This window comes from Vombatus ursinus, unplaced genomic scaffold (assembly GCF_900497805.2).
Source record: "Vombatus ursinus unplaced genomic scaffold, bare-nosed wombat genome assembly UNPS02003292.1, whole genome shotgun sequence".
Lineage (NCBI taxonomy): Eukaryota > Metazoa > Chordata > Mammalia > Diprotodontia > Vombatidae > Vombatus > Vombatus ursinus.
Genome location: NW_020943070.1, coordinates 14,992,817 through 15,131,640, shown reverse-complemented (window position 1 = coordinate 15,131,640; position 138,824 = coordinate 14,992,817). Strand labels below are relative to the sequence as shown.

General features: G+C 38.3%; 2 protein-coding genes across 4 annotated transcripts in view; both read right to left on the bottom strand.

The window, feature by feature from the left end:
* Positions 1-17,682: 17,682 nt before the first annotated feature.
* RAB21 (RAB21, member RAS oncogene family) lies at positions 17,683-94,156 on the bottom strand. The gene is made up of 10 exons (XM_027872060.1): positions 94,004-94,156; positions 92,678-92,821; positions 55,001-55,152; positions 54,507-54,939; positions 42,175-42,234; positions 41,395-41,502; positions 38,431-38,494; positions 31,753-31,807; positions 24,236-24,324; positions 17,683-22,651 (listed from the first exon to the last, which is right to left on the bottom strand). The coding sequence occupies exons 1-10, from the start codon at positions 94,154-94,156 to the stop codon at positions 22,512-22,514; spliced, it is 1,398 nt and encodes a 465-aa protein (XP_027727861.1). The 3' UTR covers positions 17,683-22,511.
* A 19,309-nt stretch (positions 94,157-113,465) lies between these two features.
* The window catches only part of TMEM19 (transmembrane protein 19), a 26,550-nt gene continuing 1,191 nt past the window's right edge, over positions 113,466-138,824 (bottom strand). For all 3 annotated transcript variants that reach the window (XM_027870809.1, XM_027870814.1, XM_027870803.1), the window contains 5 exons: positions 134,167-134,280; positions 120,032-120,169; positions 119,352-119,606; positions 116,421-116,630; positions 113,466-115,020 (listed from right to left, as the gene is read on the bottom strand). In XM_027870809.1, coding sequence (XP_027726610.1) covers positions 114,857-115,020; positions 116,421-116,630; positions 119,352-119,606; positions 120,032-120,169; positions 134,167-134,280 — 881 coding nt within the window. In that variant the 3' untranslated portion in view covers positions 113,466-114,856. The remainder of the gene's footprint in view (positions 115,021-116,420; positions 116,631-119,351; positions 119,607-120,031; positions 120,170-134,166; positions 134,281-138,824) is intronic.

Sequence of the window (138,824 nt, the reverse complement as noted above, 5' to 3'; positions counted from 1 at the left end):
CTTTCTTTCTTTCTTTCTTTCTTTCTTTCTTTCTTTCTTTCTTTCTTTCTTCATTTGTTTCTTTCTCTTTCTGCTGCCCACATAGGGTATCATACCCTTACCTGCTGAAAGGAATGTAAATTTTGATTGCTGAAACCTCTCAAGATATCTTGGGGTTTACAAGCTAGATTTTTTTTCTTAAGGACCTTGTGTTAAACCCAAATCACTCTGGCACTCATTGATTGGTCAGCAATAGGTCCCAGGCCAAGCCCTACTTGGTTATTGTTTGGGCCCTGATTGGCTCAGAGTGAATGTAAATAGCAATTGTGTCTGTTTTGGCCAAACAAATGTCCTCAAATATTATTTCATTGCATCTAATACAATCAAATATGAATTTCTTAGTCTAGCCCTTAGCCTGCCAAACCACCAGCCACTCCCCATCTCAACCTCATTTCCTGTTACCCACTGCTTCATTCAAGTCATCCTGCCTGCTGTCCACTACAAACATTTTTTCCTAATTCCATGCCTTTGCAAATACCTCCTGCATTTTGATTGCCTTCCATTCTCTCTCAATCCAGACCCTACTTCAGAACTCATGATACTGCTCTCTCCTGGTTCTCCTTTTGCGTGACTGATGATTCCTTCTCAGTCTCCTTTGCTGAATAGTCATACTTTGGATGTAGTACAAGATTTTTCCTGAGTCTTTTCTGTCTCCACTCTTTACCATAGTATCCTCAGCACCACTCATGAATTCAGTTATAATCTCCAAGCAGATAACTCCCAGATTTTATATGCAACCCTCATCTCTCTCCTAAGCTCCAGACCTGCTTCAATAACTGTCTCCTGCATATTTTGAACTAGATATCCTGAGTAGGCAATTCGAATTCAATATGTCCAAAATAGAATTCATTTTCCTTCTCCCCTACCAATCATCCTTCTTCTGAAATTCCCTATTATTGTCGAGGCACTGTGATTCTTCTAGTCACTTCAGTTTGCAACCTCAGTGTCATTCTTAACTTGTCACTCTCTCTTAGCCCCCAGATCCAGTCCATTGCCAAATGTTGCCATTTCCATCTTCATAACATCTCTCATATGTGATTCCTTTTTTTCTATTCATTAAAAAATCCTCCTAATTGGTCTCTCTCGATTATCTTTCCTCACTATAACAGCAACCACAGGGGTAGCTAGGTGGCGCAGTGGGTAGAGCACCGGCCCTGGATTCAGGAGGACCTGAATTCAAATATGACCTCAGACACATAACACTTACTAACTGTGTGACTCTGGGCAAGTCACTTAACCCCATCGCCTAGCCAAAAACAACCCAAAAACAACAACAATAAACAATAGCTAGCATTTAAATAGGTCTTTTTGTTTTGAAAAATGATTTACATATTATTTCATTTGATTGTTTAACTTCAAGCCATCCTCTGCACAGCTGTCAAATAATTTTCCCAAAGACATGCCACACTCCCCTTCCCCAACTCAATTCATTTTAGTAGTCCACTATAATACTTTATATATAATATATAATACTATATATAATACATGGAATATATAATACTATATATAATACTTTTGGTATTATATATAAACTGCTGTGTTGGGCATTTAAAGCTCTTTACCACCCAGCCTCTTCCTATCTTTCCAGTCTTCACACTGCTTTTCTCTGTCCACTCTGTTTCAGCCAGACTATCCTACTTCACACACAGGGTCTAACCCATCTCATTGCCTTTACACTGATTTTCCCCCATGGCTGGAATGTTTCCCCTCTGTTCCACCTCTTTTATGTTTTTGTTTTTGTTTTTTTGGCTAGGCAATGGGGTTAAATGACTTGCCCAGGGTCACACAGCTAGTAAGTCTGAGGTCAGATTTTAACTCAGGTCCTCCTGAATCCAGGGCTGGTGCTCTATCCACTGTGCTGCCTAGCTGTCCCTCCACCTCTTTTAATACCTGGTTTAGGGTTCAGCTCAAACTCCCCCTTCCACATGAAGCTTTTTCTGGTGTCCTTCACACAGTGAGCTGGTAGAGCTCTTCCTCCCCAAACTACCTTGCATTCATTTTCCATATAATGTGCAAATATCGAAACATACATATACATACATGTACATATACACACATGTATACAAACCATATATAACATATATGTATGCATATACATATACACATACATATACACACATACATATACACACTTATACATACATATACATATACACATACACATGCACACATATATATATACATATGCATTTGCATATACATATACATATACATATACATAAAATCTCTCCCACTGAAATGTTCCCCCAGGAACAATTTCCTCTTGTCTCTACATCTTCTGCAATTAACAAAGTGCCCGACTCATAGTAGTTGTTTAATAAAGGTTTGTTGGTAGGTTGATTGTTCTCCTCTAAGAAGTTTTTCCTGATTAACCTTACCCAACTTTATTTATTATTCTATTCTGCAACTCCTCAATACTGAATTCATACATTTATATGACACGTGTAATTTATCAAAACATTATTTCCTTCTTTCAGTATATATCCTAAATCTCCACCTGTATTATAAGGTCCTTACATTATAGAGAAGATCCATCCTTTTTTAGGTATGAGTTGGCCTAGTTGACCACTGAAGTCTCTTCCAACTTTGAAACTCTGTAATTTATAAAGATAGGGCAGCTGGGTGGTACAGGGGATACAGAGCCAGGCCTGAAATCAGGAAGACTCATCTCCCTGAATTGAAATCTGGTCTCAGATACGTACTGGCTGTGTGACCCTGAGCAAGTCCCTTAACTCTCTTTGTCTCAATTCTTCATCTGTAAAATGAGCTGGAGAAGGAAATGACAAACCACTCCAGTATCTTTGCCAAGAAAACCTCAAATGGGGTCACAAAGAGTCAGACAAGACTGAAATGAGTGAACAACAACAATAAATTTATAAAGACAGGGATTGTGCCACTTAAGAATTCCCACAACATGTATTACAGTACTCTGCACACAACATTTATTACCTGAGTAATTTCCAGAGATTGTGTGCTAGATACAATTTCTGATTCAATATTTTAGAAATCAAAATGAAGTGGACACATCTTCCCCAAAGTGGAAGGGGCTACCTTGAGAGGTTAACTAGCTATCTGCTAGGAGAATGCCTACCAGACTTCCTCCCTTTATGATTTACAGACAGACTGGTGTCAGATTCTGATGCTATGCAATCTGGGAAAAACTGCAGAAAGAAAAAATCAGTGGGATTTGGTGATTAACTGGATGTAGGAGGAGAAGGGAGAGAAAGAGGTAAAAGGGAAAGAGATATTGAAAATGACTCCGAGTTTATCTGGAAGATGTTGGTACTGTGGATGGTAATAGGGAAATTGGGAAAGGATAGCTACTTGGCATAAAAAAGGAATAAATTCCATTTTCAAAACGTTTTAGATATTGATAGAACATCCAATTAGATAAAGGAAGATACAAGACTAGAAAGAATATGGGTGATCAAAACTGGAGATATGGATTTGGAAGTCTTTATAAATAGCTGGTAGTTGAAACTATGTGATGCCTGGATTTGGACAATAGCTTTCCAAGTGGTCTTTCTCCTTGCCTCTCACTCCCAAAAGCAATTCTTATGTTCCTAAAAAAGAGTTAGCGAAGTAATGATTTCCCTCCATGATAGCTAGCAAATATCTCTTTGGTGCCCCTCAAATCCTCTATACTTTGTAATGAAATGTGCTTAAATTTTGCAGACTTCTTGATTTTTACTATGTACAAATCTATGTCCAAAGCTAAACATTTTAGAGTTCGATTAAAAATTCTTACAGTGGTATCCAGGAAGTTTCTGTACTCATTTTCCTGTAGCTACTTAAAATTTTATTTAAAAGCTTCTTTTATTAGACATATGTATTTCCTGGTAGCCTTGGGGTTCATTTTTACAATTATAATAAAATAAGAAAACTTCTATTACAGTTTGAATCTAAAACAAAACACTGTTTATGGCATATAAGCAATCACTTTGCCCTTGTACATATATAAGGCATGACAACAGACTGAGCCTGGCTTAGATGGGTCTGAGATGCATCATCTTATCACTTTATTGTCACACTATACACATACACATGCACATACATATAATATGTATGTGTAGCATGAGTAGCTCTGATCCCACTATCTGACAGACTAGTTCTATTACCTTTCACTCTTTCTCTAGCATTCTCTAATACTCTGAGGAGGTTGGAGGGGTCTCTGTTCTTTGCCACTGGTCCGAGTTCCACAACTTATTCCCCTGATTTTAGGAGTCCCAAGCACCCCAGTTCCCATTCAAGCACTTCAGATTAGCTTTTACAAAGAAATATTTATTTCAAAGCTATAGTAAGAGCAAATACACAAACATTTCCCCCAACACCTTGTAGGCATAATTCCTCCATACCACCTTGGTCCCTGGGACGGAAAGGAAATTAGGCCAGCAACTTAATTCAGTTCTTATATAACATTAGTCCCTTCAAGTTCGAATCCAAAGCCTTGCTGGGCTAGTGTCTCAGACCAATGCTCCTCAAGTCTTCTCTGTTAGGCCGGTTGCAACTTTCAACCAAGAATCCTCGGCTTCACGATCCCCATGACTTGAGCTCCTAGGTCAAGGATCCCACTCCCTGCACCTAGAACTGAAAAAAACAAAGAAATAAGATCAAAATCCCAAACCCACTTCTCCTACAGCTGCATGACCAAAGTGGAGAGAAGACGGCCCTTAGGCCCTCCCCCTTGTGCTGGAAAGATCCACTTAGTAAGGTGGATCTTAAGACTCAGACATTTCAGGCTATGGAGCCAATGGAGAAAGAAGCTGCTGCCAAACTCTTGGTAGGCCAATGCAGAATGCTCATACATGCACCAGTTCTGTGTCACAGACGCAAGTCCCCAGTGCCTCGTCTGTGGGCAACTCCATCACAGGTGATATGGACCTGTGCCAAACTCCCATTCCATATGTATAAGCACAGCCCAGCTGTCATTGCTCATGTGGATACCAAATATATGTTATGTTTTATCTCTACTCATTTTATTTTTAAAATACAACCTATCCAATCTGCATTTTTAAAACTCCATTTCAAACTACAGACATTTCGTCTCGCTTATAAACTTTTTGGAAAGCCAATTCCTGATTCCCTTCCCCACTCCTCCGAAATATTGTTTCTTAAGTGCAAAATATAATATTGGCCTCAAATAAACTCACAGAATCTAGAGCCGGGGTTAACAGCAGCAGCAGCATAGCGACACACAGTGGTATAAGAAGGATGTGTCAGAGTCCATTATAGGTATATCTCAAAGCAACCAGCTAGAGATAAACATTCTTACACCTGTTTCCTAGGCTTACAAGGCATAACTACACTGGAATCTCAGCTCCCTGCTATCTGTAACACAGCATCACCTTATGAGGTCCTTTTACTATAGCAAACTCCCTTATATGATGCCATCTTATTTACGTCTACTCCACAGTGAATAGTGCTATAGTTACCCATAGGTGTATGTGTGTAAGAGATAGAGACAGAGAAACAGAGAGGAGGGAGAGGGAGGGAGAGAGAGAGAAGGAAGAAGAGACAGAGAGGGAGGCAGAGACAGACAGAGATAGAGAGGGAGGAAGGGGAGGATGAAAAGAAGGAGGAGGAGGAGGAGAGAAAGAGAGGCAGAGACAGAGAAACAGAGAGGAGGGAGAAAGAGAGAAGGAAGGAGAGACAGAGACAGACAGGGAGGCGGAGACAGACAGACAGAGACAGAGAGGGAGGAAGGGGAGGATGAAAAGGAGGAGGAAAGAAAGAGAGACAGAGAGACAGAGACAGAGAAACAGAGAGGAGGGAGAGGGAGGAGAGAGAGAAGGAAGGAGAGACAGAGAGGGAGGAGGGGAAGGATGAGGAGGAGGAGGAGGAGGAGAGAGAGACAGAGACAGAGAGAGAGAGAGAGAGAGAGAGAAAACTGGTCTCAGAATTACAAAGTCCCACTTCAACTCATCAGGTCAATAAGCATTTATTAAACATTGTAGAACATATTAAATAATTTTAAATAAAAATAATATCAAACATATTAAAATGTGGGACATTGTGTTAAGCAACAGACATACAAAGAAAGACAAAAAGAAAAAAGTTTCCTGCTCTCAAGAAGCTCATAATCTAGTGGGGGAGACAATATGCCAACAAGTATGTACAAACAAGATACATACGGGATAAATTGGAGGTAATCAAGTAAGAGGAGCTCCTAGCATTAATGAGGACCAGTAAAGTCTTCTTGCAGAAGGCAAGATTTTAGCTGAGACTTGAAGGAAGCCAGTGAGACAAGAGGCACAGATGAGGAGTGAGAGAATTCTAAGCATGGGGGACAACCAGGGAAAACGCCTGGAGTCAGGAGCTGGAGTGTCTTATGAGAGGAATCACAAGGAGGCCAATGTCACTGGTTCATAAAGTATGCGGGGTGGGGGAGTAAAATGTAAGAAGGCTGGAAAGATAGGAAGGGGTTATGAAGGGCTTTAAGAGCCAAATGGAAAATTTTATATTTAACACTAAAGGGGAATAGGAAGTCACTGGAGTTAATGGAGTAGGGGAGTGAAATGGTCAGACCTGCACTTTAGGAAGGTCACTGTGGAAGCTGAGAAAAGAATGGACTGGAGTGGGAGTTGAGGCAAAGAGGTGGATCAGTAGTCTATTGCAATGGTCCTTATCAGGGAATCAAACAGGCCTTGCCGATAGAACGAGTATGGAGGGTGAGAGAGAGTGAGGCGTAGAGGGTGACACCTAGATTGTGGGCCTGGGTTTCTGGGAGGATGGTAGTACTCTCAGCTGTAATGAGGAAGTTAAGAAGAGGGCAGGGTTTGGGGTAGAAGAAAATGGGTTAAGTTTTGGAAATATCGAGTTGAAGATGTCTACAGGACATTCAGTTTGAGATGTCTAATAGGCAGTTGGAGATGTGAGACTGGAGAAGGAAAACGGGTAGGGCTGCATAAATAGATTCTGAGAATCACCAAGCATAGAGATGATAATTGAATCCGTAGGAGCTAATCACATCACTGAGCACAATAGTATAGAGGGAGAAGAGGCTAGAACGGAGCCTCGGGGGACACCCATGGCTGGTATGTGTAGCCTGGATGAATATCTAGCAAAGAAGATGGAGTAGTCATATTGGTAGGAGAACCTGGAGAAAACAGCGCTATGAAAATATAGAGTGAAGAGACTATAAAGAGAAAAACATGTTCAACAGTGTTAAAGGCTACAGAGAGATCAAGAAAAATGAAGGTTGAGGACAATGTTAGATTTAGCAATTAAGAAATCATTGGTAATTTCGGGGGAGGAATCCAGACTTCAGAGGTAAGAAGGGATGTGACCACTCTGACTAACCCACTTAACGTTTCAGTGTCCCATGCAGTTTTCTAAAGCTATAATTTAGTCAGCCTTATCTACCATAAAGTGTTTTCTCACTGGAATTTCCCCAAACCCCGTGAGAACATAGGTCCTGACCAAGACGGACAAACAGAGAGTGTAAGCAGCATAATGGAGTGGACAAAGAGACAGTTTGGGGTGTCAAGAACATTTGGGCTTAAAGAGGCACACATATAGGCTGTGTGACCTGGGGCAAGTCATTAGACCCTCAGCGTAGTAGGCAATTCTGTAAGACTATAAATTGCAGAACAGTTTGGGATCTGCATTGGTAGGAGTTTTAACAGTGTCCTATACTAGTGAATCACAGAAGTGATCAAAAATTAAATGCACATATAAACACATACATAAGTACAATTATGAACAGAAATTCTATATTTTAAAGCTAGGTGTACACAAATATAGTTAGTCCCAAAAGCTTGGTTCAAAATGATCTAATATACATTGAATTTTGATGGATGGTAGATATTGGGTCTTTTAACAAGTAAGAATAATACTTGGGTAGGTGGTGACTTCAGAATATGACTTGTAGGCATCGGTGTATTCAGACAGCAAAGCAAACAAAATCTCTCTCTCTCTCTCTCTCTCTCTCTCTCTCTCTCTCTCTCTCTTTCTCTGTCTCTCTCTGTCTCTGTCTCTAATTTGGGATGAATGAGTAAATTACTATATGCAAGATGGGTCAGTCAGTATATTGCCAAGGAAGACTGTTACTTCTCACTAATCACCTACCTAAATGATTAATCAACAAACATTTGTTAAGCACCTACTACTGTGTGCTAGGCATTATAAAGGATTACAGATACAAATACCAAAGTAAAACAGCCCTTGCTCTCAAGGAGTTTATGTTCTCCTAGAAAGAGAACTGATAATGTTCAAATAGGATTTTCTGGATATTATGTGTAATAACAAAGATGATAAATAATTAAAAGGCATATTAATTTACTGTCTCTCTCCTGAACTCTAATCCCCTATGGCCAGCTACCATTAAATATTTCAAGCAGGATGTCCTATAAGCATCTCAAACTCAAGATGTCCAAAATGGAATTCATCTTTTTTCCCCAAAACTCACCCCTCTTCTGAACTTTGCTGTTATTGTCAAGAGTAGTACCACTCTTCAGATCACCCAACTTCTCACCCTTGGTATCATTCTCAACTCCTCACTCTCCCTCATCCCAAATATGCAATCAGTTGCCAATGTTGTCATTCCTCTAGCCATAGTCCCATTAGAATGTCCCATTCTCCCTCTTCATATCGTCGCTATCCTCATTCCGCTTATCACCTCTTGCCTGGACTTTTCCAATAGCTTCCTCATCGTTCATCGTGCCGTTAGTCTCCCCCAGTTACAATTCATCCTCAATACAATTGTTTTCCTAAATTACAGATCTGGCCATCTCACCCTGCTACTCAATAAAAGCCAGTGCCTCCTCATGACTGTTAGGATCAAATATGACCTCATTTGTTTGGCATTTGAAGCTCTTCGCAACTTGTCCCCTTCTTATCTCTCTAGTCTTCTTTCACATGTCTCTCCTTTATGCACCGTATGGTTGGTCCATACAGGCTTACGTTCTGTTCCTCGCTGTGCCTTCGTACTAGCTGTTTCCCATGCCTGGAAGGCTCTCCCTCCTCACCTCCACACCTTAAAATCCATTGCTTCCTACAGGAGGCCTTTCTCAGCCCCCTCAATTGTTAGTGCTTTCTCCTCTATGAGTATTGTGCATGCATATATACATATATATACACACACACACACATATATACATATTTACACATACGCATATACATATATGTATATGCGTATGTGTGTATACAAATACATATACGTATTAAATGTCTCCCCTCATTAACATATAAATTCCTTGAAGGCAGAAACCACTCTTGTTCTTTCTTTGTATCTCTGTCGTTGTTGTTGTTGGTCCTTTGTTCTGGAAAAGGACCATGACATCAGGAAGAGGATGCCATGACATGCAAGTGAATTGGATTTAAGTGAGGCAGGGCTGTGCAAAGTCACCAGCCTCACTTTCTGCTTTGGAGCCATCTGGGTCCAGTGGCACAATATATAGATCAGGTCAACTGGAGATGGCCCCCTTTGTATCCTTAGGACTTCGCACCGTGTCCAGCACATAGTAGGTGCTTTACAAATAAATGTTTGTTGATTAAACAATTACACCGATGGTAATTATAATACAACATACACTTAATTGGGTTTTAAACATTTTTTGTGTATAAATTTTCTTTTAATATAAACCCTTAATTTCCCTCCAAGTATAACCCCCAAGAACACTCAAGAAAACAACATAAAAGAATAATAATAACCGACAGAGCACTTTAGTGGTTTCCTTTTCATTAGAAGAAAAGAAGTGTGTATACTTTATGAAAATTCAGTACCAATGTTTTTCAATACTTTTTATCTGATTTTTGTTGCTCTATAAAGTTGTCTTCATTTATATAGTTGTAGTCACTATATTTATTGTTCTTTGAGCATTACTTTGTTCATTCTGCCAATATTCTCTTTGTAAGTCCTTTCTAAGCATTGAAAATTATTCAAACCTCAATCCCATTTAATGATGGAAATTATGCCATTAAATTGATGTCATTTCCTATAGCAAGTAAACATAATTTAAGACCTTAAACAACTTTTGGATTTGATAGAAGGAAGCTAGAAAACGCAATTCTATTTTTTGCCCTCTTCCTTTTAAAAATCCATATCAAAGGAACACACATTCCTTTGGATATAACCACTGCTTATGAAGTTGTATATATAGTAAGATAAAAACGGAAGTGGCAAAATACTTATCCCCTTGTTCTGGGGTGACCCATGGCCAGTTTTGTGAAGGAGAATCAGAAGGCACTGTGGTACATGTTGTTAAGTCATTTCAGTCATGTATGACTCTTTGTGACCCCATTTGGGATTTTCTTGGCAAAGATACTGGAGTGGTGTATCTTTTCCCTCTCCAGGTCATTTTACAGATGAGGAAACTGAGGCAAAGAGGGTTAAGAGACTTACCCAAGGTCACACAGCTAGTAAGTGCCTTAGGCTGGATTTGAATCACAAAGAGGAGCCTACCTGATCCCAAGCACAGTGCACCACCTCGCTGCCCACCAAAGCCCATACAGAGGACTATTCTAAGTACTGAAAGATAAAAAATAAGAAATTTTAAAATCTAGCAAGATTCTCCCATTGATAGAGGAATGGTTAAACAAATTCTGGTAAATGAATGTAATGAAATATTACTGCACTGTGACAAATGATGAATTTTATGAATATAGAACATGGGAAGATTTGACGGACATGAAAACTATCCAGAGAATCGGTGGATTGCAAGTTGAATGTGAATCGGCAGTGTGATGTGGCAGCCAAAAAAGCTAATGTGAACTTTGGCTTCATTCGATAGCTTCCAAGAACAAGAGGAGGATGATACTACAAATAGGTAAATATTTTGACAATTCCATTTTTGTCTCACTATCTACCCAACTTCATAAGAAGTGGTTATATCCGAAAGAATTTATGTTCCTTTGCTAGGTCCCTGTTAGACCTCATCTAGAGCATTACAGTTAGTTGACGTTATAGAATTCCGCCTCACTGCCTCCAGCTAATAACTTATGTTTTTATAAACGAACACCAGAATTTCTCCTGAGCATCCTATTGTTCAGTACAAAATGCGAGCATCCCAAGCAACAAAGTACCTGCATCTTCGAGTTTATATAACCTTCCTCAGTGTTATCATTTATAAAATCAGGGGTCTGCACTAATCTCTAAGGTCCAGTAGAGCTTTAATTTTATTATCTATGGCTCATATTGAATCAGAATTGTCATTAAAGCATAACCATATATTTGTTTGCCAAAATTTACTTTTAGTAAATAATCTACTTCCCTCATCAGTTACAAAATTAACTTTCAGAAATTTGTGTCTACAACAATGTGGTGGGCAACTTTTGATAATTTATTTATTTCCAGAAATGGAAATAAATGTATTAAAAGCAATACCACAACTTAAATTTCTCATAACTGTTTCTTGGATTTCTCTACAGTGTAAGGCACCAGTCAAAGCACTTACCTGCTATACTCCTTATGTCTGCTATATACTGGTAAACCTTATTTTTTTTTTTAATGAAGAGACCACATCCTGTCTCATATTGTCATCTACACTCTGGGCACACATCTGACATGACTGTTATTTAATAACATTTGCTACTACTTGGGATTACTTTGGTCACCATGTATCTTGATTTATGCTTTCTACCCTAGGGTGTTCTGATTCAGATGGAACAAAACCCCATTTTCACTCAGCATCTTTGCCTCTACTTTTTAACAGTGTGGATTGGTACCTTAATAGTATTTTATTTTTTCAAATTATATGTAAAGACAATTTTTAGCACTCATTTTTATAAGATTTTGAGTTCCAAATTTTTCTCCGTCCCTCCCCTCCCCTCTTCCTAAAATGGTAAGCAATTTGATATAAGTTATATATGTGCAATCATGTGAAACATAATTCCATGTTAGTCACAGTTGTGAAAGAAGAAACAGACCACAACGAAAAAAACACCAAAAAAAGTGAAAAAAGTATGCTTTGATCTGCATTTGGAGTCCATCAGTTCTTTATCTAGATGTGGATAGCATTTTCCATCATGAGTCCTTTATAATTGCCTTGCACATTGTGTTGCTGCAGAGCGGTAAGTCATTTATTATTGATCATCACACAATGTTGTTGTTACTAGATGCAATGTTTTCCTGGTTGTGCTCATTTCATTTTGCATCAGTTCATAAAAGTCTTTCCAGGTTTTTCTGAAATCTGTCTGGCATTGGTATTGTTACTTTGGACTTATTCATTGTAAATGTCTCCTATAATTACATATATCTTTAAAATATAGTTGATGGTGTTTTGTGCTTGATATTTGGATTGGAGTCACCCACTAAAGGAAGATAAAACTACTAGGGTTAACATTTGAATAGTTAATTTTATAGAATTATTAAAGAACTGAAAAGTATCTTAGAGATCTAATCCAGCCCCTTCATTTTCATCATAGAAGTTTTGAGAAGCATGATTTTGTTTTTAGAGGTTCTGGGCACCATAGTTTAAGGATATTGAGAAGCTGAAGAATGTTCAAAGGTAGGCAACCATATTGGTAAAGAACCCTGACTCGTTGCCTTATAATGATCTGTTGAAGGAAAAGGTAATGTTTAATTTGGAGAAGAGAAGGCTGAAGGTGGGTGTGGTGAAGAGAAATGATAGCTGTCTTCAAGAATTTGAAGAATTATCATGGAACAGGGATTAGGCTTCTGTTTAACCTGAAAAGGTAACATCAGGAGCAATAGGAAGAAATTACAGAAGCCAGCTTAAGCTTGATGTTCAGAAACAAAAACTTCCCCAACAACTAAAGCTGTCTGAAGAGTGGGATGGGCTGCCTTGGAAAATGGTGGTTCCCTCTTCTTTGGAGGTCTTCGAACAAAAGTTGAAAGACCATTTGTCAGGTATATTATTGTGGGGATTCCTTTTACGTTGGACTAATCTTTTCCAATTCAAATTCTGTTGTTCTGTGACTTACATGAACTAAATGAACTATAGTGGACTAAGTGAATTAAAATAACTAGGAAACCAATATGCACAATGATCAAAACTACAACAATGCAAATTGTTGAACAAAATAATGAAAACTGAATGCTGAGAGGGCATAATGACCAAGCTTGGCCCAAAGTAGAGGCATTAAAAGGTACCAAGGTACCCTACTTCTTTGCAGGTATTGGGGGGCTATCAATGTGGAACACTGCATATATCAGACTAAAAAGAAAAAAAAATGACATTATGCCTGACTTAAGTCTCTAATTCTTCTGATTCTACTTCACATTGGCTTGAATATGGTGAAAATCTCCAACAGTTTTTTGAGTCCCTATATGGGTATTTTTAAATGTTCGGAAACTACCTGAGCAATTTCTGATATAAATGAAAATTTTCAGGGAAGAAAAAGAGTACACCTTGTGGGACAGATGATAGGCACAAAAGCTAGAAATATAAGACCTTAAAAAGGCACTTTTATAGATTGAATTTTTTCTTAACCTTTAAAAAAAACCTCATGACTCAAACAATTTCATAAGCTTATTTATCCAGTTCATATTAAAAATGAAAATTGCATTTTTCAATTTGCATTCATAAATTACCTTTCATGCCCTTGAGGCAAATGAAATTATTTCTTGATAACTATCCCTAGCATTTAAAGTTAAAAGATGGAAAGTTTCATTTTATTTTCTCTTCAATAAATGTTTCTAGATCATCCTCTTTGGACTTAATAATTATCTACCTGTAACACAGAATCAAGATGTAGAATCAGCAAGAGCTAGTAAAGAAAGTGGTGAGGAATAAAGTTGGGTATTTTTTTCTGCTAATTTTCTAAAAAGAAGCTTCAGTTGCTATTAGAGAGGGGAGATTTAAGGCTGACCACTCTTGCATCTTACATCCCAAAATTATATACTGGGTTAGGAAATAAATGGATTGCTCATAATTTTATTATACTTTTCTAAGGGCCTATAATGATTCAGAAATGGATGATGTCTGCTGGGGAGGCACTTGGTGACAAGGCAACATCTGTGAAAGACAAAGAAAACATTTTTATGGCTTTTTAAACGCATTTTTTCTAAGCAAAAAAAAAATGAACAGCTGTGTCTAAATAGGCAGAAGGCATCTGTTTCTATCTTGACATCACTGAGGAAAAGCAAACTAGGCTTGAGGATTACTTAATTGCTTCATTTAAGGCAGAATGAGTCATTGCGATTCAGCCTGGCTTGAAAAATATATTAAAAATTAATTGTAAACCTCTAAAAATACTATCCTGTCTTCTTATCTCAACATCATTGTCCAATCCCTCCAGTTGTTTTCCCATTCAGGATTTCTTTAAATCTTTTCAAACGAAAAGTTGCCTTTTCAAAAGTCCACAGACTTTGTACTTTATACCCATCAGATTGACAAAGTTGACAAAAGAAAATGATTGGAAAAGCTGTGGGAAAACAGGGACATTGATGCACTGTTGATGGAGCTATAAATTGATCAAGCCATTCTGGAGAGCAATTTGGAGCTATGCCCCGCAAATTACTAAATTGTGCATAATGTTTGACTGAGCTATACCACCACTATGCCCATACCCCAAAAAGATTAAAGAAAGATGAAGGAAAATATGAATAATACATATACATCCATATATATGTATACACACACACACACACACACACACATATATATAGGTGAAGAATTGAAAAATCATGGGCAGCCCATCAGTTAGGGGAAATAGCTAAACAAATGATGGCCTATGGATGTAATGGAATACTATTGGATGACTCCACGCGTTCTCACTGACAAACCCCTATGCCCTCCTCTTCTCCACCACCCGCTTCCTGGCTTCCTTCAAATCTCAGCTAAAATCGAACCTTCTGTATACCCTTTAATTTTAGTGTCTTTCCTCTGTTAACTATTCTCAATTTATATTATATATTGCTTGTACAGTTTACATGTTGTCTTCCCATCAGACTGAGCTCCTTGTGAACAGACTTTTTTCCATCTCTCGCACTTTGAACATAATAGGCTCTTAAATGTTTATTGACTATTGTGCCATCAAGAAATCGTGAGATGATTTCAGAGAAACCTGGGAAGACTTAGATAACTGATAAGTAAATATAACATTGTAAAAATGAGCGATTTTGAAGGGCTTAAGAACTCTGACCAGCTGTTTTTGGCTTTGTAGCAGCGTAGGTGCTATATAGCACATAGCAGGAGATTAATGTTTGTGGACCTGACTTGACAAATGCAATGATAAAGCCTACTAACCACTTCGTGACAAGAGGGCTAATGGAAGATACAGAATGTGTAGATCGTTTTTGGCCAATATGGGATTGTTTTGTTTGACTATACACATCTATTACAAGGTTTGTTTGTTTTCCCCGGGGTAGGGGGAGAGGTGGGTAGCGGTGGGTAGGGAGAAAAAATAAATGCTTAATCATAGGGGCAGTTATGTTACATGGTAGATAGGGCACTGCGCCTGGACTCAGAAGATGAGTTCTGGGAACCTGGGCAAGTCATTTACTGTTTGTCTCAGTTTCCTCATCTGTAAAATGGGGATAATAATAGCACTTACCTCCCAGGTTTGTTCTGAGTGTTGTAAAGTGCTTAGCAAAATGCCTGGCACACAGTAGCAGCTATATAAATGTTATTCTTATTATTGAAGAATGTAAAATTACAATTTTTAAAAGCCCATAGATACCATCTGCAAATATATGTATACAGCTTTATTACTTTATTCTTCATTTGGTTGTCTATTAACATCCTGATCCATTATCCCCAGCTTTAGATTTCACATAGCATTGTTTGAACTTCTTAGCACAGGATCACAAAACTAAGAAATTGTAAAGGATCTCAGGAAGTATTTAATCTAACCCATACCCAAAAGGAGTCCATGCTATAACAAACTTAAGCAGTCATCCATCATCTGCTTCAAGACTTCTAGGAAAAGAGAACCTATTACCCGCTAAAGCAGCTCATTGGCTTTTGGGAAGCTCTAATTGTTAGAAAGCAGTTAAGTGGCAAAGTAGATAAGAATGCAGGGCCTAGAATCAGGAAGTCTCATTTTCTGAGTTCAAATCCAGTCTCAGACACTTACTAGTTGTGTGACCCTGGGCAGGTTACTTAACCCTGCTTGCCTCATTTTTCTCATCTGTCAAATGAGCTAGAGAAGGAAATGGCAAACCATTTTAGTATCTTCACCAAGAAAACCCCAAAAGGGGTTCATGAAAAATTGGACAGGACTGAGAAACAACTCAACAACATTTATTGGGGCAGCGAGTTGGATGGGCCTTGAGTCCAGAAGACTCATTTTCCCCGAGTTTAAGTCTAGATTAACACTAGCTGTGTACCCTGGACAAGTTGCTTAACCCAGTTTGCTTCAGTTTCCTCATCTTTAAATGAGATGCATTAGGAAATAGCAAATCACTCCAGTATCTTTGCCAAGAAAACCCCAATGGGGTCATGAAGAGTCAGACACAACTGAGAAACAACAAAAATTATTAGAAACTTTGTCCTGACAAGAAATTTCAACTTGCCTCTTTCCATCTATGTAAGGTGGTTTTTTTTTTTAAATAGTTCTTTGTGTCACATACCTCTACAAGCTCATAAAGCTCATCCTTGGATAGCCCCTCTTACCTGGCAATTATTTGCATACACCAAACATCTTCCAAAATGCTTAAGAAAAAAAATAGGATTTAAATTTTTCAAGTTTTTTAGAAGGCACTATTATATAGAAATGAGACAATCAAATAACCACGTAGCCTACTATAGAAGTCCATGCTAAGTATGCTGAACCACTCTCACTAAAAGACAGTGAAGAGCCATGCTTCTCCTGTAGCATATTTGTCAATTTATTCCAACTTGATGGTATGCCCATTAATTATCTCCTATCCCTACTTTAGCCATACCCATAAAAGGGTGTGCTGAACAACGTGGACAAATGCTTAGGCAATAAGGTTTCCCAGATACCTGCCTCAAGGGACTCTACTGCCACTAAAATTTCTCCAGGTCAATTGTTCAGGTTGTTTACCTTCCCTACCCATAATACAGCCTGACTGAACTTCAACTCACCCTACCCACCAAAGTTGGAACAATGATTAATAGTGACCTTCCTTTGCTAAGACCGTATAACCCAGTGATCTGAGCCAATTTCCACTAGTAACTGTAGTACAAAGAACGCTAGACTTGACTGTTCAGGAAACCTGGATTCAAATTTCAATTCTTTACATTACTACCTGTGTGACTAAGTCACTTAAAACCTCTGACCTTCGGTTTCCTTATCTGTAAAAAGAGAATAATTCCTGCCCTAACTACCTCTACTGGGCTACTGTGAGGAATATGCTTTGTAAACCTTCAAGTGCTATAGAAAGGTAAAGTAGTTACTACAACATCAGTTAATTGAGGATAATCTATAGTCTAAGCTTTAAACTAGGGATTAAGAATTTAAATTTCATGGATAGCAAATACAAATTAAAATCTCTATCTAAACAGAAATATGGAAGCAAATAGTCATAACTGATTTCACCCTAGGCAGAATTAAGAAGTGGATGAAGTTTTCTCTTTAGGACCCACTCGTAAGCCTCCCTCTTTGCTTCATGCTTCTTTCTTTATCCTTTAATTCCTTCCCTAACCGCAGAGTAGGTGTAAGGCTCCTATACCCTCTCTCTACACTCCTCTTAAATCTCCCCACAAAAAAAGTCATGGGGACAAACGATCTATAAATAGAAGGGTGGTGTCATATAAATTCAACTGGGCAATAACCTCTAGAGGGAATGTTTATTTTTGTACCTTCTACAGTACCCTATACATACCAGACACTCAAAATGGTTAAAATAATAAATTCAAAATAAACATTTTTCATCCAATAACATTAAATGACTTAAAAGTGAGTTATTTTCCATTCAATACCCTGAATTCCTTATGTGAAGTTCAATGAAGTGCTAACACTTTTTTTTTTAATAGGCTAACAACATGCAAACTTGAATATGTATGTGCACAGAAGCGCTGTGAGAAAGTTCCAGAAGCAAAAATCACTTGCAACCTGAGAGGTCTAAGGGGTCAGGTTACCAGGGTCAAAGGCTTAATGGAAATAGCACCTGAACTTGGCCTTTAACGATAGGATTGCAGTAGAAGGGAATATGATTGAAGAGTTACAGCAAAGCACAAAGGAAAGCAAGTAGCGTTAGGTTTAGAACATATTTTCACACCATTAACAAAAAGTTACAAATGGATATGATCTAAATGTAAATGAAAGAGGAGATGCTTTTTACAACTATCGATGAGGGAAGAGTTCTTAACTAAAGAAAAAATGATCACGGAAGATAAAATGGACAAGTTTGAGAAGGGCAGGTTGATTTGTTTTGAGTCTTTTAGTTACAAAGTAGGGCGCTTTTTTGGCAGGCGGCATAAGTAATGAAGAGACAAAGTATCAATGAAACATTTTTAAAATACACTCGAGAACAGAAGTTCAGAAGGGGACACAATCAGAGCAGTTGCTACTATTGTGTTATATTTAATATATATTTAAAAATTACATAACAGAAGTTCACTTTCATATACAATCACCTCTTCTGTTCTTTGTACACCAAAATGTTCATGTTTAAGTTCGTATTTTAAAGTTACTTTTTAAAAAAGGAAGTAGCTCAGCTTATGTGAGAAAACACTGGAAAAAGGTAGGAACCAAGATTGCAGAGGGCTTTCAAATTTATTTAGAAGGCAAGTCATTAAAGGTTTTCCAACAGGATGTCATGATTCTATGTCAAGAATGAAGACATTTTCATTAAATAAAATGCTACCCAATTTTGGAAATTTTAACCAAAATCTATTTGGTGATAGCCAATGGACAACCCACAAGGTCTATTTTTCTCCTTGAATCAAGGAACCCAAGTCTGAAAGTTAATCATAAAAGTAGCATAGTTTTGAGTTCAAAATATACATTCTTGGTCACTGATTTTCAAATTAACAGCAAAAAACAAAGCTGTCCTGTCTTACTAAATTGGGCAAATACATATCCTCAAAGGACCACAGTTTATACTTTTTAACAAAATTAGCAAAATCAAGTAAACAAAATGCTAGGATAGAATCAGGAAACAGTCTGTTGAGTATCTAGTTAATGCTTCCTCCAGGTATTAAATAGGCACATACCAGGACATTGCCATTCACATCCTCTTGAGAAAAGATGCTTTATGATTTCGAGTGGTTAAAAATTACTTTCTTTTACTTTATATCTTAAAAATCTATCTTAAATTTATTTCTTTACTGTTATTTTTTCCTCCAAAGAGCTCAAGATATTGTTCAATTTTTTTTATTCTAAGATTTTCATATACAAAAAGTAAAAAAATAGAAGTGAGAAAGAAGCATTTAAGAGGTTGATGCTGTTAATTTTATGCATGCAGGAACCATCAAACAAGTTTTAAGAAAATAAAAATGGTATAACAATTTCTTTTTTTTAAGACTCTAAGAACTTGACATGATTCATTCTTCATATGTTTTATGCTATGATAAATTAGTGATAAAGAAAAAATCCTATGACAAAATTATATTCAATTTCTAGTCTCCTTTTCTTCTTCCCTTCTCTAATTTTATCTATACTTGCCTCAAATTCCCCTTAAATATTTTAAGTTTTTTTTAACTCTTTGCCAGATAAAAACAAGGTACGGTTATCTATGCTAATCTTGGATTACAATGCTACTTAAATTCCCACAATGGCTTTCTTAAGACCACAGGGAATAAGAAATTTTAATACACAAACTTCACACAACAAAAGTAGTAGTACTTAAAAAAAATCATTCAATATAATATTGCAGCATATGGTTAAGTTGAAGGCAGAGTTTTTCCATTTGTTTTCAAAGAAAAGGGAGACTCTTTCCCCCACACACGATTAGAATATCATGACTCTTTCTCTTAACATATTTGAGAAAAACTTGTATAGAATTTATAGCCACTTAAATGATTGAAAAAGTGTAAGTCCTGCCTGCCTATACACCATTTATAAATGCGCTCTTTTCTAGTTTCTTCTAGGCTACAAATATTATATGGACAAAATGGTCTACATTAGTCAATTAGAGAGATGGATGGAAATATATATAAATATATCTCCAAACATGTATAAGCATAAATTAATTACTCCCCCTGTAATTTTACATTAGTACATTAATTTATTGTCCCTTCTTCTCTTTCCATACCATCTTTTCCGTAGGACAGAAAACAGGACCTTTTTGCTTTTTATTCTTTGAGTACCAACAGGGGTATTACATAGCATTTGTGCACATCCTTGGCAGTTTTAAAGCACAGGCAGGGAAGAATGAAATGCATCAGTCCGTCAACTAGCTTTGATTAAGTGCCTTGTAATGTACCAGGCACTGTGCTAAGCACTGGGGATACAAAGTAAGGCAAAAGAGAAAAGGGAGAAAGACCGGGAGACAGAAAAATGAACTCTATTTGTGGGGAAAAGAAGAATATTGTCAATCACCTCAGATATTAGTGACAATAGTGCACTGTTACCTGTATAACACAAAAATTCAATGACAGCACTAGGAACCACTCATCACAAAGTGAATTATAGGCCTCGATTAAAAAAAAGAGAAATGTTATTACTAAAATTCTTTTCCTTTACAGTATTTCATTTGGAATAACGGTCAAACCGGTCTTCTCTCAAATTCACTAACTTTTAAATTATGGGTTCTGGGGGGAAGGGAGGGACATCTCACCCCCACGAAAGTGCTTATTATATGTCTATTCTAAGTAAGTTTCGAACACCAAAGGTTTTTTAAATTTGTCTGGAACAGGCAGGCAATAAAAAAAAGAATTCCCTACAGAAGTCCCTGGCACAGAAAAGATAAAGAAATAAAGAGGCAAAGTGCTCTTCTGCCCACATAAGAAGGCAGGTTCACGCATTCAAGCACTTTCATTTACCTCCCCTCCCAAATGGATTGGGGAAGAAGACAGTGGACCTTGAAATGAACAAATCCACTCTTTTCAGGTGGCCCCTGGCAAGATTGTGACTTAACAATACCAAACACATTCAGCCTCGTCTTACCTACTTGAGAAGTTAACTATGCTTTTTATAGAAATCTCAAACCTCAATGTCTATCCTCTGCTCATCTCTAATTGCATTACTGACTATTATGAGAAGTAAATCCAGGGACCATTCCACTTTCTTAGACATCACATTTACTCATTTTTCCAAACATAACAGAAATGGAAAAAATATCAGAACACAACAACAATCAGTTAATTTCCACAATTTGTGTTCCTTCTGTGTGCAGTATTTTTTGAATCTATTAAAATAAACATGTCTTAATAATTTTATTCCCCCCTCAAAAGAAAATCTACTCAAGTGGGATTCATTTACAAAGTGTGCAAGAATATAAATTTTATAATAAATTCTTTCCAGTGTTAATTATGCCACATTATATGAAGTTACCTTCACAAACTCAGGAGACTAGAACAGGAATAAACATTCCTCATAGAACAACTTGCTCATTAAAAAAAAAAAAACCAACCTCAAAGTGCTGCCTCAGGAGATGATGAACTATTTATGATTGTGTGTCTTGGTAGGTTAGTGGCTGTTACTGGGAGGAGAAGGGGGGTTACATTCTTGTCCCATGCCCACAAACAAGTTTTATATAAAGCTTAAGGGGAAGCCAAAGCAAAAGTGACAAGCTCAACATGCTCCACTCAAACACTTCTAGGTAATCATTCTACAGCAGAATCAGCAGAGGCCATCATCCTTTCTTTTCAGCAACAGAGCAAAATGCTGCTGTTTATTAGAAAGGGTTGAAAGAGGCAAAATATGTGGCAACAAACAGCAGCAGCAATTCAAGTAAAGTAAAATGTGAGTATTTTCAAAAACGCTCTTCTATGTGAAGACTTAAGGGCAAAGGGGGAAAATGACCTATATAGAGACTATAGAGTCAAAAGCTTATGCATGTTCACCAAATGTTAATTCACTTTACAGTCATTGACAAGACTACTGTACATATGTTTCTGCACCTGCACTTGTAAAAGCAGATAAAATATTTAATATGTAATTTACAATGGATTTTACCAGCTCAGCATACAGGATGAATATAGAATATATCAAAGTAGTTGACAGTTATGGGCTTTTGCTAACCCTGCAAAAATAGTACTTCAGGTATCTGCTAATAAAAAAAAATCAATTTGCTGTTTAGAAGTGATACAATTCACAACCTACCACAAAATACAAAGGGCTGCAAAAATGTATACCATTCCAACAACAACATATATAAGTTATTAAATAATGATTTGATTTAAAAGAATATAAATGAAGCCTTTAAGTAGGTCTTTTCTACATGCATATTATTCCTCATTAAAGGAAAAAAATATGTAAAAAGGCCATTGGTAAATTGCTTTGTTAACCGCTGTAGAAAACGCCAATTCTCTTGTCACACACTCCACTAGTTTAGCACTTAAGGTCTCTGCAGTGTTATAAATGTAAGTTTAAAATACTGTTAATTCTATAACTCCATTGGTAAAAGAATGTGACTTGGAATATGGCAGTCTTCATATTGGGGGCAATGATCCACAGTTCTGCTTTCTTGTTTTTCAGAATCTTCTTGAAGAGAACAGTTATCCAGAAGAACAGCATCCTCCGCTGCTCTGTCCTTGCGGCTCATCGTCAATGATCTGGACGCCCCGCCTGGCCGCTCCCTGCTGACTGGAACCGTTGCCTTTTGCTCTCTCGTCCACTTGAGCTGTTTCAATCATTCCTGAGGGGGGGAAAAATACTTTTAAGAAGCTGGCTCCCTACCTTCTCTAAGAAGCCTCAAAAGACATTTCTATGATGTTAATACCCTACTACGTTAGATAATTTTTAAAATGACTTGTCCAATTTAATTCAACCATTTGTTAACTGACTATGCTGAAGTAGTCCCAACCCAGAAAAACTTACATTTGGGAGGAATTTACAAATGTGACACAAGATGTAATAAAAAGTAAATGTCCAATGTTTAGTTATAATGAGTTTTGTGGGTCTTTAGACTATCAACCAAGATCTATGTATGAGTATCATAGTCACATGACATTAAATGCTGGGGGGAAAAAATTTTGCTTTGGGGAAATGAAAATGTATAATGTTGGTCTTTTTAAAATGCTATTCAGAAAAGAATTAAGACTACAGTTAATGATGAAGATGAACTTGCCATGACAGACTTTACAGGTGGTGGGGGAGAAATGGAGAAATAAGGCCATTTCATTGATACAGGGAATTCCTGGTGAGGGAAATTCCATCTACTAATTCAAATTTCCAACTTTTACACCTTTAGAGATGTTTGGAGCACTAAGAATTTTTTAAAATTTTATTAACTAAATGATATTTTATTTTTATTTTAAAGATCTGCCTTCTTTCCCTCTTACCTACCCCCCACTGAGAAAGCAAAACAAACAAACAAACAAACCCGTTATAAACACATACAGTCAAACAAAACAAATTTCTGCATTGGTGGGGCATTAAGAATTTAAATGACTTGCCCAGGGTCACACAAGACACAGTGTGTGTTTCGCAGGAAAGTCTTCAACCCAAGAATACTGGGCTGTGAAGATGACTATCCAATTACTCCATGTTTCTTCAACTGCTTTATAGAAGTATTTTGTCATAAATCAAAACTATCAGACATGATACAAAATAAAGGAAAAGATCTGGGGAGCCCAACAACTGTTCCTCCCACTTTATAAGAGGCAATCACACACAAAAGATTATCGCTTAATAAGCTCATGGAAAATAAAAATTAGGGAAAGGGTTCCTTAATGAACATTGTTTAATATTATAAACTTCAGACACTAAAAAAAATTCATCCTGCTTTATAACTAACAACTTTTTGATACTAAATCAAATCCAGGATATAAAATATCCATAATTTGGTATCTAACTACCTCCACTTTCCTCATCAACTTTATTTGTCCCTTTGTGCCTGCAGACTTCTTTTATAAGGTTTTAATTAGTATATACTTTCTTCTTATTCTACTTTTATGGTTCCTATTATTTCACAAAGGTCTTTCATGACTTTTCAGAACAATACTGGGAAAAATATTTGTGGCAAACATAAACAGAAAATCTAAAATGTATAAAGGAATCAACAAACATTCAAATATCATACTCCCTTTTCCTTTCAAACCTCAGTGAAGCCAAACCTCAGTAATTTTTTTTTTAAAATAAAGAGCATAGAAATTAAACTTCTTCATAACAGAAGCACTACAATATAAACTGAGACTGCCTTTCATTTCCCCAATCATAGAGGAATATTGTTAATAATAAGAGTAACATTTCTAAACATACTGAATCTGAATGCACTTACTTTTACAAAGGTCAAGAAAAAGTTCTTCAATCCCTTTGTTTTGTTTTGCTGAAGTATGATAGTGCTTTGCTCCCACTGATTCTGCATACCTAGAAAAAGAGGAACTAAATTATGAGATGCCAAAAATTTAAAAAGCCAGAAAAGTCCATGTCTTACGTGGTATTCAACTTAGTCCATATTTATTCTGAGCTATCTTCATATGTTCCAAAATAATAAATGTGAATCAAAGCTGATACTTGGATTCAATTTCACATTAATGCTCCATTAACTTGTTACCTGTGTGGAAGTTAGTCAGATACAGGCTGAACTGGACGACCTTTTAGGAGCCTTCAACTATGAAAGGGTAGGATTCCATGAAGAGATTTTTTCCCCCCCAAATACTTTCAATCTCACTTTTCACGTAACAACTCATTCATAACCATATACACAAATTCTCATCACCGAAAGGTGTGATACCTAACAGGTGGTAGGTGGTTGTCACTGTTGCAACAACGCAGACCAATGCATAAACGATGTGGTAATCTGCAGTACTAAGGTTAGTACCTAGACCAATTAAATCACAAGTCCTTGAAGTATTCAGATATAAAAATGTCATTTTCACCAATAGGAAATTCAAAAACATATGAAGTGATGGTAAAAAGATAAATACAAACACAGGAGCGGGAAAACAAGAAGGCTTAGGTCTAAGACTCAATTGTTGACAAATATGAACACACTTTAGTCAACTATTTGGACCCTTCTTATAATCTCTTCCCTCCCACCCCCACCCCCTTGCAAATAATAGATTAATAATAGTTAAGATGTGACTGCCTGAGCCTGTTTCTTTCTACTTTAGTGGGTGTAAAGCTGTCTTGGGCTGGACTGGACAAAGGGATCACAATACTTGGTCACACCCTTCATATCTCAGTGTCTCTGAACTCCAGAAGATGATCAACCAAACCAATATTCCCTATTCACCCACCACCTGATTCCTCATTTCTATCCCCTTCAACTCTCTCACCTCAAAGGTTCAATCTAACTCCACCCAAACCTTCCACTGTGTCCTCTAAAATACCTGTTTCATAGGCAACAAACTCTCCTTCACAGTAAATATTTTCCTCCCTTATTCTTTCCATCTATTAGATCTTACTAAAACCTAGGGACAGCTAGGTGTCACAGTAGATAGAGTGCAAGGCCTGGAGACAGGAAGACTCATCTTCCTGAGTTCACCTCAGATACTAGCTATGTGACCTTGGGCAAATCTCTTAATCCTCTTTGCCTCAGTTTCCTCATCTGTAAAATAACCTGGAGAAAGAAATGGCAAACCACTCTAGTTCTTTGCAAACAATACCTCAAATGGGGTAACAAAGAGTCAGACAAGACTGAACAACAACTAAAACCTGGCTTCCTCCAAATGACACAACTTCTCTGGCCACCCTTCCCAGTACTGGCTGCACCTTCATTCATTTTCCTCAGCTCAAGGTGTGGAAGTTGGAATATCCCTTGCTCCTCATTTGCCACTTCCAGGTTCTTCCTCCTCCTCCATCACTCAGTAGTAAACTCTCTTCTGTTAATGTTCATGCTACTCATACCTACCATAAAATCAAAATCCTAGTTAATAATTTACAGACTCCCAGGTCACTGTCCTTTCTTCCTTAACGAGTTCAGTACCTGACTCACAATTTTTCCCTCCTTCTCAATTCCTGCCTTTATACCAGGGGAATTCAATATACATACTGATTCTGCCTCAAATATCCTAACACTCAATTCACTTCTATGAGCTACCCACCCCACCTTAGCCCCACACAAAAATCCTTGATCTTGCCATCACCCGCAAATGTACCACCTCAAGAATTCCGAAATCCCCTTATCTAACCACAATCTCCTGTCCTTTCACCTCTCCCTATGTTCCTACTCTTTTATCTTCACTATAACCCCCAATCCCATGACCCTTCAAATATCTCCCAGGCCCTCTGCTCTGTCCTAGCCATGCTCTCTCCTCCCCATCCTGATTCCTTGGTGAACTAATTCAACTCTACGCTGTCCTCTGATCTTGAATCCTGAGCTCTTTTACCATATCGCCAATTACACCCAGCCAAGCCTCAGCCTTAGATCACTCCCACCATTCATCAACTTCACTTCTACAAATGTGCTGCTGAATGAAGGTGGATGAAAAAAAAAAAATCACACAGTTCTGACTGATCCACTACAAACTTACATTACATAACCTCAACTGGGCCATCCCCCCATTCTCTTAGCTGACAACCTTGCCTCATATCTTTACAGAAAACCATTGAGACTATTCACAGTGAACTCCCTCTTCTTTCTTCTTCCTCATCTCCTATCACTCAGATGCCTTCTTTTACTCTCTCCTCCTTCACCTTTGACTCACATGAAGTAGCTTAACTCCTTACCTAAGGCTAACCCCTCTACTCTGTTCAAATTCTATCTCTTCTCCTCCAACAGACTGACCCCTCTGTAATCCCCATTCCTTCCCTTATTTTCAATCTCTCCCTGTCTACTGGTTCATTTCCTACTGACCACAAACATGCCCATGTTTGCCCCATCCTGAGAGAAAAACCTCACTTGATCTTTCTAACCCCACTAACAATATCTTATCTCTTCTACCCTTAAAAAAAGCAGTATCTGCTTCCACTTTTTCTACTCTCATTCTCTTGTTAACTCTTTACAATCTGACTTGTGACCGTGTCATTTCACTGAAATTGCTCTCTCCAAAGTTACTAAGGATCTCTTAGTGGCCAAATTCAATGGCCTTTTCTCCATTTTCCTCCTACCTCTCTGTCTCCTTTGCTGGATCCTCCTCCAGATCACACCCTTTAACAGGGGTCCCTCAGAGTTCTGTCCTGAGCTCTCTTCTCTTCTCCTATACTACTTCACTTGGTGATCTCAGTAGCACCCATAGATTTAATTAACATCTCTCTGCTGATGACAGGGGCAGTTAGCTAGCACAGTGGATGTGCCAGACCTGGAGTTAGGAAGATTCATCTTGAATCTGGCTAGCTGTGTGACCCTGGGCAAGTCACTTAACCCTGTTTGCCTCAGTTTCCTCATCTGTAAAATGAACTGGAGAAGGAAATGGCAAAGCACTCCAGTATCTTTGCCAAGGAAACCCCGAATAGTGTCATGAAGTCAAAAAGGACTAAAACTGACTGAACAACAATGCTAATGATTCTCAAATCAAATGGGTACATCCTGCCTCAGACTCTGTTGACCTCCAATACTGCATCACTAACTGCCTTCCAGACATCTCAAACTGGATGTCTAACAGACAACTTTAAACTCATTATGTCCAAAACAGAACTCATTATCTTTCCCCTTAACACGCCCCCCCCCCCACCTTCCCTATCACTGTAAATGGAACTGCCATCCTTCCAATCACTCAGGTTCACAATCTAAGAACCATCCTCAACTCCTCACTATCTCTTGTCCCCCACATCCAAGCTGTTTCCAAAGCCTGTTGATTTCACTTATGCAACATCTCTCCAAGATGCCCCCTTCTCTCCTTTGACACTGCCACCACTCTAGTGCAGGCCCTCATTTTCATACCAGGATTACTGCAATAGCCTGCTGGTGGGTCTACCTGCCTCAAGTTTCTCCTCAGTCTGATCCGTCCTCCACTAAGCCACTAAAGTGACTTTCCTAAAACTCAGGTCTAACCATGTCATCCCCACTACTCAATCTTATTGCATTCAGGATCAAATACAGAATGTTCTGTTTGGCATTTAAAGCCTTTCACAACCTAACCCCATCCTACCTTTCCAGTCTTCTCACACCTATACATGCTGACATGTATTCTCCAATCCATGACACTGGTCTCCTGGCTGTCCCTCCCCTCCTACTGGCTTCTCTATCTTCCTTCAAGGCTCAACTAAAATCCCAACTTCTACAAGAAGTCTTTTCCAACTCCTCTTAATTCTAGTGCTTTCCTTCTGTTAACTATTTCTTATTTATCTTGTATATATCTTCTTTGTATATATTTATTTGCATATTGACTCCCTTGTTAGAATGTAAGTTCCTTGAAGGCAGGAACTGTCTTTTACCTCTTTATGTATCCTCAGCGGGTAGCACAGTGTCTGGAACATAGAAGGCACTTAATGTTTACTGATTGACTGATACTTTAGTCACTATCTTGGATTCTAACCAAATTAGATTTAACATTTACAAGCTTTAGTGGTCTTGGAATAAATCACTGGAATATAAATTTACAATCCCAAAAGGAATTTACTTCTCCAAACAGGCAAATATCCAGCTACCTAATTTGCTCATATAAGGACCTAAAAACCCAGAAGCTTTGCCATTCACCCTCCTTCTGTACCCTGAGGTCTTCTGGGCCTTTCCACCCACCTCACAGCTAAATTTTTTTACATGTTATTTCTTCAAAATAAACTGAGCTCCTTGAGAGCAAGGACTATCTCATTTTTTCTAGTCGTATCCCCAGAGCTTAACACATAATACACTTAACGCTTTTTCATTCACTGCCAATCATTATCAGTTTATATCATCTTTATTCTCTTTTTGAAGTAGAGGTAAATTAGATACTCATTTAAATGTTTCTAGAAACTATTTTAAAAAAGATTTATTTTAAAATGGTTCACTGGGCCAGGTTGTCTTTATTAAAACACTTCCAGAAAGCACATTGGCTTAGAATTTCTATCAAAGTTTTACAGAAAGACTATGTCAATAATCACATAATATGAGAAGGTACATAATCTATTCCATTACAGTGAATATCCATAGAGATGAAATCAAAGAATTATGTAAATAATAGGCCAGGATATAGTAAGTATTTGTTCGCTAAGTGGATAAAGGGACAAGTGTTGCCCAATTTTATGGAGTTATTTAAGTTACCCAAATACTTCACTTCAATATTTAAAGAATGTGGATTGCCAGTGTGAACATTTCCTCCACTTGATGCAGAATACAACTCCTCTAGTCAGAAAATTCAGTATGCTAAAGCCACCTGGGTGTGATAAACCTCTCTGAAATTAACAAGCACTAAGCCCATTCTTGTGGGCTTTCTGGCTTGTGAGAACCTGAAAAAGCCGGAGTGTGGTTCCACTGGCATAGCCTTTTTAAGACCCAAGGTCAATTCCAATCAATCATTTAGTTTTTTAAACTTTCTTTTAAAAACTATTTTGAGTTCCAAATCTCCCCACCCCCTCCATCCCAAATCCATTAAGAAGACAAAGACAACAGAGGCTAATATAAATATGTAGTCATGGAAAACAGATTCCCACATTAGCGATGTCCAAGAAAGAAAGAGAATGAGGAAAAGAGGAGGAAGGAAGGGAAAAAGTAAAGGAAGGAGAGAGAAAGGGAGGGAGGAAGGAAGGGAGAGAAGGGAAGTAGGAAAGGGAGCTAGGGGGAAAAGAAGGAAGGCAAAAAGGAGGGAAGGGGGCTGGGAGGAAAAAGGAAAGGAAAAAAGAGGGAAGGGGGAAGAGAAAAGAGAGAAGGGGAAAAAGAAAGGGAAGAAAAGAACATATGCTTTTATTTGTACTCTGAGTCACTTCTCTATCCCAAGGCAGATAGCATAATTTATCATAAGTCGTTTGGAACTGTGGTTAGTTATTGTGTTGATCAGATTCCCGAATCTCAGAGTTGACTGTCCTTACAATACTGTTGTCATTGTATAAATTGTTCTCCTAGTTCTGCTCACTTCACTCTGCATGATACAAGCTTTCCCAGGTTTTTCTGAAATCATTCATTATTTCTTATAGCATTGTAGTATTCCACCATATTCATATATTATAACTCGTCTAGCCATTCCCAACTGATGAGCATCCCCTTACTTTCCAATTCTTTGCCACTACAAAAAGAGCTGTTATAAATATTTTTTCTACACATGGGTCCTTTCCTCTTTCTTTGATCTCTCTGGGATACAGAACCAGTAGCAGTATCATTGGGTCAAAATGTATGCACACCTTAAAAGCTTTGGGGAATAGTTTCAAACTAATTTCCAGACTGGCTGGACCAGGTCACAGCACCACCAACAGTAAATTAATGTATCTGTTTTCCTACAGCCCCTCCAGTATGTCATTTCCTTTTTTTGTCAACTTAGCCAACACCTCATACCTGCCTTAATTTGTACTTCTCTGATTATTAGTGATTTAGAACACTTTCATAAGGCTATTGACAGCTTGGATTTCTTCCTCTGAAAAATGTCTATATCATTTGACCATTTATCAATCAGGGAATGGCTCCAATCAAGCACTTAATAAGAGCCTATTAAGTGGCAGGCACTGTGCTGAATACTGAAGATACAAAGGTAAAAGGGATAAACTCTCTCTCCACAAGAAGTCAACATTTAACGGGAAATAACATTCATGTACAAACGTATATACAAACACAGACAACACAAATATAAGGAAACTAGGGGGGAGGTGAGGAAAGAGGAGGAAGAGGAGGCAAGAAAGGCTCCTGATACTTGAATTAAGTCTTAAATGAAAATAGATTTCCAAGAGAGCACCCTACTCATGAGGGACAAGGTAGTACAAAGGATGGTTGTGACAAGAGATAAGAAGTCTAATTTGGCTGGGCTGTAGAGCGTGTGGAAGAGAATACTGTGTAATCAGGCCAGAATGGTAGGTTGCAGACTAGTTTTGGAGAGCTCTAAAATGCTAAACAGAAAAGTTTCTATTTGATTCTAGAGGTAATTTGAATAAGATGGTAACCTGGTCAGACCTGAGCTTCAGAAAAACCATTTTGGTGGTATGGAGAACATGAATTTCAGTAGAGACTAGAGTCAAGGAGATCAATTAGGAGGTCACGGTTTGTTTATTTGTTTGTTTGGTTTTTTTGGGGGTGGGGTTAGGCAATGGGGTTAAGTGACTTGCCCAGGATCACACAGCTAGTAAGTGTTATGTGCCTGAGGCCGGATTTGAACTCAGGTCCCCCTGAACCCAGGGCCGGTGCTCCATCCACTGCGCCACCTAATATGAGACCAAACAAGGGGTGATAGCTAGGTGAGTGGGAAGGAAAGGGGACATATGTGAGAGATGCTGACGAGATAGCAATGAGAAAATATGACAAATGACTGGATTTGGGGTGAGGGTGAGGAGCTAAGGATGACAATCAGGCTGTGAACCTCGGTGACCTAAAGAAAGGTGGTGTCCTTGATATACACTGAGAAATTTAGAAGGGGAGGGAGGGATATGAGTTCTGTTTTGGACATACCAAGCTTGAGACAGCTTCAGGATATCTACTTTTAAATGTCCAATAGGCAACTGGTTATGGGGCTAGAAAGCTCAGAAAAGAAACAAGGGCTTCAAATATATAGATTCTAGAATCATATGCATAAAAATGAAAACAGAACCTACAGGAGCTGATGAGGTCCACCAATTCAGAATGTACAGAGAAAAGAGAAGGAAACCAGAATACAGCCTTGGAGTACACCATAGCCATAGACACTCTACACTACAATGAGGCAGAATAGGGCTTTATTAAAAGAAACTATTTAAATACTTGGGGGGAGGGGAAAGGAATCATAGTTTTATTTTAAAGAAGTAATCACAACTTACGTTTCTGCTTCTTGAACTGAAACATGCCTTTCTTTTTCCAAGTCAATCTTATTACCTAGTTGGGAAAAAAATTAAATACAAACTTTTAGTAATGGCTTATTTTCACCAACAAACCACAACAACCACTTCACAATTTTTTAATACTCCAGATTACAAACTTTCTGGTTCTTAGTTGACATTATAAGTGAAAAATTCAGACAAAAGAAGAAAATACCAGACTATGCACTGACTAAAGTTAATAGCAAAACTACTTCTACAGACCCATAACCAACAAAAAAGCTAGTCCATTTATAAGGGCAGTTTCTACAAGATGTTATTTCATGACATGAGGTTACAAATACAGGTAGTTACAACCAAAACAACTATGATCATAAAACTTTCAATTGATTGAAGTTATAGTAAAATAATTTTCTACTATCAAATACAAAGAACTTCAAAACCTCATTATTAATTCTCTTTAAGCTAACAGGACTTCTTCTAGGCCTTTCTATCTTTCTATCCATCCTGTGGCTGAACTATTTGGATCATAAATGCCTGGGTCCCTCGGAGGCATCTCTGCTGCCTCTCCCAGCAGCCTCTCCCTCATGAAGGCACTTCACTTTGTTAAATTCAGCCCAGAATCCATCTGGCTAGCACAAGCCACCAGGTTCTTACCACCACTACTTATCCTCATTTTCCTTGGTTCCTTAAACCCTAGGAGCCTGAAGCTAAAAGAACCTGAGTTCTTCTATTTCTGTACTTCTGTACTACCAACCCCCTCCCCCCCGCCCCAATCATAATATCGTCTTTGTTGTTTACAAAGCATTGCACAGGCAGCCATACAACTGGGACAGAAGATAGACAGAAACCAACAAAAAGAGTAAACGGTTTACCAAGCTTCCAGGTTCACATGGTTTAAGCCTTTTATTAAACATTAGCCTCAAGGCACTAGGTCAATACTTTTTAGTCCTCCTTTGGCCCAGCCTTATCTGCTAAGTTTGACTTTGATATCGATCAGTTCATTTCTAGATCATGCTATCATTTTGACTGGCTTATCTGCTGTCTTAACCCTTGGGAATCACTCCCCCAGTACTTGATTATGGGTTCTGGGGCCTCAACAAATATTCCCATTTTATACGTCATCCCTTCTCCCCACTTTTGGAGTTTATTTTATACTTGATCCACTGGCTATAGCCTTGAAAAATCCCCAAACTATCTTTCTTTGGGTTTCAGAACTTGTATCACTTCATCCTTTCTTGGTCAGTGCAAGGTGGTAAAGAGGTAAGAGTCTAAATTTGGGGTTTTTGAAAGCCAGTCTTTCTCCCACCTCAATTCATCATGTCTGTGCTAATGTACCTGATGTAAATTCTGAACCTCTGATCCCCCATATGCTCTTAGTATAGACACTCTTCTTGTAACTAAACTATCCTTCTGAAAATGAGTTCCCTTACTTTCACTGCTAATCTCAATTCACTAGCTAATCTCAAATGATAGATATATCCTAAGACCAATGGATACTGAATAATTTTCCTTCTTCTGAGCTACTGACTCTAATTACTTATCTCATGATGAGTCTTGAATCTAATAAACTACGTATACTTTTAATAAATGTAGAAATATAGCAATGCCAACATATTCAACCCTACTCCCTTCTCCCCCTTTAAAAATTAGGTAAGGTCCAGGAAACCTGTGATAGGCTGGGTCTTAGGGACAGGACCCATTCTGCCCTGTCTCCCACCATTTATAAACTACAGTCATAGTTATAATGTAGTACAGTAAGCAGTGGTCATAATGACTACCCAAAGTTATCAAGTGAAGATTAAGCATATTCAGTTTAATAAGGCAGGCAAATAATAAACTTTTAAAGGTTTTCATCAAAAGTATCCAAAATTAAAGAAAGTTAAGTGCTTAAGGAGCTAAAATTGCTACCTGGAATGTCATCTCACCAATCAGACATTCCAAACAACTAAAGCAGTGACTGAAGCATTGATGTACTTTCATAATATTTTATAATGACCGAGTTACTGCATTTTCAGTACTTTTTGATGGAGTAGGGGGCAATTTAATCTCATCAGAAACATATCTTCAAATACTATATTAAGGTCATTTTTTCTTCAGAAAGTTTCATGTAGACAGCAAAATCCTCTACATCATGCCTATTTGACATACAGAATTTTATTCTCATCTCTTCCCTAACTTATTTTAATTAAAAATTTTAAACTAAGAAGCATGTATTTCCTCTTCCTTCCACCCTTCTCCTCTATGAGAAAAGAAAAAGAAAACTCTTGTAACAAATATACATAGTCAAGCATGTCCATGTCTAAAAAATCTGTGTCTCATTCTGCATATTTAATCTTACTGCTTGTCAAGAGGTAGACAGCATTCTTTATCAGTCATTTGGAAATATTTTTGGCCATTATACTGATCAGAGTTCTTAAGTATTTCAATATTGTCTATTTTATAATGTTGGTTATAGTATGAATTGTTGTCCTGGTTACACTTACTGTTATCCCTTCCACACTGAGATGGAAAAATGATCTGGATCTGGAAAATTTTTGGCCCTCTCTTCATACCAGAGAAGAAGTCTAAATTTTTTATTTTTCTTTTATGGGATGTTTACAGTACTTTACTGTAAAATCTGGGTTAAATATTTGTTCATATTTTAACTTTAAAAAAGAAATTGTGTTTATGGTATTAAAAGATAAAATATGTTGATATTATACAATAATATCAACATGTTTTATGCATTTCTGAGCTTAAAAAAATTTAGGTAGGGTTATATCACAATAAAGAGAAGAACTAAATATGTGACTTAATTGGTGTAAAGAATTCCTGAATTAAGAAATTCCCTCTATCCACTACACGGTGGCACCTTTTCTGCAACTTACAATGTTAAAGAGTTGCCTAGAGAGAAGTTAACTGAGATGCCCAGGAGCACATAGCTAATTTATATCAGAAAAAACAGGACTTGAACTCGTGTCTTCAGGCTCCAATGCTAGCTTTCTATTCACATTCCCTAGGTTGCTTCTCCATCACAACACCTTAAAAATACCTAATTCCCTGAGGCAGTGTAGCACAGTAAGGATAAAATGCTACAACACTTGCAAGCTTCATATACTGCTTCTGACACTTAGTAGCTACACAAGGAATGAATTACTCGGCGTCTGTGAGTCTTGGTTTGCTCACCTACAAAAGAGGATTATACCTGTTATCATCTACCTCACAAGGGCTCTAACAGGATATCTGCAAAGCATTCTGCAAACTTTAATGCACTACATCAGTTTTATTAGGTTTACTATGGTCTTTAACCAGCATTCCAAAATAACTTTTAATTTTTTCATGTAAATAAATCTAAACACTAGCTTCTATTTATTTCATATCCAGAACCCCCCAGAAAAAGAAAGAAAAAGAAAACCCACAGAAGTAAAGGGTCTTTTACATTTTTTCTATTATTTCAACTCATACCAAAAGTAACTTAAAGATATAGAAAGTATACACAGAAATATCTCCAGATAACCAAAGGCTATAAGTTATTTAAGATGGATGACAAAATAAAAATTCAAATCAATTAATAGGACTGGTATTAGCTGAAATTAACAAGATGAAATGTAACTGGGAAAAATGAAAAGTCCTGATAGCATTTTTAAAGTCAATTCTTCAAGCCCACAGGTGGCCAATACCTGGCTTGGCATGTTAAGACCCAGAGTTTTTAGATGGGATTAACAAGCTTGATTTGAGGCAATGATATGTATATAAAAGTTAATGTAAAGCTTTGATTAATAAAAATAATATCCACAAATATAGAAGTGGATAGATAATGAAGAGGGATCTAGACTAACATTTTGTATGATGACATTCATTATTTTAAAAATGTTAATGTAGGTTGTGTTCAGAAATTAAGTGCATGATGAGTTGAAGAAATAAAGATGCACACTGACCCACCTGAATCAGTCTACAGAGTTCTATTTGGTCACAGCCAGAATATCATATGCAGTACTGTGTGCCACATTTTAACAGGGATAACTAAATGGGATCTATCAAGAGAAAGATGACTAAGACAGTGAAGGGTCTGGAAATCATATCCAGAACAATATTCCCTGGAAAAGAGAAAACTGCAAGTGGGAAAAGAGGGAAATGATAGTGATCTTAAAATGTCTGAAGACATACTAAAAATATTTTTAATTCCATTTGTTTTTTGGCATTTTGTATTATAGATTAGAAGTGTCAAACTCCTCAAAACTCTCCAGTACAAGGACAGATAGGTGGCTCCGGCCTTAGAGTCAGGAGGACCTGAGTTCAAATGCCGCCTCGGACACTTGACACTTACTAGCTGTGTGACTCTGGGTATGTCATTTAACTCCAACTGCCTCACCAAAAAAAGCAAAAACAAAAACAAAACTCTCCAGTACGAGCCAAACCAGATTAAAATTTAACTGCGAAATATTTAACAAAATAAATAAAAATACAACACAACAATTTTAATGTGTGATTTTCTAAGTCAATATGTAACTTTCAGGATTCCGTTTGTATTTGAATTTAACACCATTATTGCAGATGGAAAGGTTAATCTTTTCTGAATGACCATGGACAGGATATCACTGAGAAGGGCATGAGATACATACGTTATTATAATATTTGGTTAAACAAACAGCTAATCCACCTTTCTCCTTGGGCACAAATGGACAATTAACTGAGCCCAGAATGGAGGAGAATACCATTTAAGAGACTGTGCAGTTCTTTTAATGATCCCAAACTGTTTTTTACTACAAAAGCCCATTTTCAAAACATCATTATTCTCTGAGCATAGCAATATGGTTGAAAATACAGAATACCATCTTGAAAGAATCAAAATTGTAGGCATGCCAAAAAAGAGAAAGATAGATGGTTAAGTGTAAGCAGACTACAGCCTATCACCAATAATGCCTCAAGCATGAGAAATACATTACTCAAGGCATGTATAAACATGCAATTAATATAGACTAGTCATGCAGAAAACATAAATAGCCACAGACAGACAGCCCATGGGCTATACTGGAATAGGCACAAAACAGTAAAAGAATCAGAGGAAGATCTCTAGGATGCTAGGATCACTTACAAAGATTTACAGAAAGATATGTACAAAAATGATATAGAAAGATATGGAGAGGTTGTGATCTGTATCACAGAACACAGAACCTATGTTGATAGGATCATGAATGTAATATATCAAAGTCTATCTGGACAAAATATTAGATTCATTCCACTTGGCTTAAGTTAGCAAAACAGGTAGAAGTTGGAGGGTTAGATTTCAGCTCAATATAAAGGAAATTGCTAACAATTAGAGGTCTGCTTTGCACAAGAGTGGACTGCTTGTTACTGAGAATGTTCAAATCACTAGATATCCACTTACTACTACTACTACTACTACTACTAGCTAATATTTATATAGTACCTAATATGTGCCAGACACTATAGTAATCCCTTTAGCTATTCTCTCATTTGATGTCCATAACAACTCTGTGAACTATGTGCTATTATTACTTCTATTTAACAGAAGAGAAAACTGAGGCAAAGAGAGATTAAGTGACTTGCCCAGAGTCACACAGCTACTAAGTGTATGAGGCTGGATTTAAGCTCAGGTCTTCCTGGTTCCAGGCCCAGCAATTCTCTTCACTGTGCCACCTAGCTATCCCCCAAAACAGTATTAGATACTGTTCAAAAGTTTGGACTAGAAGATTGCCAAGTTCCCTTATAGCCAAGATTCTGACATGCTCATGAAGAATACTGCTAAGAAATAACTTTTTTTGGACTGCATCTATGCTTTTATTGGTTTAGATAACTCCCAATGAGAAAATTACTCTACTAATCAGCACCTCTTATGTAACTTACAATCTTAGAGAGCTGCTATGAGGCACTGAGAGGTTAAGTAACTTATCCAGAGTCATACAGCCAGTGTATGTCAGAGGCAAGATTTAAACCCAAGGCTGGCTTTTTATCCACTATATCACAATGCTTCACCAATAAAATAATAGCAATTTATATTGATTTAGTGGTTTACATTTACAAAATGCTACACATTTCCTCTTTCAATCTTCACAAAAACCCTGTAAGTTAGGCAGGGCAAATAACTTCACTATTTTTACAAGTGAGATGACTCGAAAAGGTTAAGTGATTTGCTCATGTCACAAGAATAGTAAACTGGCCACGCCAGAAATGAAACCCAAGTCTATGGGTTCAGTGCTCATTGTATGTCATCGTTCTGCTGCCTCTTTAGACCTGTAAAAAAGTAATAACTTTTTCCATTTAAAAAAATGATTTATATTAATGCAAATTTAATTAAATGAGGTTGATTTTCCTAATTAAGATAGTAAGTTATCTGAGTCATCTTTTCAAAAACGAAGAGCATTTGAAATAATTACATTTGAAATGAATCATTTGCTAGCTCACTCAAATCAATTTTCAAAAACAGGTAATGCTAAAAGTGACCTAGGCCAAGCCACCTAATCCCTCTGTACTTCGTCTCATCTTTAAAACAAAGTTTATACTAGATAATGTTAAAACTTTCAACACTGAAATTCTGATTCTAGGTTAAGCTGTTTTAAAAGACTACTTTCTTACCTTTCTGACTTAACTTTAGAAACATTAAAAAATAAATGTTTCTTCCATGAAATCTGAAGGACATAGACTATATCAAAATAACGTAAAGTAAACAATACTTACCAACTATACATAAACAGATTTCATTTCCCAACATTTTCCGTAATTCCTTGACCCAGTTTTTTACCTGTGTATACAAAAAGTATGTATTTAAATACAGGCCAAGCCTTGTACCACAGTATTTTGCTATTAACACAATATGCTCCTATAAATAATTTACTATAAGGAAATAACTTTAGTCTTCACTCTTTTAAGTCACACCTTATAACAGAAAAAATTTTAACTTCTGAAACCATGCATAAAGTCTCTTTGGTTATGAGTAAACCTCATCCCCAAGGCTTAGAAAAAAATTTATTTTTAAGGCAACAAGATAAACAGAAAGTGAAAACAATTCTGATAGAGAACAAGATGCAGCAAAAGGAAGCTAAATAATCCCTCTAAATCATTCCTATATCCTGTAACTCTACAAGCAAAACTTACCATAATTTATATGAATCAAAAAGAATGATTCATTTGAATTGGGTATCCCGAAATCTTTTACAATACAAGTAGTATAAATGCTCCTTTGTTAAAATGGAGTCTAATCTAATCAAATCACTTTCAGCTCAGCCAAAATCTACAAAACACATTAAAATTTTAAAAAAATAAAACAAAAAACAGTTTCAGCTATGTGCCTAGTACTCAGTACTTCCCAAAAAGCAGTTCAGATTTCCAACAGTTCTTGCTGTAGGACCATAGAACACACTCAGAGGAAGCTCTGTAAGGATTTCTGATCTACTAAAGAAAAAGGGATAGTATCTCCCCTACTTGCTCAACAGTACTGTGCCCTACATTTCTGAGTCTAGCATCGTCCAAGTCTCTTTGTTCCAATAACACATAGGTTGTTATCCTGTAGGCCCTTTAACCTTCATCCTTTGTTCTGTTTCCCACAGGGAGAATTTGATAGTATTATCACAATCGTCATACCCTCCTCGTTCTCTGAAGTGAAATGACAGAACTCACATGGGGCTTACTCTAACAAACGTAGCTTTGCATTTACATTTTACAACTTGATAAGATTCTTTTTACTTTAGTTTATTTATATAATTATGTAATCCCTCATTAGCTCCCTGCTTCTTCCTAATCACTTTCCATATATTGCTTAACCTCCAAAAGACTCTCCCGCCCTTTAACTCACCTTTACTCAGACAAAATATTCGATTTCTTTTATTCTTTGTCCCTTCACATGTTCTCTCATATTTTACAAATAAACCACCTTAAATTAGTCCCACCTAATAGGCCAAGGAGAAATGATATTAACACTAAACCACGACTACACTAAGACATCAGGAATTCTAACAGCTACTGGCTGCTTATCACTTAATTTTTCCACTTCCTGGGCAACGTTTTTCCACTAGCTATTAACACTCAGGGGCTAATTTGCATGTCTTTATACTGCTTTCAAGCAAGCAAGAATATCCAAAATTAGAAGTAGGTTTAGCCACCAGATAAAAGAGTCAGCTAAATATTTCAGCACCAAAGAAAGCTTATAATTCAAGATGAAAAGTGCTTTCAACTACAAAATTACCCACTTTGGTTACATATTCCTCATTAAGAAAGTAGTGATTTAAGAAAAAGCATAGTGGTATTTCATTTGTCCATAATTCCTTAAGTATGAAGGAAAACCAGCAGAAAATTTTGAGCCAACTCATTTATAATCTTTCTGGCCTCAAAACATCTGTAAAGAGACCTATCATTTGCAATCTGGATTAGCAGGGGAAGGGGAGTAGGAAAGGTTTTTTTAAAATAGTTGGCCTGAACTAAATTCTTACACAAAGTCATCACATACTTCAGGGAAGGACAAAGGACCCAAACATGCTGTTCTTTCTTCCCACTCCAACTTTACCTCTACTGATTCCCTGAACACCAGTTCCAATTTTTAAGCTTCCTTTCTTTACCTCTCAGCATTTTATCCTCAAATCAATAAACATTTATTAAGCAACTACTACAACCAGGAACTGTGCTAAGCAATAGGAATACAAAAAAAACAGTCCTTGCCCTCAAGCAACCTAATGGGAGAAGACAACACACAAAAGGAAGGTGATAAGGATGGAGGGAAGGGGAGGCAGGGAGAGGAAGGAAAGGTACCACAGGGGTATGATGAAGGTGGAGTCAAATCCAAGGAGTACATTTAGGGGAAAAGAGTTAAGCTATGAGTCCTCTTTAAATGGTGCTTTTGGAAAGAGTTTTTGCTCTGCCCTCCAATCAGAGGTGTTGAGGCTACTCAACATGCTGATGAGGTCTGAGTACCAAAGCTGAAGCAATGCAATCTCCTGGATGATGAGTTTCTTGGGAACATGTTGAATCCAAGGTGTGTAGCTGGTGGGAAATGGTATCTGGCCCAGGCTAGATTTCTGATAGTAATTCTTTTATGTATATAGCATGGTGCAACAGTCAAACCAAGGTATGGCCAAACTACTAAATTATTGTATACTTTGAGCAAGTATCAAACAGGAGGTGTTGCAGGAACCAGAAATGTTGAATAAAATAAATAAAAATACAACACAACAAAGTTAATGTTAATTTGTGGTTTTCTAAATCACTGGCCCACAAGAATCTAATTCTATGTGAGTCTGACATTACTGCTTTAAGAAATGGGTTAATGGAAGCTCATACGGTTACAAACTGGTTATCCTTTTCCTAATATATGAAAAACTAATAGATACCTTAACAGACTCCTTTAAATATATGTACATATGTCTCTATGTGTGTATACATATACATACACATATATATATCTTACCCCATTTCAAAACACTTGAGTCACCAGTTATTTGACTATACCTTTAACCTATAAATGAACAGTAATTCAATTTAAGAAACACTAAGCACATGCTATGCATAAAACATTATACCAGGTCATAGAAATAAGAAAAACAAAAAACAATCCAAGTCCTCACAAAGTTTAACTCAACTGTCTCACAAAACAGATTTCATTATGACTACAAAATAATAAATTCAAGCTATCAGCAAAAAGATAAACAATACCTTCTGAAAGGAATCTTCATCTGTTATATCATAAACTAAAATAGCTCCATTTGAATCTCTGTAGTAAATTGGACCCAATGCATGGAACCTCTCTTGGCCTGCTGTGTCCTAGATTAGACAAAAGACTTGTTATCATGAAAATTCTTCTAGTTACACAGGCTCAAAGGTTCAACTGCTAAAATACAACTGCTTTAACATGAAATATTCCATAGGAGGAGAATGGAAATACTAGAATAAGGAGAATCTAAAATGTTTAAATTTTTAAATGTAGCCTTTATTTCTAGAGTAGGTAAATCTGCCTGTACAGACTCAGCCTGATTTCCTCTAACTTCCACATCTAGGGAAAGACCTTGCTCTTGACACTCCACAAAACCTTCAAAAATTCTATTATGTTCAGGATATTTTACTCAAAAGAGAAAAGCAGACTGACATTTTAAAAAGTCTAGATGGTTGAAAAAAATGCTTTCTGAAAAAACAGAAGAAAAAAGTTGGAAGGGGAAACTATATGCATAGCACACTTCAAAAACAAAACTATGAATAAAGAAATTTAAATATATAAAATCTTCTTGGATCCTGTTTGGTTATTTAAACGCCTGTGTTTGTGATTGCTAAAATTTCTTTTTAGAAACATTTTAAACAGAAAGAATTAACAAATTAACAATTGACAACAACAACAACAACAACAAAAACTTGGATAGCTCAAGTCCCAATTTCCTGTTTACTGAGATTAAACAACTCCAGAAACATCCAAACTTGCCACAAAAAAAATGGTTAACTTACCCATATTGCAAGATTTACTCTTTTCCCACCAATATTTAACTTCTTTGTTAGGAAAGATGCCTAGAAGAGAGAGAAATACATACACATTATTACAAGGTTCTGTATAGAAGAATAATATTGTCTCATGCCTATAGCTTTACACTAAGGAACAATCTTAATATAAAGCATCAAAAATTGATGGGGGAAAAATAAGTAGCTGAGTTTCAATTCAAGTTAGCATAAAACTACAGTTATCCCTTCTACACTACAGGGGTTACGGGTGTGGTGTCTCTTTGATGTGAAAAATCTGGGTAATATTTTTTGGCCTTCCTTTCATACCAGAGCAGAAGTCTGAATATTTTTTCTTTTATGGGGTGCTTACAGTATCTTACTGTAAAATTTGGGTTGATCACTAAACATATATTTTATATATTTCTGGGTTTCTAAACTTTTTTTGTCATCTGCTGGCCTCTGTGTGTTGTCCGCAGTTTCCACAAAAATTCCCATTCAATTTCTTATGCTGACCTGTGATACACTGAAACCATGACGGGGACAGTCACAATGGGGTAGAGATAACTGTACAGTAGATGTATAGGACTATGGTCAGGCTATAAAATTTCCAGAATTCAACATTTCAGAGAATACTTACACAATGTTCCCTCTGCTTAATGAGTATAAAACAATCTGGGCCCATCCTCAAGGAGTTTTTAATCTCACTGGCACCACAGGCCACACAAAATATGGCTATAAAATAATGGGACTTCACGTCAGACTTTGTTCTACCTATATGTTTTTTTTTGTAACATGGAAATGATCCTGGCTCTTTGAAGGCTATGCCAGCAAAACACAAACTCCTGGAGGTCCTACACCAAGACAGAAAGAATATGGATCTAAGGATGGATGTGATCTTTTGTCCAAGACCCATCAATAGACTGGCTTCGTGAGGACAATTAATTTTGCAGCCACAGTATCTCGTGAAGATCATCTATGAAGTCATAGTAGGAATTGCATATGTGAAGAGAATAACCTACCTACACCAGAGAAAAATCGTGGATACTTTAAGTATTGAATATGTATCAGAACATATCTCCAAATGAGCATCAACCTCCCAAAGTGTTCAGAATGAACACTTTGTGTATTTGAACGATGTAGCCCTGGTAAAGTGTTGCAGCAACTGCCTATAGAGCCAACTTGTGGGTCACAAAAGAAGACACCTCATTACTTTATAGTCACTGTTTGCCTTCGACTAAAAACAGCCATTACCCAGCCTGATCCTGAACTTCATTTATCAAACTTGGCTCCAGTCGCAAACATATGTATCTACAATCTCACTGATGTAGATACTCCTTCCAAAAATCAAAGTCATAGTCCCCACCCATATCTTTTTATTCTGTGTAACTTTTGCCACCCTTATTCCCCTGAACCCTCCATAGAAGCTCCACTCAATGTGCTGGTAGTCTTTCTGTTGATGTCTTGACATTGTGCGCATACCAATGTAAAATGAGAGTCTGTGTATCAGTTATCCTTTACTCTCACTACAAGAACATCTACTTTCCTGATCATACATCTCTCCAATGACTTCCGTTATACTACTCTTATCTTGCACAATACTTGGTCAGTAACATACTGCATCCTAATCACGTCCCCAATGTACTTCTCCACTGTCCTTCGATAGCCCTTAATTTTCATTCTTCAGGAATGGTGGATCATTCATACAGTAATATAGTAATACAGTCATATAGTAATACACAGTCAAATAGTAATACAAGAAAAACATGGTTGTTAAAAGTTGGGCCTTTGATTCAGGAAGAGATTTGGGGTCATTAAAGCACTGCACTGTATCTCAAAGACAATCCAGCCCTTTCTCCCACTGTTCAATTCTGGGACCAGGTCACTGTCTATTTGCAGTGCCTGTCCAAAATATTTATACTGAACAACTAATTCTATGGATTATCCGTTCAAGCAAACACGGTAATCCAGACAACAGATATTCTTTGTCCACTTGGTTTTTCCAGTGCGGACAGTTAGGCTGAACCCTTACATGACCATAGGTCCAATGCTGGAGAGCTTGATCCAATCACCACAACGTCATAAACAGGGGCCTACAAGCTAGAAAAAATTCTCTCCCATTTAGACTCTATGCTGTACATTCTCTATGATACTTGCAAGTATCTTCGGTGAGCCTACATCTCACCATTACCATTTTAACTGGGACTAATCAGGGCAGAGAGTAAAGTATTTTGTTTTAAAAATTTTCTATTTTAAAAATATTCAAGGGGCAGCTAGGTGGTACAGTGGATAGAGCACCAGCCCTGGAGTCAGAAGGACTTGAGTTCAAATTCGGCTTCAGACACTTGACACTTAGTAGCTGTGTGAACCTGGGCAAGTCACTTAACCCCACTGCCATTTTTTTGGGGGGGGTAAGGCAATTGGGGTTAAGTGACATGCCCAGAGTCACACAGCTAGTGTTATGTGTCTGAGGCCGAATTTGAACTCAGGTCCTCCTGACTCCAAGGCCAGTGCTCTATCCACAAAAAATTTTTTTTCAAGGAATCTTTTATATACACAGAAGACATTTTATAAGACAGCCTTAAAAGTGACTAATATTTTGCTTTGCTGAATATTTTTTAATAATCAACAACATTAAGATAATGTACTCCCTACATCTTTCAGTCAACTGTATAAGCCTGACAATTCCCTTCTCATACTTTCATCATCAAGGATGCTTTTGGAAAGTGAGTAGAATATTGTTGTAAACATTTGTAGAAATGGTTAAGTAGGCATACAGGTCAGTAGTTATTAATATTCTCTTGATTACATTTTGATAAAGATGAAGTCCAAGGTCCATTTTTTCTGACCCTTACGGCTTCCCCTTTCAGATACCTTGAGAATAAATCCCTTAATGCCCTTAAAAATGTGTCACCTCCAGTTAAAATATATCACCTCAGCACACAGCTCCTCTGGGAATATTTTATCCAGTCAAGCTGCTTTTCCTATCTCTTTTTTCTTAATGCCGTTTCATCCTTTTAATGCAGCACACCTGAGATTATGATATCATGGTGGTTTCTAAAAACTCTACTGAAATTGTCAATGGCCACCAATAACAACCATCACCAAATTCAATGGCCTTTTTTTCATCCTCTTTCACATAATTTCAAAGAGGCTTCAGAAGGCATCTTGTCCAACCTGTACATAAATCTCCTCTACAACATACCTAGTAAGTGGTTACAAAGTCTATATTTGAAGAACTCTAGGGAAAGGGAGCCCACTATCTCCCAAAATGACCAACTTTTACATAGCTCTGATAAACTGCTTTAGTTCTGACCTCCTCTGAGTCGAAAGTATATATCAATGAATTTTAGAGAAGATTTTTATAGGTGAAGAAGTACGAAGAGTTTAAATGACTTGTCCCGGGTAACGCAACGATGGGACTTTGACAAACTTTCTTGCTTTGTTATTTCTACCCCACCATTCTATCTCTCAATGATCTATTACAGACTTCTTAATTGATCCCATTTCAGCAAGACCCCAGAAACACAGAAAACATAGCATACTATACTATGAATTAAGGGTTTATTATGTGCAGAGCACACTGCTGAGGAGAATGAAAGTTTAATTATTTTCCTTATTTTCATGGTTGAAGTCTTGTAGGGGGTAAGACATCAACATAAATCTATAAATACTTTGTGTAATAGGGCAGCCAGGTGCCAAGCCTGGAGTCAAGAAGGCCTGAATTAAAATTTGACCTCAGGTACTTCATAGCTATGTGACCTTGGGCAAGTCACTTAACTCTGTTTGCCTCAGTTTTCTCATCTGTAAAATGAGCTGGAGAAGGAAACTGTAAACCATTCCATTATCGTTGCCTAGAAAACCCCAAATAGAGTCATGAAGAGTCGGACATGACTGAAACAAGTGAACAACAGTAAAATATAATGTGTGAAGACACTACTTTGATCTCCAAATTGAGAGCAGACAGATGTAGGGTGCAGAATGGAACATATTTTTATATACAGCCAATGATAGATTTATTTCTTTTGCTTGCCTATAGTATTTGTTACAAGGAATTTGTTTTTTTCTCTCTTTTCTTTCAATGGGATGGTGGGTGGATTGAGAGAAAATAAACTTCTGTTAATTAAAAAAAATAAAAAGAGAGGTTGGGGAGTACTAGAGATATGAATGCTGCATGCACTTTTAGATGAGGTCACTGTATTGTTAATTTAGCTTGTTTTACTTTGTTACAAGAGATCTCTGAAGGAGTGGGGTGGGGAAAAAGAACGTGTAAATGTTTGTATTGTGAAAACAAAGCACATCAATAAAACCTTGAAAAATAAAATAAACCAAATAATTCTCCCTTTTATCTGCTTTCTAAATTGTGGTTTTTGTAGGTGAAATTTCTCATACTGCAAAACCTGATTTGCATAAAATATCTCTTCCTTCTCTTCTCCTGTTCCATAGTTCTGGAACACCTAACCTGGGCCCCTGGGAATCCTGCAAAAGTGAGGTGTGGGAACAAGTAGAGAATCACAGCTATCTTCAAGTATTCAAAGGGCTATTATATAGAAGAAGGAACAGACCTGTTCTGCTTGGCCCTAGTTCATGCCTTCTCACCTCGTGTGATATTTGGCCGTTATCTTTACACATATCCACCACATAAATTTATCCAAAGTGCTAGAAGTCTTCTGGTTCCTTTAATTTCTCCCTAAGTGTTTTTAGATTGTGCTGCCACCGACGATTTCTTCCATGTGCATACAATCAGAACCACTTTTCTTTCAGTGACACTTTCAGCGTCAGCTACACTTCCAAACAAAGCACACTGGTAATGAGGTAGTGAAGTCCAGGTCTCTTAGTTCTACCTCTCCATACAAAGCCAATGCTTTCCTGACACAGCTTTGGAAAGCCCAGAATCATCGCCTTGGCACACTGAGATAACAAACAGCAGCATGATATGATCTTAGGAGAGTGGTTTCAAGGTAGGTCGAAGAGATACAGTTCCTGCCATCAAGGAACTTATAATCTAGTTGGGAAGATGTCACACAAATAAATTACATACAAAACCAAATATAAAATAGCAAGTACAAGGGGCTATATAAAGATTCCAGGATGGGGAGATTACTTTCTATGAAGGACAGGTCTCTCTCCAAAAGAGATAGAAAGGAATTCATGCTAGCCATTAGGGACAATACAGTGGTAGGAAAAGGCAAAATGGGTTTTGCAAACAGTAAATAGTACAGTTTGGAAGATATGTAAACAACAAGAATCAATGTAAGGGATAAATATAAGAAGTTGTGCATTTTTTCTTAACGTTAAATACACATGACTGTCAAGAGTAAACTGTAATAGTATAAATGTAGAAGAGAGACCAGTTCATCAGGAGGCAATTCAATTGCAATATTCCATAAGAAATGGAAGGAAAGCCAGGGCTAGGTAACAGCAGGAGGAATGGAAAAGGCAGATTAGACACCCTGTGGAGAAAAAAATCAAGAGAATTTAGCAGCTGAATGTATTTTTATTTTTCCTTCACCCACGATAACCAAAGATAACTTCAAGATACCTAGTCTGGTTGACCAGAAGGATGGGGAATACAATTTAAAAAAATGAAATTAGGTAGCAGCTCAGTTTTGGAAATTATGAGTTTGAGGCTTTGGAGGTGGCACCCAGGTAAAGACAGTTCATCATTTGGGAAAGATAAGAAGTGTAGTGGAAAGGGTCCTGATCTGGAGTGGTGATATAGATTAGAATCCTCCCCCTGACTGACTAGCTGTGTGACCCTGGACAAGTCATTTTACTTCTCTGAGCTTCACGTTCCTCATCTATAAAAGATAATACTTATACTATTTATCTGGCTATGTTAATGTAAAGAAAACAATTTTTATACTTTAAGTAGCTAAACACGCTATTATTAAAGTAGCTAGATAAACATGTTATTAAAGGACAGAGATAGAGATATGGAAGTGGATAAAATTAAAACGAAGATAAAATGCAGAGAGAAGAAAACCAAAGAAAGAACAATGGAGAGAAAGAGGCAGGAAGAACCAGTGAAGACAAGCCAGAAAAGGATTAGCAACAAAAGTAAAATAACTAGAAGGTTCATGAAAGCCAAAGGAAAAGAAAGGATTAAAAAGGAAGGAGGGTAGTCAGTGTCAAACAAGGCAGAAAGGTCAAAGAGAGTGAGGACTGGGAAAAGGCTTTCATATTTCGTTAACTAGCCTAGAGAAAGGTCAATTTGTTTTGGCAACTAGGAGCCAACTGGTGACTTTTTAGAAATGGGTGCTTCTTAAAGGTGGGAGGTCAAATTTTCAATAGGATAAGAAAAATTGAGATTAGTCTTTCAAGAATTTGACAAGGAAGAACAACATGAAACAATAGCAAGGGGGCTAGCAGGTTGGAGGAAAAGTTTTGTTTTGGAGGAAGGATATTTGGTTTTGCTTTTTTTTTTTTTTTTTTTGAGCACAGGGGAGCCTTGAATAGACTGCAGGCAAAGGCAAAGGAACTGGTAGAGAGGGAAAATTTAAAAGATAAGAGAGGAGATCATTAATGAAGCAAGATATCAGAGAAGGTGGGAAGGGAGAAGTTCAGATCAACTAACAGCACAGGTAAATAGGTTAGTCTTGGCAAGGAAAAAGACTAGGAAGGAAACTGTCTCCAGAGACAGAGGAAGAATTGGTAGGTAAAGAAGTTTTGAATATGGACAGAAGGGAATCAATCAATCAACATTTACTAAGCATCTACTATGTCCAAGTCACTGTACTAAGCGCTGGAAATACAAAAAGAGGCAAAAAACAGTACGTACTGGCCCTCAAGGACTCAGTTGACTAATCTCAGATATAGATGAATGATGAAATAATGCTACACTTCTCTTCCTCACAGGGTCATATTTTCTTATTAGACCCCCACAAGAACTCTGTGAAGAAAAACAGGCATTACCCCCTATATTTCATAAATGAGAATATTAGAGCTCCGAGGCTGTGACTTCTAGTCAGGTCACAAGATTGGTAGTGAACAGAGAACTGGAACTCAGGTTTTTTGACTTCTTATCTGGTAAATCCTTGAGGGAAGCAGTACAATTCTCTTAATTTCAATTTTCTCTACCAAGCTGCAAGAAAAACAACAACAACAACAACAAAAAATCCCACTGACTAGTAAGTGTCTGAGGTGGGATTTGAGCTAAGGTTTTCCTGACTCCAGGCCTAGCACTCTATCCACTGTGCCACCTAGCTGCCCCCATCTACCTATTCAACATCTATTTGATATAATAATGGATAACTTGGAAACTCAATAGCAAGAGGAATAAATGACAATAGGGGAGGGGAAGCCTTTTTATATAAGTGTTTATTATATTTTACGAATTCTTGATTTGTTCACAGACTTATATTGGTTTAAAAGTGCTGGGGCAAAATACTCAAAAGTTAAAATCAGACTGATGAAACAGGATGTTTTAAAATCTATACGTAAGGATCTATATGAGGGTATGCAATTAACTAGTTAAAGTCTATTAAACTAACAATGAGCTGACTCATCGATAAGGGTTCTTCACTTCTGCCTAATTTTTTCAATTGTGACAAATTTTTATCTTCCTAGCCAATATATTACTGGTTAGACAGATTTTTTTATGTAGATTTACTCATAGCTAAAATGCTTACCAACATTTTCCTAGTATAGTTTATCTCATGCCTCAAAGAATTCAGACTGATAATTTATAAAAATGAAATGACTATAGCAAACCAAGTGAGATCAATGGTTAAATCAAGCCAACTCTTATCTTTTACGACCTGTGCTTAATTCTAGTCAGGTTCTAAACAGTTTAGAACAAAATCTTTCAAATCCTTTTTTAAAAAAGAAGACCATGCACATGTATAACCTATATTGAGTTGCTTGCCTTTTCAATGAGGGTAGGTGGGGAGGGAAGAAGGGAGAAAATTTGGAACCCAAAGTTTTAAAAACACATGTTTAAAAAAAATGTTTTCACATGCAACTGGGAAATAAGAAATACAGGAAATGGGGTACAGAAATCTATCCTGCCCTACAGGAAAACAGAAGGGGAAGGGGATAAGAAAAGGGGGGGAGAGATAGCAGGGAAAGCAGACGAGGGGAAGGGTTATTCAGAATGCATGCCATCTTGGGGAGGCACGAGGTGGAGTGAAAATTTGGAACTCAAAATCTTGTGGAAGTAAATGTTGAAAACTAAAAATATATAAATTTATTTAAAAAAAAAAAAGACCAAAGTCATTTCTGAAGTGCTACAGCACTTTTCAAAGTACTAAACAAATACTTCACCATCACAGAAGAAATATACCTATACCATGAATCTAATTATATGACTGCTGGGTCTTGTTTTGAGCAAGATCAAAAATTCTCCTAAAATTATCCAAACTTTCTATATCTCCAATTTTCTACTTGATCAAGCACAATCATAAAGATGTCATCTGTTTCTTCAGTGTCAGTGAGATTTTTTTATTTCAGGGGATGTGGATTCTCTTTACTAAAGTAAAGGCTGTAACCCATTTTCTCAACCTAGGCTATTCCATCCATGTCATCCTATTAATTCCTCCCAAGGACTGGCCCAGTCTGAGAGAGGCCCTCATACAAGTCCTTCAATATTCTGTGAGTATAAATTCTCCTCTTTTGAAGAGAGGGGTGAGGTGTTATGCAAAAAACTGAAGATCAGAAGCCACAAGATATGGACTAGATTGCCCAGGAGCTGCACTGGTACCCAAAGAATGCTATAGCCCATCTCAACTCATTATATCTCTCTCCTATCCTAGGCCACAAAGAACAGCTAACTTAGTAAGAGGGTAGAGAGAGCCAAACAAAGTAACCTCTGTGAATACCTCTAACAAGGAACCTTGCGCACCCTCAAACATGTATTGTCATACTTGTTTGTGACCCACCACTCGCCCTAGTCTGGAAAGGTAGTAAAAGAGTATTTAGACTTCTAGAAACTGATCAATTTCAAGTTGGTTGTCCCACCTCAAAAATATCAATCTTAAAATAAAGTCAGGTTATATTGGCCTGAATCTAGCTGGCAAACTGCAGAATCAATTTCTAGATCTTAACTTGCAGACTTGTTCTGAAGATGTAGGCCAACTCACTTAAAAAGTGAGCATTTAAAAAAATTTTCCTTAGGGCAGCAAGAAGGAGAGAAGGAGAAGGAGGAAAAAGGGGGTTTGGACCTCTGATTCTGTTAGTTTAGGAACTCCTGGTGTGAAATCCGTTCTGTAGATCAACATCAACCAAATTTTATTAACTCAGAGTTGCCTAGAGCTCTGATTAAGTGAATCCTGATTTCACAAATGAAAAAGCTAGTACTCAAAAGTTTTATCTTATGTGTCTATGTCTTATGTGTCTAAGAGTCAGGGAGGCCCAAGTTCAAATCCAGCCTCAGACTCCAGCTGTGTGACCTTGGTCAACCTCTCTCAGTTTCAGTTTCCTCAGATGTAAAAATAACACTTACCTCCCAAGTTGTTGTGAGAATCATACAAGATAACATTTGTAAAAGTTTGTGCTCTTTTCCACTGTATCAAACTCATTCTCCATTTGCAAATTAAAAGTACATAAATTTCTGTCATTCTGAAGTCAAACTTATTATACAACCTCATTTAAAAGATCCAGGAATTTTAGAGCATTCCTGTATTTTACACTAGGACTTCCTTATATTGTGCTCCACTATATCATGGAATTTAACCTAACACTCAAATTCTATCATTAAAAACAGTAACATCTTTAGACTTTTCTGCTCTCTGAAAAGAGGGTGAGGGAGAGGGAGAGGTACATAGAAATGTTAAGTCTAAGCCAAAAAAACCCAACATTAAAGTGTCCCAATATACTATTAAATCTTACACACACACACATCTATAAATATATAAAATATTTTAAATAATAAAAGTATGAATTAAATACATATATGCGTGTAAGATTTAATATATACATATATGTATTTAATTTATATTTTTATTTTTTAAAAACATTTTATATATTTATAGATACATATATGTGTGTGTGTGTGTGTGTGTGTGTGTATAGATACAGATACATGTCTCTCCACTGATCTAAGCCCCAAAGTTCTCATGCAACAGGTAGTTTGCAAAATTCTGAAACAAAATACTCTCTAACTGGAATTTCACCAAGATTAAAACACATACCCATAGGTTTATATTAGTTAAAGCTAGAAGTGTCTAATTTCTCTCTCAATCCTTGTATAGCCTAACGGTGTCACTTGGTACACTGAAGCACATGATCACTATCTCTTGTCTGGTTTAAGTGTTTAGTGGATGGTGGAGGCAGCTAAAATCAAAGTGCCATTATTTTATGTACAAGGATGGAAGCCAAATATTCAAAATACATTAGAAACTTCAAAATTGTTATCTTCTATTTTCACATTAGAACAGCAAGAAGGTATGTTTAAGTGTCATTCAAAACATAAGTTTACTTTATAGGCCTGCTTAACTGGTTGAGTTTCTATAGTCCTTGGTTCTTATTTATCTTACAGAGTTTAGCGACCTGTGCACAAGATTCCTATTTGTTACACTGTTTAATATTAGAATGTCTTTAATACATATTGACACTTGCAAAAGTAAATGTGTTAGAATATACATTATATTGTACCAAAAATTCACTTTTAGCCCACTTCTCTTTTGGCCCAAGAAGTGTCATTAAAGAGCCCTCACCTAACAGAATTCAGAATATTTCAAGTACTATTGTACACAGGAGATTTCTGAATTTTTGAAATAAGCACCAATAAGAAATCGAGCACCAATGGAAAAATAATTGGGTCTTTGCATCCAAAACACACTGTGTGTAATACGAATATATATATATATACACAAACACCAGGTACACAATTACCAGAGACCTAGTATAACAGCAATAATATCTAGCATTTTATATAATACTTTGAGATTTAAAAATCATTTTACATGGTTTCTCATTTTATTCTGAAATTGGATCCCAATTTGAGCAGGAAAATTTGATAGAGTTGATAAAAATCTGACTGAAAAAACTTCTCTTCTAGTTTAAAATTTTATTTGCTTTTGTATTATTCTCTTACTTGACTATTTTTCACAGGATCAAAAGTTCTACAGATATCTTAAAACATCTATTCCAAGTCCTTCATTTTACAGATGAGGAAACTGAGGCCCAGGAAGTTTAAATAAGTTGCCCAAGTTGCTTGGCAAGATCTACACTAACCCTTCCCAGGGAAGGGAGAGAAAGAGAATAACTATACACTCTTACCTCCACTTCCATACCAATGTTTACACTGTAATTCAGTGAAGTGCACTTTAACTAAACAAAATAATTCCAGAAGAATACATTAAAAAAAAAACTTACAGAGGTTTTTCTATCAGTTGGCTGACTTCACAGAGAACAGCAGCAAGAACCAAAGGCCAGACACAGGCAACAAATGAAACTGCCTATAACCTACCTGGTCATTTCAAAAACCTTCCAGACAGTCCAGTTCTGCCAATCAGAATATATTCCAAAGACTCAAAGAACAAAATGAAACTTGCATAAATACTTAGTCATCACCAGGCTATTAAATTAGATGTCAGTTTCACACAGCCAGGACCTAGCCCAAGTTCCTGATTTCAGAAGCCCAAACCAACCCATCTCCTGTAGACACTCGCTACCCAAGCGCTGTTAATTAATACTGTGCTGATTTCATGGGATCTCCCTCATCAGAATGTGTGCTCGCTGAGGACAGGGGCTGGCTTTTGCCTCTCTCTTTGTATCTCCACGGTGCCTGGCACACAGCAGGTGCTTAAAAATGCTCCGTTTATCTGCCACACACGTAAACTTCATAAATGATTTTATCTATCTGGAACATAATAAAGACTTTACCTCCCAGTAACTGCTTAATAAAGGTTTCATCTATCTACCGGGCACACAGTAAGCGCTCAACGCAGGCTTTACCTCTCTGCCACAAGTAAGCTCCTAAGGCTTTATCTATCTCGCCAGCACATAGTAAGTGCTTTGCAGCTCTTCATCTATTCGGCACATAGTAAGCGCTTAATCAAGTCTCTATCTCTATGCCACAAGGTAAGCTCCTAAAGCTTTATCTATCTAGCTGGCACACAGTAAGGTCTTCATAAATGCTTCATCAAGCAGGCATGTAGTAAGCGCTTAATATCAAGTGTCCCCAAAGTCTTAGTGCAGCTTTACTGCATTTGGGGGGCACCCCTAAACGCCTGGTGACTACCGACCAACGCGACCCAAGAGGAGCCAGGGGAGCGGGGGGCCGTGCACGACACGCGAGGCCCAGAGGCCAGCGTGCTCCGAGGGGCCCCCGTCCCCGGCACCCCAAGGTGACAGACAGGGCGGCCCGCGGCCCCCACCGCGCCTCCAGGCCCGGCGCGCACCTGCAGGGTGGTGATGTGCTTGTCGTTGAACTTGTTCTCGCAGTAGCGCAGCACCAGCGACGTCTTCCCCACGCAGCCCTCGCCCAGCAGCACCACCTTGAACGAGTAGGCTCGGCCGCCGCTCGCCCCGGCCCCGCCGCCGCCGCCGCCTCCTCCGGCCGCCGCCGCCGCCGCCGCCGCCGCCATCCTGCCCGCCCGCCGCTTCCCCTCCGAGCCGAGCTCCCACCGCAGCGCAGCCCCGGCGGCGCCTTCACATCCGAGGCCCGACCCCGCCGCCGCCGCCGCCCGTGGCTCAGGCCAGGCCCCGCCGCCGACAGCGACAACGACAATGACAGCGACGGCGACGACGCCGGCCTGCCGGCCCCCACCGGGCGAACAGGACCTCGAGCGCCGAGCCGAGGTCCGAGAAGGGACCGCGCTCCACGTCAGGGGCCTGGGGGAAGAGCGCTCCCGCTCCGACTGCCTCTAATGGCGTCTTCTTCCTCCTACGTCACGCGCAGCGCTCACGTGACGGGTGGGCGGGGCTACGGGAGCAAGCCCGGAAGAGACGCGCTACCGCCCGCTCGCGGATGAGGCAAGACTCCAAGGCGCCCGCCCCCGCGGGCCGGGCTGGCGTCTGGTTAGCGCCGGGGACCACGCCCGAGCTCTAACCTCCGGGCCTTTGCACAATCAGTCCCCCACCCCCCCCGGAATGCACTCCCACCTCACTGATACATTTTATTTATTTACATTAAAAATACATGTATATATATGTGTGTGTATATATATATATACTTATTTATATAAAGCTGCAATGAATCATATAGCAAATACATTAGTTTTACATAGGAAATACGTCAGTAAATTAGTATTTATTAAGAGCCTATCATTCGCCTAGCACTGTGCTAAACTCTGGCATACAAAAAAGACAAAAGCCAGGCCTGCCCTCAGGGAACTCACAGTCTAATGGGAGAGACAGCATGCAAACAACTATGTACAGCAAGCCACATAGAGGATAAATCTGGTTGTGTTATAGGAAAGGCACTAAGTCTAAAGAGGACTGGGGAAGGCTTCTTGAAAAGGTTGGATTTAAGCTGAGAGGAAGCTAGGACTGACAGCCAGGAAAAAAGCTGGGAGAGGAAAGCTGTTTTTCGTCCCCTCCCTTTCTTTTTTCTTATTTTTTCTCCCCAAATTTAATTATATTATTTTTTCCCAATTAACAAGCATTTTCTCTCCCTTCCCTGTCCCCTCACACACTATAAAAAGAAAGAGAAAAAAAAACACCTGATAAACATTCACAGTCCAACAAAACACATTCCTAGACTTGGGAATATATGTCTCATTCTCTTTTTAACATCCATCACTTAAACGTCTTGCTCTTTATTTGACGTCGATCATCGCTGTAGCAATAGATAGATAGCAGCTTTATCTTCGGCCTTCTGAAATCTTGGTTTGTCCTTGCATTTACCAGAGTTCCAAAGTCTTTCAAAGCTGTTTTTCTTTATAATGTGCTTGTTATATAAGCTGTTCTCCTGGTTCTGTTCACTTCACTCCGCATCACTTCATAGAAATCTTCTCAGTTTGCTCTGAAACTGTCCATTTCCTCGTTTCTTATAGAGCACTAATATTTCAGTGCATTCAAATACTATAATTAGTTAAACCATTTTCCCAATAGGTAGGCACCCTTGAGAGCCGTTTTTGTTTGTTGGGTACACTTTATAGTTGATCAGGGAGGATTTCCTGGTAAATCAATGAGAGAATATTTACACCTACTTTATAGAATGTTGAACATAGTTTTGCTGCTTGAAATAAGTGTAGGCATAGAATGATGTCTCTAATTTTATGACACGTTGTTGGTCATAACTGTTTTATCCTAAATCCTTTTTCAGGAATCCAAAACCCAGAAATCATATTTCTATTGGAAATTAGAATCCGCTCTGTGAAGCTCTATATAAGCACAGGGCTTTCAGGAGTGTATTACCACAAAAAAACTATTACATTTTAGCATCCTTTGATTATTTCTAAATTCAGATCAAAAGGCCACCTCCTCCTACATGAGGCCTTCTTCAATTCCCCTGCAGCTGCTAACACCTATTTCCATCCTCTTCTCCCAAAATGATATCTTTATTTTGAGGGAGATGAGTTACCACAGGGGCAGCTAGGTGGCACAGTGGATACAGTGCTGGGCCTGGAGTCAAGAAGCAAATCTGGCTCCAGAAACTTACTAGCTAGTAAGTGACCCTGAGTGAATCACTTAACCCTGTTTGCCTCAGTTTCCTCATCTGTAAAATGAGCTGGAGAAGGAAATGGCAAACCAGTCCAGTATCTTTGCCAAGAAAACCCCAAATGGGGTCACGAAGAGTCAGACATGTCTCAAAATCGAATGAACAGCAGTAGCAAAAAGTTAACACAATGGATAAAGCACTGGTCTTGAGTCAATACAGGCATTCAGATACTGCTACAAACACTTACTAGCTGTAGGACTCTACATAAGTCACATAACCTTTCTCAGCCCCAGTTTCTTCATCTGCAAAAAAGGAGATAATAATAGCAGTTAGCTCTGTGCTTTATGGGAACCCAGCTAAATTATGAACCTAATAGCCTTCCCCTCCCTAGAGAGTCCCCAGACACTGAGGTAGTGCAAAGTGGGGGGAAGGTGATGTCTCACATGTGGGGAGAGTATGTGTGTTTGTATATCTGAGATAATCCCTTGAGGTAAACATTTCTGTGTAAAATTTCATGTGTTACGTATCTACAGACAACTCAGGGAGTTGTGAAGAGCAAATGACATAATATTTCTAAAGCCCTTTGCAAACCTTAAAGTACTATTGCTATTATTAGAGAGAGGAACCTGAATTGTTATTTATTGCGAGGGAAAACTCCCAGCTGAGGAAATTCCCTCTACCCACCTAATTCAGCAGCACCTTCTCTGTAATTTAGATTCTCAGGGAATTGCCAAAAGAACTGAAAGTCCAATGATTACTGAGGGTCACATGACCCGTTTGTCTGAGGCAGAATTTGAAGATGGGTCTTCCTGGTTCGAGACCAGCTACCTATCCACCATACCAAAGTTCCTTCTCTTGAAATGCTATTGTTATTATAATTTTTTGTAGATACTAGGAGCTTAATAAATACTTATGGATGGATTACTTCTCTGTAACCTGTGCTTCTTGGGGCATGCCCACTTTTAACCTGACGATTCCCTTGAGGGACCTTTTTGGGCACACCCAGGTTGCCTAACATGAACCCTGCTGCATCCATCCCCTACTATGTGGTTGGGGGTAGCCTCTTTTGATTGGCAGCCTGAGGCTTTAAAATTGGCAAGACTGAGTGAGTCTTTTGCTCCTTGGAGGGGCTGGGGTTCATACCCTTTTTCTGCCATATTTTCAGCTTCTCTCTTTTGGGGACTAATCAGCTGCTACATCCAGCATGCATGCCAAGAATTGAACCAGTAAGAGAGAAAAGTTTATCCTTCCCCTGCTCTCCTTCATTTACCCTCTCCTCTAAGCAATGGGCCTGGACGAATCAGTTTTGTGTTTGTCCTCAGTTTCTGGTGCTGGAGGTGATCCCCACAGGATTGGAAATTCAAGCCATGACAGTGGAACGAGGATTTCAGGCAGAGCACCATAGCCAGTCAACCCAGCATGGAAACCCTGAGAAGCCAGGGTGCCTGGGATTCCAACCCAAGGAGGATTTTAGACCTGGAACTGAATCTGTTCTCTGTGGGAACCAAGCTAAGCTATGTACCTAATCTACTCCCCTACCTCAGAGAATGAGTTGGTACAAAGTAGGGGAAGGATTATTGGTCACCCAAACTGGGAGAATATTTTGCATATCTGTCATTATGCCTTCTGAAGTCAATATTTCCGTGTAAAAGGTCCCATTTTACATTAGAAAGCTCCTTGTCTTGTAGAATTCAGATTGCAGAATAGTGCCAGTCCTTAGAGTCTGCCCACCAGGCTGGGTGTGTTTTACTAGGGTGGCAGCACAATCAGAACTCTGCTTGAGGTAGCGGATGGAAGATAATACAAAGAGGAGATGACCATAGTTTAAGCCTGAATTTTATCACTTACTAACCAGAAGATACTAAACAGGCAATTGAACTTCCTTTACATTCAGTTTTCTCATCTGTCAAATGAAGATCATGTGTGCCTTAGGCTACAACTTGATTCAGGGAAGCCCTTGGTTCCTTTTTTTTTTTTTTAAATTATTATTCTTTCAGGTGATATTTCTAGGAATCCCAAAGAAGAAAGGAAGAAGAGATACTGACTCCATTTGGAGATGATGGAAGAATATTAAAATCATATTCCTAGGCAGGTACAAGTTTCCATAAAGAGAAAAATATAATCAGAGAGAAGATATACATGCATACACACAGACACACACAATATATACATATATAGGTGGGAAAGGATTAGAAGTTAGGCTTCCTAGCTGTGTGACCCTGGGCAAGTCACTTAACCCCAATTGCCTTAAAAAAAAAAAGAAGCTAGGCTTCCACAACAGAACAAGGGAATTCTGAGAAGGACTTCCAAGATCTTGTGGATCGTCCCTCAACCAATCAGAAAGTGCCCCAAACATTCTGCAAACAACTATTTCCTTAAGAAAGAGCCCTGGAGGCTAAACCTGTTGCAACCTGTGGAGGTCAAGGTCAGGGCAAAGGCTTTTCTCCACTATGCTTGCTTGATAAGCTTATTGAATATTAACCGACTCACCCCGAGGGCAGAGATAGTTGCCATTTTTGAACATGGGACAAATGAACTGGGAGGAGATAACGTGACAAGGAGGAACATGGAGGAACATGGGATGTGCAGTTCAGGAAGAGTATAACTCAGATGAGCTGGTTCAATCCTGGCTCAGATGGGAGGAGTATGGATTTTACTAACCATTTAAAAGCCTTTAGGGCAGCTAGGTGGCACAGTGGATAGAGCACTGGGCCTGGATTCAAGAGGACCTGAGTTCAAATCCGGCCTCAGACACATAACACTTACTAGCTGTGTGACCCTGGGCAAGTCACTTAACCCCATTGCCTAACCCCCCCAAAAATAAATAAATAAAATAAAGTAAATAAAAAAATAAAAAAGGCATTTCTACCTCTGTACCAGTGCACACATGCCTCTAGGGTGCAGTGCATCCATTTCTCACAAAAAGTGTCATAAAGGCTTTCCTTCACATGTGCCTGTAGTAGATTTTTGTTTCAGATTTTTCTAACATATATATATGTATATACACACACACACACATATAATGTGTATATACACATATGTGTATATATATACATATATGTATATGTGCTGTTGTTCAGCTGTGTCCAACTCTTCATGACCTTGGATGGACCATACTGTCCATGGTGTTTTCTTGGCAAAGATATTGGAGTAGTTTGCCATTTCCTTCCCCAGTGGATTAAGGCAAAAAGAGTTTAAGTGACTCGCCCAGAATCACACAGCTAGTCAGTGTCTGAGATAGATTTGAACTCATATCTTCCTGCCTCCAGGCCCTGTGCTCTATCCACTGAGCCACCTAGCTGCCATATATGTGTGTGTATACACAATCCATATATACACATGTCTATAGGTATGTGCATGTACTCATCATACGTGCATATATACATATTATATATGTGTGTCGAGATAGATGTAGATAAGTATATGTATGTGGTTTTTGTTTATGATATGTGTATGCATAATCCTAACCTAGCAGAAACAAACTCTTGGGTCAAAATTGAGCCAAACCCATGAAAGGAGTGATTGGCTCCTCCTACCACTTGTCACATGTGAGAACCTTGTCTGATAACCAGAGAAACATGGAACTTCAGCCACTTGGTGGGTGGAAATCTTTAGTCCCTTGGGCTGTGCCATAACTCACTGGGACCACAAAACCTCCTTGGATTCCTCATAAGGTAAGAGGCAGTGTGGTATAATAGAAAGGGCACCGAATTTGGGAGTCCAAATCCTCAGTTCAAATCGAGCCTCAGACATTTATTGTATGTCCCTGGACGAGTCACTTAATCTCTGTCTGTCGCAGTTATTCATCTCTACAATGAGATCCCTTGCAGCTCTAAATCTGTGATCCTATGATCCTCCTCACTAACCTCTTGAAAAATAAAAGGTATTAACAGTTTAACAGTATGTATTATTGTACTCATAGCTACAGCCATGAACCATATAACACAACCTAAGCCATTAAAACCTTGTTCCAAAGTTCTCCTGTTTTCTACCTAGCTATGACAAAATACACATTCATTGGTTCATATATTTATAGGTAGAAGGTGCCTTAAAGGTCAAACCCTTTATTTTACAGATGAGGAAACCAAAGCCTAGCGAGGTGACATGATTTGTATAAGATTTTGCTGGCACTATGGCTAGAGTGCTGGGCCTGTAGTAAAGAAGTCTTGTCTTCCTGAGTTCAAATCTGACCTCAGACACTTACTAGCTGTGTGACCTTGGGCAAGTCACTTAATTCTGTTTGCCTTAGTTTATTCATCTGTAAAATGAGCCAGAGAAGGAAATGGCAAACCATTCCTGTATCTTTGCCAAGAAAACCACAAATAGGGTCCCAAAGAGTTGGACACAACTGAAAAATGACTCAACAACAACACAGGTCATAAGTGACAGAGATAGGATTCAAGCCTAAGGCCTCTGACTTGAAACTCAGGACTGTCCACTTCATCACACCATCTGGATGCCTCTTTCCCATTTGACTCTTGCTTATATTTTATCATTCACACCCATATTTAGTTGATATTTGCTGCTCTATTCCTCATCCTTGTCTTTGAACATTTCTAGTTTTTTGCAGCTATGAATAAAATATGGGGTAAGGTTCAGGATGCTATCTTTCCCAAGATAAGATTATAAAGATATTTACAATGAACCAAGTGAACAGCCATCTGGCCTTTCTGTAGACATCTAGAGAGTCCGGCTTAGAATTTTGTCTTGATATCAATTGTTTAAAGATTCTTCGTAGCTAATTTTACTGAGATACAATCCTGAAACCAGAAAAAGATTGCAAAACCTGAAAAATTCCAGTTATTGACAGTTGATTATTGACAGTTGTATATTTGATATATATTGATATGATATAATTGACAGTTATCTATTGGGCCACTAGGGTAGTTTTGAGACTAGGAGTGAAGTTCTAGATAGGGATATATATCTGATGAAGGGAGACTGCATTGTTTTATAATGGGTATGTGGGACAGCCACCCACACTATAGCACCTCACTCCTTTCTTACAGGATGCGTGGACTTGGTCTCTTGACTGGTTTACGCTCTCTAATCTTCCCTCACAGGGCCAGATTTAGATTCCCCATGCAGTCACATTCAAATTCTCTCAGTGTCATAGGCATAGTTCTGCTTCTTACTCACCATTTCAGATCTCTAGCTTCTACCAATGTGCGTCCATTAACCCAAAACCAGCTACTCACAATGATCACACATTTAAATCTTAAACATAGTGATTTGCTTAGAGATATGATAAAAGATATAATAACCCTTTAGTTACTCATATATTAAAGTGAATACATGAATAATAAATACATCAAGGTCCAGACATAAATCTGGATGACACTTTCTCACTGAAGTACTCAATATCTGTGGTAAAGAGGGGACACACAAACACACAATCTTATAAACCTACCAAGGAAGCACATGAGGGAGAAAAACCTATGTGCTTTAAGTAACTCAGCTTTGGGACTTCAGCGTTCTCTTTCTGTGTTAGAAACTAGCCATAAAAATTCCTTGATTAATCTAGATTTTTTTTGTTGATATCTTGTTAAGTAGACGTCCTTACTGCTAAACTGAGTTAATTCGTGATATGCTTGATAAGTAATGTTAGAAGGAAGCTGAGCCACAAGGGCCTCCGTAGACTAGTCAAGATAGAAAAAAAAAATGTCTAAGTTCATCCATGGATAAGTAAACTCCAAGCAGGTGCCTAAATGGAAAAATTTTTAATATAGGTAATTTTGGCTAAAATAAGCATTAAATGAAGGCTTGAATATGGAAAGTTTCTAAAGGAGACTTAACATACCATCTTAGCAGGTACCTGTGGAAAGAGAGCAGGGGTGGTATCATCAGCTTTTTCTCAAAAACATGAACTGATTGTACGTGAGTCTCAGATCTTTTGAAACTACCACTTTATCACATTCCCACTCCTAATTACTTCTTTGAATCACTGCTCAACCTTTTGGCCCCCATCATGGTAGCCATGGTTTTCAAGATTGGGCAAGAAAGAAAAAGATGACTACCTAGGTCTGAATATACTATAGAGGTAAAAAATCTACTCATGCTTTGGTATGGTTGCTAATGACTTCTTCTCTGTCTTTAGCAGTAGAACTGTAATGTTCAGCTATTATTATATCTGGCCTCATGGAAACTGTATATATTGGTCTAGCTTTTCACAACTGTAAAGTGTCATGTGTATTGAATTACAGGCAAATGCTATGGCTCAATGGGTAAGAAGTGAACCAGAAACACAATAGCAAAGAGTCCTAATTACATCCCTAACCTTACTTTCCGTATTTAATTTAAAAGTCACTTAGCAATGTAGTACCTCTATTTCTCTCCACGCAGAATTGGTTTATATTCTCAGGCTCTTTCATAGCCAAGTTTTTATATACTAATTACATTTGGAAACTGTTACAAGTTATAAGATCTTATTCCAATAAGTTTTCTCCCTAAGTACAAAACAGGGTATTTAAAAAGAAAAAGATATCCCAATACAGTGCTAATAACCCTCTCCCTACTCACCCCAAATAACCTCAAATAGCTTCCTCCCCTTCAAAGTGCTTTCTCTTACGTCCTATACTCAGATGGAATATACTAAGATATTCTGGGATAATATCAGTGCTCACATAACATCAGCAATCTCATATAGGATAGGTTATCCATGTGTAATCATGTAAGCATATTTCCCCATTAGTCATGTTGTAAGAAAAGAAACAGAACAAAAGGGAAAAGCCACCAAAAAAAAAAATAAGTGAAAATAGTATGCTTCGATCTGCATTCAGACTTTTCTGTAGATATGAATAGCATTTTCTATCATGAGTCTTTTGGAAGTGTCTTAGATCGGGCCTGCACAACCCGTAGCCCATGGGCCGCTTGTGGCACACCAAAGGATTTCCTCTAGATACTAAGAATGTTTCCCTCTACTTTTTTCACAGGCTGCCTGAAATTCTTTGTTGCGCAGGCCTATCTTAGATCATTGACTTGCTGAGTTAATCACAGTTGATCATCCTACAACATTGCTGTTACTGTGTACAATGTTCTTCTGGTTCTACTCACTTCACTCAACATCAGTTCATATAAGTCTTTCTAGGATTTTCTGAAATCCACCTGCTCATCATTTCTTGTAGCACAACAGTATTCCCTTACATTCATATATCACACCTTGTTTAGCCATTCCCCAGTTGATGGGCATCGCCTCAATTTCCAATTCTTTGTTAACACAAAAAGAGCTGCTGTAAATATTTTTGTACATGTGGGTCCTTTTCCCTTTTTTATGATCTTCTTAGGATACAAACCTAGTAGTGGTATTGCTGGATCAAAGGGTATACACAGTTTGATTGCCCTTTGGGCATAGTTGCAAATTGCTTTCCAGAATGGTTGGATAACAACTCCACCAACAATGCAGTAGAGTCCCAATTTTCCCACTTCTCCAACATTTATCATTTTCCTTCTCTGTTATTTTTTTTTGCTTTTTTTGGTGAGGCAATTGGGGTTAAGTGACTTGCCCAGGGTCACACAGCTAGTATCTTTCATATTAATGTGTATTAATGTATTAAATATGTATTAACAATACATATTGTCATATTAACCAATCTGGGAGATGTAAGATGGTACCTCAGAGTTGTTTTAATCTGCATTTCTCTAATCAATAGTGATTTAAGGCATTTTTTCATATGACTATAGATAGCTTTAATTTCTTCATCTGAAAACTGTCTGTTCATATCCTTTGACCATTTATCAATTGGGCAATGTCTTATATCCTTATAAATTTGACTCAGTTCTCTATATATTTGAGAAATGAGGCCTTTATCAGAAATACTTGCTGTAAAAATTGTTTCCCATCTTCCTGCTTTCCCTCTAATCTTGGTTGCATTGGTTTTGCTTGTGCAAAACCTTTTTAACTTAATGTAATCAAAATTATCCATTTTGCATTTCATAATGTTCTCTATATCCTGTTTGGTCATAAATTCTTCCCTTCTCCATAGACCTGACAGATAAACTATTCCTTGCTCTCCTAATTTGTTTATGGTATCACCCTTTATACCTAAGTCATGTGCCCATTTTGATCTTATCTTGATATATGGTGTGAGATGTTGGTCTATGCCTACTTTCTGCCATACTATTTTCCAGTTTTCCCAGAAGTTTTTATCAAACAGTGAGTTCTTATCCCAGAAGCTGGAGTCATTGGGTTTATCAAACAGTAGATTACTATAGCCATTTGCTACTGTGTCTTGCGTGCCTAATCTATTCCACAAAGTGGGGAAAACTTGAGGGTTTGCTGATAGTAAAGAGTGAGTTTTATCTTTTTAAATTTGGCTATCACTTATGAAAATTATGAAATTACACCTGTTAATAAATAGTCTATACTGAAGTTGTATCTTTGAATCAATTTAGTAGGAATAGACTTAGATTTAAATAGTTCGATCTTGTCTTAGGGGTAAACAGGCAATATAGATTGGCGGCTTACTATAGTCAACATTTTTCTGGGGTCAGGAGTCAACTATCATGTGTTCACTGTATGTGTGAAACTCCAGAATGTAATTTTCTTAAATTATAAATGAAGAACAAATAAGATGTCCTTCTTTGTGCTCATTGTTCACTACATATATACATAACACTATATATACATGTATAGATATAACATATGGAGAGAGAGAGAAAGAGAAAGAGAGAGTTAACAATGAGAAGAGTCTAACACTAAGCTAGATTAATTAATTAATCTATTAATTAATCTTTCATTAATTAATTAATGAAATTTTGCTATTTGAGGTACAATCTCATGGGACTGCAATTTGGTATTGTTCTAAGTTTTGATTTCAGGTATAGTTGTCTGATGGGTCATTAAGCCAATAGTCCACCATTTAAGTGAAATACCATGTGTTGTTTAAAGGGAGTGCAGTCTGAGAACTGCTACAGGTGGATATCTGTGTCTGGGAAAGTTAAGAGGACAACCCTGGTGTAGGCTAAGATAGGATCCTCTTGGCTTAGTTTCTCCATTGTACTATTTCTTTTCTGAACAGGATATTTTTTCATGTGGTTAATTCTGACCCTGACTTTTGATACCCTGTGAATAATGTGCAACTTTGCTATATGGTTGACTGTTAACTATGACTCTTACCTGAAATCAGAGATAAGAGAGCTTTCCCTTATTATGGCTTATGTCAGGCCAGTCTGTGCCCTAAAGGGACAGTCTTGTTATTGCTATAATTATGTCCCTCCCTTTTCTTTTTATAGCAAATTTCTATAACTGAGGTAGATGAACAATGGAAGTTTTTGTTATTGTAATACTAAATACATTAATTAACAGAGTAATACTTAAAAAATCTAAGTATAATAGGACACAAATATGAAAGATCTTACTGTCGTTACTCTGTATTTGTGGTCAGCGCTATAGCCTACATAACTGGGTAAATGAGTTCTTAGTTTGCCATCCATTTGCTAATAGCTATATATTCATAAGTAAGATTAGGTCCTTGAAGTATATCATTCTTTCAGGGTGATATGGGGATAACAGCCTCAAGGGGATGGGGGTGGGGGATAAGACAAAGATGTAAAACGTGGAAATGATGAAAATCGTATCTATAATATCTATGTCAATTGGCATGATATGTGTAATGATTATACTAATGATTTAGATTTGTTGGAGCTTCTGTACTTTCCAGGGGACCCTGACTTGGAAGCTAAGACTACATCTGAAATGATCAATCAGACTCCTTGACATGCTTAACAATTCTTCATGCATGCAGCTGCCAAATGATGTGAATCAGATTCCCTACTGCTGCTCAAGAATGAAAAGCCCTGGCCACGATAATGCTGGTTCTGCACCCCACTGAACAACCAAAAGACTCAATGACCCTAAAAACTCAGAGAACTGTTTATTCAAGACCCAAAAATATCTGTGTTAGTGGTCTAACCATTTGTGGTTTTCATGCTTAAAAACCCTACCCCTGCCATAAGTGAGTGAGCTCCCCTTCTTAGGAAGGAGGACTTCACTTGCAAGCTGTTTTCCTAACTATAAAAAACAAACTTCTGTTTGATTCCTGACTCTTCTGTCTCTTGCCTGCTCTGCTCTGTTGGCTCCAGTCATCTGTAGATTAGAGGCCCATTTGGTCCAGTTTATGAAAAGTTTTCTAATTAAATGGAGTAGGAAACTTTGAGAAAGCAACAGGACCAAACTGTTTTCTCTAAGAACCAGGAAATTGGGGCAGCTAGGTGGTGCCGTGGATAGTGCACCGGCCCTGGAGTCAGGAGGACCTGAGTTCAAATCTGGTCTCAGACCAGAGACTTGACACTTACTAGCTGTGTGACTCTAGGCAAGTCACTTAATCCCAATTGTCTCACCAAAAAAAAAAGAATTAGGAAATTGTGTTGATTCTTATTACTGGGAGATTTTAGCAGAATTACCTAGGAATGTTTGCAAGTGACTTGGAACGAGAGAAGCAGATCTACTAGAAAGAATTTCCTTCAGAGCTGTCCTGAAGAAGAGGCTTATTCCAGAATGCCCAAGAGGAGATGTTTCCAGGGATCAGACAACTACATGGAATATCTGGGACTCAAGACAAAATGTGCTAATTAAATGGACATTGAGAGTGCAGGTTTACCAGGTTACAAGGAGACTTGATGTTATTTAGTATTGAAAATCATTATCTTATTGCTTTGACTTTTCGTTTCATGGCATTTATGTTTGTTGAGTTTTCTTGGTTACCTTGGTGACACATAAATCTCCTCTCTCAAATTAGTCCATGTTGAGCCCTCTAAGTAGTTTGATCTATAACCTGACTTAGTTTACCTATAGAATCTATATTACAAGGTTTGTCTCCTTAGGGGGTATATGAGGTTATGACTCTGCCTGTGGTCTCAATGCCTCTCACCCCACTCCTTTGATGTCTCTCAAGGTAGACTATCATTCTGTCCAGAATTCCCTAATAGATAAGGTGTTTAAATATATCATCCTGGGGGTTAAGAACACTAGAATCATAAGGGTATATGTACGTGTGTGTGTGTGTGTGTGTGTGTGTGTGTGTGTGTGTGAGAGAGAGAGAGAGAGAGAAAGAGAGAGAAATGTTATATTAAAAAATAACCTTAGTGACTTCATTTTGCCCTTATCCAGCGTTTTAAGAAGCTAAATTTCAGCTGCTTGGAAAAGTCACAAGATTATTCTCCTTCCCAAAAGTCACCCAACTTAAGGAATGTCAGAAGATTATCCCTTTCCTTTTCATCTCAGTCTCTCCCAATTCCCTCCACCAATAAGAAACCTGGTGTCTCAATCCCTATAATCCTGTTTTTTACTCCTCTGAATTGTATATTACTTATGTAGAAACCAAGGTTCTAAGTGCTTGTCTACTGAGAGCCCTGGACCTGGTTTATTTCTGCAATGCATGCATTGCTAAATAAGTCATTGTCCGGATGTGCTACTTGGTTTTCTTTATTCCACCATAACAAATGTGAATGTCAATGATAATGGCAGCTTCTAGTTGAGGGTTGTGGTTGCAATAAGCAATAGCATGATTGGGCTTAAAACGAAGATAACATTGGCATTGGAGTAGGCCTTTGAAAAAATTATCTTACTTGGTGTTTGGTCAGACTGTATTTAATGGAGTTGAAATCTAAACTGACTATTTAGCGTCTTTACAAAATTGTTTATGTCTTAACCATGCTTAAATAGTGCTCACCGCCACCAAATTATTGTAGTCAGTCAGTCAGTCAATAAACATGTGTTAAGCAATTACCTCATACCAAGAACTAGGGATCCAAAGAAAGTAAAATGAATCTCTATTCTTCAGGACCTCCCAAAAGACAGCATGCAAACAAACAAACTATAAACAGGATAAATTGGAAATAATCAAAAGAGAAAGTATAGAATTAAGAGGGACTGGGAATGATTTCCTGCAAAAGGTAGGGTTTTGTCTGGGACTTGAAGGAAGCCAGGGAAATCAGGAGGCAGAGATGAAGAGGGAGACCTTCCCATGCTTGAGGGACAGACTGTGAAAGTGTCTGGAATAAGGAAATAGAGTATCTTGTTCAAAGAATAGTAAAGAGGCCAGTTTCATTGGATCACAGAGTACACGGAAGGGCATAACATATAAGAGTAGGAAGGTAACATGGTCAGACATGTGCTTTAGAAAGATCATTTTAACAGCTGAGTGGCAGATGGACTGCAGTGGGGAGAGAATCATGGCAGGAAGAACAACCACTAGGCTATTGCAACAGTCCAGTTGTGAGATGATGAGGGCATGCAACAGGGTGATAACAGGGGCAGAGGAGAGAAAAGAGCACATATGAGAGAGATCATGAAGATAAAATTGACATTGAATAAGGGGGGAGAAAAAGTGAGGAATTGAGGTTGTGAGCTTGGGTGAATGGGAGGATGGTGATACCTTCAACAGTAATAGCGAAGTTATAAAAAGGGAATGGTTTAGGGGAAAAGATAGTAAGTCAGTTTTAGACATGTTGAGCTTAAGAAGTCTACATGACATCCAGTTCAAGATGTCCAATAGGCAGTTGAAGATGTGAAACTGGTCAGAAGAGAGGTTAGGAATGAATAAACAGATATGAGAATCATTAGTGTAGAGATGATCATTGAATCCATAATTGCTGATGATATCACCAAATCAAATAATATGGAAGGAGAAGAGAAGAGGGTCCAGAGAGCCCTATAAAACAGTCATGGTTAGAGGGTCTGAACTGCATGAAATTCCAGAAAAAGAGACTGAGCAGGAGTGGTAAAACAGACAGGAAGAAAACCCGAAGAGAGTAACGTCACAAAAACCTAGAGAGAAGACAATATCAAAAAGACAGTGAACGGCAGTGTCAAAGGCTGTAGAGAAGTCAAGAAGGATGAGGATTAAGAAAGGCCATTAGATATGGTAGTTAAGAAATCATTAGTTTGGAACTCAAAATTTGAGGAAAAAAGGACTTTTATTGAGAAAAAATTAAATATTAAATAAAGTTGAAAAAAAAATCACTTGGAGAGAGTGGTTTTAGTTGAATGATAAGGTTGGAAGCAAGACTGTCAAAAAAAAATTTTTTTGAACACTGTGTAATCATGATGACAAAGCTTGAACCTGAAGAAGAACTGAAAAAATACTTACCTTCTCTTATTGGTAGAGGTGGATGATTCAGGTTTATGAGTGTAAAATACTGACTACCTTGGCCAACATGGTTTGTTTGTTGATTATACAGCACATGCTCTGAAGCATTTACCCCAACTTCCACTTGCCCAGATGAAGCATGCGCTGAGAGTTCAGCAGTATTTTGCCTCAGGGCTCTAGGGTAGTGTTGAGGGATTAGGGTATCTTTCTAGTACTAGGCAACATCTTCACCAGTCAACACTGATGTGCTTTGCCCCAAGTTTATCTGTTGAGAATCAATTTAGTCAGCCAGCATTAAGGAACATTTAGAAAGGTATATTTATGGAGGTGGTACCATATGAAGAAAATTTCCCTCCCCACCAAATTCTGTGACACATGCTCCTATAAGCACATACAGAGTCTAGGGGAAAGTGGGCTCAAATTTAGAAAGCACATATAACAGAGGGGTAATTCATAGTTCCTGGTTGCTAGTGTCTGGGTACAGGCTTTGGAAATTCCCTCCTTGAATTTTCCCACTTCCCATCACGGAAGTCTCTAGTGTTCCCCTGAGACTATAATCTACTCAAATGGCCTTTCATTGCACCTATGCCTGACCTTCTAGTTGTCTGTTACCCTTAACCTAGCCCAGCCCTCCATTGTCTGTTACCTAGGGATAGCCCCCGGCTACTTCTCATCCTTGATCCTATCTAGACCCCATTCCCAGGCCCTCCTCTAGTCACCTCAGCCTACTGGCTGCCCCATCAAAATCCTCCCTAGACCCCTCCTCACAGTCACCCCAAACTACTTGGCCACTCTTAGATCCCTCCCACAGTCTTTCTGTATATAAGGTCCATTGTGTTTCCAATAAGGTGCTCAAATGCTTCAGGAGTCCAGCCAAGTGCTCAGATTCTTAAAATCTAGTCAATGGCTGAGATTTTACTCTAGCCTGCCTGTCAATACCAGTGTCACAAATGTTCAGATTCCTTAAGAGTCTGGCCAATACGGCGAATCTTTAATAAACTTTGTCTTTGGCTGAAAGAAGACTTGGGTCAAATTCATTTAGGCAGGACACGTGTTGCTATTTTGGGGTACCAGCGCCCCTAAACCTCAACACTCAAAGTCATTTTTTCCTCTTCATAGAATGTTTAAGAAATCTTCCTTATGTAGTTTCTTTGCTGGGCTCTTGGTGGTACCTATGTTCAGTCTGTCCTTGGCACCTAATGTAAATACTGACGCCACTAGTGTTACAGTCTAGAGGTGCTAGGAACGCTGAAATGCAAGGGTAGGGGGCGAGGGTCTGCCTCGAAAGAATTTGACCACTCAAGCCTTCTTTCAGTCCAAGTAGCAAGTTTATTAAGACATAGGTTGGGTGCCATTTTGGAGAGCAATTTGGAACTATGTCCAAAGGGCTATAAAAAACCCTTTGACCCAGCAATAGCACTTCTAGGGCTATATCCCAAACAGATCACACAGATGGGAAAAGGACCTACATGTACAAAAATATTCATAGCAGCTCTTTCTGTGGTGGCAAAGAATTGGAAATTGAGAGGATGCCCATCAATTGGGGAATGCCTGAGCAAGTTGTGGTATATGAATGTGACGGAATACTATTGTGCTATAAGAAATGATGAACAGGCTGACTTCAGAAAAAACTGGAAAGACTTGTATGGTCTGATGCTGAGTGAAGTGAGCAGAACCAAGAGAATGTTGTACACAATAACAGCCACGTTGTGTGATGACTAATATTGATAAACTTAACCCTTCCTGGCAATACAAGGATCTAAGACATATCCAGAGGCCTTGTGATGGAAAATGCTATCCACACCTGAAGAAAGAACTATGGAAGCCGAATTGTTATTTTTTTTCTCTTCTGTTGAGTTTTGTTTCCTCTTTCTGATGGTTCTTCCTATTGATTTTAATTTCTACTTACATCACTAATGTGAAAACATGTTTAATATGCATGTAAATGTATAGCCTGTATCAGATTGTGCGCCGTCTTGGGGAGGGTGGTGGGGAGGAAGGGGAAGAAAAATTTTAAACTCAAAAGCATATGGAAGTGATTGTTGATAAATCAAAAAAAATTAATAAAAAAATTTAAAAAAAAACACAGGTTGGATGGGCAAGATTCCTAGTGAGTCTGCAGTATTTGTGCCACCACTACAAGCAGGCCAGATTCTTAAGGAATCTGAGCATTTGATGAGGACGGGACTGATATTTTTATACAGAGAAAGACTGTGAGAAAATCTGGATGGGATCAAGGAGTGGCAAGTAGCTTGGGATGGTCCGCAGGTAACAAAGAAAGGGGCCTAGATGGGATGAAGGAGTGTCCAGTAAGCTAGGGTGGGTCAGATTACTCAGGTGAACCTTTTAGGGGTCCATCATTAGTGCCCCATCACTAGGACATAGATGGGAATTCCAAAATCCTCTAGACCCTTTATAGCTTGAAAGAGCTTTCTCTGGACAAAAATGTGGTGGGGAGGGATTGGAATAGAGACATAAGCAGAGGTCAAGGCCAATACCTCCTATTCCCTAGCCCCAAAGTGGTTCTTCTTCAGGGGTTTTACAGAACACACTTGTTCCAATCTCTGGATTACCTATGATTCTCAATTTGCTTGATAATTTATAGATGGCTCATATGGCATGACCCAGTTTCTTCAGCCCATCAGAATAGGATTACTCTAAAATGTCACTCAACTTCCTAGGACATTTTGCACTTAGTCTAAACAGGCTATGATTCATTGAGACTAAAGCCTATGATTGAGATTAATTAATTAATTTATGATTAATTGAGATTAAAGCCTATGATTAAGATTAATTGAAACTAAAACCTATGATTGGAATTGGTTAATTAATTATTTTTACCTGGTTAAGGCACCAGGGCCTACCTTGAGTGGAAAAGGATGACTTCATTTGTTGAAGTTTACACCCCACCCTTATAGTTGCTTTTGCTAAACTGTTTTTTTCCCTCTGTTCTATCTTTGTTATTCTTTTATTCTTTGTTACAAAGGACAACTCACTGGATAGGAGAGGAGGGGAGGGGACAAGTTAACAAGTATTTATTAAGAGCCTATTATGTGCCACTGGAGTACAAAGAAAGACTAAAAAAAAAAAAAAAAGAGTTCCTGCCCTCAGAGATCTCACAGTCTAATGGAAGAGATCACATTCAAACAGTTATGTACAAACAAGACATACAAAGGACTGGAGATAATCATCCGAGGGAAGGCATTAATATTTAAGGGGAATCAAGAAAGGCTTCTTGCAAAACGTAGGATTTTAGTGGATACATGGAGAAAGCCAAGGAACTGATAAGGTAGAAAATGAAGGTAATATTAAAAAATGAAAGTGGTATAAAAGTAAAAGATGTCATTTAAAATAAGATTAAAAAAAAAAGAAAATGAAACATTAAGAAGGATGGATAGAATTTAGATATTTGGAAAAGAAATAAAAGGCTTTTACCAGACTTTCAGAGGTAAGGCTTTTATGTTTGTATTTCGACTTTCGTTTTTTTTCAAATGGAAAACTCACTTTCAATGTGGAATTATCTCCATTACTTAGAGCTGTTTCTCCACAGTTAGAATGCTTGTAACTGATATCAGAATCCACTGTGATGTAATTGTAGTCATTGGCCACAAAGAGGCACTGAAAACTCAATGGGAAAAAAAAAAACACCAAAAAACAGGCCTGAAGAAAGCAGATGATTCCTGTATAAGGGTCAGACAGGTAACCAAAGTCTATTACATACCCACAAGCCCGAGGAAAGGACATGTCTGGATTACCATCTGACTGGCATACATTACCACATTAAAAGGAAGGGACAAGACTTCTCTAGGGGTTGTAAAAAACGGTATCACTGTACAATAGCATGTAACAGTTCTCAAGGCAGTGATCTAAGGAGGAGGGAGATGTGAAGGACTTTGAGGATGGTATCAAAGAGTCATCAATAATAAGGCAGTTTTTTAATGTTTGGTAACAGCTCACCCTGGAACTGATTCATGTTCTGAGGACGCTGATTCTACATCTGTTGGCATCAACCTTCTGACTCCATACAACATCTACCCTAGGTTAAACTCAGAATTAGTTTCTTAAGACCCATTTTAAGGCATTGAGCATACCAAACCTCGGGGCAGCTAGGTGGCACAGTGGATAGAGCACTGGCCCTGGAGTCAGGAGGACCTGAGTTCAAATCAGACATCAGACACTTAACACTTACTAGCTGTGTGACCCTGGGCAAGTCACTTAACCCCAATTGCCTCACCAAAAAGCAAACAAACAAACAAAAAAGAGAATACCAAACCTTTAGAGTCACACACTTAGTTATGCCTACCAATATATAGACAACAATGTCTAGATTTAAAAAAAAAAAAAAGGATAAGGCTACTTTCTTGTTTCATCATGCAAAGTGTTCAATTGTAAGATTTTTGAAAAACTATTTTATTAATATGTTTTGTTCTTACATAATCTTTATTTATAAATATATCTCTTCCCTTCTCCTACCCTGGGTGCCATCTCTTGCAACAAAGATAAAAAATAAAGGAAAAAAAGTAGCGCAGCAAAACTAACCAAGACATCAACCAAGTCAGACCATATATGTAATGTTCCACACCCACAATCCCTCACCTTTGCAAAGAAGGAAGAGAGGTACATTTTCTCATCTCTTCTTTGGGGCCAAGCCTGGTCATTATAATTATAAATGGTTCAGTCTGAATGTGGATCTTTTAAAATTATATTTTATTCTAAAAAATCATTCAAAATCCATCTTTTCTCTCTTCTACCCTAACCACCCGTCTTCAACCATTGAGAATGAAAGAGAAACAAAACCCCTATTACAAATGTGTAGAGTCAAGTAAAACAAATATTTGTGTTGGCCATGTCATATACATATATGTGTGTATATGTATATTTGTATGTATGTATATGTGTGTATATATATACACACACGTCTCATTCTGCACTCTGAGTCTTTCACCTATAACATCAGAAGGTGGGTACCATGTTTCCTTATTAGTCCTCAGGAATTGTGATTTGTCATTACACTAATCAGAGTTTCTAATTTTTTTTCAGTTGTCTTTACCATATCATTGTCAATGCATAAATTATTCTCCAGGTTCTGCTTATTTCACTCTCCATCAGTCCATTCATATCTTCTCAGGTTTCTTAAACCTTTTCTTTTCATTCATTTTTTTTTCTTATAGCACCATTGGAATTCCATCACATTTATATACTATAGCTTATTCAGTTATTCCCCAATTTGTGGGCACCTTTTCAGATTACCATTCTTTGCCACCTGAAAAAGAGTTACAAATAATGTTTGTATATCCTTAGAGTCTGTTTTACTTAGGATGTTTCTCACCCTTAATTTGCCCTCCCTCTAACTCTTTCTTCTCCTCTTTCTCTTTTATTTCCCTGTTGAGTAAAATATATTTCTGCACTCATCTCTGTGTGTATACTTGTGTGTGTGTGTGTGTGTGTGAGTGTGTGTGTGTGTGTGTGTGTGTGTATTCTTCCCTCCTTTGCCAGTTCAGATAAGAATGAGGTTCAGGGGTCAGCCTTCTCCACCCCTTTTTCCATGTTTGTATAGATATCTACATGTATACACTGATTATGAGAATCTCCCAGCTTCCTTTTTCTCCCCCACCCCCTGCCCTGCTATGTTCCTCTTCCCTTCTTTTTTCATTTTTTTTCTTAAGATAATCAAGACACAATAGAACTACTTCAAGACCTTGTCAAATTAGATTCCCTCTATGACCCCTGATGATGATACAGTTCAAAGGGAACAAATGTATCATTTTCTAATATTTGAATGTAAGCAGTTTATCTTTATTTAGGCCTTTTTCATTGTTTATGTTTGCCTTTATATGTTTCTTTTAACACCTGTGTTTGAACTTCAATGTTTCTACATAGCACAGGAATGCTTGAAAGTCCTCAATTTCATTAAAGGTTCATTGTTCCCCCTGTAGGATTATACTCAATTTTTTTGCCTGTAAACTTATGTCCTTTGCTTTCCAGATTATAGTATTCCAAGCTCTCCATTCTTCTATGTAGTATCTTCTAACTCATGTGTGATCCTGATCATGGCACTTTAATATGTGAATTCTCTGTTTCTGGCTGCTTGCAGTATTTTTCTTCAATCTGGAAACTCTGGATTTTGGCTATCAAGTTCCTGGGAATTTTCATTTTGAATTTTCTTTCAGGAAGCAACCAGTGTATTCTGTCTCTTTCCACTTTGTCTTACGGTTCTAAGAAGATTTATTTTAAGATTTCATGCAGTATGATGCCTAGGATCCTTTTGTTTTGGTCATGAAATTCAAGTAGCCCAGTGATTCTTAAATCTTTTCTTCTCAAACTATTTTCACAACTGTTATTTTTTCCGTCTTTTAAATTTGTTTTAATGTTTCTTGTTGTCTCATGCAGTCATTGGTTTTAATGTGGTCCATTCTAATTTTCAGGCAGTTTGTTGCTTGGGCAAGGTTTTATACTTCTTGTGCCAAATTTCCTTTCCAATTTTTTCTTCCAGAGCTCTCATTTCTTTTCCAATTTTTTCTTTTAGCGCTCTCATTTCCTTGTTTAAAAAAAACTTCTAAAACCCTTTTTTAAAAAAATTCTTGCTTCATTTCTTCCACGCATTCTAGTTGAATTTGTGCCCAAGCTGTATTTTTCTCTGAGGCTTTGCTTGTAGAAATCTTGGAGTTGTTTTCTTCTTCTGGGTTTTCGTCTTGAACGTCCCAGTCACCATAATAGCTTTTAATGCCAAATTTTGTTGTTGTTGTTGTTTGCTCGTTCTCCTAGCTTACTCTTGGACTTCGGACCTGATTTTAGAGATAGTCTCCGTGTACTTCTAGAGGGAAGGTCAGAGTTAGTCCTGATGCTTCTTTCTTAGGGCGTTCAGCATCGTGTTATTCCAGGATTCCAGCCAACCCCAAGATGGGGCTCTGAAAGCTTTCAGTTGTGGTGGATGAAAGATGAAATAACTAAGGAAACACAGGTTCAAACTTTTGAGCATATCGATTTATTAAGCAATGCATGTTAATTGCATGACAAATCTGAACCAAGCCTCCTCAGCTTTAGCACTGGGACGCCACAGGGAAGGCAGATTTTTATGTATTAAAAACAATTAATTAAATAAGATCAACTAATTAAAAGGAAACAATTAATAGGGTACAAACCAGGATACAAAATTAGGTAATCTGATTTCTAGTTGGAGGAAAGATTAAGGACTTTCCAAATTGGGAGGGGGACAGCAAAGGTGCAATTCCTTGAAATCAGAAAAAGAGGTAGCCCACTCCCTGCAAGTGTCCATATTCAACCAAAGGAACATGAAAACAATAACTGATTGACTAGTACAGGGCCAGTTTTCAAATAAGACATATGGGTTGCTTGAGATATACAATTGTGAGAAAACTCCTTGCATCCGTCTTTGGATCTGACTGGGTTTCTAGTCAGCATAACCTAGGTCCTTAGTTAAGGATCTCCAAGAAATGGTAGAGGTGGTTCAGCTTCTCAGCCACACAGGGCAATGCAATAAAGTTCAGACAATGCAATAAAAGTTTTCTCACAATCCCCATAACTGAATAAAGTTTTCTCACAATTCAGAAATAGGACTAGACCCATAGTTGAATAGAAAGGGAGCTAAGCTAGCGCCAGAATTGAGTCATAAGATGGAGTCAATGGGGTTCACTCAATTCCCACAATTCCCTCACAGTACTCACAAAGTTGTCTAAAACAGGAAAAAGTCTGGTTGTCTCTGCTTCCCCCTCTCCATGCCCCCACACAATCCAGTTTGAACTCTGCAAACTCCTGACCTGGGTTTGGGTCTGAGCTATAGTAGAATGCTGCTGAACTCAGCCCCAATCAGATGGAAACTTTTACTGGGCAGAAGTATAGGCTCCCATTTGAGTTGGGATTCCTGCACTACAAGGGTTATTCCCTCTGGAGGCTTCAGACTGAGAGATAAGATGCAACTCAGACTCTGCTCTCTGCTCCTGGAGTCTGAGCCACACTCTGCTGTTTGCTTCTGAACTGATCCTCTCTCAATAACCACCTAAGTATTCTTTACTCCAGAATACCACCCTAGGCACAGATCCTCTCTTCATTCTACCCTGGATTTGTGACCTAGAATTGGATGGCAGGTGACAAAAGCTATCAGTCGGCACCTGTTCCCTTCATGGAGCCCCAGTGTGAGTCTAGGACCTCCTCTTGCCCTGGTACCCAGCCTCTCCCCCTTGTACTGGAGTGCTCTGCATGACACTCCTGGCCAGACTTCTCCCTTGTTTATCTATTTTCCTATGACAATGTGGACTACAATAATTACTCACTTTGACATTTTCTTGGATTTCCCCATCAGAACTCCATCTGGAGTGCTTTCTAGGTCTATTTGGAACAGTTTTGGTTTGTTTGGCTTTTTTTTTTTCCCCTGGGGGACTGAAGTGTGACTATACATCTTTCTACTGCTCCACCAACTTGGCCCCACTTCCTTGAATATTGATTTATAAGCTAAATTTTCAAATAACTAAAGCATAAGACTTGTTTCACACTGGAATTTTTGATGTACCTTATTATATATGCATGGGAACATAATTACATTTTGATTTGCCAAACTAATAAGCAATTGGCAACAATACAGCTGAACCAGCTATCTATATATTCTGTACATCCTTTGGAGTGTTTAGTGTAATTTTTAACAAGTGTGAAGTTAAAAAGACAGATGAAAATGATTTTTTTAAGATATAAAGTTTTTTTTTCTCTTTCACATTTTGTTTTCAGTTTTAAACTTTTAAGTAGATGAAATGTGACAGACCAGTTCTTAGAATGGGGATAAGGGGAGGTGGGAGAGATATATTCAGGTACCCAACAGGACCTACTTCTAAAAGATGTCAGGAAGAGGAAGATGCAGGAGATCCAAGACTTCTTCCCAAAGGGGAGAAGTTTTACTGTGGAAGGGAAGGACATTCCTTACATTTTCAATAACACTTCTCTCACTCTGATGGATCTATTATCTAGTGTTTGCAGATCTTCCCTCCAACGATGAAAATGACAACCCATGCATGAATGCCTATACTATGAAACTTTTGCCCATATCCATAAGACCTCCATAGGAGGTCCACCCAACATGCTTTCCACTATCTAGATGTCTTGACATCTCATGGGCGCCGGTGGAGCACGTGGGCCGTCCATTGACTCTTTCACTATCGTTCATCCTTTTTTCCAGTCATTTATTTCTCTGATGACACGTTTTATACAGATTCTCATGGACAGGTCTTTGTTTATAATGTTTATGTCTTGTTTTTTCTCATCATACACCTGTTCATTGCCCTTTGGGTGTTCCTACCTTTGATTTTTCAGAAACTATGATAGTCCATTACACAGAGCCATGTAGCATCCATTGATGAATTATTAAATGGTTTTACTTTTCCAAATTACACAGATGTGTATGGCTACTGCACCAGACTCTACTGCTCTGAGTTAGATTTCTGTGGTTCAAAAACATTTGTCAAATCAAGTCATGTGACACCACTCCTTCATTTTCATGAGATATTTTAGTGGGTATAGGAGTCTTCTAACAGACAAATTGTCTTGGCCTGACAGTGTAATTTCACAAAAGAGTTTACTGAAAATTTTTCATCTTGAAGAAGAGGAAGTTTACAATGCTTACTTAGAATATAATGGAGATTCAGAGATCAGATATCACAGCACTTTAGGTAACCACCTTTTTGGTGGGGGGGGGTGCCTTCCTTATTGGCTATTTCCACCCTAGTAACAAGAATATCATGTGATTGACAGCTGACATTGAATGGACTTATTAAACTGAAGATTTCATGGAACAGAAAGTGTGTTTTGAGTTTTCACCAGGAAAAATGTCAAACATTTCAGGGGCACATTGACAATTGATTCATCTATCATAGTAAGCCAAAAAGCAGATGAGATTGGGTTTCAATACAGAAATTAAGTCACCTTTTTTTTTTTTTTTTTTTGGTCCCTAGAAGAGCCCAGGAGTTTTCTTGGAAAAGGAATACAATACATTTCACTCATCTTTCTATATGGGTTCAAGTCTTTATGTGGGACATGTGTGTCTGTTGCCCATGTGGGTTACGTATATCCACATAGGTCTGCCTAGATGTGACATACGAGGAGGCATGGATAGACCTCTCTAAATCTCCTCCACCCACACTTCTCCAAGAGAGACTGATTCTATGAGGCTGGCCACACTGCTCTCATTGGGGTGGGAGGGGGGAAGAGGAGGAATGTTACTGCACTAGAATTATATGTATCTGCCCTCCTAAATATTGTTAGTCTAGGGAAATACTTTTTTAGGTTCAAACTGTGCTCTTGATTGCTAAATCTTCACAGGGACAGCAAGTTATGTATCCAAGCTATATTTCCAAGGTTTGACACCTTTCCCATCAAGACCACCTATATTCCATAAAGACCACACATACTGAATAGCAAATAAACCCATTTATCCAAACCACAGAGTGAATGAACTCTACCACTGGGATTGGGATATCTCAGCTTAATCAAGAGAAAGAATCCCAGATCACATCCAAGGAAAAATTCTCTAAAATCTCTAGTGTGGTAAGCTGAAGATAGGGATATGATTGAGGTGCTGGCTCTTTTTGTGTCAGCTTGTTTCTAGAGTCCTTCCTGGGACATCTCCCTGCCTCTAACACGCTACTGCCAACACTCTCTCTCATTACAGACAAGTTCACCTGCTCCTTGCTGGTGAAATTCCACAACCTCACCCCCACCCCAGACTAAAATTGTGCAATAGCCCAGGTTCTTCCAAGGCAAGAAGACTAAAAAATCTCAGAAATCCACACAGTTCTCCTGAAATCTCTTTCTGATCTGTAGGAACAAATCCAAAGTACACAGCTACACATAAATTTGTAACAGATCCAATCTGTTTGGTTGCTAATTTCCTCCAACTCCATTCAACAGCATGTGTGCGGGAATGGAGGAAGACAGGCACTGGGAGTAATCCAGAGTTAGGGTTCAGCAAGATGTTAGCTAACCTCAGTAGGATGAGAGGGGAGGAAAGTATACAGTTGAACTAGTTAACTACTGATTTAAGATCAGGAAGGGAGGAAAGGAAGGTTAGAACAAGCATGAGAGAGTAATGAGGGATGGAGGGATTAGAGATATTGATGATGAGGAAGAAGAACAGGTTTGGAGAGGTAAGACATAGGGAGAGATGATATAATAGGAGGCTATCATATGATAAAATGATTTCAGAGTTTTTGATTGTTGAGGTGGAACACTTGTGGGTGGTGAGTTTTGGTTCTTCACTACTCCTATCACCCCAACTCCAGCTGTGGAAAATCAGACTCTACAAGAAGCGAATTAATTCACTAACTAATTAACTCTAACTCAAGCTTCTTCAAATTTGAACCCTATTACCTTTGATTTCTGAATTCCTTTTAATCTAAATGCCTAGTGAGTCTTCGCACTTCTTAGAATCTCTAGATTCTTTTTTTTTTTGGTGAGGTAATTGGGGGTTAAGTGACTTGCCCAGGGTCACACAGCTAGTAAGTGTTATGCATCTGAGGCCGGATTTGAACTCAGGTCCTCCTGACTACAGGGCCAGTGTTCTATCCACTGTGCCACCTAGCTGCCCCTCTAGATTCTTTCAAAGCTCTGCTCAAGTGCCCCCTCCCTCAAGAGACCACTCCTCATCTTTCCATTTGCTACTGCCCTAGCCCTGGAAATACTTTGCATACATTTCATATTTAATTTTCTTTATAAATATTGTCTCCACCTGAACACCAATAGAATGTAATCTCCTTGAGGGCTCACTTTCATTTTTGTCTCTGTAGCTCTATTATCCAAAAAAGTACTTGGAACATAGGAGAAGATTTTAAATATTTGTTAAATGAAAGCATGAGAGCAGTTTCTCCAAAGACCACTGCGTATTTTTTTCCTCTGCTTTGACTGAAGACCATTATGCCCGAGGTTCTCTTTCTCTGTGAGATTTAGAGGTATTGATACTGGGGTGAAGAGTTGGAGATGGTGTCAGTTATTGCCCCACTTCCTTTCCCTTTTTGCCTCTGCTTCTCCCTAGTTCTGGGCTGGATCTGGTTGGTATTTTAAACTCAATGATGGAACAAAATGAAATGCTCATAGGTCATTCAACAGTTTTAAAAGGTGGTTTACCTAGCCATAACAGCAGACAGATATTTGACAAAGACAGACATTGAAAACAACACAAATTGATTCAGCTGAAAGAAGCTCCCTTGCTTGAGTTGACCAGTATGATTCTCCAAACATCAGAAAGTACCTGAACCATCTTGGGGCTGCTTTGTCTCAAGTGACCAGAAAGTGATATTAGCACTGATCCTTGAGTCCCTTGAGCTAATCAAGTCTCAAAGATGATTTCAATACCTTTTAAGGAAAAATTAGCCCCACTTGCATAAGGGGAGGTGGGGTGGTTTAGCTCCTATCACACCTTCCTTGCTCCCTTGAGAGTATCCAGTTAAACCAGGCCAAACAAAAGGCCCCAAGTCAAATACATCATCTTGTTGCCTCATCTCACTTACTTCTACATATAACTAATGTGCTGTCCTTTATATATGTTGATATTATTGGCTCTACTATACATATGTAGATTATCCATTTTCTTTGCATCTTTTTCTTTCCTGCTGTCTCTCATGTAGCTCTGCTTGTTAGCCTCTTTACCAGAAGGCAAATAGGTAAAGAGATCTTCTTAAAATATTAATATCCATAATTAGGTTTTAGATAATCTATATATTTCAGTTACAGATACTATCTCCGTTCTCTGCTATTGTTGACAGCTTCGCAGACTATCTTTGAAACATTAGAGATGTTTAATGAAATTTGATGCTGTATAGCAGGTCAACCTGGCTATCAGGAAGACCCAGGCTCAAATCTTCTTCCTGACAATTACTACACTAGCTATGTTCCTATACAGGCAAGTCACTTAAACTTCGAGTGTCCCATATAAAATTACAAATCATAGATGAATTGTTGATTTGTTAACTGTGGAGGGAGTTTCCTATACTGATGAAATCTCAGATCTAAACAAAAAAATTCATTTGATTTTCACTTTAATAGCTAACAAAATGGAATCTTCCAAACCCGTATACTTTAACTTTTCTTCTGTACGGAAGATAGAATTGCTTTTCATACTTCTTCAAGATGAATGAAGCAGGCACTGTAATAAGATCATTATCTTAAACTGGGGGAATTTAGTGGCAGTTTTTGTACTCAAGATGAATCATTCACCTATGCCCTGGAGCATATTTTATAAGAAATCTTGGAACTCAAACCATTTTTCTAGTGTATTAAGCACAAGGGAGAGTTTGTTCAGCTCTGGGTATGCCATTCTTTTTGTTTAGCTTACCTTGATTCTTTAAAAAGCACCATTCCCTCTGGCCAATGTAAACTATATCATATCATAAATTGCTTTTGTCCTTCTTAAAACATTTAAAGTAGGCAGGGGGTTATTGTTTGAATACAGAGAAGAACTTTTTGTCAACCAGTAAGCAATAATGAACAGTAATTACCCAGGGCCTATGGAAGAGAGGATTGTAATTCACTGCCCATTCCCATAAGAATCTTACTATCTAATTGGTGAGATAAATAATATTTACAGAAGAATAAAGGCTAGTATAAATGTCTTGAGGGCAGGAATGATTTTTCATTTTTGTGTTTATGTCATCAGGGCCTAATGTCTTATATATGGGAGGCATTCAATTGATGTTTGTTGGAATGAGTGGGGATTCAAAAAGGAGAGACGATTATAGACAAGTTATCAAGTTATCTCTTTTAGAGGAATGAAAATCTATGTTAAATCCAGATCCCTTAAATGTAAGTTCATATGTCAGTTTGCAAGTCAAAATTAATTTAAAACATTGTGGTATATTTTTAATGAGATAATATTTTTTAAAACACTTAGCATAGTGCCTGGCACATAGTGAGCACTTAATAAATGCTTGTTTCCTCCCTGCCTCCTTTCGTTCTTATTATGAATTTAACTAACATGAACATTTCAATATGTAAAGAACAGAAAAAAATACTACACATGAAAATGAATTTTCCTCCCCTCCTATTTCCCTGTCGGGTAAGATAGATTTCTATATTCAACTGATTGTGTTTATTAATCTTTCTTTGAGCTAATACTGATAAAAGGTTCAAGCAATGCCCATCACCCACCCTCCCATATTCCCCTCCACTGTAATAGGTCTTTTTCTGCCTCTTCATGTGAGATAATTTACCCCCTTCTACCTCTCCATTGCTTCTGCACTCATTGTACTCCTCTTTCTCATCCCTTAATTTTTTTGTTATGCCCTCAAATTCACCTTACAGGGTACCCTCTGTCTATGTATGTTCCCTCCGTCTGTACTGTTAGTGATACATTTTTAAGAGTTACAAGTATCATCTTCCCATGCAGGGACATAAGCAGTTTAACTCTATTGAATCCCTTATGTTTTCTTTTTCCTTCTTACCTGTTTATGCTTCTCTTGCGTCTTGATATTGGAGGTCTTCTCCTTATTGAAATCCTTCTATTTCATTGAATGACCATTTATGTATTGTGTTTTATGTATTTTGTATTTATGTATTATGTATTACGCTCAATTTTGCTGGGTAAGTGATTCTTGGTTGTAGTCCTAAGTCCTTTGCCCTTCAGAATATCATATTCCATGACCTCCAGTCCTTTAATGTTGCAGCTGCCAAATCCTGTGAGATCCTGATTGCGATTCCCCAATATTTGTATTGTTTTTTTCTGTACCTTTGTAGTATTTTTTCCTTGACCTGATAGTTCTGAAATTTGGCTATAATGTTCCTTGGGGTTTTTATTTTGGGATCACCATTCCTGTGGTGAATGGTGGATTCTTTCAATGTGTATTTTGCCCTCTGGTTCCAGGACATCAGGGCAGTTTTCCCTGATAATTTCTTGAAAGAAGCTGCGCAGGTCCTCCTTTTGATTATGGCTTTCAGGTAGTTCAATGATTCTGATATTGTCTTCCCTATTTTCCAGGTCAGTTGTTTTTCCCATAAGGTATTTTACATTTTCTTCCATTTTTTCGTTCTTTTGAATTTGTTCAAAATTGATTCATGATATCTCATAGAATCATTAGCTTCCACTTGCCCAATTCTAACTTTTAAGATATTGTTTTCCTCAATTAGCTTTTGTACTTTCTTTTCCATTTAGCCAATTGTACCCTTTAAGGAGTTGTTTTCTTCAGTGGATTTTGGTATCTCCTTTTCCGTTTGGCCAATTCTACTTTTTAAGCAGTTTTCCAAGCTGTTGACTTTTTTTTCACAATTGTCTTGCATCACTCTCATTTCTTTTCCCAATTTTTTTCTACCTCACTTATATGATTTCAAAGCTCCTTTTTGAACTCTTCCATGAGTTCTTTCTGGGCTTGAGACCACTTCCTGTTTTTCTTTGAGATTTTGGCTATAAGCGTTTTCACATTGTTGTCCTCTTCTGAGTATGTGTCTTGGTCTTCCCTGTCACCATAATAACTTTCTATAGTCAGATTTTTTGTTTTTTCTTTTTTGCTCACCTTTTTTTGGGGGGGGCCTTTTTCCTTTCTTTTAAATTTGAGCTCTGCTCCCAGGATGGAGGGGAGACAGTCTCCAGCTTCTTGTGCTAGTGGCTGCAGGCTGTTTACCTGGTGTAGATGAAGAATAGGGTTAGGTAAGGGAAGGCAGAAGGAGAGGTGAAAAGTCAATAGATTATAGCTGGATAAGGGAATTTCAGAATTCTTGAACATGGAGGTGATAAATTTGTGGGTGATGGAAGATCAAGGGTATGGCAATATTTGTGTGTGACTGAGGTAGGGTGGAGGAGTGACTCATGGGAGGTGAGTGGGTTGAGGAACTGAGTGGTTAGGATGTTTGAGAGAGAATCAGTATGTATATTAAAGTCACCCAATATGACAAAAGGAGTTGAGGAGGAGAGAAAAATTGTTAGTAAGGTATCAAACTCATTGAGGAAAGAAGGAGAGTGACTTGAAGATCTGTAGACAGGTCTGTAGAACAAGATTTTGATTGGGTGGTAGGCATAAATAGCATGAACCTCAAAAGAAAAGAGGTTACTGAGTGATGGAGAAAGGGAGAGAAAGTGAAAGTGGCAATGAGTAGGAAAAAGTTTTCCAACTCCCCCACCTCAACCAATGAGCCAAAAAGAATGAGTGGAGACAGCTAGTGGATAGAGCACTGGACCAGCAGTCAGAAGGACCTGAGTTCAAATCCAGCTTCAGACACTTGACACTTACTAGCTGTGTGACCCTGGGCAAGTCACTTAATCCCATTGTCTAGCCAACACCCCCCCCCAAAAAAAAAATTGAGTGAAGGCATAGCCAGTACCAGAAAGAGTGGACAAGGAAGCTGTGTCATCAGGGGAAGCCAGGTTTTTAGTAAGAGTTAGCAGATGGAAGTAGTGGGAGGAGAATAGATTTAAGATGAAGGGAAGTTTGTTGCCTATGGAACAGGCATTCCAGCGGTCACAATGGAAGGGCTGGGTGGAGTTGAAACTAAACTTTGGGATGGGAGAGCTGAGAAGGATGGGAGCGAAAAATGAGGGCATAGGGAGTGTGGAATGTGGTTTGGATGATGATCTATAGGAGTTCGGAGTCACTGGGATATGAAGGATATGACCAGGTATGAAAATATTCATTATTAAATGAAGGACACCAATCCTCGACCTTCAAAGGACAAGCATAGAGGACATGGAAGGCCTGAAGTTGAAGGGAGGGTTGCTCTTCTTTGCACTGGAGGGTCTCCACATTCCAGCTGGGACACTGGGCCGGCAGCATGAGGTTGAAGATTCTTTGTACTGGTACACATGAAAGTTATTTTCTGTGGGGCAGATGAAAGACACCCAAACTAGCCCCTCACAGCCTTTCCCTGGGGAACACGCTGCACGTAGCAGGAGGTGGAAGACTCAAGGCACTAGCACAGAAGACTTGTATAAATTGATACAGAGTGAAATGAGCACAATGAGGAGAACAAGTAATGCAATAACACCAACACTGTAAAAAAAAAAAAAAACCAAATCCAATTTGAAAGACTTAAGAACTCTGATCAATTCAATGCCTACTATGATAAAGCATGCTATCCACCTCTTGACAGAGAGGTAATGGACTCAAGATACAAAATCAGCCATACTTTTTGTACATATAATACATGACTACAGGAATTTGTTATAAATGATTTCCCCACCCCCCAAAGCAATGGGAAGGAGAAAAAAAAATGCTCGTTAATGAAAAAAAAATTAATACAAATTTTAAAAAGAAAACCAGGATTTTAAAATAATTTTATTGATGTCTTTTTTTAACTAATGTTGCCATCCATATGAAAGTGAGAAGTTGAGAATGACACTGAAATCGCAAGCCTATATGAATGGGAGGACGGTAGTGCCCTTGACAACAATAGGGAAGTTTGGATGAAGGATTGCTTGGAGGGAAGGGTAATGATTTCACATTACATATGTTGAGTTTGCAAAGACTATGGGTCATCTAGTTGAAAATGTCCAAAAAGCAGTATGGTGATATGGGACCATAGCTGAGGAGAGAGATTGTGGCTAGATATAAAGATCTGAGAATCATCTGCCTAAGGATGACAACTTAGAGATAATAGCCATGGGAACTGGTGATATCACCAAGGGATGTAATACAGAGGGGAAAAAAGAAAGACGGCCCAGTATAGACCCTTGGGGGATACCCACAGTTAGTGGGTAGAACGCGGATGAAAAAATTGGCAAAGTAGACTGAGCAGGAGCAGTCATACCAGGGAGAAGGAGAACCAGGAGAGAGTAATATCATGAAAACCTAGAGAGGAGAGAATATGCAGGAGGAGGAGAAGGCAATCAACAGCATAAATGCTGCAGAGAAGGATGAGAATGGAGAAAAGGTCATTAGATTTGGCAATTAAAAAGTCAATGGCAAATTTGGAGAGAAAAGTTTCAGTTGAATGATGAAGTTGGAAGTTAGATTGTAGAGGCCTATGTGAGTGAGATGACAGCAAATGGAGACACTGATTATAGCTAACTTTTTCAAGAAATTTACTTGAGAAAGAGAGGAGAGATAAGGAGTAATAGCTAGCAGTGAGGGTAGCTCACTTGAGAGTTGGTTTTGTTTTTAAGGTGAGAGACATGGGTATGTTTGTGGGCAGGAGGGAAAGAGCTAGTAAATAGGGAGAATTGGAAGATAAGAGAGAGAGAGAGAGTGGAAATGAAGGTCAGGGCAATCTGCTGAAAAGATGAAAGGGGATGGGACCCTGGGTGTACTAGAAGGATTGGCCTTGGTAAGAAGTACCCCTTCTTCGTCTAAGATGGAAGTAAACTAAACTAAATATAGTTGGGAGAGTTTTGTTTTTCTTTCTTTCTTTGTTGTTTTCCGTGGAGGAAAGGCATAAGGGAGAGAAAATAAATGCTTATTAATTGAAAAAAAAATACAGCTTTTTACATGGTAATTGTAAGACAAAAGATAAAATGAAAATCAGCAAATTGGAATGGAGAGAAAAAAGAAGATAGTTGGGAAAGATGTCTGAGTGAAGTGAGTTGAGCAGGGAAGAGAAAAGTAAAGGGCCTTAATTTTTTCACTGAATCATGAGGTGAAATCCTCAGCAAAAAGAGTGGGGAATGGGTGGCTTGGGAGGCTTGAGGAACAAGAAGGTCTGAAACAGCGGGTGTGGAGAGTGGGATAAGGGAATTGATTAGGAAACAATAGAATAACTGCCTTGCAGCAGTGAGGGCCCAGTTAAGATTAAATAACAAATTTGTAATGGATCCAATCTGTGCCTTCCCGCTTCTCTCTGTCCTCTATTAAACTTTCTGATCTCTACTGTGTATTTTAAAAGTTTTGTTAACACTACTGTTTATTTTCTATATTACTATCATTACTTCCACACTCTTCCCACCTCCTCCATCCACCTATCCCCACCCCTAGCCTTCCATAAGTATAGTCAAGCAGAATAAATCAACATATTGATTATATCTAAAAATAATGTCTCATTCTGCACCTCTAGCCCATCACCTCTCTTCTAAGAGGTAGGAGACCTGCTTCCTCATCAGTCTTCTGAAGTTATGATGGGTCATCACATTGATTAAAATTCTAAAGTCATTCACAGCTGCTTTATTGTGTTCATAAATTGTTCTGGATCTATTCATTTCAATCTGAGTCAATTTATGAGTCTCTCCTGATGTGTTATTCAGGAAATTTTGACACTCTGCTAATAATGCATTGTTTTGGCTCTATGGACAGAAAATAAGTCATGTCAGAGGCCCCCAGAGTGAGTTAGTAATTAATCCAGGTTGACATAAGAACTCTCTTTCTTTACTCTGTTTCTTTACGGATATGTTGGTTTAGCAAACAAAGTTGGTAACTTTCTCATGCCAGGTTCTTAATCTAAAGTTTTCCTGTGGGAGCTGCCACCTTGCTTGGTGTGATCATAATGATGAAAGATTTGACCAGCAACTTGCATTTAACTTTATATTTTTTTGTCAGCCAAAGACAAGGTTTATTAGAACATCTTCCATATTGGCCAGACTCTTAAGGAGTCTGAACATTAGTGAGCTATTGGCTAAACTGTAAGAATCTGAGCCAACTTTATATTTTCTCAAAGTACTTTCATTTACACGTACATATTTGTTTTTCAAAAGAATTCTGTGAAGCACGAGTAACAGGCTTAATCATTCTCATTTTATAGATAACGGGACAGGCTTGAGTGACTTGCCCCAAACCACAAAGTTAGTGCATAAACAAGAAAGGCTCAAGTTTTTTAACTCCTAATCACCTTCTTTTGGAACCATTATTTGGAAGACTTTTTTGGCATGGTCCAGTAAATATCAGAAAATTTGGTATTCTTTACAAGAACCACCAGGACAGGCTTCTGTGGGTAGACTAGCCTTTCCTGATTATCCATTTTGTATTTATTTTTCTCCATATTTGTATTTGTTTTTTATATATTATGTAGCTGAATATATATGTAACAATGGTTACTCTGAACCATACTGCCTGAAGGCCAGGAATGTTACATTTCCCCTCTCCTTCAGGATTCTCTAGTACCCGTAAAGTGGTTTAGGAGACTGTTCAGTCTCTCCAGCATTGCGTCCAGCTTCTACCAGTGGTATTCCCTCATTTTAGGGACCCCTACACCTTATTTAACCACTTAATGGTTGGATTAGCTTTTTACAAAAGAATACTTATTTCAAAGATATAGCAAGAATGAACATATAAACATTCCCCCCTTGTACCATCTCAGTGTCTGGAGAGAGGTAGGAGGTTAGAGTTACAGTTTAGATCAGTTCCTATATAGCACTGTACCCCCAGGTTCCAAGTCCAAAACTCTGCTTGGACTTGAGTTCCAGGAACCCTGATTTCTGTGGGCTTCCTTGCTAGGCTTGCTGCGTGAACATCTAGTCTAGAATCTTGGCTTCGAGGTCACCATGGCTTGAGTGAAGGTCTGGGCATTCTACCTCCTATGCCTAGAAATGAAAAGAACAATCAAAACAGACCAGACCAAAATCCCAAACCCATTTTGGGAGGCCACAGAGACTAAAAGGGAAGGAGGGGAAGGTAGGCCATTCCATCACCTTCTCAGCTTATAGTGCTCACGCCATGGACCTTCACTCCCGTGGATGCTACAAGAAAAAGAGAACATGACTGTCATAGTCTCATAGTTTTAAAGACTCAGCCTGTTCTGGCTACAAGGTTATTGTCATTCATATGTTAAGGGAATGGAAGATATCTTCTCCCAGAAGCAGGGTGCCTCCCTGTTGGGTGATCTGAACATACACAGCAAAGCCTCTGTTTCACACACAAACACACACACACACACACACATACACACATGTGTATATGTGTATACATATATGTATATATACGTGTATGTGTGTGTGTGTGTGTGTGTGTGTCGTAGCTAAGTGGCACAACTGCACCTGGGAGTTGGGAGGACCAGAGTTCAAATTTGGCCTCAGAAACTATCTATGTGACCTTGGACAAATTACTTAATCTCTTTCAACCTCAGTTCCCTCATTTCCTCATTCCACTTACCTCACAGGGTTGTTGTGAGGATCAAATGTGACAACATAGGCAGAGTGCTTTGCAATCCTTAAAGTACTCCATAAGTGGTAGATTTTGTTATGGTTATTGTTGTTCTTGGTAACTTCCATGTATATGTTAATTTGCACCAGTAGAATGTAAGATATTTAAAGGCAGGAATTGCTTTTGCTTATGTCTTTGTATCACCAGTGCCTATCACAGTGCCTTGCACACAGTTGTTCTTGAAGAGGACCATGACATCAGGAAGATGATGCCACGACATGCAAGTGAATTGGGTTTGAGTGAGGGAGGGCTGGGCAAAGTCACCAGCCTCACTTACTCCTCTGGAGCCATCTGGGTTCAGTGGCCAGATATAGATCAGGACAGCTGGAGATGGCCCAGGATGCAGTGGGAGACTTTGGCCTTTTTAAGCTGAGGTCTTTCCCAGTTCTTACTTTGACTGATTTAGTTTTTAGTGATTAGGGCTGTTTAAGAAGCAAACCAAAAAATCCATCTGGAAGTGGAAGACCCTCACTCAGGGTTTCTGGCCAACTAAGCCATCAGGCCCAAACAGTAACCATTAAGTGGTGCTTGGCTAGGGACCTACTGTTGGCCAATCAGTGACAGCTAGAGTGAATTGGGTTTAAGGTATGGTCTTTAAGAAAGAAAATCTAGTAGATGCTTAACAAATGCTTGTTGAATAAATGAATAAATGAGCCCTGGTAGACTTGGGAGAAGATCTCCAGAATTAGGTTAAATTCATGGCTTTCATATGAATTTGCATTTGCATTTTAGAGCTACTCTGACATTTCTTGCAGGGAGAGAGCCAGAGGATCAAGATACAAATTGGATGAAAAACCTCATGTAAAGCCAGCTATTCCATGTTTTTTTTTAGATCTGCTCATATTGACTTTGGCTGTAGCACCAAGCTTGATAACCCTGACGAGGTCTAAGAAACTCTGAGGTATTCACTTTAGAAAATATTTGCTCTGAAGTTTCCATTTTTCAATTTAAACATTATTAAGTTCATCATAGCATGTCTAGTATGGATCCTGTGCTAGGCAGTGAGGATACAAAGACAACAACAAAAAAAAAGAAATGGGAGCTGCTCTGTCCTCAAGGAGCATGCATTCTATTTGTGGGGATACAACTTCCTAAAATATAGATCTAACCATGCAATCCCCCTATTTAATAAACTCTAGCTCTTCATCACCTCCAGGATCAAATGGGAAATCCTTTATTTGGTGTTCAAAGTCCCTCCTAACTTTTCCCCATCCTACCTTTCCAGTCTTCTTATACATTACTCCTTCCCTCCCTCCCCAATACTCTGTGATCCAGTTATACTGGCCACTTTGTTCCATGCGCAGGACACTCCACTTCTGGACTTTGCTTTTTCACTGGCTGTCCTCCACACCTGTGATTCCATTCCTAGAAAACATGGTCATGCCAGATAACTTCTCCTTTCTTGATAGGATGACTAAACTAGTAGATGAGAGATGCTTTTGATAAAGTTGATAAAGTTTGGTAAAGGTGAAGGTTGAATGAGCTTATAGAGGCCATTCCTTGGTACAAAGGTCCAGAGCTTCTTTGGAAATTTCCAGGGACTCCCAAGACATAATAACTTATTTCTTGCCCTTTCAAGGATGAATACATGGTGGCCCACCACTGAAAGGACTTGTTTTCCTTCGAATGTTATTGGAAACTGAATGATCCTTTGGTCCTTCCTAGAACGTTCCCATCTTGGCTTTCACTTTCTATGACTTGACTTTCCAATACAAGAGGGTGACAGGATAGGCAGTATTTATCCTCCCTTTCCCTCCCTTCCTCTGCACCCCCCGCCCAACTCCCATCCCTCCACAGCCTACATGGAGCTTAAACTCCACTATATGAGTTTGTACCTGGACCCCTGTTGGGCCTTTTCCACTTTGATTTCCTTTCCTGATCAGGTAATCTCGTATTTTCAAATGGTCTGGAGATCTACAGCAGGCAACCTCTTTCTTCAGATTCTCTGTGGGAGTGTTCACCGGAGTGGCTGGCTGCAGCTAAGGCAGACAAAAGAAAGGAGCACAAAGTTCAGAGAAGGCTCGGGCTCAAGCTCAGGTTTGGAGTGGAGTGATATTGCAAAGCTGAGGTGAAATGTGGAACACCTGATTAGCAGGCTCGCAAAACTGCCTTATGTTTTGATGAGATTCAAAAGTTAGCAGCAAGACCTGTTTATTAGCAGCAAGATCTATAAGACCTGATATTAGGAGTGGGTCTGACCCCAGGACCCTGTTGGTTAAGTTTAATGTTAGGATGACATGAGATGTAAAAAGACATCGCACAGTTAATGGTTTTGTTACTGTTGTTCAGGCATGTCTGATTCTTCAGGATCCCCTGGACCACAGCTCACCATGCCTTTTTATCCTCCACTATCTCTCAAAGTCTGTCCAAACTCATGTTCATTGTTTCCATGCTACTATCTATCCATCTCATCCTCTGCTGTCCCCTTCAGCTTTTGCCTTCAATTTTGCCCAACATCAGGCTTTTTTTCAGTGAGTCCCATCTTCTCATCATGTGGCCAAAGTATTTAAGCTTCAGCTTCAGTATCTGACCTTCCAGTGAATAGTCTGAATTAATTTCTTTAAGTATTGACTGATTTGATCTCTTTGCTTCCAAGGGACTCTCAAAAGTCTTCTCCAGTACCACAATCTGAAAGTGTCAATTCTGCGGCACTCAGTTTTCCTTATAATCCAACCCTCACAGCCATATATTGCTACCAGAAAAACTACAGCTTTTACTCCACAGACCTCTGTCAGCAAGATGATGTCTCTGCTTTTTAGTATGCTGTTCAGATTTGCCATAGCTTCCTTCTAAGGAGAAAGCATTTTAAAAATTTTCATGGCTGTAGTCACTGTCTGCAGTAATCACTGGGCCTAAAAACAAACAAAATGGGACGTTGCTTCCATTTTTTCTCCTTCTATTTGCCAAAAAATAATGGGACCAATTGCTAAGATCTTAGTGTTTTTGGTTTTTTTTTATGTGAAGCTTTAAGCTAACTTTTACATTCTCCCCCATCACTCTCATTAAGAGGCTTTTTAATTCCTCTTCACTTTTTGCCATCAGAGTGGTATAGTTTGCATATCTGAAATTATTGATATTTCTCCTAGCAACCTTAATTCCAGCCTGGTGTTTCACATGATGTATTCTGCAAAAGTCAAATAAGTAAGGTGACAATATGTAACCTTGTCGTACTCCTTTTCCAGTCTTAAACCAATAAGTTGTTCCATATTCAACTCTAACTGTTGCTTTTTGATCAGCGTACCTGTTCCTCTGGAGACAGATAAAATGATCTGGTACTCCCACGTCTTTGAGGACTTGTCATATTTTGTTGGCATCCACACAGTCAAAGGCTTTAGTGTGGTCAATGAAGCAGAAGTAGATGTTTTTCTGAAACTCTCTTGCTTTCTCCATAATCCAGTGAATGTTTGCAATTTAATCTCTATTTCTTCTGCTTCTTCAAAAACTAGCCTGCTCTTCTGGTATTTCTCAGTTCGTATACTGCTGAAGCCTAGCCTGCAGAATCTTAAGCATAACCTTGCTGGCCTGTGAAATGAACACAATTATTCAGTAATTCGAACATTCCTTGGCATTATCCTTCTTTAGGATTGGGGTATAAACTGACCTTTTCCAATCCATTGTTGTGTTTTCCAAATTTGCTGCCACACTGAGTGCAGCACTTTAACAGCGTCATCTTTTAGGGTTTTAAATAGCTTAGTTTGAATTCCATCACCTCCACGAGCCTTATTGTTAGCGTTGTTTCCTAAAGCCCGTTTGACTTCATTCTCCCGGATGTCTGGCATAGTTTTCTCATAAAAATCAGTTCCACGAAATATCCCTCTTGTAGTAAAAAAAACATTTCCTTAAGACATAAAAAAAGTAAATACTGATGTTTTCAGATACCTCTTTCAGATATCCACACACACCTAAAGAACATTCCCACCAAAGTCCAGTACCATAACAATTTCCTTAAAAAGATAGGGCCATCCTGACCCAAGGGGGATTCCACCACATTCCAGAACCTTCTCCTCCATACCATATAGACAGGCTTTATTTGTGTATCAGCTACCTAAATTAGCATTTTCCCCAAGGACAAAAACCTGTAAGGAAAGCAAAAAATAGATATCTTCCTCTATTACCTATCTTCTAAGAATATGGGTTGCTAGAAAAAGTGCAAGTCCAAGAATAAAAAAACAAAAACACATTCAAGCTGTAGAAAAGCCAACATTTCCACTTCACATGAAAAAAAGAACTTCTAACATGTAAGTTAAATGACATTCAATGTGTTTTCTGTAGCAATGCTGCTTTGTTTAAAAAAAGGAACCCCAACACCTTATATGAGTTGATCATCCAAGGAGAAATAACTCAAAATGGGGTAAATAAAGCATCAAAATATTTTTATCAGCCACATGTACACACATATGTATGTATGTATATATATATATATATATACACACACATATACTTTTTTAATCACAGAAAATTGAATTGGATAGATTCAAGGGCCTTAATGATATTTTAATCTGACAAACCTGTCTTGCCATTGGACTCCAATGACTCTGGAGAAGAGAGTGAGGCTGATGACATCACTGGTGCTCTGCCTTACTTCAATCCAATTCATGGGAGAGTCAAGACATCACACTCCTGATGTCCTTGGTCCTCTTCAAGAATGAAGGATGAACAGCAACCTGACAAACAGATCTGGAAACTGTTCAGAAAAGCAGCAATAAAATGAAAAGGACTATTGAATTTTATCTGAATTTTTCAAAATACATTTAGACTTTTTCTGGTCTAGTTTTTCATAATAGTTTCAAAACTGAACACAATGTTTAAGATTCACCAGAGTTGTAACTAGACCAAAGCAAACAAACCAGGACTTTGTTCCAGGGTACTTGGAGTCTTTTAGCAGCTAGAAAGAATTGAGTTTAGTCTCTAGTTAGCAAGAGTGATTAATTAGGGGGCAGCTAGGTGGCACAGTGGATAGAGCACTGGCCCTGAAGTCAGGAAGACTTGAATTCAAATCCGGCCTCAGACCAAACACTTGACACTTACTAGCTGTGTGACCCTGGGCAAGTCACTTAACCCCAATTGCTGAAAAAAAAAAAATAGTGATTAGTTAAAATAGGGAGTTACCAGATGGCAGCTTCCCCTTGGTAATTTTATTGGTATAGCTTCAAAAGTATGAATTAATTTTGATAGCATGTATCATATTGACACAATCTAACCATGAGCACTCAATATCCCCCCAGTTATTTAAGCAATTCTTTATTTCTTTAATGAGCACTTTGTAATTGAACAAACCCTTTATGTGCTTTGGGAAGTTGATCCTCGGACATTTTCAGAGGAAATTTCATGAAGAAGGCAGTATTTGACTCAACTTTTTTTTTTTTCCATTTTTTGGTGAGGCAGTCGGAGTTAAGTGACTTGCCCAGAGTCACACAGCTAGTAAGTTTGACTCAACTTTTAAAGGATTGGTAGGAACTCAATGGGTAAAGATTTGGAGAAAGTATTCTATGGGCAGCTAGGTGGCACAGTGGATAGCACACTGGGCCTGGAGTCAAGAAGATTCCTCTTCCTGAGCTCAAATCTGGCATCAGACACTAACTTTGTATGACTCTGGGCAAGTCATTAACCCCTATTTGCTTCAGTTTCCTCATCTGAGTTGGAGAAGGAAATGGCAAATCATTCCAGTTATCTTTGCCAAGAAAACCCCAAATGGAGTCACGAAGAGTCAGACACGACTGAAATGACTTGACAACAAAATTTTAGGCATAGGAAACAATGAGAAAAAGGACTGACACAGAAGAGCTCAATGGGTGCTTAGAAGGGCAGAGAGTTTGGAAGGAATATTCATGAAGTAAGATAAAAGGAAAAAGCACGCTGCCAGATTGTGAAAAATCCTGAATACCAGGTAAAGGGGTTTGAATTTTACTTAGTAGGCACTGAAGATTTTAGAGCAGAGGAGGAACGTTCCCAGATCTACATGCAAGAGAGATCATTAAATCCAATACATTTTTATTAGCGTGTGGTTTTTGTCTGAAAAACGGTAAGAATTATCCTTAATTCCTATTGACTAGGGAACCTCTGGCACAGTTGACATTTCCCAAGGCTCACAATAATTAATCTGCTAGGGAACCTTTTAAAATTGGATTTTTATCTAGAACTTTTACCTATTACTCAAGTTGCCAGTGCGGTTGTTAGGCAGCATCTTGGCTTTGCTCTTATGCCAGTTAGCAAAAATACCAGTTGAACTTGCTCTTCTCTCAAGAAATCTCATTGGTGTTGCCGAGTAGGTTTTGTTTCCCTTCTGTAAAACATACGCTACCTTCTACAACTTTGCCTAATACTATTTGAAAGGTTTCACTTCATCTATTCTCTATTTTTCCCATGGTTACCATACATCTCATCTGTATAATCCAATGGGCTTCAGTCTTTATCACGGTTGACCTCTCTAACCTTTTGACTCTATTATCAACCCCCTTCTCTAGGTCATTTCTCCCTCCCTTGACTTCCATAAAATGGTTCTCTCTTATTCTCCTCCTTCCTTTCTGACCATTCCTTTTCAGTCTCCTTTGACATATGGTCATCCTTCTTTCCACCAAATGTGGGCATCCCTCCTGATTCTATACTGCCACCCTTGAGGGCTGGGTCAGTTTCCTTCTAGTCTTTCTATCCTCAATGCCTAGCACAATTTATTAATTTTTATTTCTGGACCCAAATCTATGATTTCGAAGGTCTGGGGAGCTCTGGATGAGGAAACTGCCTCAGCCAATGCTCATTTGAGCATTCATACTGTTGTATGAACTCATAGTCTTAGAGTTGCCAAGATCATTGAGAGGTTAAGTGACTTGTCCAGAGTCATATAGCTAGTATGTGTCAGTGGTAGAGTTTGAGCTAGGTCTTCCTAAGTCCCAGATTGGCTCTCCATTCACTATCCCATACTGTCTCTTTTTTTTCCTGGTGAGGCAATTGGGGTTAAGCGACTTGCCCAGAGTCACACAGCTAATAAATGTTGTGTCTGAGGCCGGATTTCTGACTCTAGGGCTGGTGCTCTATCTACTGCATCACCTAGCTGCCCCCCACACTGCCTCTTTTACTAAACATATATTAGATGCTTAATAAATGTTTGTTAAATCAAATTAAATGTTTTACATAGGAAAAAACTGTAGCAGGAGCAGCTAGGTGGGACAGTAGATAGTGAGCCAGGCCCGGAGTCAGGAAGATTCATCTTCATGAGTTCAAATCTGGCCTCAGAAACATAGTTGCTGTGTGACTCTGGGCAAGTCACTTAACCCTGTTTGCCTCAGTTTCCTCATCTTTAAAATGACCTGGAGAAGGAAAGGGCAAAACACTCCCGTTTCTTTGTCAAGAAAACCACAAATGGGGTCACAATGAGTCAGACATGACTGAAAAACGACTGAATAACAACTGCATTTTAACTTCATTGACCTGCATAGATTGCTTTGTACACGTCTCTATCAAAGACTCAGTGGTATAGGGGAATAAATGCTGGACTTTAAATCAGTGTCAATCTGGGTGGAAATCCCAGCTCTAACATTAAGTAGCTGTGTTATCATGAGCCAGTCACTTGATTGCGCTCAGCCTCAGTTTGTCATCCATGAAATCGCATTACAGACTTCACAGGATTGCATGTCAAGGCTCACAACCCTTAAAACGCCAGACCAACATGAATTAAAATCTTATCTACACGTAATATTAAAATCCAAGGGTTTGTTTTCTCACCTTGGCTTTGCATTTAGGTGTAGAACATTCGGTTAGCAATGTTTATTAAATCCTGATTACATGCCAAGTCCTGGGTGTAGCGGTTGAGAAGAGAAGAGAGGAATGAGGAGACCACATAGCTCTCAAATTGCCTACCATGGGAAGGATGTGAAAATGGGGACTGGTGGCATCAGCACGGCCTTATCTACTTTGATTATAGGTGTCACCACAGAAGACCTTAGGATCAAATTCTGAAATGCATGGCATGTGGAAATTTAAGCATATTTTGATTTATTCATGTCCTACTGAAGGAGAGACATCAGTATACATCAACTACTGACCTACAGGCCCACTATTCCATCTATATACGTTTTTAAAATAAGAATAATCTCAGGGCAATGAGGTGGTGTGGTGAATAGAGCTCTGGCCTTGGAGTCAGGAGGACCTGAGTTCAAATCCAGCCTCAGACACTTAACACTTACTAGCTGTGTGACCCTGGGCAAGTTATTTAACCCCAATCACCTCACCAAAAAAAAAAAAAAGAAAAAAAATAAGAATAATCTCTATGAGCAACAAGAGTATTTTTAAAATTTAAAATTTTTAATTTTTTAAGAGTAGAGACTGAACAGACATTCACAAGCAATATTACATAGTAGCACTTACCAACACATAATTGACCTAGAGGTTCAAAGAATACCACCTATTTATTACTTGTTGGTCATTAAAAAAGCATTTAATTGACAGAGGCAGGTAGGTGGTGCAGTGGATGACTGCTGTTCGGAGTCAGGAATACCTGAATTCAAATCCAGCCTTAGATATGTACTAGCTGTATGACCCTGGGTAAGTCACTTAACCTCTGCCTCAATTTTCCCAACTCTATATGGGGATAATAATAGCACCTACCTCCCAGGGTTGTTGTGACGATAAAATGAGATAATATTTGTAAAGCAACAGTGCCTGGAACATAATAGTTGATATATAAATGATAGCTATTCTTCTTATACTCTTACTCTTAGAGCAAAATACTTCAAGGCTCTCTTAATAAGAATGTATCGCATGCACTTATCAAAATTATTCAAAATTTCTTGACAGATATGACAGAAATAAATTTGACAACCATAAATATCTGGAGAACCATGAAACAGAGAAAGGTATATTTGATGAAGGTATTTGCTACTGTGATGGAGGAGAGCCAGCACAGGGTTCAACTTCAAGGGGAATTCTCTACAGATGTTGAAGTACTCCAGCTGATTTTGTTTGTAGATAGCATCATGCTGGATGCATTAAGCCTCAGAACACTGCAGAGCCTTGTGGAAGCAATATGCAGCTATTCAAAAGACTCTGGCCTAACTTTCTACAAAGAAAAAGTCAAGCAGATTCAAAATGTGTAATGTTAATATTGTCAATTATGACATGCAGATAAATGGATAACCTATGGAGCTTGCCCGTCAGTATATATTTCATGGACAGACAATAAAAATGGACAATGAGTTGGACCTAGAATCAAAGAGGAGAAGAGTGTCTGGATTGCCTTCAGGAAAATGTAGGATGTTTTTAATAACTCCAGACTTCTTTCAGAGACAAAGTCCCATTTTCTTTAAAATAGAAATTTTATTTTTTTTTCAGGTTTACATTCTTTCCCTCTTTGCTTCCACTGAGAAAGAAAGAAAAGCAAAACTCATTACAAATAAGTATAGCTAAGCAAAACAAATTCCTGCATTGGCCATGTCAAAAAAATATGCCTCAATCTGAACCCTGATTCTATCACCTCTTTCTCTGGAATTGGAGCATTTTCATTCTAAGTTCTCTAAGTTTGATCATTGTGATGATCAAACATCCTAAGTGGTTCAAAGCCGTTTGTCTTTACAATATTGTTGTTATATAAATTGTTCTCATGGTTCTGATCATTTCACTTTGCAATCAGTTCATATAACTCTTCTCAGGCTTTTCTGAAATCATACACTTCATTCTATCTTACAATATGATGGCATTCCATCATATTTATATACCATAATTTGTTCAGACATTCTCCAACTGATGGATATCTTCTCGGTTTTCAACTCTTGGCCACCACAAAAAGAGCTACTATTTTTGTACATATTGATCCTGTTCCTCTTTCTTTGATCTCTTTGGGGTATAGACCTAATAATTATACACTGGGTCAAAAGGTATGCACAGTTTCACAGGTTTGGGGGTACAGTACAAAACTGCTTTCCAGCATGGCTAAACGAGTTCACAGTTCCATCAACAGTGCATTAATGCACCTGTTTTCCCACAGCCTGTCCAACATCTGTCATTTTTTCTTTTTTGTCAACTTTGAAAGATCTATATTTTAATAACAATAGTCTTTTGGTGTTATTGAATGGCAGTGAGTCATAGAACATGCTAGTCTCTGAAAAATTTAAAATGAATTTCACTCAGAAGACAATAGTTCAACATCTGTCATTTTTTCTTTTTTGTCAACTTTGAAAGATCCATATTTTAATAACAATAGTCTTTTGGTGTTATTGAATGGCACTGAGTCATAGAACATGCTAGTCTCTGAAAAATTTAAAATGAATTTCACTCAGAAGACAATAGAGAAGCATATGGTAGGTGTAAGTAGGCTGAAACACACAACAGAAGGAATTACAAAGGAGAAACAAAGTAAAGGAGAGCAACAAGGAGATCCATCATCTAAAGATAAGGTGGGCTGATGGCATGGCAAAAGCAAGGGATGACTGGAGAACAGCCTGTATGTGTATTCTATGCTATCTTCATCATGTCAAAAGTGATAAAGGACTCTGGCACATTGAGTGAATTTTTCTTTTGGTCATTTAATTTTTATTTTTTTCCTCAATTACATGTAAACAAAAATTTTTAATATTCTTTTTTTAAATTTTGAGTTCCAAATTCTCTCCCTCTCTCCAGTTCCCCCCACCCCCAAGACAGCAAGCAATCTGATATAGATTATACATGTGCAGTCCTGCAAAACATTTCTATATTAGTCATGTTGCAAAAGAAAATGCACAGATGAAGAAGGAAAAGGAGGAGGAAAAGCAGAAGGAGGAAGAGGAGGATGAGGAGGAAGAAAGAAGGAAGGAAGAAGAAAAAGTATTCTTCAATCTACATTCAGACTCCATCAGTTCTTTCTCTGAACATGGATAGCATTTTTCATCATAAGTTCTTTGGAATTGTCTTAGATCATTGCGTTGCTGAGAATAGCTAAGTCATTCAGTCAATCATTATAACATATTGCTGTTACTGTGTACAATATTCTTCTGGTTCTGCTCACTTCACTTTGCATCAGTTCATGTAAGTCTTTCCAGGTTTTTCTGAAAGCATTCTGCTCATTATTTCTTATAGCACAATAGTATTCCATCACAATCATATGCCACAACTTGTTCAGCCATTTCCCAATTGATGGGCATCCCCTCAATTTCTAATTATTTGCCACCACAAAAAGAGCTCCTATAAATATTTTTGTACATATAGGTCCTTTTCCTTTTTTTTTTTCCTTATCTCTTTGGGATACAGACTTAGTAGTGGTATGACTGAGTCAAAGGGTATTCACAGTTTTATAGCTCCTTGGGCTAGTTCTAAATTGTTTTCCAGAATAATTGGATCAGTTTACAACTCCACCAACAGTACATTAGTGTCCCTATTTTTCCACATTCCCTCCAACATTTATCATTTTCCTTTTCTGCCATATAAGTCAATCTGATAGGTGTGAGTGTGGTACCTCAGAGTTGTTTTAATTTTCATTTCTCTAATTAATAGTGATTTAGAACATATTTTCAAATGACTATAGATAGCTTGGATTTTTTTCTTCTCAAAACTGTTCATGTCCTTTTACCATTTATCAACTGGGGAATGACTCGGTCTTAAAAATTTGACTCAGTTCTCTACATATTTGAGAAATGGGGCCTCTGTCAGAGAAACTTGCTATAAATTTTTTTCCTAGTTTTCTGCTTTTCTAATCTGGCTGCCTTAATTTTGTTTGTGCAAAACCTTTTTAGTCTGATATAATAAAAATTAACTATTTTATATCCTATAACATTCTCTATCTCTTATTTGGTCATAAATTTTTCCCTTATACATAAATCTGACAGGTAAAATATTCCATATTCCCCCAATTTGCTTATGATATCATCTTTTATGTCTAAGTTATTTTGACTTTATCTCAGTATACAGTGTGAGATGTTGACCTATACTTAGTTTCTGCCAAACTGCTTTCCAGTTTTCCTAGCAATTTTTGTCAAATAGTGATTTCTTATCACAAAACCTTGGGTCTTTGGGTTTGCCAAACACTAAATTACTATGGTTATTTACTACTGTGTATTGTATAACTAATCTATTCCACTGATCCACCACTCTATTTCTTAGCCAGCACCAGACTGTTTTGATGATTACTTTGTATTTTTTTATATCATATTTTTTCATTGATTCCTTTGACATCTTTGACCTTTTGTTCTTCCAGATGAATTTTCTAGCTCTATAAAATAATTTTTTGGTACTTTGCTTGGTATAGCATTAAATAAGTAAATTAATTTATGTAGAATTGTCATTTTTATTATATTGTCCATGAGCAATGAATATTTCTCCAGTTGTTTAGGTCTGATTTTATTTGAGTAAAAAGTGTTTTGTAATTGTGTTCATATTGTTCCTGGATTGACAATGGGTAAATTCTTTTGGTGAATTTATGAGAGGATATGGCTAAGAATCCCACAGAGCCTATAGCATAGACAGTCATGGATGGGTTATCTGTATTATTAGAAGAAATATCCACATTTCTGAAATCACAGATCTGTTTGAGTATTTGAGTATATTCTGCTAGTGGCTTTAATCAAGGCAGAACATTTTACTGTAATTTGTGAATCTGCTACTCTACCCTGTTCCAATGGTATTTTTCTTGGCCATGATTCATAATAATAATAATAAGATATTTTATAAAGTGCTTATTATGTGCTAAGTGCTTTACAATTATTATCACAAAAACCTGTGAAGTAGAAGCTATTATTATCCCCATTTTACAGATGAGGAAACTAAGACAAGAAGATTAAGTGACTTGCTCAGGGTCACATAGCTAGTGTCTGAGGCAGGATTTGAATTCAGATCTTCCTGACACTAAGCCGAGCTTTCTATCCACTGGGCCATTTGTGTATGTTACTTGCATAAATGTACAAAGCCTTAAATAGCAATTTTGTCACCTGGGACAAATTAACTGAAAGTGAGGAGACTTCATTTTAACGTCCTTTTGGGGTAGGAAGGGCAGCTGGGTGGCAAAACGGATAGAGCACTAGGCTTGGAATCAGAAAGACTCATCTTCCGAGTTCGAATCTAGCTTCAGATGCTTACTATGTGACCCTGGGAAAGTCACTTAATCCTGTTTGCCTCAGTTTCCTCATCTGTAAAATAAGTTGGAAAAGGAAATGACAAATCACTCCTGTATCTTTGCCAAGAAAACCCCAAATGGGGTCACGAAGAGTTGGACACAACTGAAAAACGACTGAACAACAACAGATTGGGGAGGAAATTGAGCCCTTGGTATTCCCCTATAGGCAGTCAGTCAATATTTCAATAAATATTTATAAAGTGCCTACTATGGGCAGGTATTCTGTGAAAATGTTGGAGATACTAAGAAAGGCAAAGGTTAGTCCTTGCTCTCAAAGTCACAGTGTAATAAGGGAGACAATATGCAAATTATTTTAATTGACAGTGTGTCTAATTACTTACATATAGGCTCAATGTCCTAATACTCCTCCCAAAGCCTTTTGTCTTCGTAGCACCTAGAACAGGGTTGTGTGCTCAATAAATTTTGTTGAGTTGAGTTTAAGTATTTAACACCACTAAGAGGTTAAAAAAGAGAGAGATTGTGATTAAGCAAGTGCCTTCAAAGCCTTAGGTAGCAAAGTATTAGACTTCACTCCATATTTCATAAAACAATCTCTACACGTAATTTTTAGCTTATATTTTATTCAAATAAAGTTTAGACTTTGTCACAATTTTAACACACAGAATTCTTTAAAATACAATCAAATACAGCAACATGAACATACAGGTCATCGAGACTTTGGGGATATTCTATACTTATTGATAAAATAATTGACAATTTTCATATTTATGTGGAGTATAGGACAGATGCATGAAGCGTCACAAAGTTTCTTGAAATGTGTTGTTGAGAATATTACTGTTCACAACTGTTTTTCAACTACTAATTGAGACAACCATTTTGCCTTTATTACTGCTACCCCAATTTACACAAATAAGATGTTACAAATAGCAGTAAAATTTATTTCTTCCTTTTGTTGAAAGTGAATTTCTAGGAGCAAATAACTGACTCTATCTTGTTCCGTAACAGCTCTTTTCTTGTATATGGCCCCGATGTGAACTTCAAGACCAGCTGCAGCATCTGGTTTCCCTCAGTGTCTTCTTTCCTTCTTTAATTGTTACAAAAAAGACTTAATTGGTGAAAAAAAAAAAAAAAAAAGATTTCGGAGACTCTAGATTGTCCTCTCCCTTATCTAGTCTGACAGATGGTTGGTTCCTTTGATTTAGTAAGCTAGCTACAGGAACAAGAAAACTCCCTTATCTATTTCCTGTAGCAAATGAAATACATTTTCCTTTAACATGGTATTTTTTTTCTTCATATGGTCAGCTGTGTTGTAATGAGCAGCATATTTTTTTTCTTTGTTTCATACAATGTATAAATATTGCTTGCTGAATTGTGAATGTGGCATTTCCCATCAACTGCTGGTGGGGCACACTACACTCTGTAATATTACAAGCCTGTCTTCTAGAAGTCAGTCCTTCCTCCTTTCCTCTGCTTTCCTCCCTCCTTTTCTTCTTTCTCCCTCCCTCCCTCCTTTTTTTCTCTTCCTTCCTCCTTCCCTTCCTTCCTTTTTTCCTTCCTTCTTCCCTCCCTCCTTCCTTTTTTTTCTTTCTTCCTCCCTCCCTCCCTCCCTCCCACCTTGGCCACAGCAGGTAGAGCAGTTAAGGAAAAGGTTCTTATTACCAAAAAAAAAAAAAGAAGATACTAGAAGGAAACAGCACCTTCTTGACCACACTGTCCAAGGGGTTTTCTTTGCAAAGATACTGGAGTAGTGTGCCATTCCTTTCTCCAATGGATTAAAGCAGAGGTTAAGTGACTTGCCCAGGGTCACACAGCTACTAAGTGTCTGAAACCACATTTGAACTCAGTTCTTACTGACTCGAGGCCCAGTGCTCTACCCACTGAACCATCTAGCCGGCCCGTTAAATACCTATTAAGTGCTTTATCTGATAGGATAAAGAGGAGACAACTTCTTTAAACAATCCAAGTACTCTACAAGAGTCTTTTGTAAAATGATTTGGATGAAAGGAGATATTTTGCCTTAAGCTGTCCAGCAAGATGTGCTGAGACATTATATAGCAAAAATGGCAAATACAGAATAAAATAATTATGTTAACTCTTAACAGATCACTTTTAGCTTTTAAAAAATTATTTTTCTTTCTTTCTTTCTGTTTCTTTCCCCTCTCTCAAACCAGAGAACTCTTTCCATATGCATAGCCAAAATATTAAATAATAAGATTTTCAGGTTCAAATGTTTGTTTCAACGTACCATCACAAGACAAGTCTATTAACTGTTCTTGCTCAAATGGAATAAGACCAAACTTACCGCATATACTCAGGGCAAATAGGTTCCTGATCCACTCATATATGTAGGCCTTTTAATAAAATGACAATTTCTTTTGTAGGCTGTTCAAGTAATAAATAGGTTTTTTATTCTACTTCATTTTCAGTGCATATATTTTTTAAATGGAGTAACGTATAAAAAACATTATTTTGTAAACCCAAAGTTTGAACTGCTTTATAAATGGGTTCATTTTATCTTTCTAGTCAGGAGTACAAATTTGAGGATCTTGAGTTGATTTAGAGCACTAAATTTTTTAAAAGTCCACCAAATATATACATTTTTGGAGAGATTTTTATTATAAAATGAATGTTTCACATTTGTTACTATCTTTAGGAAAAATGGCAATTTCTTCTGTCGGTTCAAATACTCTTCAAAATACTCTGGCACAAGAAGGGCTGTTCCCCTCCTCTGGAATCTTGACTCTAAGAATCACCACCTCCTTAGCAGCAGGGCTCAGGAAGCAGTTTTCTTGAATTCCCCTCTAAGGGCATATGTAATCACACCTCCTACAGCCATGTGCTTCTGATGCAAGATGCCATCGTCAATGGTCAGGGAAAGAGAGAGGAATCTCTTGCTGTACTTTTTTAGGAGCGCACCTGCAAGTGAGTCCTCAGGAGCTGAGTTATTCCTCCGTTACTGGCTCCAGCCTTTACTCAGCAGGACTGGTTCCCTCTGGTTTAAACTCAGACCTAGGGACCGTGTCATTGTCTCTGCCAATGCACAATCAAACTTCCTGACGTTTTTTGTATGCAAATGGACTATTAAAAGCCTGAATAACTTTCCGACATTCTTAATTTCACTAGATGAGGGGACTCAATTGTTCCAAGATTCCCCATCTTCCCCAACCCCACCTATTTTATTTTATTTATTTATTTATTTATTTTTTTGGTGAGGCGACTGGGGCTAAGTGACTTGCCCAGGGTCACACTGCTAGTAAGTGGTAAATGTCTGAGGCTGGATTTGAACTCAGGTCCTCCTGACTCCAAGGTCAGAGCTCTATTTACTGCACCACCTAGCTGCCCTGACCCAACCTATTTTAAAAACACATAAGAAGGTTGGTGACCTTCAAGATGCTTCTTTTATCTATCTAAGTAAGAAATCTTGGTTGAGTTCGTTAGGCTGCATGGAACTCTTCCTACTGAAACTTTATTTTGGTGGACTAGACCGGGGTGGGGAACCTTTGGCCTTGAGGCAACATGTGGCCCTCTAGGTCTTCAAGGAATCCAAACTTTACAGAACAATTTTGGCCTCAAGACCAGTTGGCCTGGCAGGTTCTTCACCCCTCTCACTCTGCTGTGAGAGATTATTTGCACTTGTGATATATCTGATTCCTTCTCAGCAAAAGTGAAATTTAAGTGAATAAAGAGTATTTTCCAAAACTTTTATAAAGCTGTCTGTTGAACTCCATTAATTTATTAAAAGATGATCCTAATTACATATCTGAATATCTGGATTAGTCAATGAAAGTAAAAATAAAATTTTTACATTAAAATCCCAACAGGTAGTCTGAATTACTGCCTACTTTATGCATCATTAATAGGAAGTTTGTAAAAGAGAGAAAAGGCTGTGGAATCTACAAGTTAACCTTTAAAAATGGCACTATACCATGACAGTTTCACAGCTATGTAAGTCTACTGTGTTCTCTGTGGTTTCAGAAACCATATTATTTAAAAGCTCCTCTAAAAGTTGCACACGCCTACTGACTACAGCTGTGTCTCTGGGGCCAGTACGGTACAGTTGACTGAGTATTAGACTTCTTGTTAGAAAGGCCTGGGTTTAAATCCCATCTTTAATGTTCGCCAGCTGCGTGACTATGGGCAAGTCACTCAACCTTAGTTTCCTCATCTGTAAAATGGAGATAGTAACAGGGAAGGGAAGAAGTACTTACATAACACCTAGTATGTCTCAGGCACTGTACTAGGCACAGTGTACAACTATCTCATGTTATCTCCAAAACAATCCTTTGAGGTGGGCGCTATTATCACCCTCAATTTACAGCTGAGAAAACTTAGGCAAAGAGAATTGAATGATTTGCTTAAGTACATACGGCTAATAAGCATCTGAGGTTGGATTTGAACTCAGATCTTCCTAAGTCTAGGCCCTGAGCTCCACCCATGACACCACCAGCTGCCAGGTGGAGATAACCTTTAGTATCTACCTCACTGGGTTGTTGTGAAGTTCAAATGAAATAACGTACATATGTAACATCAAAGCACTATTTAACATACACGTGTAATACCAAAGCACTATTTAAACGTTGATTATTTTTATGAAAAAATTAATACTATTCTTTTGAGCTTCTGTATTAGTCCCTAAGTATGAATAACAAGAATAGTAAGCAACTTGAATAATATGATGCATTAAGATTTATAAAACACTCTCTCTTCAGAACAATCCTGTGAAGTAGAATTTCAGGTATTCTTGTCCTTACTTTTCAGATGAGAAGACTAAGACAGAGAAGGCTTAATCAACTGGTCATGGAGCGAAAGCCTGGTGACGCTCCTTCACTTGTTTCCATTTAATCGAATTGTTAAGCCTTCTGACTCAGAACACTCACCCTAAGACTCAGTCACCATGCTGATTGGTGTTCTGGAGCTAGAGAGCATGGTTCTCCAAATTCTGGATTTTTGCGGTCGTTAATGAGTGCCCTACAGGATCTGTGAAGACTGGGGAAAGGTTTTGTCCACAGCGCACATTCCCATTCTGGTAAGTGTACAGGCAGGCCAAGGGTTAAGGACGGATGAAAAAAACCCAGGAGAGTTTAATTTGGGTGGAGAAAAGTTACAGAAATTATTTTCTGACAAAAATACTAAAATACAACTTACATATTTTTATGGCAAAATCCTGAACCTACTTGCCACAGCTTTTTCAGAAGCTAAAACACAACAACAAAAAACCAAAACCCTACAAGTTAGTGCAAAGGTCCATGGGTGAAAAAGAACATTTTTATATTTTCATGTTTTTAAAAGTTACTCATTTACAAAAAAAAAAATGGAAAATAACTTGAATTTAAGTAACTTGGTTTGACAACAATCAAGAAATTATGTTTGATCACAATTTTTTTCCCCCTAATGAAGTATTTTACAATCAGGAAAAATCCATATATAACGTAAAACATCCACATAACTAACTCTAAAGCACTAAATTAGAACAAGTCATAAGGCAACTAAATAAAATGGTTCTATTATAAAGATAATTTTTTTCTTTTGTTTCTATACTTTATGTATATACATGTCGTAAGCCTAGGAAGAGCTAACCCACTTGGGTCTTCATTTTCCTGGACCCATGTGTCTTCACCTTCATCTGAACAAACTGAACCATTAGTAGCTATGCCTAGGAAGAGTTAAGCCTCTTGGGTCAGCACTCCATGGGCCCATGTCTCTTTAGCCTCTTTATCCACCACTTCCCTCATTTATCTCCTTGCCAACATGGACATTCCCCCTTTCCTCCTCTGGCTCACAGAATCAACTTTATCATTGCCTCCAGAAAGGACAAAATGAACCGCCCCTATTGTTCTATTCAAGAATACACAGAACTACACAAGAAAGATTTTAACATCACCAATAACCACGATGGTGTGGTTACTTATCTAGAGCCTGACATGTGGAGAATGAAGTCAAGTCGGCCTTACGAAGCATTGTTTACAATAAGGTTAGTGGAAGTGAAGGAATCCAAATATTTAAAATACTAAAAGATGACTCTGTTAAAAGCGCTGCCAGCAAATTTGGAAAACTCAACAGCGGAAGCTGGATTGGAAAAGATCAGTTTACATCCTAATCCTAAAGAAGGGTAATGCCAAGGAATGTTCAAATTACTGAACAATTGCGTTTATTTTATTCGCCAGCAAGGTTAAGCTTAAGATTCTGCAAGCTAGGCTTCAGCTATATGTGAACTGAGAATGACCAGAGGTGCAAGCTAGTTTTTCGAAGAGACAGAGGAACTAGAGACCAAATTGCCAACAATAGCTAGATTATAAAGAAAGCAAGGGAGTTCCAGAAAAACATCTACTTCTGTTTCACTGGCTATACTAAAGCCTTTGACTATGTGGTTCACAACAAAATGTGGAAAGTTCTCAAAGAGATGGGAGTACCAGATCATCTTACTTGTCTCCTGTGAACAGGCTCAAGAAGCAACAGTTAGAACTGAACATGGAACAGCTGATTGGCTTAAGACTGGAAAAGGAGCATGACAAGGCTGTATGCTATCACATCTATTTAACTCATATGCAGAGTACACTGTGCAAAATGGCGGGTTGGATGGATCATAAGCTGGAATTAAGGTTGCTGGGAGAGACATAAATCTCAGACATGCAGACAATACTGCTCTGATGGCAGAAGAGAAGAGGAATTAAGAACCCTCTTGAAGAGAGTGAAAAAGGACAGTATAAAACCTGGCTTGAAGTTTCACCTAAAAAAAAATGTAAGATTTTGGCAACTGGTCTCATCATTTCTTGGCAAACAGAGGGAGAAAAAATGGAAGCAGTGTCAGATTTCACATTCTTGGGCTCAAAGATCACCACAGACGGTGGCTGCAGCCATGAAAATAAAAGACAGTTGCTTCTTGGAAGGAAAGCTATGGCAAATCTGGACAGCACACTAAAAAACGGAGATAACACTTTGCCAATGAAGGTCTGTATAGTCAAAGCTATGGTTTTTCCAGTAGCGATGTATGGCTGTGAGAGTTGGATTATGAGGAAAGTTGAGTTCTGTGGAATTGACACTTTTGAGTTGTGGTGCTGGAGAAGACTTCTGAAAGTCCCTTGGACAGCAAAGAGATCAAATCAGTCAATACTTAACGAAATTAATTCAGGCTATTCATTGGAAGGTCAAATGCTGAGGCTGAAGCTGAAACACTTTGGGACTCTTTGGAAAAGACCCTATGTTGGGAAAGATTGAAGGCAAAAGGTAAAGGGGATGGCAGAGAATGAGATGGATAGATGGTATCATGGAAGCAATGAACATGAATTTGGACAGATTTCTCAAGATACTGGAGGACAGAAAGGCCTTGGGGTTGACTGAACAATAAATTGTTCTATTCATCATTTTGTGATTTCCCACACCAAAACTCCCTAAGGGTGTGGCTACCACTCCCCAATATAGGTGGTGTCCTGGAATAAAATCTAAGATCCTTGAGGACAAAGTTGTTGTACAGTCGTTTTAGTTGTGTCTGACTTTCACGACGCCATTTGAGGTTTACTTGGCAAAGGTACTGGAACGGTTTGCCATTTCTTTCTCCAGCTTATTTTACAGATGAGGAAAGTGAGGCAAATAGGGCTAAGTGACTTGTCCAGGGTCACACAGCTATTAAGTCTGTGACATTGGATTCAAACTCAGGTCTTCCTGACTCCAGGTGTGGCACTCTATCCACTGTGCCACCTAGCTGCCTAGTTGAGGACAAAGGATTGCCTTGCTTTTGTATTCATAGCAAAAGAGTAAGCACTAAATAAATGCTTTTCATCCATTCATCTAATCCTTCCAGTAAAATGTAAGTTACTTGAGGGCAGGGACAGTTTTGTTTTTGTATTCCTAGGACCTAACAAAAAGTCTTGCAGTGGTAGGTGTTAAATGTTTGCTGAACGGAACTGAATTATATTCACACTCTCACATGTAATCTATTATAGTCCTATTGTGGAGTCTTTTCATGATCACAGGTTGTGATTTTAAAATTTCCTCTTAATATATTAATTTTTCTTCTTTTTATTCCTTTTCTCATACACACACCTCTCCTACCACATGATTCCTTAGTGCAAAAGAAATTAATGGATTTCCCATTCTCCTGAAAAGTTATTTCCTACAGTAGGAGATCTCTACATTCTTACATGAATGTTCAAATCCATCATTTTAGGATTTAATACTTTTATAAAATATTTAACTGCTATTGGGTATTTTCAAGAATTTGTAAGCAGTTTTGGGGAATGGCTGAACAAGTTGGGGTATACGAATGCAATAGAATACTACTGTGCCATAAGAAATGATGAGCAAGTAGACTTCAGAAAAACCTGGAAAGACTTGTATGGACTGATGGTGAGTGAAGTGAGCAGAACCAGGAGAATGTTGGACACAGTAACAGCCACATTGTTTGATGACTAACGTTGATAGACGTGGCCCTTCTCAGCAATGCAAAGATCTCCAAGTCTCATGATGGAAAATGCTATCCACATCGAGAGAAAGAACTATGGAGTTTGAATGTGGATTGAAGCATACGATTTGCTTTTTTTTTCTTCTGTTTTGGTTTGTTTCCTCTTTCTTGTGGTTCCTCCTATTGGTTCCAATTCTTCCTTACAACATGACTAATGTGAAAATATGTTTAAAAGGAATGTATATGTAAAGCCTGTATCAAATTACACACTGTCTTGGGGGAAGGAAGCAGAGAAAAATTTAAAACTCAAAAGCATATGGAAGGGGAAGCTAAGTGGCAAAGTGAACAGAGCTCTGGCTTTGCAGTCAGAAGGACCTGAGTTCAAATCCAGCCTCAGACACTTAACACTTACTAGTTGAGTGACCCTGAGCAAGTCACTTAACCCTGATCATCTCACCAAAAAAAAAATATATATATATATAATATATATATATATATGTATATGGAAGTGATTGTTGAAAACTAAAAATAAATTAATAAAAATAAGAAAAAAATAAAGTTCAACCAGGAAAAAAAAAAAGAATTTGTAAGCAGTTTTAACTACCTCTAAGTTTCCTATTCTAGCCAGATCGTCACTGAGAACAGTACAGCTTTGTCATTTGTTCAATTAATTTACTTCCAATTCAATTACTCCATCTCTCTCTATGCTTAACCCTTTCCAGACCTACTCTTGGTCCTTAATGAGACCTGAAATCCATCTACACTTCCTCCCTACTTAGCCAGGCTATCACCCCTGCTCTGGCTATACTCTCCTCAGTTTCCAATCACGACTCTTGGTGAGTCAGTTAAAACTCTACACCAGGGCTGGGGAACCTTTGGCCTTGAGGCCACATGTGGCCCTCTAGGTCCTCAAGTGTGGCCCTTTGACTGAATCCAAATTTCACAGAACAAATCCTACTTCTCTACACTCTATTCTCAAATCCCTTGTTCCTTGTCCAATCTCTATTCATGGAACCACGATCATTGGGTCCACTACAAATTTATATTATCTAATCTCAATTGGGCCCTTGCTGCAGCAAGACACCTCTACTATTTCTCCCTAATAGACTTCCTATTCTACACACCATAGCAGCTGTTCCAAAGCTTTTCTTCTCAAACTTTTTATAAACAACCTCTTCCTTCTCACCACCTTTTCAGCTGCAGAATCTTGCCTCATCCAGAAATACTGAGACCATCCACCGAGACCCTCTTCTTCCTTTCTGACCTCCTTTCCCAGCAGTGAGAAAATGTACTTCCCTCCTCTCCACTTTACTATGGGTAGGGAACACTACAGATTTAGTAAGACTCTGAAGATATATGTTGGTGAGAGTAGTCGAACGGCTTTTTTTTTCCTTTTATAAAAAACTGTCAAAAGAGACAGTCTGCTACGTAGGAAGGGGGAGAAGACAGGTGGTGTAAAAATAACAGGAATCTACAAAAATTAGGGGACAAGTAGAAAAATAAAGAAGCAAACAGACTTGAATAAAAATCTGAAATAAAAGTGACAAGTAGGGAAGCAACCTTGAGAAGGCGATGTAAAGGAAAATACACAGTAGGTCTCTATGACAAAAACAAAACACTGTACCTTCCAATGAATCCCTCACAGGTCATCAAAAAATAGTTAGGAGGCAGCACATTTCACAGGTACCATTGCAATCAAGCATTAACACCTCAAATGGAAACTGTAAGTTGGAATCTTATACCACTTTACAGATACTTTAAATAAAAAGCCTACTACGCAAGACTTTTTCAGAAACAACCTACTGAAATCAATAAATTAATTTCTACACAGCAACTTAAAAAAAAAAGCCAGTAGAGTACACGTGATTTACATTAAAACACATGCAAGACACATAGTTTTTTTAATGAGTCGTTTGTTTCTTCCCCTCATATTCTAATAGACATAAGAACAACTATAACTACCTATTTTATTAAACTTTTCCCACTAATTAAACAGGAATAAGGATGCTCTTACATGGATATAGCTTACTAGGACCTAAAAACAACATTTAAACTTAGGATAACTATGTTCAATTGATGAAAACCATGAGAAAATCGAAAGTTCCAAAAATTATGTTTCCAAACACACACTTGTTTAAATCACTGCAAATGGATATAATAAGCCAGTAACAGGCACAGCAGGGTTTTGATATGAGAGTCAGGTTAGATTTCTTCATGCAATTTCTGGTTTCCCTTCCTATGTTGACAAAATTCCAAGGATGCCACAGAAGGAGTATGTCTTCAGTTCCAGAAGCCAAAAGAAAAGACTTCCCTTTTTGATCCAACAGTTCCATTCAATTGGAAAACTGAATGCCGAGGTCCTGAAGATATGTTTGTTTTTTGTTTTTCTTCTGTTGAATTTTCCTTCCTGGAATGTTTCCAGCTATTGCAAGAGGCTTATGATTATGGGAAGATAAAATGCGAATTAAATTAAATCCCTACAAGTGGGGTGGGTCAAATGATTGTTTTGAGGTTAAATCTTGGAATTGAAAAGTTCACCTTAGACTCAGTTTTGGTCTCTAAACAACGGAAATCAACAACAGTTCATTCTACGGGCCAGAGAGCCCATGCTGCACTGGGAAGCAAGAGAGCGATGAGGATGGAAGAAAACAGGTTCACAGCATTGTTATCAAGAATAGGCTTCCCCGATATGTATTTTGTCTCACCAGTTGGCTGGCTGACAACTGAGCGGGTGGTTTCATCCCAACCTGAAGCGGAAAGGAAGGAGACATAGTTGGAGGTTCAGCTCACAAATTATAGAAAACAATACTGAAATGAGGTACAAGCAAACCACCTCTTAAAGACACACTCAACCATTTAGATCTCTAAGTCACAGAAAGGGCGTCAGGTTTGGATTTTAGTGGAGAGGGTCTACCTGCTGGTCAAGTTAAAGCAATAATTTCATCATCACCCCAGCTCTTAGCATGGCTCCGAGCACACTGTAGGTGCTTAATAAATGTTTATGGATTTATTGATTCACTATGGAGATTCACAACAAACATCGTTGATGAAACAATTTTGTGGTTCGGTTTTCAGTTGTGTCCGACTCTTCATGACCCCGTTTGGGGTTTTCTTGGCAAAAATACTGGAGTGGTTTGCCATTTCTTTCTCCAGCTCATTTCACAAATAAGACAATGTAACCTTATTACTAAACAGAAATGATCAAGTAAACCAAATGAGGAATAAAATGTAATCATGAACAAAGTCAAGAGGAATAAAATCACACATAAAAATTCAAGTATTTACATTTTCATAAAAGGAAGGCTAAACAGTTACAAGATCTTCTTTTCTCTCCGTTTTCTTCCTATATCTTTTCGGTCTGTGTATGTTTGAGGAGGAAAAGATGGACCGGGAGAAAGGAAAGTCTGGACATGTGATTTCAGTGATCTAGAAAACTCCTGAACGACTCAGACTGGAAATTTATCAGCAAATTTTAATCGTATTGGCTGCAGCACTAGTGTGTCGAGACTTGAACCCAGGCCTTCGTGGTTCTAAGGCTGGCCCTTTATTCAATATGACATGCTGTTTCTCTGTATACATATAAGATTTTACTTTGGTTATTTTTAAAACAGGCTGTGGCTACACTCTTAGATTTCTGTTTTCTTCACATATTTTCCAAGTTCTTTTTGCGTCCTTTATATTTATAATCTTGAATGGCACAAGGGAAGAGCAGTGACTCAGGAATTAGAGGACCTCAGTTCAAATCCTACCTCTGATATTTACTACCTGAGTGATCTTGGGCAGGTCATTTCCCCTGGGCCTCAGTTTCTTCATCTGTAAAACTATTGGGTTGTGTCTGAAGTTCCTTCTAATGTTAGAGCTATTCCATTAGATACAACTCCAAAATCTATTCAGTCATTCCCCAACTGTTGGGCATGGAGTTTAGTTTTTCACTTTTATAAACAAAATTATTTTGGTAAAGATAAGTCTCTTTAGAATTGCATCCTTAGAACTCAGTTTTATAAATGGGATCACGGGCCAAAGTATATGATCAATTTTGAAAACTTTATATATGGACTGACCTTTGATTCTTCTTCATTTTCTCCCCAATTCTTTATAGATCAATATAGTTAAACTGAAGTTTAAAAGGTAATGTAAGTATACTTGCCAGAGTACTGCATTGTTGCTCCTAAGTATGAGTCAATAACCGATCCCAATAAACCAGCCATTCCCGCAAATGCAACGACCGGCCATTGGGGAGCAGAAGATTCCAAATCATTCACAAAAATCAGCTGGGTGAAGAAGAAGGCCATGCCCACCAAGGACCCACCAAGAAAGCTGGAGAGAAAGCCTACCGCCGTGACCCCTCCATTGGTACCTAAAAAACAAAAACGTCCCCATTGAACTAAGAAATGTCATTTGTTATCCTGGGCAACTTAAAGAGAATTTAACAACCATTAGGACTACTGTTTACAATTACGGATATAAATGTGATGACAAATGGATGAGGGGAAGTATCAAAGCCATCACGTTGGAGAAGCAGTGGATGAGAGCGCTGGACCCAGAGTCAGGAAGACCTGAGTTCAAAACTGGCCTTAGACACTAAATAGCTGTGTGCTTCTGGGCAAGTCACTTAGCCTCTGTCTGCTTCAATGTCCTCATCTATAAAATGGGTATATAATAACAGCACTTACCTCGCAGGGTTGTTGTAAAAATCAAATGAGATAATATCTGTAAAGCATTTAGCACAGTGCCCAGCACATAGTAGGTGCTATGTAAATGTTAACTATTACTAGTAGTAGTAATAAACAGACACCTGAGGTGAGCTTTGAATAAATGAAAAAGCATTTACTGAGTGCTTACCCTGGGGCCATTCATCATGCTAAACACTAGGGATATAAAAGAGACAAGAGTAGGTGCCAACAAGGAGATAACTTAATGATAAGTGAAGACAATACAGAAAGGACAGCAGGAGGTGGAAATCTAGGGCTTCCAGAGCTAAGGAGGGGGTGTATTCTAGGCACTGGGGACTGCCTGGGCAAAAGACTGAGAGAATGTGAGAAGCGGTAAGAAAGCCAGTTTATTTGTAGCCAAGAAAACATGAAGGGGAGTGATGTTCACAGGAACCATTAGATAAGGAATCATTGAAGACGAGAGGATGACTGTGGGGGCAATCTGGGAGAAGCTGAGCAGGGATGGCATGGGCTGCGGTGAGGAGGACCACCTCTGGAAATGTCCCCGGCTTCTGAGACACAGGGGAGGGGAGAGGAAGCTCACTGGGATCGGGAACAGTCTCTACTGTCCCCGATGAAATATGATTATAAGGTCTTCAGCGCACTTAGGGTTGGGTGCTGTAGTGGAAAACCGTTTTGCATATGTTTCTTAAACTCTGTCTTGTTGCTTGAGACTCATCTTCCAGTTTCGAGTTGCGATGTAGTTTTAATTTGCTGCGGAAATTTACCAGCTGGCTTGCTGAATCTCTCATGCCTTGGCCTCCCTTGATTGAGTATTCTGATAAAATACCTTCCCCTTACCTTGTTCCTAGGTACAAGTCCCTAATTGTCTAAGGTTAGAACACTGGGCGGTCCTTCCTTACTCAGTACCTACAAATAAGCTTTATCACTGTTCAGATGCATAGGGGGAACGCCCCATAATGCCCTATCCCCATCTAGATGGTTAGGGGAGCACCCTATAAAAACCCTAGTGGAGCAAAGTCTCTTGACTGCATGATTGTCTCCTACCCTCGGCTGAAGCACCAGAAATTCCTCCTCTCTCCTTTTTCTTATTTCCCCTAATAGGTTTTGCCAACTTATACTGCGGACCTCTGGGCTTTGCTCACTACCCTCTAGAAACCTCAGCATGCTGCTAATAAAGCTTCCTGTAATGACTCTTGAAGTTTTCCTTTCCTCTCAGAATCCAACTGAACCATCTATATAGGCAATAGGTAAAGGGTAGACCACTGGTACTTCTCTTTAGCTTAATGAGTGGCTGAACAAAGCTAAGACTAGGTTTCCAGGCAGGTGTATATTTGTGAGTAGGACCTCCTGCCCTCACTAAAGGGACCAAGAGTCTTCTGATCCTCAAGGCTGAGGGTCTAAACCTCCTGCCTCAGTGTTAGGGAATAAGACCCGGATGTCTCTGCCGCAGTGGAAGGGAGTTTCTTCCCTGTTGAGGCTCATACCCCTAGCGATACAGGCGTCATGTAGGAAGCTTGACAAGAGAAGAAAAAGTCTGGAATAGCCCACTAAATGGGAAGTGAGACAGAAAATCACTGAAAGGAGCTCTGATATTCAACATGACCTTTTCTAAAAGCTGAAGGGAGGAAGGTTTGGGTAACTACATAAACCACGACTAGTTATAAAGAAAGGATTGTCTCCTATGAGATGAAAGACAATGGGCTATCTAGAACATTTATTCTTTCTTCTTCTTTGCTCGTGCGATCCCAGGACAGATATTATCATGGATTCTAAGGTTTCCCTCTGAAATCTCTCAGAGAGGTATCTTGGTATAGTGGATAAGGTGCTGGCCTTGGAGTTGGGAGCAATTGACTTCAAATCCTGCACCCAGATACTTCCTAGCTGTGTGACCTTGGGCAAGTCCCCAACCTCTTTGTCTTCAGTGTCCTCATCTGTAAAATGAGGGGACTGGGCTCAGTGTCTTCTTCTCCCCCCCTTTTTTTGGGGGAGGCAACTGGGGTTAAGTGATTTGCCCAGTAAGTGTCTGAGGCAAGATTTGAACTCAGGTCCTCCTGACTCCAGGGCCAGTGCTCTATCCACCATACTACCTAACTGCCCCTGACTCTGACTTCTAAGGTCCCTTCCAACTCTAAATCTATGACCCCATGACAAGTGACTCTATCTCTAGCTAGAAAATGCCTATGAATATTTTATATTAATAATAAATTTTATTTTATGTTAATAACACTTATATTTTATATTGACAAATATGTGTTTAAGTTATATTAATAGAAAATACTTTTTATTTATAACAAGTTAAGAAACCTTACCAATTTTGACTGATTAAATCCTCACTTTCAAAGCCTAAATAAGATTAAACAGACATTAAACCAAGAGATTTAAAAACCAAGGTCACGCCTCACCAATTGGAACTCTTTGCCAGGTTGTTATCAGCCTTGGTTGGGTAGTACTCGCGACAGAGCCAATTTCTGAAGCCCATGTGTCTCCTGCAGAGGAGGCCAAGGAAGCCAAGAGAGACAAACACATCCAGGAAGCGGTGTACTGTTTGGAGAAATCAATGCAGATTTCACCTGGCCCATTTTCTATCATGTAAAGCAATGCCAGCTCTGTAGGTACAGCTCCATTACAGAAAACCTGAATCCAATTTCTCTGCCCCCCTGCAGGAAAAAAAAAAAGACATGCTTTTACGTTCAAAAGGAAATGCTTAAAGAATTATAAAAGCCACCTGCAGAAGCGATGTGTATTTTTTTTAAACTGTGAAAGGCAATGGAAGATATGATTGTGGAATCCTTATGTGTTCAGTATTGACTAAAATAAGGATAAAATGTATGACAAAATATAATAAAATGTATTATGGCTTAAACTGTGCTGATGGCTGCTGTCACAATTAAATGATTAAAAAGAGAACAGATTAAATGCTCTAAAATTCTATGAAAAAGACTACATTGGCGACTATCATAAATGACTTGCTTACACTTTAGGACAGAAAGGAAAAGAACCAAGTTCAGGGCAGACAGCTTGGGATATTGTATGGTGAAACACAATTTACTTGTTAGGTATCAACAGATATGATAAAATTTACCTTCTTTATATTCGGGATCTAGACGCTTCTTTTCTTCTTCTTTCCACTTGGTGAGTTTTGAGGAAGATATGAAAAATGTCATCAAAGAAGTAAAAAAGCTCAAATTTGCGATGGTCAAGATAAATCCGACTACTACTCCTGAAAGAGACACAATGAAGAAACATACAAAAGTTAAGTCTATACTTTCATTAATTTAGAGAGAGAAAAATAAAACATGACTTTTCTACCATTTCAAATACATGTTTCCAAAATTTACACTTAGCAATTATATATTCCTAAACACAGAGAGAAGCTGGAGCTGTTTCAGGCCCATTTGTTTCTTTTCTTTCCTTTCTGTATAACAAATATAAGATCAGCTTCACCAGTCTCTCCCACAGAGACTATTCTATTTACTGTGCTGTTACTATACTTTTAAGAGGCAATAAATTCTTTTGCATTTATATGTTTTATTACTTTGTTATGTTATATTTATAATTTTCCTAATATTGAAGCAATCCTGCATGCCTGATACATACAAGGGTAAAATCTTCTTAATATATGTATTAAAACTTCTATGCTAATATTTTTGTATCATATTTACCATAGAATCTAAGTCTGTAGTTTCTTTTTCTGCTTTATCTCTCCTTGGTTTAGAGAAAAGAACTGTATTTGTCTCACAGAAGGTATCTGGTAAGATGTCTTTTTTATTTACTTTTGCAGACAGTTTATATCACATTCGAATTAAGTTTTCTTTAAATGACTGCTATAATTCACTTGTAAAGCCATGTAGTCCAAGTAAGAACTCTTTGTTTAATAAGATGTTGCAATTTTAGTAATTAATGTGGAAATATCAAAACACACCCTTTCATTACTTTAGAACCCAGAGAGGAGTCTATCAGCCAAATGTGGTAGACTTTAAAGCCTTGCTTTCACAAATAGTGCTATATAAATGTATTATTAGCTTCTGCCCTGAAACTAAAGTCATTATACTTTTCTAGGAACTTTCATATTCATTACTTTCATTTTCACAATAACCCTGTGAAGCATGTAGGGCCCTAATTAACCATATTTTACAGGTGAAGAAAATGAGGTTCAAGTAAGTTAGATGATTGCCCAAGGAAGCTATATTTTATTAGTGAAGCCAGGACCAGCATCTTTCTCCTAATGCATAGAGTTAGAAGCAGCTAGGTGGCAGAATAGGTAGGAGTGCTGGGTTTGGAATCAGGAAAGCCTGAGCTTGAATTCTGCCTTAGACACTTACTGGTTGTGTGATTCTGTGCAAGTCACTCAGCCTTTGTTGTAACATATAGGAAATGGATCTACCTTACAGGGTTGATGTAAAAATGAAATGAGATTACATATGTAAAAAACTTGGTGAACTTTAAAGCACTATGTAAATACTATCATAACAACAATAGCTAACATTTATATAGTGCCTACTGTATACCTGGCACTGGGCTAAGCCCTATTATCTCATTTTATCCTCAAAACAACCCTGGGAGATAAGTGCTATTATTATCCCCACTTTACAGATGAGAAAAGTGAGGCAAACAGAGGTTAAATAACTTGTTCAGGGTCGTAAAGCTAATATTAATAATAGCTAACATTTACATAGCACTTACAATGTGCCAGGCACTGTGCTAAGCACTGTACAAATATCATCTCATTTGGTTCTCACAACAACCCTGAGAGGTAGGTGTTATAATTTTTCCCACTTTACAGCTGAGAATATTGAGGCAAATAAAGGTTAAGTGGCTTGCTCAGGGTCATACAGTTAGTGCATAATATAATAATAGCTAACTTATCTCTCTGAGTTCAAATCTGGCCTCAGACACTTACTAGCTATGTGACCCTGGGCAAGTCACTTAATCCTGTTTGCCTCAGTTTCTTCATCTGTAAAAACGAGCTGGGGAAGGAAATGGCAAACCATGCCAGTAGCTTTACCAAGAAGGTTTCAAAATGGGTCACAAAGAGTTGGACACGCAAAGGATATGAATAGGCAGTTTTCAGATGAAGAAATTAAAGCTATCTACAGTCACATGGAAAAAATGCTCTAAATCACTATTGATTAGAGAAATGCAAATCAAAACAACTCTTAGGTACCACATCACACCTATCAGATTGGCTAACATGACAAAACAGGACAATGATAAATGTTGGAGAAGATATGGGAAAACTGTAACACTGGTGCATTGTTGATGGAGTTGTGAACTGATCCAACTATTTTGGAGAGCAATTTGGAACTATGCTCAAAGGGCTATAAAAATGTGCATACCCTTTGACCCAGCAATACCACTTCCAGGGCTGTATTCCAAAGAGATCCCCAAAAAATGGGAAAAGGACCCTCATGTACAAAAATATTTACAACAGGCTCTTTCTGTGGTGGCAAAGAATCGGAAATTGAGGGGATGCCCATCAATTGGGGAATGGCTGAACAAGTTGTGGTATAATGAATGACTTGCATGGACTGATGCTGAGTGCAGTGAGCAGAACCAGGAGAACACTGTACGTAATAACAGCCACATTGTGCGATGACTTTGATAGACTTTGCTCTTCTCAGCAATGCAAGGATCTGAGACATCTCCAAAGGTCTCATGATGGAAAACGCTATTCACATCCAGAGAAAGAACTATGGAGTTTGAATGCAGATGGAAGCATACTATTTGCTCTTTTTTTTTCTTCTGTTTATTTCCTCTTTTGTGCAGTTCTTTCTATTGGTTCTAATTCTTCCTTACAACATGACTAATGTGAAAATATGTTTAATAGGAATGTATATGTAGAATCTGTATCAGATTGCATGCTGTCTTGGGGAGGAAGGCGGAGAAGGAGGGGGAGAAAATTTAAAACTCAAAAGCTTATGGAAGTGATAGCTGAAAACTAAAAATAAAGTAATTAAAAAAACTAAAAAGAAAAAAAGAGTTGGACACAATTGAAAGGACTGAACAGCAACATTTACATGGACTTACGATGCACTAGGCACTGTGCTAAACACTGTACAAATAAGATTTCATTTGGTCCTTACAACAACCTTAAGAGGTAGGCGCTATTATCCCCACTTTATAGATGAGAAAACTGAGGCAAACAGAAGTTAAATGATTTGCTGAGTGTTTGATTAAAGTGTTTGAGGTAAAATTTGAACTCCAATCTTGCTGATTCCAGATCTGGCTCTTTATCCATGGTGACACCTAGCTTCCTTCGATGATGATGATGATAATCATCATCATCAGATTTATACATTTTCCAACACTTTAGGCTATTTGTATAATAGGCAGAAGCTACAGAGTCAGTTTTCAGTATGATGTAAGAAAAATTTCCTAACAATTACAGTAATTAAAAAGCAAAACAGACTATCTGAGGTGGAAGGGCACTCTTTCCCAGGGATAATGGTAATGTAAAAAAAGCCTGGTTTTGTCTAAAATACATTATCTGTCTGCTTGTTGGGGGCTATTTACTTTTCTGGTTGGTAGATTCTGTTAAGGGGGCCTTCAAGGACCCCCCACTCTTTCCATCCATCCTGCTAACAACAGTTTCAAAAGAAATCTAACAATTTGACAACAAATACTACTGAGGAGCCTTCTGTCTCACTTCTGTGATCTGTGCCAGTCCCTGCCCTAGATCCACTCATCTCGGCCTTTGTCTACCCTGGCCCCTAATCCAACTGTTGAAATACTTTATTCAGTTAATAAACAGCTGGTAAACATTTACCAATCTCCTTCTACGCACCAGGCACTGTGCTAAGTGTTAGGGACACAGGAAGAGGCCAAAGAAGACTCCCTGCCGTCAGGGAGCTCACAGTCCAATGGGGGGTGGGGGGTGGGAAATGGAACAATATGCAAACAACTATGTATAGATAAGCTATATACAAGATAAACTGGAAATAATCAACAGAGGGATTCCCTAAAACTGGATGTCCTAAAACGAAGCCTCAATGACCAGCTATTGGGAATGTTGCAAGGGGAATCCTTGCTTCAACGTGGCTTAGATTAGCTAACATTCCAATTCAGAGATTTTTAATATACAATCTTGGTAAAGGGCAGATGAATTCCCAGGTACTACATGCTGATCCTTACCAGTGGTATCATCAGGGCACTAGCCTTCTCTTGTCTACTCTTAAAAAAAAAAAAAAATATATATATATATATAAATATATATACACACACAAGTATATATATATATATATACACACACATAAATATATATATATATATACACACATATATACACACACATATACATATCTTCCCACAGACACTAGCTGTGTGACCCTGTGCAAGTCACTTAATAACAATAACAATAGCTAACAATTACATAATGCTTACTCTGTGCCAGGCACTATGCTGAGCACTATACAATTATTATTTCATCTGATCTTCAAAACCTATGTGGGAAGCAGGTGCTGCTATTACTATGTCCATTTTACAGATGAGGAAACTAAGGCAAATGGAGTTAAGGAACTTGCCTAAGGTCACATAGCTAGGAAGTGTCTGAGGCTGGATTTGAACTCGTGAAGATGAGTCTTCCTAATTCTAAGCCCAGTGCTCTATCCACTACTCCACCTAGTTACACCCCCCCTTACTCTGCAATCCCCTCCCCCACCTTTAAATAAGGTATAAAAAATATTGTCTTAGAAGAAAAAGGCACACACACCAGTCCATGTTCATTTTTCCTACTACTGCTTAAAATGTATACTCAGTGACTAAGATAATGTTCTGAGTATTAATTAAAAGACAGTATTCATTAATTAAAAGATAGTATTAATACTGTACTTTGATGTCAGGTCCTAGTGAAGGAAGTAAAGCCTTTGAAGGAACAGATTCCTTAAAGATATAGGATAAGAACTGGACTATAATTTCATCGATATGAGAAGTTCCCTACTGAAGTAAACTCCCTCTTGGCTAATGTAGATTGGCATTTTCTTGACAACTTAAAAGATTAAGTGACTTGCCCAGGGCCACACAGCCAGGATATATCAGTCAGAACTTGAACCCAGCTCTTTCTGATCCCAGGGCTGACTTTAAAAGACAGGTTAATTCATTCTTTTGCACATCAGTCATCTCCAGATGGGCCCAAGTCCTTTAGTGTCATTTTCCTTAATAAAGACTAACTTCTCTACTGTTTCTTTTTTCTCCTACCCTGCCTCTAACCTCACTATGAAGTTCTTAAATATTACCTTTTAAGGGAACAGTCGTCCTACTGTTAATACTAAAAACAAACCACTACACCAGGGTTCTTAACCTATTTTGCTGTGTGTCACGAACCCCTTTGGCAGGCTGTTGAAAGTATGGACCCTTTCTGAGAAGTTTTAAAAAAATTCATAGTTGAAGGAAATGCTAAATTTTAGTTGGAGGCTAGTGAAAATAAAATTATCTTCTTTTTCCCATTGCAGTTCTCAGATCCCGTGAAATCTATCCACAGGGATATGTAGACCCTGGGAAAAACCCTTGTACCAGAAAGGTCAGTTTTGACTAGGGAAATTACAACCATAAGACACCAACTACAACCTACCCATTGCCCAAGACATAAGACTAACTCCATCAACTTTCTTGAGAAGCCCTTCCAGCGACCATGTATTGTGATTCTTTATCTATCTGAAAAATGAAGAAGAATTAAGAAGCCTCTTAATGAGGGTGAAAGAAGAGAGTGTAAAAGATGGCTTGAAGCTTCACATCAAAAAAAAATAAAACTAAGATTTTGGCAACTGGTCCCATCACTTCCTGATAAAAAGAGGAAGAAGAAATGGAAGCAGTGTCAGATTTCATATTCTTGGGCTCAAAGATCACCAGAGATGGTGGCTACAACCATGAAATTAAAAGACACCTGCTTCTTGGAAGGAAAACTATGGCAAATCTGGACAGCATGCTAAAAAATACAGGTATCACTTTGCCAACAACGGTCTATATAGTCAAAACTATGGTTTTTCCAGTAGAAAAGTGTGGCTGTGAGAGTTGGATAATGAGGAAAGCGCCCACAGAACTGATGCTTTTTAACTGTGGTGCTAGAGAAGACTTTTGAGAGACCCATGGACAGCAAGGAGATCAAATCAATCAATACTTAAAGAAATTAATTCAGGCCATTCACTGGAAGGTCAAACACGGAAGCAGAAGCTTAAATACTTTGGTCACATGATGAAAAAACTGGACTCTTTGGAAAAGACCTTATGTTGGAAAAGATTAAAGGCAAAAGGTAAAGGGGATGAAAGAGAATGGGACTGACAATGTCATGGAAACAACGCACACGAAGTTGGACAGACCGGGAGAGATAGTGGAAGATAGAAGGGCCTGGTATGATGTGAAGGGTCACAAAGAGTCGGATTCCCCCGAACAACAACAATCTGAAGTTTTGTGGGAAACTCTAGCAGGATAAAGAAGTTAGAGTTGATTTAGACTTTACTGGAGCTGAGAACAAAATGCCGAGAATGGTTTTAAGAGTTGACTAGATAGCTGTAGGCCGTTGCAAATATCTTGGCTCCTTCTGACACCACTGGATTTGATAAGAGAGGTGTTCAGATTCTACCTTAAAAAATAGTGAGAAAACAACATGACTAATGTGGAAATATGATTATTATGACTGTACGTGTATAACATATCAGATTGCTTTCTGTTGTGGGGGAGAGGGGAGGGAGGGAGAAAAATTTGGAACTCAAATTCTTATAAAAGTGAATGTTGAAAACTATTTTTACATGTAATTGGAAAAAAATAAAATACTATTAAGTGGGAAAAAAATTGGTGAGAAGCCTTCATTGAGAAAGTGTTCCTCCTTTAACACATTACTTGGTTTCTCATCAGCATGCTTCCCCGTCAACTTGCATTTATCTATGTCCTTCTTCCATAGCCTTCCTCATAATACTTCTATGAATACACATGACTTCACATTGTGAAATAAGCAGGGGATATGTGATTAGAGATTGCTTTTCTATCTGAGGTGTAAGTGGTGCACTAGTTTAAAGTCTTAAAAATAATGAGGTCATTAAAGCCCAATGGGAAAGAGGCACAGAGGGTTAATTTTGCCTCCCAGGCAAGCAGCAAGAAAGCCTCAGATCAACTTTGTCTTAATTACTTCTTGTATTATCTTTACATTGTGAATTACAAATCCAGTTGGGTGGCAAGGTGGCTCAGTGGATGGGCATGGGTCTGCTATTTTAACTGATTATTCTTGCTAATTAAGAGACTTAGAAAAACCAGTAGATAAAGAAAGAGAGCAGGGAGAACTGAGTTCTAGTCCTACTTCTGACAAATTTGCTTTGTGACCCTGGACAAGTCTTTTCTCCCCTCAGTGATATAGGAAACTCTCTAAATCTACAAGTTGCAGAGAAAGTGCGATCTTGCATTTATGGAGGGATTTTCCTCATGTGGGAGTTTCCTATTCCAAAGAAATCCCATGTCTAGCCCCTATCCCCTAGTCTTGCTGACTAGGTGCTAAGCCACACTGCTTCTGTATGACTGCTTATTAAGGTTTTGTACCCTCTACATTTGGGAGCAAAGCCTCAGTCCACTCATACTAGATTCACAACTCTCTATGGTAAATCAGCTTTGATCCTAAACTTTAAGAGTTTATAAGTGGAAAGTTGGTTGTTGTCACTTAGACCTCATCACGTTATCCAAAGTCCTACTCTCTATTCCCTAGCAGGGGTGTCAATAGGAAAATTCAGTTAGTAAGCCAAAATTTGTCAAAACAAAATTTTGTTGTTCAGTCCTTTAGTCGGGTTTGATTCTTCGGACCTCATGGACCACAGCACACCAGGACCTTCTATCCTCCACTATCTGGAGAAGTCTGTCCAAGTTCATGTTCATTGTTTCCATGACACTCTCTATCCATCTCACCCTCTGCCATTCCCTTCTCCTTTTGCCTTCAATCTTTCTCAACATCAGGGCCTTTTCCTTATCTTCTCATCAGGTGGCCAAAGTATCGAAGCTTCAGCTTCAGTATTTGACCTTCTAGTGAACAGCCTGAATTAATTTAAGTGTTGACTGGTTTGACCTCCTTGTTGTTCAAAGGACTCTCAAAAGTCTTCACCAGCTCCACAATTCAAAAGCATCAATTCTATGGAGCTCAGCTTTCCTTATAGTCCAACTCTCACAGCCATACATTGCTACTGGAAAAACCATAGCTTTGACTATACAGACTTTTGTTGGCAAAGTGATGTTTTTGTTTTTCAGTATGCTGTCCAGATTTGCCACAGCTTCTTTCCAAGGAGCATGTGTCTTTTAATTTCATGGCTACAGTCATTGTCTGCAGTGATCTCTGAGCCCAAGAATACAAAACCTGACATTGCTTCCATTTCTTCTCCCTCTATCTGCAGGAAGTGATGGAACCAGTTGCCAAGGTCTTTAGCTTTTTTGATATGAAGCTTCAAGCTAGCTTTTATACTCTGCTCTTTCACCCTCATTTAAGAGGCTTCTTAATTCCTCTTCTCTTTCTGCCATCAGAGTGGTATCATCTGCATATCTGAGATGGTTGATATTTCTCCCAGCAACCTTAATTCTAGCTTTTGATTCATGTAGCCTGGCATTTCACATGATGTACTTTGCAATTAAGTTAAATAAATACGGTGACAGTATACAACCTTGTAGTGCTCCTTTTCCAATCTTAAACCAATCAGTTCTTTCATGTTCAGTTCTAATTCCTGCTTCTTGGCCTGCATACAGGTTCCTCAGGAGACAAATAAGATGATCTGGTACACTCATCTCCTGGAGGACTCCTTTTTTTAAGACCTATGAAGTGTTTTACATACATTACACCGTCTACCTTCACTAAAATCTTCTATTGTGGAACTTCCAGAGCTTTGATCTGTGTAGTAGTACGGGCAAGTCACTTAATCTCTGTATGCCTCAGTTTCTTCATTTGTAAAAGGACGGGGATAATAACTTTGCAGAGTTGGTGTGAGAATCAAATGAGATGTTAGATATCACTATTATTAGTCTTAATCCCAGGCAGTATTAGTCTTATTTTAAACTTGAAGAGACAAGGAAGTTAAGTTGTAGCTAACTTGTATCAGAGGCAGGACTCAAACCCGAGCCTCTACTGATTTCCATCCCAGGCCTCTTCTACCACACTGTGCTAAAACGGAGGCGGATGTACAGGTAATACTAGAATTTCAACCTCCACGCCTCCTGTCTACCTCCTCTCTGCAATATCGGGTGGGGATGAAATGGGACAGGATCTACCAGCTAGGCTATAACCTCCTATCTGCAGATACCTGAAATGCTGTGGAATCTCAAGCCTTTATAAGCTATATGTCATGTTTTCCCTTCCACCCTACCCAACCACAACTTCAAATTAAAAAGAAAGTGAACTTTTTCCTGACATTCAACAGAGCCCAGCAATGTCAATCAGTGACTCACCATAGAAATCTAGAGCTCCACGGACCAAGAGAAGTGAACAAGGAGAGAAAGGTGACATGTCACCAAACTGCTTCCCCAGCATACACGTGGCTTTTTATACATGAAGACTACAGACTAAGAATCAGGAGTTCCATGCTGCCCAGGACTAAGTCCCTGGCATAGAGCCTCCATATAACTAAAAAGACCTCAGCACTTTTGGACGTGCACATTGTTTCACCGACTAAAAGGACCACACACATAGAGAGAATACATGCTCTCAGTCAAAAGAAAAATCCAGCAGACAAAAACAGCAAGGATGAACAATTAAATAAAGTTAAGAGGCATGTACCAGGCACAGGGTCAGCCAGGCAGGAAATGGAGGGCCACGTGTGGGGAGCAGCAGGAATGCTACATGAAAGGGAATGTAGCAGTGTATCAGAAGGCTCAAAAAGTAGGTTGGGGTCAAAATGGAAAGGTTTAAGTGACAATTTTTAAAAATTATAATAAAGCTTATCAGTAATTGTTTTCCCATTAATTAACCTGTATACGCGATCAGGGTCATGTCCAAACGAAAACACTTTCAGAAGATCATTCTCATCATTTCCATAGTAAATGATAGAAAAGGTTTTACTATCTGATTCCAGTTTTGTTTAAATATATAAAGGGGAGTTTCAGTTAAAGTCCTCATTACTGAAGCCCCTGAGATATAGGATTTTAAGGCAGCCCAGAGTTTAAGATAAGACTGTTTTGTTTTGTTTTTTGGAATCAGGGGGAAGGGGAAAAAGAAGGAAACCAGAGTAATAAAAAGAAAAGCATATACATACAAAATACACATAAAGTACCAGCATTTTTTTTCTATTGGAACTACTAAGGAAGTTCTGATCCAAATTTTGAAGAGTCTCATGGAACCTTATTTCATAACTCCTATTATTTGTCACCTCTCTTGCTATGGTGATTCAATTATATTTACTTTAAATTTAAAGAAACATCATGGAACCTTATTTCTTAACTCCTGCTTTATGCCACCTCCCCTATGACTCCATATAGGGCACCCCAAAAGTCTTGGTGCCGTTTTAATCTATTAAGGCTTTGCTTGCTGTTGGATATTTCAGTCATGTCAGATTCTCCATGACCCCATTTGGGGTTTTCTTGGCAGATATACTAGGGTGGTTTGCCATTTCCTTCTCCAGGTCATTTTACAGATGAGGAAACTGAGGCAAACAGGGTGAAGTGACTTACTCAGGGTCACACAGCTAGTAAGTGCCTGAGGCTAGACTTGAACTCAGGAAGGTGAATCTTCCTGATTCCAAGCCCAGTGCTCTATCCATAGCACTACCTAGCATTTTGGAGAAAAGCCTCAGTTTACTCATGCTAGATTCACAGCTCTATAAAGCTTATTATTTACTATTATTATTTATCAGTGCGTTACTTATTTACTCATTTATTTATTAAAGCATAACAAATTCCCCCCTGAGAAGCAAGGTGGCCTAGTAGATAGAAAGGCCTACTATCTGTGTCAGTAAGATACGGAATCTTGAGGGACATTTACTGGTTGTGTGAGCCTGAGTAAGTCATTAATCTTAGGGTGCCTTGAGACAATGCTCTTATGTTACAGATTTGGGTTGGTAAAGGGAATCCTCACACCAGGAGCTCCCTACCCACTGTGAAATCATAGGTTAGTAAATTTTTTAATGGAAATAAGAATTTAATCAAGTATTACACAAAACTATTTTTAATTTCTTTTTTATTAGATAAAACTTTTTTTTAATTCTCCTTTATCAGATGAAACACATAGAAAATTAAGAGGTTATGGCTACCATTATTCATCTCACAGTAGAAAGAAATACTTCCATTCTTTGAACTCAAAGTTAACAACTTCAAACAGTCTTCAAAAAAGTCTCCAGGTGAAGTAACATCATTGCTGGGCTGAGACCTAGTGTGTCCTAGAACTTAGGAGACCTACGTCTGAATTTATGGTCTGCAACTTACTAACTGCATGACTATATCACCAAATCACTTAACTTCTGACGTTCAATTTCCTCATCTGTAAAATAGGAATATCAGTATTACCGAACAGAGCTGAGGGGAGCAACAAGGTTTTTATAGCGTTGTAATCTATTAGCTAACAAGCATGTTATAAAACACCTACTATGTGCCAGGCACTTTGCTAAGCACTCAAAACACAAAAGTAAGTTCTCGAGGAGTTTAAATTCTACTGGGAAAGACATTATGTATAGAGACAGCATAAGAGACGGGAGACGGAATATCACATGTATAGAACAACAAACAGGTCACTATGGCTGGAATGCAGAATGCATGGAGGGGAGTCATGGGTAAGAAACCTGGAAAGGAAGGCAAGGGTCAGGTTGGGGGAAAAAAAACCCAAAAAACACCCTAAATGCCAAACAGAAGAGTTCATATTTGGAGTATATTGAGTAAGGGGTGTGACACAGTACTTTTTACAGGTGGGTGGAGGATAGACTGGGGTACTGAAACAGTCTGGACAAGAAAGAGTTAATCAGGAGCAGAATAGGGCAGTGTCTGTGTGAGCAACAGAAGGGATGTTATGGAGAAATAAATGAAGAGATTTGGCAGCTGATTCCATATTTGGGGTAAACAAGAATGGAAGACTTGGGGATAACACCAAGGTTGTGAACCTACTGGGCTAGAAAGACGGTAGTCCCCTCAACGGCCATAGGAAAGTTTGGAAGGGTGGATTTGAGAGAAAAGACAGTGTGTTCTCTTTGGACATGCTGGGTTTGAGGTGCCTATAAACATCCAGTGTGAAAGGTCCATCAGGTAGTTTAAATTTAAAATTATTCTTTAAAATGACATTTTTTTTCGGTATATATAGCGGGGATTACAACCCTCAACCACTCACCTTAGATTGGGTTGTTACATCTCTCCCTACCTTCAACTAGCTCAATTCCCTTATTATTTCTCATTCCAAGTTCTAAGGTAAATGAAAGAGAATACTTTAATAGTTCTACTGATTACTAAAATGGCAACATCTTTCTCATTAATCACTTACCTCTGAGTCCCTATCCCAGCTAATCTTATGATTATACTGAAGAAACTTCTTTTCTTCATAAGCATTTGTTTATCACTCTCTATATCAGCTCTCTAATCACCAAGTTTAAATGAACAAAGTTACTGGATATACTATAACAGTATAATAAATAAGAGACAAATAATTGTTTACAATATATCAGCTGTGAGAAAGATCAGAGTTAAGTCACCTTTAACCATCACTACAACTGCTTATTTCTCAATTTTGGAAACACAGTTCTCTTCCAAAACTAATCAAAGTCTTCTCAAAAATTTTCTTTAGGTCTCTTTGAAAGACAGGAATTAAATCCAGTTCTCTCAAGAAATAAGTTCTGCTACTTTTTCTTTGTTTTTTTCACCCATCATTTTAATCAGACCAAAACCCTCAGACTCCTCACAGAATAATAGTTAACCTGTCACTCCAAGATTCCATTCTCTCTTAAAGACATAGTACCAATATCCACAGTACCTGTGTGAAGACTTGAAGCCAGTATTATACATTCTTTAAAAAAAAAACAACTTGTTAGGAAAAGTATCATTCTTTTTTAATATCAGTATGGAACTATTAGACACAAGGATAGAAGAGGTAATTATTAAATGTTCATAGTATAAGCTAGCAGTTGATTGTCAGTAATATATCAAAGGGATACCCCAGGAAGAAGAGTCTGCCTCATAACTTCACCTGAATAGTAATAAAATGAGGTCTCTTAGGAATGAGGAGGTATCTAGAGGTAGTCTATTATATTTTATAAGTATTCTGAATATTCCTGTTTATGTTCTGTCTCTAATAGACTGTAAACTCCCTGAAGGCAAGGACTGTTTCATTTTTTGCTTTAGGATAGAGTCCAGCATCTAGAAGGTGTTTGTTGATTGACAGTCACTGATATCTTGATGATGACTGTACTCAACATGTTTCTGAACAACTAGATAAGTGCGTGACCACAGCCCCAGGACGATATTTGGTTAAGATTTAAGGAAGTCAGCCCAGACCATTCAGAATTCTTGTTGTCCAGTGCCTATTCAGCATCTTCAAAAATCTACGCACATCACTTCTAATGGTTATTTCCAAGTTTCATACTTTCAGACTGTCCCTGGGCCTAAAACCTGGGAAGACTGCTCCCAATGCTATGAGCAAAAGGGCAATTATCCCAAATAAAAGATAAAAATGATCAGATTCCTGAACATTCTTTCCTTGTCATCTACTGAAAAATCATTTGATTCAAAAGTCAAATGTGATACAATTCTTGAATCATAAATTAAGTCCCGTGAGCCATTTCTATTGTGGGGAAATAGCTATGTGAATAAATTATACATAAGTTCATAATTTAGAGTTTATGTGAAGGAGTGGATGGGTGGACTCCAAGTTAGGAAGCCAGAGGTCCAAATTCTACTTCTGACACTTATTATCTCTGGGACCCTGGGCATGTCACTTAGTCTCTATGTGACTCAAGCAAGACCCTAGGGGATTGATATATGCTATGTATTAGTTAGGTTGGGTCTGCCTTGGTAGAAGGAGTTTCCCACACTGAGGAAATCACAGATCCTTATATCTTCATGCAAAGTTATTTGCAAAATCATCGTTTCACATAATTAAAAGGCAAAAACTAGAATATAAAATCTAATGACATTTTCCTATTGTACATTTGCTAAAACGTCATACGTTAGTTTAGAAAGATGCTCACCAGAGATACTAATTTAGTTTAGAAAGAAGGATAGGTTTAAAATCAGACATGAAAAGGCCAAACACTCACTCCACAGCTCATTTAAATGCTACAAGAAAATAAATACCTCCCAAGGCACCACTGTGGTCCAGACTCTTCTTTTTTAAGCCATTAAATGCAATCAAAACAGGAACTATCACAGAAAACAGCCATCGCCACGGAGAAATAGGGTTCAAGGAACCTGAAAAAATTCAATTAATAGCAAAGATCTTGTTAAGCATGGTCAAAGGGACAAGACTCTGAAATGATCTCCAACACACTCATTAAAAGTAATACTCCCATTAAAAGTAAGGCATGGTTAGTGGTTAGCTGACAAGTACATTTGCAGATGGATGAGCCTACAAATGGACCCTGTCCAAGTTTGCATTAAATAGCCCAAGCAGCTAGGTGGCTCAGTGGAATACACTGATGGGCCTGGAGTCAGGAAGACCTGAGTTCAAATCTGGCCTCTCACACTCACAACCTGGGTGACCCCGAGCAAGCCGATTAACCTGTCTACCTCAGTTTCCTCAGTGGTAAAATGGGGATAATAATAGCATCTACTTTCTAAGGTCGTTGTGATGATCATTTGCACAGCACCTGGCAGAACAGGCACTTTATAAATGCTTGTTCCCTTCTTTCCTCCAACCCCAACTTTTGTGGCTGGTTTTGAATCAAAAGGGTCTGCAAACCTGCGGAAGACTCACCTGGCTACATAAATATCAGTCTACACGTTGGTAAATTTCCCAGCTTGACCACCAACAAGTTACAATGGCATAATGCAGTGGTTCTCTTTTTGTGTAAGAAGGACCCCTTTTATACGTCAAATAATTTCATGGATCCCCAATACGACCGCAATTATGGGATTACTATTACTGTTATTACTCACCTTAGCATTTAACACAGTGCTTGGAAAACAGGAGACATTAATAAATGCCTGTTGACTATAGTATCCATTGATTCATGAATTATTTTTAAAAGCTGATATAAATTCAGTAATGCTTTATAATTAACATTTAATCATGTATTAAAAGCATATGTGCAAGACATTATATACTCCGTCTGCAGGAGATAAATTTGCTTATTTATGGATTTGAGAACCTCTGGCAATAATTCTGCACCACCTTGAGGGTTCTCGACCTACAGGTTGGGAACCACTGGCTGTGTGACCTGGGATAAGTCACATAAACCTCTTAGTAGTCTAGGCAACTCCTTAAGAGTATATGTTACAGAGATGTTGATCGACATTAGTAGTAGAAATTTTCTTAGCTGTAAGAGACCTGTACCCATGAAACCAAAGGTCCAGTTTCTATCCCTATACCTCAAAAGATCAAAGATATGCTCTTACAATGTCAAAAACTATGTAAAATTACCTTCAGGCTTAAGGAAAAAAAAAGCCAAGTAAGACTGTTCTCTTGAAAATGACTTCTCCCCCTCCCCCCCAAAAAACCCCCAACCCAAATTATAAAAAGACCCATCTCTTTCTTTCTGAAAGTCTTCTATGGTAAAAGTGAAAATCAGTGAAGAATTAAAATGCTATAAATTATTCCAAAATAAAGCCCTAAGTCAAAGTCACAAAACTATTTTGTAGTTCCCTGGTCTTTGAATGTCAACAGATTACACACTGAGAATTTCAAAAGTTATATTAAATGAAACAATATTATGCACCAAGCCCCTGTGAAGTTAATCCACTCATTTTTGGAATTCCTGCCCTGAGGCCCAGAAGCCTTATTTCCAAACCAAGTGACTAAACCCAGCCCACTCATGCTTCCTAATGCCTCCTGAAGAGCAAATACAAAATTCTGGGTTTGGTGTTCAGAGCCCTTCATAACCTAGCCTCCTAGACTTTACACCACACTGCCCAATAGGTACGCTTAGACCAGCGACACTGGCCTCCTGGTCTTGTTCCAGGAACAAGACACTTCCCATCTTTCAGCTTTGGGCATTTTCTTTGCCTGTCCCCAATGCCTACAATGCTCTCCCTCCTTCGCTTGGAAAACTGACCTTGTACTGACCTTAAGTCCCAGGAAACCTTTAAATTCCAATGCCTTCCTTCTGTTAATTATTTCCTATTTCTCCTGTACATAGCTTGTTTTGTATATATTTGTTTGCATGTTATTTTCCCGTTAGACTGTAAGCTTCTTGAAGGTAGGGCCTCTTTTTCTATCCCCAGCACTTTTAGCCCACAGCCATAGTAGGTCCTTAATAAATGCTTATTGATTGAAAATCAATACTACTAAGAATTCAGAACTATGTTTAAAGGGCTATAAAACTGTGCATACCTTTTGACCCAGCAATACCACTTAGAGGGCTGTACCTATTTGTACAAAAATATTTATAGCACCTCTTTTTGTGGTAGCAAAGAATTTTATGGTAGCAAAAATTAGGGGATGCCCATCAATTGGTGAATGGCTGAACAAGTTGTGGCATGTGATTGCAATTGGATCCTATTGTGCTATAAGAAATGATGAGCAGAATGCTTTCAGAAAAACCTAGGAAGACTTACATGAACTGATGCAAAGTGAAGTAAGCAGAACCAGGAGAATATTGTACACAGTAACAGCAACACTATACGACGATCAACTGTGAATGAGTTAGCTAGTCTCAGCAATATAATGAACCAAGACAATTCTCAAGGAATCATGATGAAAAAAAGCTATTTACTTCTGGAGAAAGAACTGAGGGAGTCTAAATGCAGATTGAAGCATATTTTTTTCATTTTAATTTTCTGGTTTTTTTTTTGCGACATGGCTAATATGGAAATGTTTTGTATGATTTCACATGTATAACTGATATCACATTTCTTTCCTTCTCAACTAACGAGGGAGGGGTGGAAGGGAGAGAATTCAGAACTCAAAATTAAAAAAAGGTTAAAAATAAATAATTTAAAAAAAAAAAAGATCAGTTCAGTTGACTGCTCCATCAATTGATCATCCCTGTCTCCCCAGATTCAAATTCTTTCCTGGCTCCCATTCCCCAATGTGTTCTTTTTCCCTATTAGAATGAAAGCTGCCTAAGTGAAGAGATTGTTTCTTTTTTTGGGGGGGGAAGCATATTTACATCTTCAGTGCTTAGCACAATGCCTAGTGCACAGTAAAAAACTTAATAAATGTCTTTTAATTTTCAAGAAGCAGCTAAGTAGCACAGTGGACAGCCGTTAAGTTAAAAAACATTTACCGGGGCAGCTAGATGGCGCAGTGGACAGAGCACTGGACCTAGAGTCAGGAGGACCTGAGCTCAGATCTGGCCTCAGACACATGATACGCACTAGCTGTGTGACCCTAGGCAAGTCCCTTAACCCCAATTGCCTCACCAAAAAAGGAAAAAAAAAAAAAATTTACCAACAGCCAACTATGCACCAAGTACTGTGCTAAAAGCTTGGGATACAAAGAAGGCAAAAAACAGTCCCAGCCCTTGAGAAGCTCAGTGTAATGAGAAGACAACATGCAAACAAACAACTATGTACATGACAGAGTGCTGAGCCTGCAGTCATGAAGACCTTAATTCAAACAGGAACTTAGTATGAAAATTTTCCAATTCCAGAGAAAGAGGTGATAGAATCAGGGTTCAGATTGAGGCATATTTTTTTCGACATGGCCAATGCAGGAATTTGTTTTGCTTGACTATACGTATTTGTAATGAGTTTTTCTTTTCTTTTTTTCTCAGTGGAAGCAAAGAGGGAAAGAATGTAAACCTGAAAAAAAATAAAATTTCTATTTTGAAGAAAATGGGACTTTGTTTCTGGAAGAAGTCTGGAGTTATTAAAAACATCTCACATTTTCCTGAAGGCAATCCAGACACTCTTCTCCTATTTAACTGTAGGTCCAACTCATTATTCATTTTTACTGTCTGTCCATGAAATATATACTGACCGGCAAACTCCATAGGTTATCCATTTATCTGCATGTCATAATTGACAATATTAACATTACACATTTTTCATCTGCTTGACTTTTTCTTTGTAGAAAGTTAGGCCACAGTCTTTTGAATAGCTACAAACTGCTTCCACAAATCTGGCCTTAAGACACTAACTATGTGATCCTGGGCAAGTCACTTAACCCTGCATGCCTCAGTTTCCTCACCAAGAAAATGGGGATTAAAAACAGCACTTACCTCCCAGTGTGGTTGGGAAGGTCAAATAATATAATTTTTGTAAAGTGCTTTACTGACCTTAAAATACTAGATAAATACTAGCTGCTACTATTATTTTAGTGCATTCATTTATAATACCTGACATACTATTTCATTTGAAATATTTCCATTTTTAAGTACTTGTGATGATCAAGAGAAGCAGCAAGGTACAATAGATAAAGAGCCAGCCTTAAGTTTAGCAAGACTTGGGTTCAAGTCCTACCTCTGATAAATTACTAGCTATGTGACCCTAGAAAAGTCACTTAACCTGTTAGTGGACTTGAAGATTTCTCCAAGACTTTAAGTGGTAGAATAGGTGCAGATTGGCCTTGGCAGAGGGAATTTACTCATAGATAATTCATCATACTAATGAAATCATGGTTCTGTTCCAAGAAAAAAAATTATGAAAGTATTCCAATTTATTAATGGTCATGTTAGGAAATCTGCCATTTTTTAGGCAGGCACTCCTGGAGCCAGAATGACCCTATCCAAGCTTGAAGACTGTTTAAGGAAGGGGGTTCTTAAGCTTGATAGATTTCAGAGGGCTGGGGAACTTGAACTGGGAAAAAAAAAATTTATTTTCTTTATTTTCATTAGCTTCGAACTGAAATTTAG

Excerpts from the sequence above, each read along its gene's own strand:
- RAB21 (XM_027872060.1), bottom strand. The coding sequence starts at position 94,156 with ATGCCAACAAAATATGACAAGTCCTCAAAGACGTGGGAGTACCAGATC. Across the intron at positions 92,822-94,003 it reads TGGAAAAGGAGTACGACAAG|CTGCAGCCAGCCACTCCGGT; the intron begins GTTACATATTGT and ends TGTCTGCCTTAG. Across the intron at positions 54,940-55,000 it reads CCGTCACGTGAGCGCTGCGC|GCCCCTGACGTGGAGCGCGG; the intron begins GTGACGTAGGAG and ends CTCTTCCCCCAG.